The following is a 104,244-nucleotide window of genomic DNA, read 5'->3' as shown; positions in this document are numbered from 1 at the left end:
GAGAAAGGGTGGTCCTCGCTTCAGGTACGTGGTCATATGACTTTTTTTGCGAGTGACAATAACTGTTTGGTTATGACATACGAGCGTATTTAATTTATGTGCTCGCATTTTGCAGACCATTCCAAGGACTGTGTTGTTCGATAGCAAAACTGGAACCAATTTGCTTCAATGGCCAGTGGAGGAGATTGAAGACTTGAGATTAAACAGTACCGAATTTACTGATGTTTTGGTTGAAGCAGGAACAACCGTGCCACTTGATATTGGAACTGCTACACAAGTATGTCAAGCATTCGAAAATAGTCGCTTGAGGCTCCTTCGAGTGATTAAAATTCTAAATGTCGAAAAATTGGCTAAACGTCTTTAACATGCTCATATTATTTGTTTAAATTTTCCTACTTGCTAACGTTTTTCTTGCTTGAAAATGTGTACAGTTGGACATATTCGTCGACTTTGAAATTGAATTATTGGATACAGAGAGTGTGAATGGGAGTTCAGGGTGTGGTGATGGTGCTGCAGATAGGAGCACATTCGGACCCTTTGGCATTTTGGCTCTTGCGGATGAAACTCTTTCCGAGTTAACCCCGGTTTATTTCCGAGTTACCAACTCGACCGATGGGGACGTCACAACTTACTTCTGCGCTGACGAATCGAGGTTAACCTTGATCTTAATGAATGTTAATTAGTGCTGATATGTCTCTAACTTTCAATATGTTAATGTAGCGGTTATCTTACGCGGTTCTTGGTAATGCAGGTCCTCCGAGGCTCCTGAAGTCTTCAAACACGTTTATGGAGGCGAAGTTCCTGTGTTGGATGGTGAAACATATTCTGCTAGAGTATTGGTGAGACTTTCCTTCCTTGCCAAGTTGTATTATCTTTTGTAGCATAAAACTTCAAAGCACACGCTATTTATGTGCATGTGTCAAACTGTGAATGGCAGAAGGACCTCGAGAATGGTGTTGAATCTAAATTGTTGGGTGTTGAATGTGCAGGTTGATCATTCGATTGTGGAAAGCTACGCGCAAGGGGGCAGGACGGTAATTTCATCGCGGGTTTACCCAACGGAAGCAATCTATGGAGCAGCAAGGCTATTTTTGTTCAACAATGCAACAGGAGTGAATGTCAAGGCTACCCTCAAGATCTGGCAGCTCAACTCAGCCTTCATTCATCCATTCCCATTAGACCAGGTTTAATCAGTGACATTACTTCAATTCTTGCAACACAAGCAAAAGCATCTCCTGCATCAGCAGCTGCCAGTCATCACTTGGCTACCAAGGAATCACAAACTTTCTGGCGAGCAAAATGTCAAAAATGTGTATCGATGGCGGTGTTATTACTCATTGGGCTGCCATTCAGTTTGTATCTAAGGCTTGTCCTCGAGCGATATCTATCCATTTAGATTCCAAGAAAAATAAATTAATAAAGTAAAAATTTTGCCCATTGCTCCCTGATAGACGTTCCTCCCTGACACTCACAAAACGGGAAGTCTTGTTAGCTTGAGGTTGCCCTTTTTTACTCTCTACACTTTCTTTGCGCTATTAGCTCACTTAGCTTAAATTCATCTTTCTTCGATGTCCTACATGTTGTTATCTACTTTGTATTGTTGTTATTTAAAAATTAAAAGTGCTAACTGCTAAACGAAGAGTTAGTAATCCGAGTACTTAATCGTGTTTGTTTTTTGGCATGAAGTATTTGTGTTGGTTTATCGATCTTAATATTGTTTGTATAACAAAAATAAAAATAGTGCTAGATGTCCACTACCATATGATGTTCGTCATTTCGAGCAACATACTACTCAATATTTTTAACGAACGGGCTGTTGAGATTTAACTAAATTTCTTTATTGCTGTATGAGAGCAAAGCTCGTAATCACTTTCCTCAAGCAATTGAATTTAATGATTTGGGCCCTACAGGCCCAATTGTCTGATGCATGTTGGATTGGGCTAGAAAATTTGGGGCTGCAAGTAAAAGTGAGAGCCCACATGGAATTGAGCCATTAGGGTTTTTTTTTATTAGGAAAACTAATAAAAGAAGTTTAAAAACTTTGAGTTTTAATGATAAGGACAAAATAAAAGGTAAATTAAATAGTATCAGGATTGACTTTTTAGTGTAAAAATATAATTTTTCATTAAAATAAACAGTACCGTGGATTTTTCGTTAGAACTCCCTTTTTTCTCTTGAACAACATGTGCTTTGTTCCTTACTTTAATTCAATTTCCCCGTGTAACGTGACTGACTTGGTATTCGACCGTTAGGTCTTATTTTTTTTAAATTATAGTTTTTAAAATTGTGAAGCCCCATTTGACCTTTTATTTTGAGTTCTGAATCTTTTTGGCGGCATCAATGCATCCAATACCCATCCCAACAAAAGAGGATTTAAGCTTAATGGATCATGACTAATCCTAATTATTTATTTATTTAGGGTTTTGAATGGGTCATAAGCCAGCACACTGGCAATTAAGAGATATTAAAATATGATTAGCAAGTTAATTAAAAAAACAAACTAACTGATTAAATTTCTCCACCAACCATGTGCAAGTTAGTTGCTTCCATTTCCTGCCAATGCTCTCAGGATATATATTTATATACACACACTATGGAGGCCAAACTTTTAGATCATCTTTTGTAAACTACATGATGTGACGGTTGAATATTGCAGAATGCAAGGAGAAATATTTAATTCCACACTTTTTGCGGAAGGATAATGTGAAAATTCAATGTTTATCATAGTTGCAAAGATAAACCACTAAAGCATTATTTATAAGATTATATATTACAAAAGTTTCCTTTTAGTTTGCAATTCTTCTTCAATGTATCTAGCACTAATAATTTTTCTGAAATAATATGAAAAACGAACTAATGAGATTGAAAATAGTAGATTAATAATTGTCGAAATCAAATCAAATCGCTAAATCACCTGTTATGTTGAAGCCACGTCCCTTATTTTGTATCATTCTTCTTGTGCCGCATACGTTGGGTGCACGTCTTCCATTGACGTTAGTAAGATTCTCATTAATCGTGACTAAGATACTATAAACTTCGACCAATAAGTAAAATATGGAAACGCAACCACCTCACAGTCGCCAATTTCCGTCAATTCCCACAATTTGTTCACTTGAAAGTTGTGACTTGCCACTACCACTTTTATCCACTCAATGCTAATATTTCACTTGAGATATTAAACTTCCGACAATTGCTAAAATTTTACAATGTACTTACAGCGTCACAACAAAATCACGTCATCATAATAAGGTTAACCACAATTATATATTATCATTATCATCTATATGAGTCGACCTTCAACTACTCTTCAACTAATTCATACAATTACCACTTCTAAATGCTAGCCAATTGGTCACAATTATCGATTTTGTACACTATTCCTTATGCGGTTGGATACGACTCATTTCACTCGATAAATGAAGATTTAGACATCATTAATTGTATCCTCACACGAGTCTAGATGATAAACTCATAAATATATACAACTGATGATACGACAATTCATTTCGGACATTTGTTTTAAACAAAAAGAAATAAACAAATGTCATATATATAAACTTAAAGCACAAGGTTTGTTGGATGGTACAAGCCGGCCATATAAATTATGGATTCTATTGCACATGCTGCCACACAAACCTCAGCTCTCACGAAAACTCCCCAAACCTGTGTTTCACCAAATCCATACATATAATGGTAAATATTTGGCCAATAAAATAACTATATTATTTAAAATTTACCAAAAAAATAATATTATCTAGGTGAGACAATGGTAAAGTGAAAAACAAGTTTAGGGTATGCAAATTAATGCTCCTTACTTAACGTAATCATATTTTTAATCACCTCCCTGATTGACAAGTCAACTAACCTTTTTTTTTAATGACAATGGAAAATCCGATATTTTTAAACAGTTTAGCCAAAAAAATTTACTGTATTTTGCTATGTCTATATGTACGCATTTTAATGGTTAAAAATTTTGAAATATTAATCCTTAATTTAGTAAGAAAATATAAATTTCCACCCACTAATTTTGTTAGAAAATCCATCAATGGCACGCAACAGACAACGTGACGTGGCAACAGATTATGCCACCTCAGCAAAGAATCCCAAAAATTTAGTTGCCCAATGCAAATGTTTTTTCTTTTCCATAAAACAAACTGTGGAATTAGTAAACCGTGTAACGTGCGTGTTCCAGAAAGAAAATAATCACCCAGAAAAATAAAAAAAAGGGGAAAATATTTATAAAAAATAAAAAACACAGTCAGCTTGTTTGGGGTGGGGCCTGAATCTGTGCATGTGGTTGCTTTTGCAGAGGATGAGAACGTTAGAAAATTTGCGCGAGCGCGAGGCGCCGAAACTTGTGCCTTTTGCGTTAGTGGGGGGCCTGGGGCAGTTGTGCGAGAAAATACCGGCAGCACCCGGTAAATCAGTCGCATATTATTTTTTTTGGTTTTTTAGTCAAAATGATTATTGAGATTGGTATAGCTCATCATTTTGATCTCTAAAATTGAAATCAATAAAAGTGGTAATGAGTTTGTCCATCATCAAACATTTTAATCATTTCATGAAAAATTATATTAAATAAAAATCAAAATAATAAAAATACCCCCGATTTATTAAACAATGGGTCAAGGATTTGATAAAAATTGAAGGTGTTTTTGTCATTTTAAAATTTGATGAGAAAAATACTATTATAGCGTTTACAATATTGATACAAGCGAAAATATGGATATGCGAATTTATAAAAATATAGATATAGAATTTTTGGTGATATATCGATGTTAATATCGTTATTGGTATCAGTTGACTTCGATGGAAACTACAGAAAATTCCAATAGGGTGAGGATCAACTTATTTCTAATTAGTCGAAATTAGAGAAAACTTTCTCAAAAAAATTGAAAGTTTGACATTTGCAATGAGTCTTGGCAAAAACCTTTGCAGTGAATCATGTTCATTGATTTTTCTTTATCTCGCCGATATTGGAGAAAAACTTGTGTGAGGTTTAACGTGCCACCACCCACTCAAAACTTACCATTTGTTAAACATTAATCTCCATCTACACACCTACTACCCACCCACTCTCAATTCATGGGTTTCTAGGTAAGGACTTTGATTAAATTTACAGAGAGCAGTGACATTCAAACCCCGACCCCAAAAAAACTCTCCTCTTTCTTTCTTTTTTTTTTTTTTTTTTGGTCGAAAACTCTCCCTTTTATTTCTTAACAATTCTCCATTTGTAAAAAAGAGTTTGATGATTAGAGGAAAACAAGAAATGTTTGTTGAATCGACAAATATGTATTTTTGGGCATGCATTGAAGAACGTAGACTAAATGAAGGGGTTGTGTTGGTGGGGACGGAAAGAAAAGAGAGAGGGAGGAGGTGGGCTTGAGATAATAAATCTTACATGTTTTTCGATTTTAGTTTATGCAGTAATTATTTTTTCAACTTTTAGATTAAATTTAATAAGAAGAATCTTATATTAATTTGGCTTAATACGTGGTAAGTTTGAGTGGCAGTGGAGTGCCATTCAGTAAGTTCAATAGCAAGTTTGCTTTCATCACTTATTTTTATATCGATCATTGATTTTTCAGATATTTATTATTTGCGAAGAGAATAAAACTAGAAATCCAATCGGTTGAGGCAGTCACCTGCCGCACTCCTTAATATACGCGCGTTTAGCCAAAAATTTCGAGAAGCGGAAGTGGTTGTAGGGCAATACTGTCGTGACACGGAGCCTTCTTCATTCTCTCTTACACACTCTGAGAGCAGCTGAAGAAGAAGAACGAAACTTCCTCTCCTCTCTTCGTATTCACACTCTCGTAACCTCCGTTTCCGCTCTCTCTCTCTCTCTCTCTCTCTCTCTCTCTCTCTCTCTCTTTCTCTCTACTTTCTCTCTCCTCCTCTGATATGTAAGAGAAACTCGCCGAATCCCAGAAACTTCGACTTTGATTTCGTAGACTTCGTAGTTAAGGATCCCCATGGCGGCTCTGTCGAGGTTCTCTCTGTTTACTCTGTTTTCTCTTACCTGCATTGCTCTGCTCTCAACTCTCTGTTCTGCTGGAGACCCCTACGTCTTCTACGACTTCCGCGTCTCTTACATAACCGCCTCCCCTCTCGGCGTTCCTCAGCAGGTACGGTTTTCTCGTCTCCCTTTCATTTGGGTTTTACTCTGTTTATTTACTGCTGAATGATAGTGCGAGCGCTTGTTAACTTTTCTGTTTGGCTCTGGATCCATTGGAACTGCTATTTAATACATTTGTAATTCATGGGTTTTGTGTATTTTTGTGATTTATGTATTAAATCTGTGGTTTTTGCTGTTTGTGGGTTTATATCAGTGACAGTGAGGTAGATTGGGGTTTAAGAAGAGTATATATAGATCATTTCGATGTGGGTTTTTTTTTTTCCAGCCATACTTGCTTGATTGTGCGTGCATTCATGGATTATTTCTGGTCCTGTTAACGAGGGTTTTAGTGACTGTGAGATGGATTGAGGGGTTAAAAAGAGTATTTAGTGAGTCTTCGGTTTTTCAGCGATATTTGCTTGATGTTGCAGTACATAATATTTTTAGATTATTTGTGTCCTGATAGTGAAATTTTATTGTTCTAAAACCCTTGTGCGGGAGGGGTTTTACCCCCTTTTCTTATAATTTACGAGCATATTTTCGTTTATGTATGGGTGATTAATGTAGTTCTTAGGCCATGTGTGCATCTTACATTGTTTGGAGTTTGAGCAATTTTCAAAGTGTATCATTACATGTTTTTATTGGAATTTTGATTGCAGGTTATAGCAGTTAATGGGAAGTTTCCAGGTCCTCCTATCAATGCTACTACAAATAACAATGTTGTTGTTAATGTACACAATGAATTGGACGAAAATCTCCTGATGACATGGTAAGGTTTTCATACAAATTTCGTTGTATTTCTTGGATGGGATGTTTTTGAGATGTTTGTGAAATTTCTATGACAGGTCTGGGGTTCAAATGCGGCGGAATTCATGGCAGGATGGTGTTCTTGGCACAAATTGTCCGATCCCTCCTTCATGGAATTGGACTTATCAGTTTCAAGTTAAGGACCAGATCGGGAGCTTCTTCTATTTCCCATCTCTTAATTTGCAGAGAGCATCTGGAGGTTTTGGCTCCTTTCATATTAATAACAGGGCAGAAATTAATGTTCCTTTTAATCTGCCTGCTGGTGATATCTTCATTACTATCGGTGACTGGTACACACAAAACCATACGGTCAGTATTTGTTGGTGTGTTAAGTCTTTTCATGTGAACAATGAAGACTGAAGTTCAGGAATGACCTCCTCCCTTTACTTTCCTTTGATTTTTAGGCACTGAGAACTGCTCTTGATGCTGGAAAAGACCTTGGGATGCCAGATGGAGTTCTTATCAATGGAAAGGGACCTTATCAATACAATAATACCCTAGTACCTGATGGAATTCAGTATGAAACCATCAATGTTGATCCAGGTATATATTTTAAAGGCTTTTGCAACCATGATCCATCCTCCTTCCCAACACTCCATCCCTTTCAATCTTCACTTTGTTTTCACAGGTTATCTCTGCCGAGACGACCATGAATATATAAACGTTGCATTTGTTCTTTTTCTGTTTTGCTTTGTCTTGTTTCATATTATTATTGTTGTTATGAAGATTTGTTGACAATTCCATTCTACTATCATCCTTTTATGCACTACCTGTCTAATTTTGATAAATTGAAGCATATTTCTCCCTGGTAAAGATCACTAATGTCGATTAAGGAATTTGGATTTCCTAGTCTTCAGAATTGGAGACATAAAATGGTGAAACGTGTGGTGCGATATTATTATTTCTGTGATATATTTTGTATTCTCTCGGATAATTGTTTCAAATTAATGTGTTTTGCAGGAAAGACATACAGAATACGAGTGCACAACGTTGGTATTTCAACAAGTTTGAACTTTAGAATTCAGAATCACAATCTGGTTTTAGCTGAAACAGAGGGATATTATACAATGCAACAAAACTATACAAACTTAGACATTCATGTTGGACAGTCATATTCATTTCTTATTACCATGGATCAGAATGCCAGTAGTGATTACTACATCGTTGCAAGTGCGAGGTTTGTAAATGAATCACTTTGGCAAAGAGTTACTGGTGTTGCTGTCTTGCACTATTCCAACTCTAAAGGACCAGCAAGTGGTCCTCTCCCTGACCCTCCCAACGATTTTTATGACAAGACATGGTCGATGAACCAGGCATTGTCTATCAGGTTTGTTTTTGAAGATTTATATTCCTTCAAGATGTTGATTTCTTGTAACATGTCTTGTGGTAGAAAGATGTTAAAAGTTTGCTATTGAGGAGCCATCATTTCTCTTATCTTAAATCAACTTGAACAGACGATCAGTTCTTGACTTAAATTTACAGAAATATTTAGATCACTACCATAACAGATGATTCAGTTAGATGCTGTAAACTATGCCTTGTTTTCGTTCTTGCATATATTGGATTTGCGTTTTCCTCATTTCTTCCCCTTAATTGTTCGGTTTTAGGTAAATTCTCAGAGTAGTTGATTACTAGTTCATTCGTCTGAAGTCTTTGGCTATCTTATTGCTAGGCAAAATGGATCTGCAAGTGGAGCTCGCCCTAATCCTCAGGGATCATTTCACTATGGTCAAATTAATGTCACTGATTTATACGTGATAAAGACTGTGCCACCACAGATAATTGGTGGGAAACTGCGAGCTACGCTGAATGGCATCTCATTTGCCAACCTTACTACACCAATCAGGCTTGCAGATAAGAACAATGTTAGAGGAGCCTATAAGCTTGATTTCCCCAATAAGCCACTTAATAGAACCCCCCGAACAGACATATCTGTCATCAATGCTACATATAAGGGTTTTATTGAAATCATTTTCCAGAACAATAACACCGCAGTGCAGAGTTTTCATTTGGATGGATATTCCTTTTTTTTGGTTGGGTAAGTTTTATTTTCATTTGTATCGTTTTATATCAGCTACTTTGAAATTAGTTGGTGTTTAGAGAATGATTTGATGTGTGCAGGATGGGTTTTGGTGATTGGACTGAAAACAGCAGAAGTGCATATAATAAGTGGGATGCAATTACTCGAAGCACTACACAGGTTTGTCTTTGAACATCTGTTTTTCTTATTCTTTATGATACCTTTTGCTTTTCAGCCGGTTATTATGCCCTTTCTTAAAAATCTAGAGAAGAAACTAAATGGAAACCCTAGAAAAAAAGTCCTGATGGCCGTGTAGCAAATATTTCGTACATACATTCAAGTCAAATGCAAATGTGTAGATGTTGGATGATATATGCCTTAGCATGTGACCTCTGAAATGATTGCTTACATACTTATTGTCCAATCTGTTCATGCATGGTATGAAGATGACTCTGGAATATGCTTGTTTTATGTCTTGCATGAAGTGTTTGTGTTTCTGTCTGTGATTGTCTAGGTTTTCCCAGGCGCATGGACAGCAGTGCTTGTCTCGCTTGACAATCCCGGAGTGTGGAATCTTAGAACTCAAAACCTTGATAGATGGTACCTTGGCCAAGAGACATATCTGAGAATCGTTAATCCAGAGGAGAGCGGTGAAACAGAGTTTGGTGTGCCCAATAATGTTCTGTATTGTGGTGCCTTAGCCAGCAGGCAGCAGTATGCTTAACAATTCTCTCTCTCTCTCTCCCCTCTAGATGAAAATTATCGTTTTAATTTTCTTTCTTTGGCATCTTCAGGGAACAGAAGCACTCTTCTGCAACATCAATTTCCAGGGGAAGTTCGAGGCTGCTCATCTCTCTGCTGGTGGCATTCTTCACTTTGGTTTGTACTTTTAGATGATGAGTTAGTTAATGGTGACGGTTGATTCCGAGCAGTGGCGGCTTTTTCGTGCTGAACCGCTGGGTTGGTTGAAATACAGATGGTAGTTTTAGGTGTGCAAATCAAAGTGTGATGGTGGTACATTTCGGGTTTTGGGTGGTTTTAGTGACAGAAGATAAATGCTTGTTTCTTACATTTTCTGTGGCGATACTTCCCATACCATAGCGTTGTAATAGGTCATTTCGTATCCAACATTCTTTTGTGCGTTCTTGAAATTATGTGTACTCATGAATTGAAGTCTCATGATGTACAGCATTTGACTTCATTTTTCTCAAGTTTCCCATGTGTCTTTTTTTTTATTTTTTATTTGTCCTTCGAGAATGTGGGCCTTGACCGGCCCTCAAATTGTCAATGTGTTTTTTTTATGATGATTTATGTCGGTCATTTTATGATTCGTTCGGAAGCTATTGTCTTTGTCTCACCAACTATCTAATCAAATATGAGCCTCTCTTCGGGGGGATTCTTTATTTTGCTCCTCAGCCTAGGGGGTATTATCACCTGCTTCCAGCTGTTGTTCACTTGTTATATTATTTTTTTTTTTTTTTTTTTTTTTTACAAATTCGTTTTTAACGAAAATCGAATCTAAGATTTTTCATTTACATGTGAAGAGAAATACTACTAGAGTTATAGCACTCAGTGACAGCTGTTGTTCACTTGTTTGAACCAGGGTTTTAAACCAAACTTGTACTCAGAAGATAGATGGGGCAATTTAGTTGAGATTCAATGAGGCGATCAACTCTTCTGTTGTTGTCATCTTACAAGAAAATCTTATTAGCATGTGAAAATTTTAATTAAAAATCACGTGCTTTTTGAAAAAGCACTTGAAAAGTGCTTCCTAATCAACTAAATTAGTTTACGCTCTAGCATTCGTTCGATCCTAACGAAATGGCGACTTCCTGAAACTGACGATAGGATCAAGGACTATGTGACCTAGAAAAGCAATGTTTAAGGGTAGGTCTAGGATGGGGACCCGATTCAGAAAGAGGTTAATTTGTGGGTTAATTGAAGAACATGATAGCAGTCACATGGACTAAGTATGATTACACTGGATATCATCCTTCTTTCACAAGCAAGAATTTCAGAAATATATAAAACTCTAATTACATATTTGCAATTAATTACCACCTTCTAAAGTCTTCTTCTGTTCATGTCGTGCGTGTGGGTAACATTTTCTTCTTACACTCATTAGTTCATTCTTTTTTCCATTTTAAATTTTAAAACAAATGATATGATTAATATTTACAAAGATACTGCCATTAACTTATCCACAATAAGCTAGACTGAGTTAGAACGTAATATCTAACTGATTATAAGATATATAATATTCTCGCATTCATCTGAATCGAACATAAAACCTTCTATAATAATCAAATCAAGTGGAAATTAGGTGCCGTTAAACCAACTGATCACTTGTTCACTCGACTTTTCTATCCTAGGATACCTCATTGACTTAATTAATTTCTTCTCTTGGTCTCTCTCGATCATGCCTAATTAGTATGTCGCAGTCGCACCAAAACTTTCATTGCTTGAAAGGGACTGTCGAGTTTGACTTGGCAACAAGTAAATAATGAAAAGATCTATCCAAATAAATAGGTAACCAATGTCCTCAAATTTCCTTGCAACCGTTTGTTCGTTTCTCTTGCATGAAAATGCTACAAAATTCAGAGGGCATCCTGCTGGAGCTCTCCAAATCCCTACCATATAGAACTGATATCTATATTTAGCAACTGGGTGTATTTTATGCTTTGGTGCAAATTGCCTCCAGCTTATCTTTCTCACACATCCACGAGCCCCATATATAGGTTAGTAGTTCATGTTCCTTTTTATGTTTCTTTTTTTAAAAAAGTTCCAAGTTTAGTTGTAAGTTCAGCTTAAAATTTTCATCCGGGTCGGTTGCATGTTTCGTTTTCAAGTTAGAGATAGTTTTTCCTTTTCAGCTCCTCATGGTAGTGCCAAATACATAAGAGAAGAGTGGCATATAGAAAAAGTTGATGAAGTAATGCATTAACAGGCATTCTTCTCTCCCTTGATTTGCTAGTAGCTAGCTTAGAATTTGAGCATTAAGTTATCAATAAAACTGTTTCGACACACAAAACTGACACACTTATTGATTTGCTATTAGATGCGAATCTCACTAATATTAAAGAGTGTCGGCAAGTGTGTTATAATTTTGTGTGTCCAACTAGCATCACCCTTTAATTATGGTGAGAATAATGAAGAAAATGAAACTTCGCTATTGTATATAAGAGTCTATGAAACACGGCTATGTGTATAATCTGCGTATTATAATATTACATTTACATCACAAGTTGGTGAGACCACAATTTGTAAACTACATCTAAACCATCTCTCAAATAGAAGTAGGGTTCACAATACAAGTAGGTTACACTTCTATTAGAAAGATGATTTTTATGTGATTTACAATAGGTGATCTCCATAGCGCTTTCAATATTTTAATACATTGACATGATATATATCACATAACCTTATTCGAGTACCTAATAAAAAAATATACCTTTCAGTAAAACACATTAACTTTTCAGAGTCATACACAATAACATTTCAAAGTCTATGACAACGAGCACCCAAAAATTAGCTATAGACCACTTCCAAACATCTGCCCTATCTAGTACTTACTAGAACATGGTAATTGATAAGAAATTTAATCTAAGCATGCTCTGTCAGCGCTTAAAACCTACCTCTTGTGGTGCCGACTATATGGATACGTGTTCTTGCTGGTTGATTGAATTACATACTTGCCTTCTACGATTTAAAAAGAAGGAAATGTACTATAACTGCATTTGCCAAGCTTTACAGCAAAGCAAGTATTCATCATTCATGTAATATATAATTTTATTATTCCGGCTCTCATATCAGATATCATGATATAGACAGTAATCGGAGCACTCGATCCTCTATCCACTAATGTTTTGGGTGCTAAATTTGTGAGCAGTCAAAAGAAGAAACAACCATTCTGGTGAGGCAGATACATTATTTAAGGGAACTTTTTCTCTTTTTTAGAGGAGCAATAGAGAAATTCGAACTCAGAGTCTCGGGTGCAAGGGTGAATATCCTTAACCAACTGAGCTACAAGCTCCTTGCATTATTGAAAAAAATTAAATACAAAGATATAGAACTCCAACTATATATAGTAATATTAATATCATTCAGTTGACATACAAAGTAACATTTCTACAATCAATCGACCACCTGGTCGAGTTCGTTAACAGCGTACATGGCTGTTAGCTATAGGTAGCACATAATAAAGTCCCATGACAGGCAAATTAACAATGCTTCATCAACTTCATTTCTTCAAGCAAACTCAGCTCCATGCACAGTCCGCTTGCTAACTAGATGTAGAAATTTCGAAGTGATGACTAATTTGATGGGGTTAAATTACTACTCAAACAAACAGAAGTTTAGAGTTTAATTAAGTTACAATGTTGATGCAGTAGTTTTATTATGTACAGGGAAATGGTGAGATCAATATCCTCTCGATTTTCCCTAATGTACTTAAATCCTATGATCGGTATATATATATACTACTAAATGATTAATTTCATATGGTGTCACTTCCTTCCGAATGTTTGAGTATTAATCCATATTTGTCTAATACATACTATAGACATTTTATTAACAGGGCATGTAATATCATGAGTAGCTATTTCCCTTTGAGGCGTCATCCTGGCTGAGTTGTGAAGCTACAAACTTGTCCAGCGCTCGCCAATCAGTCATTTGATCTACCGTTCGCTGATGATCGTCATTACTACTGTTACCATAGACTACACCATGAAAATTTTGGTCTTGATCTGACGGCTGAAAAGTGCAAGCGTGGTTAATGTCGATGCCATATGCATGAGGTGCCATGGAGTTGGAGCTGCTTACAGCTGTGGCTGATGATGATTGAAGAAGTTTTGGGCTTCCGAGAAGAGGAAGCTGGAAGAAGTGCTCGTGGGGAACCTGGAAGGGCAAGTGATCAAGCTCTTTCTTGCATGGATAACTAGGAAGGTGGTGGTATGGCACCATGTTCATGTTCATAGAGCTAGAGTTGTGCCCTGGTGAGTCTAAGTCTGGCATGAAGGAGACTTGGTCATCGTACCAACATGGTGACTCATGTTCACTCATCTTATTTCTCATGCTTGCAATTTTCTTCTTGAATACCCTACATACAACCCATCCTTCTTCCTGCTTTAATTGCACAAGAATCAAGTTTGAACACAATGTAATAAGGAAATACAAAATTTATTTTATCATCTCAACTGACCTTTAAGAGTGTACTATCTCTTGGTTAAAGTAGTACAATACATGATCAGTTAAGATGATACAAATACGCGGCACGTACATAAAAAATTTAGAATATGTGCAATTTAAATTCTTGCCTGTGGAGCTCCATTTTCATCAGTTTCAAGGCGGTATTCATGCATAATCCAATCGGACTTCTGACCATTTGGGGCTCGACCTTTATAAAACACTAAGGTCTTCCTCATGCCAATTAAGTCATGCTTTGAATAAATGGCTTTGTCTCTTCCTGTGGCTTTCCAAAACCCTGCAGCTGTGGCTCTGTTTGTTCGAGTTCCAGTAGGATACTTCTTATCTTTATGGCTGAAAAAGTACCAATCGTTTTGCTCTTCTGTCCCTATTCTGCATAGTTCTGTACTTACAGGTTTATGTAACTGATATTAGTTGTTGTCCAATTGATTAAATAAATTGAAGTGACTCCAATATCTTGATTGTGATAATGTTTATATACCTTGAAGATCCCATGGCTCAATTTTATAGAGGTCGACATCTTTAATAACATCAAGGTCAATCCTTCTTGAAGTAACCTTTTTCCTGAGGTAGTAATCAACAAGTTCTTCATCCGTCGGATGGAACCGGAAACCAGGGGGAACGTGTGAAAAAGTTTCCATATTGTCCAGCTTTTGGTCTTCGGTCCTGAAATTTATTTGTCATACTGATCATATAGGCATGCATGCATGCAAAGTTTTATCCTGAAACAATATTCAACCAACTGTAAATTGCCTTACACAACCCTAAGGAATCATCTCAATGGAATTTAATTTTCGTTAATTTTTGTGTACTTTAGCCCTAATCAAAGACATGTGTGCATGGCAAAAAAAGAGATGATTATCAGAATGAGCTCGATGTAACATATGCAACATTTTCTTTGTAAGTAATCAATGGTGACTGATTTTGTCTGATTTTTTAAACAAAATGAGCTCGGATGAGTGATGATTGAGCTTGTTTAACGCTTCCGAGCGAAATTATTGAACTACTGCTTACTTAACTAAAAGTTCATTTGACCTAATGTGGGAAATTTATCCTTTGTGAAGTTGATAATGAAAAGTGTCATGTAATCATGAATATTCAATTAGATGAATGAACTCGAGAAAAAAAAAAAGGGGGTTCTTTTTGGGGAGTTCATTGTCAATGCTATGTAATTCACCCAGAATATTTAATCTGATACAGGAAATGATGCTTCAGATGAGAAATAACTTTTTCTGTATGGTAATCATAAATACTTCTGATAATCGATCTTGGTGCAGGCAAGAAAACATGAAAGAAATCAAAATAACAAAACTGATCATTCCAAATAAATTGTACTTTACTGTTATTGTTAATTGGATCAGAAGGTCGATGAGAACCCAGATCATGTAAAAAAGGAAAGCCATATTTTTTTTTTCTTGGGATACGGTTGATGAAGAACAAGTTTCTACCCTAGCAAACCCTCAAACTTCTTGTTCGAGCGGAAAATAATCGAAATTATAATATTGAAAAGCTAACCCACAAAGAATTCAACTCAAGAATACTTGGAGAACAATGAAGTAGAATTTCATGGGGAGAGAGAGAGAGAGAGAGAGAGAGAGAGAGAGAGAGAGAGAGAGAGAGAGAGAGAGAGAGAGAGAGAGAGCTTACAGAAAAGAAAAATCTTTCGCTTTGCAGTCCACGGATCTGATCGGTTGTGTGTCAATCTTCCTCACGATTTCAAACTATAGAGGGAGCTGAACGGAGGTTACAGATATCAGGGAAGAAACAAGGACAGCCGAGCAGAACATGTGAGTGATTTGTAAGATTTAGATCAGTACTGCCCTCGGGAATTGAACACGAACTTGTTTTCTGGTCCCCAAAAACTTTATTGTCGACTTTTCTGGATTATTTGGATCCCGAGAAAATAAGAAAGACAAGCCAAGAAAATGGAAGAGTTGAGGAATGGAAGAATAGAGACCAAGGAGGTTTAAATAAGAAGAAAAACCCTAAAAACAAAGTTATAGCTTCTGGTTAATGTCTTAGGTTTTCAATGTCTTGTCTCTCACTATTGATAAAAGCTAGATTGCGGGGAAAGATTAGGCGGGAAGAAAGGGTGGCGCAAAACTGGCTGATCAAACAGGAAGCAAAGCTCTTTCTCTACTGCCACCTCTACCCGCCACTGATAGTGATAGAGACCGAAACCTTAATCAACCCCATATATATATATATATATTTCAATATTGTTTGTCTATCTGAGCTAGCTTGGTCTCTATGCCAGTGGCAAAGATTGTCAGAGAGAGAGAAATGTGGACTTAAAGTTCAAGAACAAGTAAGATATATGAGAGCTAGGGATATAATGATGACGTATTGGAACGGCCACCAGCCAAAAAGTTACAAACAAATGCGGCATCATACTTCTAGTCCCTACCATTAATTACTTACATCCCTCGATCCCCCTTCTTTTTTAACTCTCAACTCCAATAAATTTACGATCATGATCATGGTGTTGTTGCTGTGTCCATATGAGTCGTGATCCATGGTTTCTTGCATGTTCCACCACATTTTTCTGGGGTTTACCACACGTGGAATTGCTATAACTAGTAATTGGCTCTAGGGTTTTACTGATCTTTCTTAGTATTAAGTTTGTTTTCAGCTGTGTTAATTATATCTTCCATAATTAAAGTAGAAAATAAATGGGGCAAAGTAACAATCATGGATGATTAATTCAAAGTGTTGTTGAAGAAAGTATTAATTTGGTTCGGTAGATATGGTTCTGGCTCAAAACCAATTAAAACTAATTAACCATTATGTTTTCACAATAATTCTCCAGCATTGTTCTTAATTATTATGGTGTTGTTGATCACATATAAATTACAATAACGAATTCAGGTGTCTGATTACTTATTTCAAGGACATGATAAATTTTATACTTGTTGGCTGCTGATTTGTCAAAAACTTTTACAATGTGACAGTTAGAATTACATATGTGAATTTTGGTAATCTTAATTTAACTGTTCAAATATTGGTGTTTCTCTCTACACCGATATATTATATATTATAGACAAACTCCAACTTAAAAAGTGAGACCTAAAAGTTGATGAAACCGATGGTGAAATTATAGCACTCCAATACGCTTCTCTCTACAAACCCTAGTCCTATTACATATTCTATTGAGATCAACTCGTGACCTATACGCTTCCATTGTCATCATTATACGCGGTCTTAAAATATCTACCAACATGTTCTTTGTCAGCTGAGTCGACCGGCCGTAACGGAGCTCGAGCCCCGTTCTAACACCGTCCTCTCCTTCCCCGTTCCATCGAAAAAGGAAGGGCAGCACAGGTGGCAACTTTCTACTTAACTAACGTTGTCCTATATTCTTTAGTATTGACGGTGTTGTTAGTTAGGGTTTTTGCACGAGTGCTTTTCCAGAAGAAAAGTGGGACCCATTAACCGACGTTTAATATCAAGAAAGTGACAGTTCTCCAAATGGCTTTATCCTGAGGTGCTGGGCGGAGTTGGGCGGGCTGAGCTGAGCGGAGCCGAACGGACAGAGAGTGTTGAGGAAGGTTTTGGAGGGACAGTGATGAGTAAAGTAAAGGGCGGCAAGTGTGGTGGGATGTGGGACCCATAGAGGAGGAGAATGATGGCCTGGACGGCTTGGCAATCCGGCGTGGGCTAGCCACTATCATTGAGCTCGCAAGTTGAGGGAGGGACGACGGAGGGGTCGTGTATTTTTCTGAGTTGTGTCTGTGGGATCCGACTCGGTGGAAAGATATTTTAGTGTGATCAAAATATGGGATGATACAGAACGTGTTATCATATAAACAATATGATATGTTTGTTTAAAAGTTAATAATTTAAAATATAAAATTTTTCACTACTTATATAAAAATAGGTGAGTGTTCTGAATACAATAAAAAAATATCTTCACTCGGTGGCCCCTTCCGTTGTGTACCAAAACAAAACAGGCTTTAGTGGGTCCTACTGTTGGGTTTTAGGAATGAGCACACCTTCTTCCCGCTAGGACTCAGCAGCGGCAGCCTGCTCCCCTCGCATTGCAACCCAGAAGCATGGAAAAGATCAACCGCGTGCGCGCGTACATTAGCTAAGTTCAGTTAGGGTTAGTTAGTGTGGGAGAGGACAAACTTATCCATATAGTTATTTCAAGCTAATTGCCTAACTTACTTGAGAATGTTATTGTAACGTTATTTAATATGAATAACATATTGATATATATATATATATATATATCTATACTTTGTCATATATATAACATAGTGTTCGGGCAAAGGTTTCAAATATTAACCCAAACATATAGATAAATAATTTAGCATACTGCTACAATAACATTTTGGTTCTTGAAAGATTTTCTGGTGTAGCCTCATATACCTCTTTGATTTTTATGAATATATAAAAGTATATTTATATTTTTCATAATGGATTCATATGCAAATGAAGATCACAAAGCGGTCTGATACACGAGTTTTACAAATTGAACACTTGCTTAATCAAACAATTTCTCAAATTAATATAGAGCCTACCAATTCAAATGGATTCTAATTATAATAAAAAACGGTACAAATATGGTATGAAAAATATAATATAAATAAATTTTTTGTAATTAAAACGGAAATAGCTTGTATGAATTAATGGTGAGATTTTGAGTATTCATGTAGGTCCCGTATTTTTCATGATGACGGATGAGAAACATCATTGTTTCCGTCCAAACGTTTTGGTGGACGGTAAGACTCCGTTGTTACATCGACGTGTCGTCATTTGGGTGGCTGAACTTCTCCGCAACCAATAAGGATGCGGCTTCCCTAATACTCTTAGGGCCCCACATCTAATCAAATGCCTACGTCTCAGGGTCCCACCCGTATGTTCTTAAGGAGAGATCTTTTAGTGTAACTGGTACACGGAGTGGTACACCACGTGTCACTATACAAATAATGGGATATGTGTGCTAAAAAGTTAAAAACTTAAAAAATAAAATTTCTCACCGCTTTTATTAAAACACGTGATATACTATTTATATTTCTGTCACAACTAAAAATTTCTCGAAATAATCAATTTCTATCAAAACTGGTCGGGTCCCGTTGTTGTTCTTGTTCTTAATTTAATTGGTAATAGATAATATTACCAAAATATCCATAAAGCTTCGATTTTTCAACTAAAGTTTTTCATTTTAATTTTATGACTTGTTGGTTATTACTAAGAATACGTTTAATGTTTTTTTGACTACATGAAAATATTTTTCTTTACATTTTTAAGTGTCTTTTTACCATTATTATAGTTGCTTATCTAGCGTCGCGTTTATTACCGCAAATTTACAAACTTCTTTGTAAATGCTCTATCTCACATCGAAACGTCAATGCCTTCGTATTTCAGTCCATTCAATAGCTTACAATATTCTCTTCTTTGACTAGCTGAATTGGAGTTGGTTTAGAGGTGATTTTTCTTTTTATCCGGTAAATAAAATATCTATGTTTAATCCATGTTGTTTTGCCTCTTCCATACAAGCAAAGGTCATTCCCTATAAAATAATTCTATAAAACATTGTTGCATGCAAGTTTCATCTAATTGTGAGGTTACTTCCTCTTGAAAAATGCGGATCACTTTCGTACTTGGTTGCAACGTGTGGACTGTGTGGTCCATATTTGGTTCCGTGTTCTGTTTTCTCAAATTTTGTCAAAATTTGTTTAAAAATAGTGATTTTATTCACACATTTTTTTTCTTTTTAATTTTCGACCACCGGATCGAATAAAATAACTAAGATCGAATGAAAGAATTAACAATAGATATGTGGAAAGTAAAATTGGTGTTTGTATAGCCCCACTCGTCTAAAAATTAGTAAGAAAAGCAAAGTTAAGCGGGCAAATTTGTGAATGTGACGCATGGTTGACAAGTTTTGGGCATACGCACGCACGAAGACACAAATTAGTGACGATTAAGTGGTTTATGATTATAATAATCCTGTTTTTAGTGTTTAGTTGTCACTTCATTGAAAAAGAAAATGCATAAGTCTTACCTAAAACAATTGGATAAGTACAAAACATGTGAATATATGATTGCATTTTGGTTTATATGTCACCTCGAAATTTGTAATGACTATTATTACCATGATTATGTGAATATGAAACCTGATCAACTAAAGCTAGAATAGTTAAAGCTCAAATGATTAAGACTATAGTCATGGTCGCTTACTACATATCCAAAATGACATTTTCATCACGTCACAAAGCAAAAGCAAGAAGAAACACAAGTTGTGTGTGTATTATTTCACATGTTATAGTAAACGTAGATGATATAATTGAGAAATTTTATTTTTAGAGTTTACTAATAAAAATAATTCCGTATCTTAATCTAAATAGAATAATATATTACGTGATTGTGTTCTAATTATTACAGATTTTAAGGCATCTTACACTCTCCCTTAAATATCCAAATGATTGAGTATCTCACCAACTCAAACCCAAATTGGTGTTACTTTTAGGTTTTTGCTGCATTTAGCTCTTTTCTCGTTGTGAAGGGTGTTGATTTGATCACTCTTATTTTCTCCTTCTCGACTCAGTGTCATTTGATTGTTGCCTCGTTGCGGTGGCCTTTTGCTGCTTATGTAACCAAGAAAAATAAAAGAAACTCAGAATCACATTTTAACTTTGCAAGAATGAATTTTATTTTTATTTTTTTATATTTCCATTAAGCAAGAATGATTTTTTTTTTATATATATTTCCATTATGTAATTTTTGATTCAATAATTAAAAAACAAATTACTGTCAAATAAGTAACTTAGAGACATAATTATACAATGGCACAGTTCATGCAATGGTATGATCGAGGTTATGATCAAAGGCCTGCAGCGAATGCTACATTTGTAGCAGGTAACCATGAGCTTCCAGCAATGAAATTATCCACAGTAAACTTCGATGCTTCCGACGAACTAGTTATAATTCGATAACCACCCCACTTGACCCTGCCAGTAGTAGGTGCACCCGGTCCAATGTTCTTGTATTCTCCATAATACAATGTCTTCAAAGCAAAATCACCGTTCCACTTGAGCCACCCAGCTGGGTCAACCAGGGTGTCTAGAAAAGATTGCATAAAAACTGTGCGTGAATACTCCTTCCATGGTCTACCCAAGAATGTCTTGACTGAGCCGACGGACGATTCAAAGTCCAGTGCGGCCATGACACGTGAGTCGTGGATAGAAATACCCGTGTTCTGGTTTGGGTCCGTTCGGCCTTGGGCTGTGATTGTGTTCTGTTGACCACTCATGGGTTTTCTTGCGTAGATCATGCAGTTTTGGAAAACAACAGCAGCGTTGCCAAAGATAAAATCAACGGTGCCGTAGACATAGCATTCTCTGTAGAACTGTCGTTGGGAGTGGGTGTAGAGGGTATCTTGGTAGCCTTCGAATCCGCAGCGGTAGAAAACTGAGAGGTCGGCGCCTGATCTGAGGGCTACTGCTTGATGGTTCTCTGGGCCAGCTGTGTTGCGGAATATTATGCCACGAGCAATGAAGCCTTCACCAGTTACTGCTGTAATTACACCCCCCAAAAAATCAAGAATTAGAAAATATGAATTTTTAGTATTACTTTTTGGGTTCAAATCTTTTAAGATAAATTATATATGGGCTTGTTTGGATGTATTTTTAGAATGACTGAAAGTGCTTTTAGAAAAAATTGTTTTAGGTTTCAAAAGCACTTGAAGTGTTTTCTGCAAGAAGTGCCAGTTATGTGCTTCTTCCAAGAAGTACTTTAAATGTTTTTTTAAGATTCACTTGCATTTCTACTAAAGAATGGTTCTAAAAACATTTTTACCAAAAACATTTTCAGTCATTTTAAAAGCACATCCAAACAAACTCTATGTCGATCAAGGGGAACATGTATCTTGTAGTAGTTAAGTTCTAAATTTATATGTCTGCTCGTAGAAGATTTTGTTTTTGACTTTGTTATTTTTTTGTTCATATCATTGAATTATGCATAAATTAACCGTTATAAATTTAAAAAGTAAAAATTTATACTAATTAAAAATCAACAATTTACCGCACCTTTTGTGCTCTATTGTGACAATTTCAATGGCACATACATTTTGACATTTGAGAAGACTAGTGGTTTGAGAGAGAGAGAGTCATGACTTACCAACAGTTGCAGACTTGAAAGTTGTAGAACCTCCAACAACACTACGGCTGCCGGTGATGATAGTATACCTTAGTCCATCACCCAGCAGATAAATGTTCTTCAACTTAATCTCAAGGTTTTCCTTATAAACCCCTCTCTTCACATGTATCACAAACCTCTTACTCCCACTCCTTGCGGCCGCAGCATCCAAAGCAGCTTTGATCGTCTTATAGTTCCCCGACCCGTCTTGAGCGACCACTACGTCCGCTGTAGGCGTCGACTGCAACAGTTTCCTATTCCCAGGGGAAACCCAACTAGGATAACCCTCTGTGTACATATTTGTCAAAGGTGAAACATTTGAGGAATTCCAAAGTGACAAAGTGTTACTAATCAGCTTGGACACATTGTTGGACATGAGTGGAAACACGAAGTCCGAAACCGCAAGCTCCACGAACCCAGCCCGACACGTGTCGAGGTTCGTGAGGGCAGTGCTGAGCCAAGTTTGCGTATCATAGTCGGTGCATTTTGTGGCAGTGTCTATGGTTTGGTTGAGGAGTTTGATGGTTTCCTCATAGAGGCTCATGCAGTCAGCCCATGCAGCTCTTTCTTTCTTGTTTCTACACTTTTGCCCTAGCCACTTGTTGTGACTTTGCGCCTTGAGTGCTCTTTCTAGAGTTACTTGGACTGCAAGTTTCTTGAATTTGGATAGTTGTTTGGGGATAGAGAGAGATTTTTCGTCTTGGGTCATGGTGTATTTGCAAGTTTCAGGGTAGGGGGTTTTTCCGCACCATGAATCTATGCTGGTGTGAAGAATGTTTGAAAGGGCATGTGAGAAGAATAAAACAAAGGAGACACATAGGACGAATGAACTTAGATTTGTCGCCATTGATGAGCTCTTAGTTGGTTTGGTTGCTAGGGTTTGTGAGGGTTTTGTGTTTCGTGATAAGAAGTTGCTTATATATATATAGCGGCGATTGGAGAAATGAAAAATGGGGTGTAGTGGCGACAGCTGGTTTGGCTAGGGTATAGTTTGAACATGGAGGGATGATGGAGACAGTGAGATAATTTAAACGCAAAATAGTAAGACGAATTGAAAGATTCTCAATCCTTGTCTTATTAAACTATGATACACTTGCGTAGCCAATGTTGAAATAATGTGATTAGAACAAGTATCATACATATAGTTCATTATTCAACATATCCAAGAAGAAGCTAGAACTCCTCAACACGACTGTATGTCACATATATAGTTCATTATTTAATTAGAAGCACCCGGCCGCGGCCTGCAATTTAATTTATGTACGTAACATTCTCTTCAACCAAACACACAGATTATGAATGATGGTGGTCATGGATCGTTTTAAGACGTGTCTTAGTACTTTTTAGTTAATTCACATAACTCATATTCTTCTGACCAGTTGACATAATTCATATTTGTAACATGCTTAATTAGTAACCAATCAATTGAGTGAATGATATATAATGAACGAACCTTATTATTAATTTTATAATATAAAACTTAATAATACATTGCTATTAAACTTGTCCTCTGGAGTATGGTGGAATACAATATGTATATCTGAAAATATTTTGTAATGAAACTGGTAGAAGCGTCCTAATGATTTCCTCTACTTCTCGTTTAGAATATGGTGGAATTCAACAATCAACCGCCACATAAAGTTATTTACATAAAAATATAATCTTCCTAAGTTATTTCTTAGAAAATTATTAGGCTCCTAAAATTGACTTATTTCTAACTAATGATAGTACCCTGCCATTTGTTAATACTTGGGCCATTGACAATTTGGCATGCAAATCTAGCTACAAATCTGACTATATTTTAGGTAGTTGACTTTAAAGTTTGAACAGTTTAAGCAGCGCCAATTCAGAACGCGTTGCGCATATAAATAATGACCACTGTTTTTGTCCTTTGATTAGTTTTAATAAGTTTGATGGTTTCAACATTCACGATAACTCGTAGAGGATGTGTCCTTCGATTAGTCTTAATAAGTTTGCGCCAAGACATTGTGTAATGAAATTTAATACTTGATGAATTGTGCGAGTGATTAATTTAAGACAGTGTCAATATAATTAGTAGAGGATGTGTCATTATCCGTTGCGTTAGTTTTACGTAGCAAAGGTTGACAGATGTCATCATCTGGTGTGATGAGCTATTCTAAATTTGTTAAGAGTTGTTAGTTTGTTATGTTGTTAAGTTTGATATATATAGCCGAAGGAAGAACTTTAGTATCATTTAATCATCAATCATATATTACAAAGAGCTTTCAAGTTTCTCTCTCTAGTTCTTCGTATTTTTTTATCCTTTATTGTTCTTTGATTTATTGTTCTTTAATTTTTAGCTAATAAAAGGTAACGGATTCAGGCAAATGAGTAATGCCTGCCGCTTTATGTTAGCTGGACAACAATGTTGGAAATTATATGTTTATTATTTTAATTTATAATATTATAATATATAATTTTTGTGTGAATGAAAATTTTAAATTCAATTACTTAGTTGCATCAATTCGTTGAAATTTTAGACAACAGTTACATTATTTCAAAAAGGGGTGGCTTGAGTTCCATACAAACTCAAGCATCCCACCCATCCAAATGATTTAAGAGAGGAGTTTTCTCCAGTGTCTTTTATTTTTTGCTAGTCAAATTCCGAGTCGTATCTCAAGAGTATGAATATATAAAGTTTGCCAAAGTCCGAAGATTACGGTGCTTTAACTTCGGATTGTAGATTGTTCACTTCTGGGAGACGGATTCTTACCGAACTACAAGCACAAGAGTAAGAGCAAAATTTTGTCTTTAGGCCATTGCACCGTTTTTTACTTTCTCTTTAATTGTTTAATTATATCAAGGTCCATTGTGCACACTATCTTCAGTTTGCACATATTCTTCGTTGCTTAATGAATATCGTACTTCCTTCAAAAAATTTTTTATTTAATTATATAAATCTGGTACACAATTAATGTTGTGATTTTTTATAATTATTGTTATTGTTAGAATACTTTTATTATTTTTATCTTTTCTATTATCGCTCCAACAAATAATTGTGTATATTGCTTTGTAATATTTTCTTACGACTTTATAATGACTTTTCAAACTAATACCATTCTGTCTAATTAATTTTTTCAACCGCCAGATGCATTCTCTCACATATTAATCTTACCATTTGAACAAACAGTTCGTTCCCAGTCAAATCTTGATTCATGGATAACGATATATATTATTTAAAATCTACACAGCTGGTGCTAAATGAATGAGCAACATCCATATATCGAATAATCAAATTGATTAAAATAAAATATTCACAACTAATGAAAATTATCCCAACTAAGCCATCATCTAGTACGGGGACAATCTTATGTTTTCTTAATGTGGCCGTATGGTTGGTACAACTTACAACACATACTAAAATCAGTATAGATAGTAGTAATGCAGGATTCTTCTAACATCTACCAATCGATAAATACCAGGTAAGGAATAGAAGCATGAATATGAAAGCTTCCATAAACATAAAGAAAATCAGTTGGTATATATTAAAACAAGTCTTTGTTCATGAGCTTGGACAAAATAGATAACTCACTATTTTATAAAGATCACACAAACTTTAACGTCATATTCTATATTTCGAACAATAATGTCACCTAGGCACACAGAAAGAATATTCAACTATAATCGAGGTCAAGTAATTCTATTCATTTTTATAATTTACGTGTTGACGTGATTATTTGGGTGATTATAAAGGGCATTGATCATAGACCCACTGTGAACGGCACACCGGTGGTGGGCAACCACGACCAACCAGCAATAAGGCTACCGGCGGTGAACATAGACGCCACATTTGGACTAGTGATGGCATGAAAACCAGGCCACTTCACTCTATACCTAGTACAAGAGCCAGGTCCAAAGTTCTGATACTCCCCATAATACAAAGTACTAAGGGCAAAATTACTTCTTTGCCACCGCAGCCAGCCCGCTGGATTTACCAAATTGTCCAGATAACATTTCATAAAGACAACCCTAGAGTACTGCATCCACGGCCGGCCCAAATATGTTTTGTAAGAACTGGCCACGGGCTTTAGGTCAGCGGCTGCCCGTACCTGAGAATTGTGGATCGAAATTGCTGTGTTTTGAAACGGGTCGTTTCGACCTTGTGCCGTGATGACGTTGACTTGACCCCACAATGGCTTTCTCACATATATCATGCAATTTTGGAAAACTGCAGCTGCGTTACCAAATATGAAGTCTATGGTGCCAAAGATGTAGCATTCTCTGTAGAACTGGCGCTGGGAGTGGACCATGAGGGTGTCTTGGTAGCCCTGGAAGGCGCATCGGTAAAAGACTGAGAGGTCGGATGCCGATCGGAGCGCCACAGCTTGGCCTTTTAGTGGTCCGGCAGTGTTGATAAATGTGATGCCACGAGCAATGAATCCTTGACCGTTTATGCCTAAAGAACATATTTTGTAATGACAAAACGATTAAAATAGTAAAACTTACACTTTTGATCTTACAGATTTGGTGAAATTTCATTTTGATTCATGTAACTTTAATTGTGGCCACTTTGTAACTCTAAGATTACTTATTGTTCAATTCAAGGATAATGGTTTATATTAATGTTTTTACAACTTCAAAAAACGTAATGCGCGCGGACGTGGGCACACACACATATATATTATCATTTATTTTAAATTTATTATTATTAAATGACGAGAGAGCTCGACAGCCAACACCTTTTTATTAAAACATGAGACCACAAGCAAAAAAGATGATAAAATAACAGAATCAAGCTTGTTGATTTCAACAATTAATTATAAACGAGAGTTTAGATCGTGACAACGGAAATTAGACTGACCAAATTGGAACCTCGCAAAAGTACAATAACTACAATTTTATGAATTGGACAAAAATTAAGTGCTCAAACTTAAGAAACAATTAGATCAGATTAAGCAAATAATTAGAGATGGAGAGAAATTATATGTACATACCAGCAGTTGCAGAATTATAGGTTGTGTAACCTTCACTGACACTTCGGCTAGATGTGATTATTGTATATCTAATGCCAGCACCAACCAACATAATTTTACTGTTAATGTTGCTAACTTGAATGTTCTCCGTGTAGACACCTTTCTTCACATAGATTATAAACTTGCTCTTAACTCTTCTCCTCGCGGCTTCGTCTAAGGCGGCTTGGACGGTCGAAAAATGCCCCGATCCATCTTTAGCCACCAAAAGATTTGCCCTAATGTTTGAAGCTTGCAATAACCTCCGGTCATGCTTCGAAACCCAATTTGGAAACTTTTCACTCTCATTGTAACCTTCTTCCGTGCCTAAAAGTTGGGAACCAATTGCCAAACTGTTGCTAATGAGTTCCGACACATTGTTAATGGACCTGTAAATCGGCGTTATGAAGTCCGTAACGTTCAGTTCCAAAGACCCGACTCGGCACGTGTGAATGTTGGTGAGGGCAGCGCTGAGCCAAGTTTGCGCATCAAAATTGGAACACTTGCGTTTGTTGCCTAAGCCTTCAAGTGTAACGTTGAGCTGGTTGACGGTATTATCGAAAAGTTTCAAGCAATCGGCCCACGCGGCTTTTTCGATATCGTTTTGGCAGTTTTGGCCATACTGGGAGGTGTATGTTATGACATCGAGAGCTCTCTCTAAGGCCACTTCAACCAGCATTTTTCGAAACTCAGAGGTGTGTTTCGGGCGGAAGCGGTGGATGCTATTCGCCATGCAATAGTTGCAAGACTCGGGGTGAGGGGTTTTTCTGCACCATGTACGTATACGGCTAGAGTGGCGGTGGTGACTTCTGGCCAGGGTTGTGTGGAAGAACAAAGAGATGAATATGAGTAAGAAAAATAAAGAGAAGTGGGCAAATTTGTGAATGTGAAGCATGGTTGACAAGTTTTGGGCATACACACGCACGAAGACACAAATTAGTGACAATTAAGTGGCTTATGATTCAAATAATTGTGTTTTTAGTGTTTAGTTATAATTTTATTTTAAAGAAAATGCGTAAGTCTTACCTAAAAAATTTCGATAATTACAAAACAGGTGAATATATGATTGCATTTTGGTTTATAAGTCACCTCGAAAATTGTAATGACTATTATTACCATGATCACGTGAACCTGAAGCCTGATCAAATAAAGCTGGAATGATTAAGAACATAGTCATAGTTACTTGCTACATATCCAAAATGGCATTTTCATCGCGTCACAAAGCTAACGTATCTAGAAACACAAGTTGTGTGTGTATTATTTCAAATAGAAAACTTCATTTTAATATTTAAAAAAATATGAGTTTTAGATTATAATCTTGTGTAAGATTAAAATTCAATTTTAGTTCCTAGTACATTTAATTATCTAATTTATTAGTTATATTTATCTTTTTATTTTTATTTTAATGTATTAATTACATTTAAATTTAATTTTTATTTCATTCATCATAATTAAAGAACTAAATATGTGCATAGTAATAAAATTAAAATTTAATGTGGAGAGATTAAATAAAAATACACATTAAATAACAAAAATTGAATATAAATTTTGATAAAAGTACACTTCGAGAATTTTTCGAGATGACGGGAACTCCTACTCATCAGTCATCACTGCCAGTTGGTGTTCCAAGCCAATGGTAATTTGACAACTTAATTTATTTATTTTTTCTTATTCAATTCATTCTCTTAAATGCTGAAACGTCACTCCGAAAACGTAAAAATAGACAGAGCTAACACGTCTATGAATAACCTTTCCGTTCCGTTTTGTTCTCAATCAGCCAAGGCCGGCCCTGAGGGTAGCCCAAGTAGGCGCCCGCCTAGGGCCCCCACTTCGAAGGGCCCCCAAAATTTTTTTATATCTTGTAAATAACATATAAATACAAAAAAGGTAAGAGATATCATAATTCATTTGTTGGTGCAGTGGAAATGTTTAGCTTTTTTTTTCTTTGGAGTGTTGAGTTCAAAACACAGAGATGCCTTTTTTAGTCACTAAATTTTTCTTGTTTTTCAAATTTACTGGCAATCCAATTGTCTAAATTCATATAAAGTTATAAAACTCAAGTCTCAGTGCAATCTTTTTTTATTTCAACTTTCCAATCTCCCAATTTCTATTGAATTTTTAAATCAACTATCACATGGTCTTGAAGATTGTACATTAAGGTATTCAAAACTTTGAAATTTATATTTTTCTTTTCAATAATTTTTTATTCAATGGATTTTTTCAGTATTCAATTCGTTAGTGTGATGTTGATTTTACGAAAAAAGCACAAGAGAAACAATTGGTGTTGTTGAATTTATTATACTCATCAATCAAGTTTTATTTTTTTACTCCCTTGATCATCAAGTTTTATTGTTCTTCACTCTCAATCTTGGACTCTTGACTACAAACATTTAGTACATTTGAGTCTAAAAACTTAAGCCGTTTAATGTTTAAGTAATGTTTGTATATTTATGTTTTTTTTATATTAATTTTTAATAATATTGAATGTGGAAATAGAATATGTATTTAACGAATTCTTTTTTATACATATCAATGTATAAAGAACCAGAAATCAGAGAACATTAGGGCCCCATTTCGAAAACTCGCCTAGGACCCCCACATTCTTAGGACCGGCCCTGCAGTCAGCCATCTCCTTTGTTTTCCGATGAACATCTTCTTTGTCTCTGAAAAAAAAGAGGGGGAAAAGCTGATCAGTTTCATATTACTCGAGTCTCGGTCCCTCTCATTTTCTGGAAAGATCTGCAAGAAATTTATGATTATCTCCGGTGATGCTTCCTGCCCAACTCTGGTTGTTTCTCCTCCTCCATCTTGTCTGTATTGTAGATTTCTTTTGGAATTGGAAGACTTTGTCTCTTGATTTGTTAGTTTTTATTTTCTTGGTTCTACACCAAAAACAAAATAATAAAGAGGTGCTTTGCCGATTTTAATCACAAATCCCAGGCAAAGAAGAACACTTTAATTATGGGTATGGGTTATCGGACGAGGAAGAAGAAGATTTGAAAAGTTTAACTCCGTTTAGCTTTTTTTCGCTTTGGGACAAACGTTTCAACATTTAAGAGTTTGTTCAGTAAGATTAAAAAGAAAAACCAGATGTCAAACAACCATTGGCTGGAACACCAACTGACCGGAACCCCGAAAATTTTCTCGTACAGTTCAAGGGATTAAATTAAATATGTAATCTAACACCAGGTTTTTTTTTAAATTTTAATATTTTGCAAGGACTAATGTTCAAAATGTTATACTAAGGGTGAACGATATAATTGATATGTCTCATTTCTAGTATGTATTAAGGGGTTATAATTTGAGTAAAATAATAATATTACGTGATTGTGTTTTTTTTTTTGAACAAAAGATATTATTTAAACTGAGGGAAGATGAATGTTTGTTGGAACAACAAGCACAAGATAGGGGCGAAATTTTGTCTTTAAGACATTGCATTTATGCAAACTTCAATCTCCAAGTTTGTCAGTTTTTCTTACTTTTTGTCTAGTTTTATTTTATTTTATTCTTATACATAATTGATGTTGCGATTTCTTTATGATTATTGTCATTCAAATTCTTTTATTATTCTCATACTTTCTAATATTGCTCCAACAATGTCGAGTTTCTATCCATGCATGAGTTCGAAACTCTTCATTCCCTAAATTATTGCAATAGTTTCAGACTCTCTCGTTCTCCTAATATTTTTATTTTTTATTTTAAAAATGAGTACCTTACCCACTCAAACCCAAATGGGTGTTGTTACTTTTAGGTTTCAGTTGCATTTAGGACTTTTCTCATTGTGAAGGGTGTTGATTTAATCACTCTTACTTTCTCCTTCTCGACTCAGTCTCATTTGATTGTTGCTTCGTTGCTGTGAACTTTTGCTGCTGATGTAACCAGGAAATAAAAGAAACTCAGGATCACATTTTAATTTTTCAAGAATGAAATCCTTATTTCCATTAAGTAATTGTCGATACAATAATCAAAGAACAAATGAAAAAATTATTGTCAAATAAATAGCTTAGATACATAATTATACAAGTTACAACAATGGCACAGTTCATGCAATGGTATGATCAGTTGTTATGATCAAAGGCGAGCAGTGTTATGATCGAAGGTATGATCAGTTGTTATGATCAAAGGCCAGCAGTGAACAGTTGTTATGAACAGTTCATGCAAGGGTATGATCAGTTGTTATGATCAAAGGCAGCAGTGAATAATAGCAGGCGGCCATGAGCTTCCAGCAATGAAATTATCCACAGTAAACTTCGATGCTTCTGATGAACTAGTTATAACTCGATAACCACCCCCACTTGACCCTGTCACTAGTAAGTGCACCTGAATGGCACATTTGTTGCTGGCAGCTCCAGCAATGAAATTATCCACAGTAAACTTCAATGCTTCTGATGAACTAGTTATAACTCGAAAACCACCCCACTTGACCCTGCCACTAGTAAGTGCACCCGGTCCAATGTTCTTGTACTCACGATAATACAATGTCTTCAAAGAAAAATCACCGCTCCACTAGAGCCACCCAGCTGGGTCAACCAGGGTGTCTAGAAAAGATTGCATAAAAACTGTGCGTGAACACTCCTTCCATCGTCTACCCAAGAATGTCTTGACGATTCAAAGTTCGGTGCCGCCATGACACGGGAGTCGTGGATAGAAATGCCAGTGTTCTGGTTCGGGTCCGTTCGGCCCTGGGCTGTGATTGTGTTCTGTGGACCACTCATGGGCTTTCTTGCTTAGATCATGCAGTTTTGTAGAACCACCACAGCATTGCCAAAGATGAAGTCAACGGTGCGGTAGACGTAGCATTCTCTGTAGAACTGTCGTTGGGAGAGGGTGTAGACTGTAGAGGGTGTCTTGGTAGCCTTCGAACTTGCAACGATAGAAAACTGAGAGGTCGGCGCCTGATCGGAGGGCTACTTCTTGATGGTTCTCTGGACCAGCTGTGTTGTGGAATGTTATGCCACAAGCGATGAAGCCTTCACCAGTTACCGCTGTAATTACACCCCCCAAAAATTAAATTCAAGAATTAGAAAATATGAATTTTTAATATTATATTTTTTTGGTTTCAAATCTTTTAAGATGGACTATGTATATCGTTCAAGGGGAACATATATATGGTAGTAGTTAAGTTCTAAGTTTATATGTCTGCTCCTAGAAGATTTTGTTTTTGACTTTGTTATTTGTTTGTTCATATCATTGAATAATACATAAATTAAACGTTATAAATTTAAAAATAAAGTTTATACTAACTAAAAATCAACAGTTCACCACATCATTTGTGCTCTATTGAGACAATTTCAGTGGCACATACATTTTGACATTTGAGAAGACTAGTGATTTGATAGAGAGAGAGAGGCATGACTCACCAACAGTTGCAGCCTTGAAAGTTGTAGAACCTCCAACAAACACTACGGCAGCTGGGGATAATAGTATACCTCATTCCATCACCCAGCAGAGATAAATGTTCTTTAACTTAATCTCAAGGTTCTCCTTGTAAACCCTTCTCTTCACATGTATCACAAACCTCTTACTCCCACTCCTTGCCGCCGCAGCATCCAAAGCGGCTTTGATAGTCTTATAGTTCCCGACCCGTCTTGAGCGACCACTACGTCCACTGAGACCGTCAACTACAACACTTTCCTATCCCCAGGGGAAACCCAACTAGGATAACCCTCTGAGTACAAATTTGTCGCAGGTGGAACATTTGAGGAATAACCAAGTGACGAAGTGTTACTTATCAGCTTGGACACTTTATTGGACATAAGTGGAAACACAAAGTCCGAAACCCCAAGCTCCACGAATCCAGCCCGACATGTGTCGATGTTCGTAAGGGCAGTGCTGAGCCAAGTTTGCGTGCATATATAGTCGGTGCATTTGGCAGGGTCTACGGTTTGGTTGAGGAGTTTGATGGTTTCCTCATAGAGGTTCATGCAGTCAGCCCATGCAGCTCTTTCTTTCTTGTTTCTACACTTTTGCCCCAGCCACTTGTTGTGACTTTGTGCTTTGAGTGCTCTTTCTTGAAGTTGGATAGTTGTATGGGGATAGAGAGAGATTTTTGGTCTTGGATCATGTGTATTTGCAAGTTTCAGGGTGGGGGGGGGGGGGGGTTTGCACCATGAATCTATGCCGGTGTGGAGAATGTTTGAAAGGGCTGGTTAGAAGAATAAAGCAAAGGAGACACATAGGATGAATGGACTGAGCTTTGTTGCCATTGATGAGCTTCTTAGCTCGTTTGGCTAGGGTTTGTGAGGGTTTTGTGTTTGGTGATAAGAAGTTGCTTATATATATAGGGGCGATTGGAGAAATGAAAAATGGGGTGTGGTGGTGACAGCTAGGGTATAGTTTGAACATGGAAGATGATAGAGACAGTCAGATAATTTAAATCCAAAATAATAAGACGAAAGATTCTCAATCCTTGTCTTATTAATCAGTGCTAAATAAACTATGATACTCTTGCTTAGCCAAGGATGAAATAATGTGATTAGAACAAGTATGTATTTGAACTTGTCAACATGACCGCATGTCATATATAGATATAGTTGATTATTTAATTAGAAACACTCGGCTTGTAATTTAATTTGCGTAACATTCTCTTCAACCAAACACACAGATGATGGATAATGGTGGTCATGGATCGTTTTAAGACGTGTGGTAGTACTTTCCTTAATTCACTTAACTCATACTATTTTGACAAGCTGGGGAATATGATATGTATCTGAATATACTGAAACTGATAGAATTGAAGCGTCCTAATGGTTTCCTTTACTTGTTGGAATTGAGTATCTCATGAATTTTTCGAACACATATTGAGTCCAACATGAATTTCTACTAAATTATGAAAAATAAAGAATTATCTACTAATTAATTTAAGTGGCCAACATAAAAGTTCAGATAATGGGTGATGTTGGAGAGACCGTTTGCTTAAGCTATATTTTGTTAATCACATCATGTTACGGTTAACGGTTGGAATCATTTTTCAATAATTTAAATAAAGAATTCAACTGTTAACCACCACATAATGTTGTTTACAAAATATAATCTAAACAGATGATCTCTCTTGAATTTTTCTTAAAAAATTATTAGGCTCCTAAATTTCACTTATTTCTAACTAATGGTAATACCATGCCATCTGTTAATACATGGGCCATTGGCATGCAATATCTAGCTGCAAATCTGACTATTATTTTAGGTTGTTGACTTTGAAGTCTGAACAGTTTAAGCAGCGCCAATTTAGAACGCGTTGAGCATAAATTCGAATAAGGTAAAAGAAGTATTGAACAATGCAATTTCACATTCAGAAATTTGACAACAAAACTTATATTGAACGGCTGCATCGCCAAGACAATATGTGAAAAACTCAATACTTCCTAAATTGTGCAAGTGATTAATTTAAGACAGTGCTAGTGTAATTAGTAGCAGAACACTTTCTCGACTTTAAGTATTAATAGGTATTAAGTGATGTGTCACTATCTGATGCTTTGGTTTTATATAGCAAGGAAGATTAACATATGACATTATCTGGTGTAATGAGCTATTACAGTTTTGTTAAGAATTGTTAGTAGGTTGTTATGTTGATAAGTGATTGAGATATATCTAGCTGAAGGAAGAGCTGTAGTATCAAATTTTTTTTTTTTTTAACAAACGATATTATTTACACTAAGGGGGTGAGGGAGTTGCTAAGCCTCACAATGGGTTAGCAATAATGTAGTTCAACTTCAAACTCGCCTTTAACGAGAATCGAACCTAAGACTTCTCACTTACAAGTGAAGAGGAATACCACTAGAGGTTTCAAGTTTCTCTCTCTTATTTCTCTCTAGTTCTTCGTCTTTCTTAATCCTTCATTGTTCTTTGATTTTTCCATTAGCTGGACTATAATTGTATCCATAACTGTATACATTGCTTTGCAGTATTTTCTTAGACTTGACTTTCTAACTAATACCATTCTGTTTAATTAATTTATTCATCCGCCAGAATGCATTCTGTTACATATTAATCGTACTATTTGAACAAATAGTTCGTTCCCAGCAGCCAAATTTTGTTCCATGGATAACAATATATATTATTTAAAATCTACACTGCTGGTGCTAAACGAATGAGCAATATCCATATATCGAATTATCAATTGATTAAAGTAAAATATTCATAAATTAAGAAAATTATCCTAATTAAGCCGTCGTCAAGTACGAAGCCAATCTTTCTTAATGTGGCCGCAAGGTTGGTACAACTTACAACACATACTCAAATCGGTATAAATAGTAGTAATGCAGTAGTCTTCCAACATCTACCCAAAAAAATAAAAAATAAAGTCTCACAATGGGTTACCAATAATTTGGTTCAAATTCGATCTTGACGAGAATTGTAATGAAATTGATGTTCCACCATAAAACCAACTGGCCATATGGGAGTAGTCCAAGATCATATAAGCACATAACAAATCTTGTTCCTCACCAATGTGGGACAACTCTCAACACGCCCCCACACGTGTGGCGGATTTTCAAGCCTACACGTGGACAACAATTGGGTGACGTGGAGCGCGTGTAGCCGTTGGGCTTCACACTTGGATAACCTTGCTTTGATACCATGATGAAAGTGAGGTTCTACCATAAAACCAATTAGCCATATGGGGAGTAGCCAAAGATCATATAAGCACATAGCAAACCTTGCCCCTCACCAATGTGGGACAACTCTCAACAAATCGAACCTAAGACCTTTCATTTACAAATGAAGAGAAATACCACTAGACCATAGTACTAAATGACAATTGATATTTTTCTGCCAGAGACCTTTGTTAGCTTAGTTCTATGAATTAAACTGATTAATCGGTAATATTCATTCCTTGTGAAAATGTATCATATGTACAAAAGTCCAAAACCAAATTACATTCAGTAAATGCAAATAATTTTCTTTTCCAAACAAACACAATAAGTTGACAAGTACAACATTATGGGCATTGATCATAGACCCGTCGTGAATGGCACACCGGTGGCGGGCAACCACGACCGACCGGCAATAAGGTTACCGGCGGTGAACATAGACGCCACATTTGGACTGGTGATGGCATGAAAACCAGGCCATTTCACTCTATACCTAGTAGAAGAGGCAGGTCCAAAGTTCTTATACTCCCCATAATACAAAGTACTAAGGGCAAAATTACTTCTTTGCCACTGCAACCAGCCCGCCGGATTTATCAAACTGTCGAGATAACATTTCATAAAGACAACCCTAGAGTACTGCATCCACGGCCGGCCCAAATATGTTTTGTAAGAACTGGCCACGGGCTTTAGGTCAGCGGCTGCCAGTACCTGAGAATTGTGGATCGAAATTGCTGTGTTTTGAAACGGGTCGTTTCGACCTTGGGCTGTGATGACGTTCACTTGGCCCCACAATGGTTTTCTTACATAAATAATACAATTTTGGAAAACTGCAGCTGCGTTCCCAAATATGAAGTCTATGGTGCCAAAGATGTAGCATTCTCTGTAGAACTGGCGCTGGGAGTGGACCATGAGGGTGTCTTGGTAGCCCTGGAAGGCGCATCGGTAGAAGACTGAGAGGTCGGATGCCGACATGAGAGCCACGGCTTGGCCCTTTAGCGGTCCGGCGGTGTTTCTAAATGTGATGCCACGAGCAATGAATCCTGGACCGTTTATACCTAAAGAAAATATTTTGTAATGAAAAACCAATTAAAAATATAAAAGTTTACCTTTGGTCCGTATAGTTTGGGAGAAATTTCATTTTACTTCATGTAATTTCAATTGTGGCCACTGTTTAACTCTTAAATTACTTAATGGACAGTGGAAATTAGACGGACCAAATTAGAACCTCGCAGAAGTACAAGAACCACAATTATAAATAGGCCAAAAGTTAAGTACTCAAACTTAAGAAAAAATTAGATCGAATTTAGCAGATAATTAGAGATGGAGAGAAATTATGTGTACACACCAGCGGTTGCAGAATTATAGGTTGTGTAACCTCCACTGACACTTCGGCTAGATGTGATTACTGTATATCTAATGCCAGCACCAACCAACATGATTTTACTGTTAGTGTTGCTAACTTGAATGTTCTCTGTGTAGACACCTTTCTTCACATAGATTATAAACTTGCTCTGAACTCTTCTCCTCGCGGCTGCATCTAAGGCGGCTTGGACGGTCCGAAAATTCCCCGATCCATCTTTGGCCACCACAAGATTTGCCCTAATGTTTGCATTTTGCAATAACCTCCGGTCATGCTTCGACACCCAATTTGGAAACTTTTCGCTCTCATTGTAACTTTCTTCCGTGCCTAAAAGTTGGGAACCAATTGCCAAACTGTTGCTAATGAGCTCCGACACATTGTTATTGGACGTGTAAATCGGCGTTATGAAGTTCGTAACGTTCAGTTCCAAAGACCCGACTCGGCACGTTTCAATGTTGGTGAGAGCAGCGCTAAGCCAAGTTTGCGCATCAAAATTGGAACAATTGAGTTTGGTGCCTAAGCCTTCAAGTGTAACGTTGAGCTGGCTGACGGTGTTATGGAAAAGTTTCAAGCAATCGGCCCACGCGGCTTTTTCTTTATCGTTTTGGCAGTTTTGGCCATACTGGGAAGTGTATGTTATGGCACTGAGAGCTCTCTCCAAGGCTACTTGAACCAGCATTTTTCGGAACTCGGAGGTGTGTTTCGGACGGAAGTGGTGGCGGCTATTCGACATGCAGTAGTTGCATGGCTTGGGGTGAGGGGTTTTTTTACACCACGTACGTATACGGCTAGAGTGGCGGTGGTGACTTCTGGCTACGGTTGTGTGGAAGAACAAAGAGAAGAATATGAGTATTGAGAGAAGTGGTAGACTTACCTTCATGACCATGTTTGATGAGCAATGAGATTAACAAGGTGGGGTTGTTGAGGGTTGTGAGGGTCATATCTTTTAAGGTGTTCTCTTTTATGTAGGTAGGAGAAGGAAGAGACGGGGTAGAGATAGGCTGGCTTGTTTGACACATATAAAAGATTGCAAGATGTGTGTAAATGCATCATGAGTAAGATCGCATCGCAAGGTATACCATGTTGACTTTACTTAGAATTGTGTGCAATTCACAATATAATACTCTTAATTTCTTTTAAATACTTCACGGATGATGTAACATGCATGTTAAGTACATATATAAAGTCATCAAAAAATAAATAAAATACATATATTGGATCTTAGCATTAATGAGAAGTATAGATATGTAAATATGTTTTGTTTATATGTACTTCTCATTAATGCTAAGATCTAATATATGTTATATATATATACACACATATATACCTAAAAAACTAAAACCATAGCCGTGTAGGGAGAACCAAATAAAACCCTCGTTTGTTGTTGGCTCCTGCCTTTGGTTTTGGGATCGGCGACAACCCTTGAACAAATCCTTCTTGGTCTCTTCTTTCGCTCTCCTTCCTCTTGTTTTTGTTTTTGGTGTTGAATTGTAAAAATTATAGTTGTCAAGAAAATTGTCGTGTTTTGCCTAACCACACAACGAACACACGATTTTTGTTCCACATGGCACTTTAGATATGGATTTAGAGTTGCAAGACGCTAAAGCTGTCATATTGTGCTTGGTTAGGGTTTAGCCAGTACATAACTATGGCTCTCTTTGAGATGTCATGAGGATGTCGAGTGGCGACATTGTTTTGTCATTTTTAGTTTTGAATGTGTTTAATAATTTCCAAAAACTCACAAGGAGTTTGCTACTTCCTCCCCCCCCCCCCCACCAAATATAATAGGATAATCTACACTAAATTCATCTAAGCTAGAGGGGAGGGAAAATCAAATACAGGACCTCAGGTGCAAAGGCGAATGCTTTAGCCAACTGAGCTACAAACCATTTGTAGAGTTTTCTGGTTTTGATTTGTCTTTTCATGAAAGTTTCTTTATTTTCAATTTTCCTCTTGGTGTGTTGGCTCTCTTTCCAATCTGATCTAGGGGTGGAGCAATTCGATTTGATAAATCTACCTCATCTAGTGTTAGAGGTTCATGATGCATGGTGATTAGGTCGTACTCTCTATCCCACTACAATTTTAAGAGTTTACTTGTTCTCACATGCTCTCGTGTAACATGATATTTAAAAATTTTATTATTTTTTTGTAATCTTGCGATTTTCGGTAAGCACAACTTTTGACTAAGTTCTTGAAGTCTACTTATGGCTTTACAACTGGTCATGCTCTTGTAATATTTTTTAGATATAATTTGTCAGGACCTTTTGAGGCTAAATTCTTCATATATTTTGTATTTTGTTGAAATTTGGAGGATATATAATGCTTTTTTCTTTCTTATTTTTTAGAAAGTAATTATATTTGTATGAATGTTTTTCAAAACATTTCACATGGATTTTTCATTACGCTGAGTTTTATGAAAACTCATGCTTAATCAATAATTAAATTAATTTTTTTTTCAAAAAATAAAAAAATAAAAAAACACAATACAACTTAATAGTGGAATGATATAATTAACATGTCAAATTATGAGGTAATATTTCTTGTATTTATAAGGAAAAGTTAGGCATGAAACAGAAAACGTGATTGGTCATGATTTGCTTAAATTCCTCAACTAATTATCAACGGTTTAGGAACTAGAACCAAGATGACTAAGAATATCAAATGTAGGTGTAGACTGTGTAAAAAATTATATGAAAATATGCCTAATTGGCGACATACTAGTGATCGATTGGTGTGACTTTTGCAAGTTCCCATTTGAGTCACCGATTGAAAAGAATATATAACATGCTTCGTACGGATTCCATGCAGCACAATATTAGATTAGATTATGATAGGTAATATATAATTATAGTTATACATACATACATACATATATATATACATACATACATATATATATATATGTACATATATATATATACATATATATATATATGTATATATATATATATGTATATATATATATATATATATATATATATATATATGGTTGAGTAAATTGATCCTTTCAGATAATGTACATCGAAAGTAACAGTTTCTTAAACGAAACGAGTCATGTTCTTGGTATACTCAATGTCCAAAGTCCTGCCCTTAAGTTTAGGGTAACCCCATGTGACCTTTTAATTAGTTTCTGAAGTAAGCATGCAAAACCATCTTCTTCTTTATTTTTCAATTAATTGAGTTTTCCCTTTTCTTAATCCATAACCCATTTTAAGACTTCTAAGCTTACATTTTACAAGGAAATATAACATCTGTTGAGTTATGTGTAATCCGTTTAACAATTTAACCATTAACGTTACTGTTTGTCAAAAAAAAAAAAATTATGTCCAATCATAAGTCTCGAAGAGATATTGCATACCAAAGTTTGCATGATTGACTTGCATAATTTTATATTTTTCGTCAACTTAAACTTAATAGTCCCCTTAGTTTATCTAGGGTTCACTTTCGTCCCCCTAGTTTGTCCTCGTAGTTTCATTTCGTTATCATCAATCATCATTAGTCCAATTTATCAAATGAGGCAAAATTCCTTCCAAGTTGAATTATTTTCAAATCATAAGATGTGCACAAAAATGTATAGGAAATCAACTTAACTAAGATATTGGACTTAATAGTGAAAACTGAGTGAAACTATAAGGACGAAACACAAGTGAAAAAAACCTACATGGACAAAAGTGACAATCTAAATAAATTGCGAGACCTATCACTACAATTTAACTATAAATGTTTGATCTTTGACATGAAAGCTCTTAGAGAAAAACACGTGAAGTGCAATATTTTAACAACACTAGACTGACCTTATAATTAATGTGAGGAGGGCACTAAAAGAATTTTCACAACTAAGAATAAACTAGAGCATGCCAAATGATAAGATCTCTCTCTCTCTCTCTCTCTCTCTCTCTCTCTCTCTCTCTCCATACAAGCACTCAAAGTGTTTTTGTATAAAATTTACATGTTTTTTCAAATTCACGATAAGTTTTTAAGTTTGAATGTTCTTATCTAGTTGGGCTCTCTTTCAACTTGAGCAATTCATAAATGATTTAACAAAGTCGGCCCATTAGAACAAAAAGAAATTGGGCCAGACCCACCCCTTAGTGAAAGGGCTTGCCATTTGTTTGTTCAATTCAAACGATGGTTTTCCCGTCAACATATCAATCAGTTTCATGCAAGATTGATAGAAATACAACATATGCTTCAAACTTTAAGAAACAAACATAAATAGGAAACATACAGATCTGATAAAAATGGGTTAATTGGCATTGCAGTTTACACCATAAGGTTGGGGTTATATACAAAATAAGTCACGATGTTTCAATTTTCGTTTTTTTACACCATATGGTTTTCGAATGTATTAACTTAACATCTTCGTCAATTTCACTGTCTAATTAGATGTTAAGTGCTCATATGACATAGACTTGACTCTCATTTTGAGAACTCGTTGACCGTTAGTTTCAATGTCTAGTGTTTTATGAAATTGACAGACAATGGGTGCTTAAAATGTAGGCCTACTATATGTCACATTAGCACCTAACGTCTAATTAGGCAACGAAATTGACAAAGACGTTAAATTTGTGCAATTTAAAATTTATGTGGTGTACAATGCAAAAACTGAAATCTCATGCCTCATATGGCAAATAGCCAAACCTTTTGGTATAAAATGCAGTTAACCTAAAACAAAAAAAAACAGAATAGAGGAACAAATTGTTCAAATAAGCACCAAGCAAATCATCTAATTAGGTACCCGAAACTAAAGTTTTATCGTATCCAAAGTAGAGTTCTATTAATATTTGTAAACAATACAAATATTGTACCTCAAACGGAGCCTAAATTAATTTAGCCAAATTGTAAGCACAAAGACTAAATTGACCAAACGAGTAAAACACATAGACTAGTGGTCGATTGTAGTTTAAGGTTTAATTTGTTTAAACCAAATGGGCGTATATTTACTACTCACTGAAGCAATCGTGGAGTCTATAGTAGTGTTGCTGCCACCTTAAGTAAAGTGTGTTTACATATACGGTGGCTTCAAAAATCATTTCCTGCAGGTTCATGCTTTTGGTTTTTGGGAAAGAAAAATTCTTTAATTCTTTCTTAAAAACCTTCATCTTCCCTTAAAATACAATTCCACAAAAGAAAATCTTAATTAGATTGTTAATTAATTAACTTCTTGGTTGGAACGTCATTAGATTACATGGATACAATACTGCCTTAAATTACATGCCTACATGGAACGTTATTAATCAATATTAAGATAAGAACATAAATTTACTCCTATATAATAATAATTGGATTTCCTTAAAAACAATTTACGTCTCACATTGACATTGTCATCAATGAGGTTGCCATTCAAACTCTCTGGCATTTGAGTGTCCTTTTCTTTTCTTTTTTAATAGGAAAACTAATGAAAAGGACTTGAAAACTTTGAGTTTTAACGATAAGGACAAAATAAAGGGTAAAATGAATAGTACTAGGTTTAATTTTTTAGTGTAAAAATGTGATTTTTCGTTAAAGTGAATAGTACCGTGGGCTTTTCGTTAAAACTCCTTTTTTTTTTTTTCCTTTTTTATTTATACAACCTATATTGGGGAGGGGAAAATCGGACTTGAGGCTTCGGATGTAATTATAAATGTTCTTAACCATACAGTACAAGCACTTTGGTTGTGTACATATCTTTTTCATCTTCTTTTTTAACACAAACAATATTAAAGAAAAAAAATTCAAACATAGAAGTTGGAGTGACCGCTATGGACTTCATAGCAACAATCCCCTTTTGAGTGTGTGTGAAATGAAGTAAAAATGTATAAGAAACATTCCATATGGTCAAAGAAGTTAGAAGTATAATCCAAAGTGTAGGGATACAATACACAAATACATTGAAACTAACAAATATAATGCTACACAATCTACATGATTCATTCACCGCCTCAATCGGAGGCTGCGGAAGTGCCTCCCTTCGTTACATAGTTCGATTGTGTGATTTGTCAACTACCTCTCTCTCTCTCTCTGTGCAGTCATTCAAACTATTTTCTCCTTTTCCCCTTTAATTTCTTGGTAAGGGATAGAAAGTCACGCTTCCATCCCAAGTGATCGGCAGACATCGTACACTCTTGCTGTTTCTTCATTTATCTCTATCAATATTTTTACGCCCTAGATATTTTTCTCAACATATAAATATAGAGCGTGTCACAACTCACAAGTTACAAACTTGCGAGTACAAGGAAATAGTAGTGGGGTTTCGAAGAGACAGATATTGAAGAAAAAAAATGTCTGCGCTTCACAAGATGGTGGGCTTAGTGGGGGCGATTATGGTGGCGATGGTGATGACGGTGGCGTCTTCTTCTTCAGCTCATGATTATGGAGATGCTTTGACCAAGAGCATTTTGTTCTTTGAAGGTCAGCGGTCCGGCAAGTTACCTTCTTCTCAGAGAATGACTTGGAGGAAGGATTCCGCTCTTCGCGAGGGCTTCGAGATTGGCGTAAGTGTCTCCACTCGATCTCTTTGAATTTGGATAGAACATGATACTGCTAATTAGACTTTACAGATTCTTAATTATTACCCAAATCATGATTAGGAAAAAAAATTTGAAGTTGCTTTCATCAAATTTTTCTCTTTGCCTTTTCATGTGCGAGAATGGTTAAAGAACGAAAATTTGGCAAGATTGCATGGTATTTATTTCATCAATCACACGCTAATGGGAAAAAAGTTGAAACGGTACACTATTACGTACTTATAGGAGAAAAAGTATTTGACAAATGTGACTAACACTTCTGGAGAAAAAGAACTTGCATTGCTTCACATTTTCTCTTTATAAAACATGTGAATTATGAACTTAATTATGACCTCACAATTAGTAATTTTGGTTATTTAATCCATTTCTGTAGCAATTGGTGGAATGGCTTTCCTGACGTTTTTAGCTATCAAGGGCTTTTTTGTGTGTATGGACTAACCATTTGTTTTTTGTGTGATCAGGTAGATTTAGTAGGAGGTTACTACGATGCCGGAGACAACGTGAAGTTCAACTTTCCGATGGCATTCTCCACAACAATGCTGGCATGGAGCGTTTTAGAGTTCGGGAAGGACATGAGCTTGGACTTGCCGCATGCCCTCGACGCGATTCGATGGGCAACCGACTACTTCCTAAAAGCCACTAGCATTCCTGGCTTTGTCTTTGTCCAAGTTGGCGACCCTTATGGTGATCACAACTGCTGGGAGAGGCCGGAGGACATGGACACCCTGAGGACCCCCTTTGCCGTGAGCAAACAGTTCCCGGGGTCCGAAGTTTCCGCTGAGATTGCGGCAGCTCTTGCAGCTTCTTCCATGGTGTTTAGGCAGATTGATAGAGGGTACTCCGCCAGGCTTCTCAAAAGGGCTAAAATGGTACTAAATTTCACGAGATTAATAATTGTGATTAATTAATAATTATGTGAAACTTGATTGATACGTTATACTCTGTGCATGGGCTAGGTTTTTGATTTTGCAGATAAATATCAGGGCTCCTATAATGACAGCCTTGGACCGTGGGTCTGCCCATTTTATTGCGATTTTAGTGGCTACGAGGTATGAAGAGAACAATAATTTGCTCCTTACATTCTAACTTAGTGGTATATTACAAACTGACACGTACTAAAATGAGGTTAAAAAAATATGCAGTTAAACTATGATTTGTTTGACAATCTCTAATGTTTAGGATGAATTGATATGGGGAGCAGCATGGTTGTTCAAGGCAACTAAGCAAATCAACTACTGGAACTATATGTTGCAAAACATGCCCAAGTTGGACAGCGGTAACACAAATGGTGTCTCATGGGTTGGTGGAAGGTTTGCAGAATTCGGATGGGATTCGAAGCATGCAGGCATCAACGTACTCGTTTCCCAGGTAATGAAGTACTTAAATTTCCCTCCTTCTCTTCTAATTAAACATATTGTCTAATACAAGATCGATTTGGTCCAATGCATGTTTTCGCGACAGTTAAGCATGTCTACCATCAGTACGGAGTCTCTTCCTTTCATTTCAAATGCAGATAGGTTCATATGCACCTTGCTGCCTGAATCACCAACCCTGTCTGTCTCATATTCTCCAGGTAGCTACTTCTTTAATCAGTGAATATATAATCACCATTCATATTACTGTTGGTCATTAATGTGGATTAATTAATTAATTAGGTGGGCTTTTGTTTAAACCTGGAGGAAGCAATCTGCAGCATGCAACAACTCTGTCATTTCTTCTAGTTGTCTATGCTCGTTATTTGAATCAAGCCAAGAGAGCAGTCCGTTGTGGCGATGTTGTTGCCAGTCCTGCTAGACTTGTACAACTTGCTAAAGGCCAGGTACATATTTGCTACATTGTCATCTTGGTATATATTTACTTTTTGATTAAGTTGTAGTTAAAGACTCTCGAATTATATATTTGCCCGAATCTCACTTTGGCTCTAAATTCAATATTTTTATTTTATATTTTTCACATTTTTTACATCGTGTCACTTTAGTCGTTCCATCAAAATATGTTTAGTTTTTCTATCATTTGTAGGGGCAAAAATGTCTAAGCATATTATATATACTTACCAAGTCTCTCACCCTCCATTTTTCTTCTCTCATTGATTCAAAATTTAAGTCTTAACTTCAAATTGGGATGTAAATGTGCCATTGCAAATTTGCAATGGAATAGAAGAGAATAGGGAGTTGGAGGTTAGGGAAGCATTCGTCATTTTATATACAATGTGGTTGGCCATATTTACACCTAAGTTTTGACAGATTAGCAAATGAACTTTTAACGACTAAAGTATAAATCTTTTAAATCTATATAGAATCCAAAAAATAATAATTCGTAGACCAAAGCGAGAATCAATTAATAATTAAGGGACTATGATTTCAATTTAAGCTTTACTATATATTCAAAAGATTGTACAATTGGGATACTTATTAATTTATATAAATTTGGACCGACGGTTATTGGATGCAGGCTGATTACATATTAGGAAGTAATCCATTGAGCATGTCATATATGGTGGGATATGGTGAAAAATTCCCTCAAAACATTCACCATCGCGGGTCGTCTTTACCGTCACTTGATCAGCACCCAGAACAGATTGACTGCAAAGGTGGAAACGATTACCTTTACAGCGAGAACCCTAATCCGAATTTGCTAATTGGAGCTATTGTTGGCGGACCAGATATCAAAGATGCATATGCTGATTCTCGAGAGGATTTTGTACACTCCGAGCCAACCACATACATCAATGCACCTTTTGTCGGGGTCTTGGCTTACTTCAAATCTCAATCATCCTAGCTTATAGTTAGCTTAATTATAGCTCGTAATTATTTTCTTCATCCTCTCTCTTACAAATTATTGATCTTATGTTTACATCTTGCAACTGCAAGGAAAAAGAAGAAGAGTTGATTAGAAATGTAAGACTTGTGCAAAAATGTGAAATATGTCACTAACCTTTTGGCCGGCGTCATTAACCCTAATTATATAACGAAAATTAACTTGAACTTTCGGTGGATCAAAGTCGATCGTTTGATCTGCATTTCATACAAAACTTCACGACATGTCACAAACTAGAAAATACTAATTGTTAGTACCATAATTTGGACTCAATTTGGCCACATAAATACTAATTATACATGACTTGTGACGTTCTTGTATTTGTCTGGTTTTACAATCCTGTTCAACTTTGTGTATCAACATTAATTAAAGATAAAAACTTAATGATTGAGTTGCCAGACATTTACATGTTTACGTGGCCGCGAAAAAACAATCCCCGAAAAAAGGAACTTAGTTTTTTCGGTTGCAGAAAAAGAATTTATTCAGTATAATCAAAATTACATGCATACCGGCAAAGGAAATAAAACAAATCCCTACTTGTTCTTGGCATAAACTTCCAGCCATATAGTGATATCCACCTCGGATTTTGGTAATTATGGAATGCACTAAACGTGACTTAATTTAAACATTGGAATATGGACAAGGAATTCCTAGTCAAGGTTTACGTACGTTTTGTTTTTCGCTAAGCACTGCAGATTCCTTAATCACTTATTTCGACCTTGCTTGATTGTATGAATTTACCATTACCAACCCCTCTGTGCCTTTGATTAATTGACAGAATTTTAATTACACCAACTTAATCAGTTACCTATTGTGGAGAAGGGACAACGATTGACCACTATATATTTGTAGCGATATATTGAACCCTACTTAAACAGATAATTATAACCAAAAGAGAAATGAGGAACATATTCATGTCTAGTAATTCGCTTTTAATATTAGCATTAGGGAGTTTGGCAATGGTAGCAGCTGCACATTTTGACTATGCTGATGCCTTGTCGAAAAGCATTTTATTCTTTGAAGGGCAGAGGTCCGGAAAGTTACCGTCTTCCCAACGAATGACTTGGAGGAAGGATTCTGGCCTACACGATGGCTCCGATGTTCATGTGAGTCACCCAACCATGAAACTTAGTCCAGATTGGACAAGTTGCTGAATCGCAGCAATTTTATTTATAAACACCATACCACCATCACATGGTGTTACTAATCCATGTGTATGATTTAAGGCAATTATTTTGTTGTTTTCTTAGTTGTAGCATTTTCCTCAACTCTTGCTTACCGCTTGTGCTAAACCCTAGTTTCTTTGCGCATCACTTTTCAAAATTGTATCGTTAACAAAAATGTCCATAATTATTAATTAGTTGACTGGATATTCTAACACCAAGTTTCCCACAGACTGATCTGGTGGGGGGATACTATGATGCAGGCGACAACGTGAAGTTCAACTTTCCTATGGCCTTCACAACAACAATGTTGTCATGGAGTGTTCTAGAGTTTGGACGACTTATGGGGTCGGAGCTTCAACATACTTTGGAATCCATAAGATGGGGGACTGATTATATGCTCAAGGCCACAAGTGTTCCTGATTCTGTAGTCCGCGTAGTTGGTGACCCCCAATAGCGATCATAATTGTTGGGAAAGGCCACACCCCTCGAACCTCTTACGTTGCAAATAAAGGAAAGCCTGGCTCAGAAGTTTCGGTCGTAATTGCAGCTGCATTTGCAGCTTCTTCCGTGGTGTTTAAAGATTTGGACAAAGCATACTCCAATTCACTTCTAGATAGGGCTACCCAAGTATGCAACTGATGATCAGAAATTTTTTTTTTTTTGCTTTTGTATTTTACTTTAACATTTGGGTTAACAAATCTTTCTTTGTCGGATTAGGTATTTGAATTTTCAGATAAGTACGAAGGATCTTACAATGATAGTATTGGAGAAGGAGCATGCCCTTTTTACTGCAATTACAGTGGCTACACGGTACGTTACGTGTTACATCAATTGATACAAATTTAAAATTGGTAATTTTAGTATTGATGGCCTTAATTTCATTTTTCTAGGATATGATTATAATCCACGTATCCTTTTGTTTATTTTGTTTGACTATTTATATATAAGTGTATGTGTGTTGCAGGATGAATTGATTTGGGGAGCTTCATGGTTATACAAGGCAACCAAGGATCCTAATTATTGGAACTATGTCAAAAACAACATAAACTCTTTGGAGTCCAATGTTGTAATTAGAAATGTGAATGGGAATCCTGTTGCATCTGTAGGTGGTAGTTTCTCAGGTAATTAACTTTTAATTTTTAGTTTTAACACATCTTCTCTGCAATTTGATTGCTAATTAGAAGATTTCTTCTTTAATTATTTATTGTAGTGGGTAATGACTGATCCCTCCAGTTCTAATCCCTTCATCCCCAAAGCTGATCAGTTTGTATGCTCCATTTTGCCCGAATCAACGGCTCCCAAATCAGTCTCATATTCACCAGGTAGTTTTCTTTAGAACAAGTTTAAACAATATAATAAGGGTAAACCCTAGTCGACTAATATCTGACATGTTATTTTGACAAACGATGAGTCAAGATCACACATACAGAAAAATTATGAAGAATAAGCGTATTGTTACTTTCGCGCGCGCGCGCACACACACATATATCATCTAACAACGAAAGTTCTCTTGTTTCTGTTTTTGGCATCAGGGGGGCTGATGTTTAAATCCGAAGGAAGTAACCTACAACATGCAACGTCCATATCATTTCTTCTCATAGTCTATGCTCGCTATATGAAAGCTGCAAGCAAGGTTGTTGATTGTGGCAACAATGTTCATTTCACTCCAACTAGTCTAGTCAATATCGCTAGAACACAGGTACGTAGAGAGGAAACTGCCGTTTTGCTTCCTGATTACCTCGTGATTTTCAGCTTACATATTTAAATTTTGCAATGCAGGTTAATTATATACTAGGAAGCAACCCATCGGGGATGTCATACACGGTGGGATTTGGGCAAAACTATCCTAAGAAAATACACCACCGTGGTTCTGTGTTGCCAAGCATGGATCAGCACCCACAGCACATTGACTGCAACGCAGGATACTCGTATTTCCATGGCAATGATCCCAATCAAAACGACCTAACTGGTTCTGTTGTGAGAGGACCTGGTGGGGATGACAAGTACGAAGATTCAAGATTTGATGCTACAAAATTGGAGCCAACCACGTACATCAACGCACCTTTTGTTGGAGTATTGGCTTACTTCAAAGCTCTATACCACTGGAAAAAAAAAGTAGAAAATGTGATCTTGTATTTCAACTAAGTCTTTGACTTCGTAGTCCTCTTTTGGATCAAAGATTTGAGTCGCAACTCTATATCATATGTTAAATAAAGTTTCAATATTAATGTTACATTCACTTAAACTCATCCAAATATCCCAAAAAAAAAAAAGGATTTATATCCTCTAGTAGGTGCCTTTTTATGTTCTCTCAAATAAAACATGTTATTTTAAAGGCGAAGAAAGCTTATTGCCCTGATTCGGCCATAATTTTTACAACAGTTTAGCTGCTACAGAGACAAACAATTAATTTTAGTACAATAATTCTGTAAATTTTGGATACACTTTCTCTCCATCGTCGTTTCTATTGATGATCAATCTTTTTCTAGTAAAAACAAGATATATTAATCGAAGCAAATGAATTTTAACAATTTCTTAATCCAATCAAGATTTCTTTATATAAAGAAATTTAAGCTGAATTAATTTATAAAATTATAACGATTGAAATTAACACCAGGGATGTTATGAACATTGCCCTCAGTCAATAAAAGTCAAACGATCATAAGACTAATGAAAATCAAATTTAAAAAAAAAATTGTTATTAACATTTCAAAAATTTCATTTGACGTTCCGAACTTTTTATAATTAGAAAGAAAAATCATTTCTCCTAAGAAAATGAAAATGAAAAATAAGAGATTACAGAGTGGGTCCCCCTTTGATTTTCCAAAGGATTTTAACATCGAAAGTTCAAAACCTCTCTCAGTTCCAGATCCACGAAGACGAAGATGCAGCAAAGAAGACCGGCATCAGGGAGGCCTACTGGAACGGACGGCTCAGAGTTCAACTATCGCATGGTTGTTGACTCTCGTAAGCCCCAGATAATCTGCTCCTCCTTTTCCTTCCTGTTCCCTTTGGTTTCTATCACTTTCTCGGCAACCAAACAGATCTCTAGGTTCCTGAACTCTTTATACTATTTGATCTTTTCTAATATTTTGATTTGGGGTTATCTGATTTCAGGGTATCAGAAGGTAGCTAAAGGGAAATCTCGTCTCTACGCTCTTATTCTCACTCAGGTACTCAATTTCTCTCTCTCTCTGTTCCTCGTCAATGTTGGCCCTGTAATTTCTTGAAGCATTGGTTTTTTAAATAATAAATTATTGAAATTTCATTGCTCTAATTAAACGTGTTTATGTTATTTTCTGAAGTAGAAATCGTATTTAACTGGGTTAATGTGCATGAACTTTTCAAGTAATTAATTAGTGAATTTTGTTGTGTAAGAAACCTAATTGTGTTGGTAATATAATTAAATAGTTTGAGAATTTCAAGCAGAAATGAACAATCAATAGACAATACGAAGTAATTTATACGGTTCCTCTATTGTTCTATGTTCATAGGAAAAAAATGGCATGAGCTGATTGTTGTTGAACTGGATAGGTTGGTTTAGTGGATTTTTCTGTCCCTCAAAATGTAGCCGATGACGCACATAACCTTGCTATAGTTCGACTGGTAGTTACGCGGCAGAAACAAATCGGGTCACGTATCCTCTTATTTGGATTGTGTTAGATAGGTACCATCTGTATTTGGGGTCTCACAACAGATGCCTTGCAAAAGCAGGTTAAGTTCATACCGCCAACGCAAAACATTTTGGGTAGATTCTTTTGTGATGTACCTGGCATGTTGAAGGTTATGTCATGACTAAACCGGTTTTGGTGACTAGGTTAACATTTAGTTCTCCGGCAAATTGGATATGCGATGTATACTTAAAATAAACTGATTCTCTTATGATAGCATTTGCTCTGCTGCAGGCCATCCTTCAATTGGTAGGAGTCCTACACACTTTTCTATTGACATCAGATGAGGACGGTCCAGATGTGATTGCTATCTCATCTGTTGCTATTGGTTCTGTTTCTTTGATAATCGGGGAGTTGGGTAGGTTCTTTTTCTTTCACGTTACATAAGTTTTTGCATCTGTTCATATGCCACAACTTTCTGTTGTGCCAAAGGTCGAAAGCGCAGCCGAGTGTCTTTGTTGAAAGTGTACATGGTTGCATCATCTGTTGGAATACTTCTCTCCATTGCTTGTGTTGCTAATGGAAGTTTAACCTAGCGGTAAGTCAGTTCTTCATTTCCAACTGTTGAATATCACTTAGGAATTTGAAACCTTCATGATTGTTCGCCCTTTCTTGTTATTGTCTGAATTTCCTGACTGTTGTACTGTACGGAATCACTGGGTAGGTTTTGCAAAATTCAAGTAACTGGGAAACAAAGAAATTTGAACTTGTTGAGGCCACTCGCACTGTAATCGGTTAGTGTCTGTACTTTCTTCATGCGATGCTAATAGAATTAAAATGGCGAAAGTCTAATATGTATGTGTCAAATATGACAGCATTCCTGGTTCAAATATTTGCAATCAGCACAACGACTTCTCTCATCGGTAACATGTCTCCGCCAAAAAGAGCCTCGTAGCTGCTTCCTATAGCTACAATCATTCCAGTGATCTACAAGAATTTTTATTGTTCGTTTCTTTCAGGGTTCAAATTTTGTAATTCGAGGAAATTATGTAGAAACAAAAACAGTGATCGTAGGGAATGTTATTTGATCCATCAATAGAAATTGGGTGACATTTAATCTCGGCAGGAATGATGATACATGTTTTTTGTATTTATGCCAAGTTCGGAATAATTTTTAAGCGTCGGCGTTGGAGGGAACGATGATACATATTTTAATCTCTCTCTGCTAAAACTTTTGGATGATCCTGCTGAACCAAGATGCCGGCCGGAACTTTGAAGGACATTAACAATGTTTGCTGAACTAACCGAGTCATTGACTCGCCATTGCCCGTGAATCGGACAAGGTCGTCGATCATATTCAAATTTTTGAAGAAACACAATTCAAATGGGGGTTTTGGTTGTGACATTGATTTTGATACTCTCACTTTTCAATGTGAATGTCTGCTGCTATAGCTCATTTTCTTTTTAAATTATCATTATTAAGGGGAGGGGAAGTGTTCGAAATTATCACAATAATTTAAGAAAAGAAAGAGTTTCGAATCCTGCTCAACACCATCTAATAGAATATTAGACCACATACGATTTGGAGTTGCGATCTGAATCTTCCACTTGTGTTTGGACTTATGATTCACACATAAGCCACTTTATATTATAGTTATATGCACTGTTCTAAAAATCCCCGCCTAGCACCGCTTAGGCCCCCGCCTAGGCGCTAGACGGTTGGTCACCGTCTCGATTAATGCTTAGGTATTTGAAAATTAAGAAAGAGCGCCTGGAGCTGCTGAGGCGCCTGCCTAGACTGCCTAGGCGCCTGCCTAGACTGCCTAGGCGTCTGCCTAGCCCGTCTTGACCCGCCTAGGCTGCGACTCACTTAGACAAAAAATAGATAACTTTCATTTTGCATTTTATTTTTTTCAATAAATTGGAAGAGACTTGTTGAATGCTTAAATGAATACACATTATATGCATGTTCCCTAGGTTTTAATTATGTTCTAATACTTCATAATATATATGTCATTCTATTTTGTAGTTTAGAATGAAATTATATATATATATATATATATATATATATTAAGTATAAACACACTTATTTACACAAAATATAATATATTTACTTAAATCCGTTTAGTTCACCTAGGTATCTGCCTAGTCCGCCTAGGCGCTGGGCCCCAGCTCGCCGTCTGACTAGCGCCTAATGTCTTTTAGAACCTTGGTTATATGTAGAAAATATGTTCAACTATAAATAACTAATCCAGTATCAAATTATTACAGCGTATTTGTTAGTAGCTTCTCTAGCCTATAATCGACGGTAGCCGACCACCGACTTATCCTTGGTGCCGACCTAACTTACTATATAATCCGCAAGTTTGTGATTTGTTCTACATTTAGCTGTAACCATCTACATTAATTGATAACTTTGAAGATATTTTTTTCAACTAAACTGGATCATAAATTGAAATGGCTGCCAAATGTCAACTCTGACGTTCCACACAGGTTCTTGGAGTTTTAAGTAGTCATCCATCCATCTCCATTGACTTTTAAGGTCCAAAATTGGCATATAATAATGCATGAATAGAGTCCAGGATCCCCGTCCAACAACAGTATCGCAAATAGTAATCCACATTGATCGTGTTATGAGTTATGATCCACATTGGCTGTCCAGCAACGTTTCACATTACACTGGAGACCATGTTACACATACAAGACGTTTAAAAAAAAAACAAAACGAATAGTTAGTAGTTTCGTCACGGCAGTTCATCTTTTGGGAGCCAGAAAGATTCACAGAAGCATTTTAACCTCCTCTTGCCACCATTGTACGATTCATCAGTGTCAGGGAACACAGGACATGCCGTGAAGAATACAAGCTTGAATATGATGCTTGATTTTGTTTAACAGCTTGTATAAAATGAATGCACGTTCATTGTGATATTTCGTTTCCATAATGCATTGTGATGTTTAAAGAATATTAAACAACCATTCAAAATGAAGGAGGCCAAAAATAATAAAGCTTAAGTAAGTGTATAGAAAACCAAATCTATATTTAGGTTTTTTTTTTTTTTTTTTACTCAATGCCCACTGCTGAGTCACAGACTCCATCTCAGTGGAGCTAGCTATTCTTATTGTGTCACTGATAAAGGTATTTATGGATATAAACACTGGATCCCACACCATGTTCATAATCTGAAGCTAATTATCTCTTTTTATCCCACGCAATGTTCTTATACCACTGCATTTTGTTAAATTATTTTTGTCGCAATATGCTCTCTCCATCATTTCCTCAATGGAAGGGGATCGTTAATTGAGAAATCAAACTCTGCGACAACTTTTTCATGTAACATTTCTGGGGTTAAGTGCTAATAATTCCAACAACAAAAGAGTTACATGGGACAAATGGAAAGTGATAATTAAGTTCATGGTGGGAATAGGGGCTATACGCTTCTCTCCCTTCTTCTATCATGCCCATTGGCCTGGTTACCCACTGGCAAGCCATGTGCAACTTAAAATAACAGCAATACAGAATTCAAAGTACAGTTTTCCATTGGGTACGTACTAGGTTTACTTGATTCAAGTTTTAGTAAAAACTGTTAGCAGTAGTGCAGAGAAGCACAAAAAAGTAGAAAGAGCATGTATTGGGGAGGGAGGGAGGGAGGGAGGGAGGGAGGGAGGGAGGGAGGGAGGGAGGGAGGGAGGGAGGGAGGGAGGGAGGGAGGGAGGGAGGGAGGGAGGAGAGAGAGAGAGAGAGAGAGAGAGAGAGAGAGAGAGAGAGAGAGAGAGAGAGAGAGAGAGAGAGAGAGAGAGAGAGAGAGAGAGAGAGAGAGAGAGAGAGAGAGTAATTGATTACATTGATATTGAATTGATATTGAATTGATGTATACAACTATGAGAATACAGTTTATATAGCCATCATGACTAGCTTGCAGCCTAAGCTATTTAACTAACTAATTTGATAACAACTCTAACAACCTTTCGGCATGTGGATATTGTCAACATCCCCCCTCAATCTCAACTGGGATTTCCCAGTTTAAGATTAAAGCATACCATTCATCAATCAACTTCCTAAAGAATGTCAGCCCCTCAAACTGATTTCTACACCGCTATAGCTACTGTTTTCTTTGCAATAAGGTATCCAATATTTCACAATCAACATTCCTAGAAGACCTTCAATTTTCACAGATTCCAACAACAAGCTTTACAATCACAGAAATCAAGAAACACAACCTTCTTCGGCAATCGGCCTTCAATGAAGAAAGGGAACAAGAACTACACTCCGACAATCGGCCTTAATGGAGTTGCACACAATAACAACAAACAAAACTTGTCAAGAACATTACTTCGGCTATTGGCCTTTAAGGAGTAACACACAATTTCTGAGACATAACTTTTCACTCCGACTATCGGCCTTATGGAGGAAACAAATTGCATTCAACACACTCTTGGCAATCGGCCTTATGGAGTGCACAAATCTCAAACAACCAAGAACTAATCACGCAACAAAAAAGAATGGCTATCATCCTTTGTATTCCTTCAACACTATTGCAGAAAATGGCTATCGGCCTTAACAGATAAACTTGCATACAAGAAACCCTATCGAAGAAAACAAATTTTCACTACGGCATTTAAGCAAACAAATAGAGTGTAGAATTTAGTAGCAGAACACATACCAAACTCAAATCCAGAACCTCCGTAGAAACAGAGCACACTTTGGATTGCAATTCTTGGGCATCGAAGACGATGGTGGTAATGTTTCATTGAATCCCTTTTGAAATTTAATTGAATTGGGGGAGAGAAATGTTGAAGCTTTTTTAGAAGGTTGTTGGGTTCTTCACCAATCGGACTATGGTGGGAATGGACAAAGCTGGCAACCGTTACATCGCCAGAAAAGAGGAGGTCGATGGCAACGCAAATATATACCAAGGAACGAATAGAAACTCAGATGAAGAAACTCAAATCGAAGCTTCCCAACAAGATCACCAGTTTGTAACCTTCAACGGAAGACGATGGCACCAAGGATCGTCTGAGACAATCCATCAAACAGCTAGAGTGCACAGACCTTTTTCCTGTTGAAATACCCAGATTCGAGCACCAAGAACCTTCACCAAGAGCAGCAAATTGTCCCACACAAACAGAGCAACAACACACTACGCGGCGGAAGAATGAAGACGGAAAAATCACCAAGGATTGACCTAAGGCGATGATACCATGTTAACAGTAGTGTAGAGAAGCACAAAAAAGCATAAATAACATGTATTGAAGAAGAAAAGAGAGAAGAGAATAAGAGAGAGAGAGAGAGAGAGAGAGAGAGAGAGAGAGAGAGAGAGAGAGAGAGAGAAAGTAATTGATTACATTGATACTGAATTGATGTATACAACTATGAGAATACAATTTATATAGCCATCATGACTAGCTTGCAGCCTAAACTTTTTAACTAACTAATTTGATAACAACTCTAACAACCTTTCGGCATGTGGATATTGTCAACAAAAACTAGTCTTCTCTTCAACGAAAAATAAAATAATTCAAACCAAGGTAATCTGGCATTAAATCGTTAATTATGGATAATACTTGCATTCTATTCTTTCACTTGCAAATAATGTATTTTCATAATTGCAATCGTTCAATCTTTTAATCTTCATTTGAAGATCATTTTTGAAAAAATAATTTGAATCATACATCATTTAGTCATCTAAACGTATCAAATAAATCAACGGTTCATTATGAATATGCTACTTAGTGCCTATAATGTTGATTTATTTTAAAACATTTGGATGACTAAACAATGTTCATTTTGAATAATTTTTGGTAGACGAAACGGTTCCAATTATGATATTTTTTTAATGATAAATATACATACACATAATTATGGAAATGAACTCATCCACGAGAGGGGATGCAAGCATTATCTGTTAATTAATCTCCTAATTCTTAGTTGTCGAGTAATTTGTCTAACAATATTTGGTTCTTGTCCAATAAATGCTCTTAACCAACTAAGAAGTCCATTACATTGGTGCATATATTATACATAGGATATTTATGCAAATATGATCTCTTAATTTCTTCATTTTCTTTCAAAAAATAAAATCCATTTTTCTTAATAAGCATTTTGGATTCTGTGAATGGATTAGGAAGTTTTTGGAATAGGAACCGTCATTGGATTACACAAATAAGAGAATGGTACAAAAGATGATAAAGTTTCAGGTCGAACATGATTTACCACCATCATCATTGAAGTTGTCTCTATTTAACCATTATCACTAGGTGTGGGGTTTTCTAACAAAAGACTTTGGTGATATTAGAAATGGAATATTCTATATATACGTCGTATAATATTTTGTCATATATATAATGTGTACTCTATTATCCAACATGCTCTCTCACGAGTGACTCTATATGAGATCACACGGAAAACAAATTCCCACACCGGAAACTATTATGGTCAAGTCATTATACTAGAGCTAACGTCAAATTTTTAAATGGCTGGTAGGTATTTAGTTACTGGAGTCAACACCAATCTTTTTGAAGGGCCAAACATTAATAGTTTCAAATGTCTAACTTAAGAACGCAAGTTTTCGAAAATCCTAAACTCTAAAACCTAAACCAAGCTAATAATTAACTTTAGAAGTGATGGACTTTACAATAAGTCCGACTAGTTGTTGGCTTGTAGCTTGCTCTATAAAATAGTGGAAATTACAAACATCGAGAACACTTCCCATTATGGTTGATGGTACCCAACTTGCGCCACTGACTTACACTTGGTGCCGACCCAGTTGACTTACTACATAGCCACAAGTTTGTGGCATGTTCTAGATTTATATCCAACACATTGATATTTTTGAATATATTGGTCTAAATTTGTCCCACACGCTCACAAATCCGCATTAGTTGTCAACAGAATAAGATCATGAATTGAATAATGGCTGCCAAATCAAGGTCAACTTCTGAGTTCCATTCAGCTTCTTGGGTTTTTAAGAATACATATCCCCATTGTCATCTAATACTAGAGTTTAGTATTTATTTTCTTTCACGTGTAAATGAGGTCTTAGTTTTAAATCTTGTGAATGATAAGTTCGATTTCAATTTATTTTTCAGCATTTTGTGTAACTAAATCTTTTATAAAGAAAAAAAAGTAATCATCCATATGAACCAATACAAAATATATAAAATAAATAAATAAATAAAAATATCGCAAATAATAATGCATTAAGAAAGTCAAGGATGACTACCCCACAAACACAACAGTATCGCAAATAATATCACAAACAATAATCTCAACATTGATTGTTTTTTGACGCCATTCATTCATTTTCCAGCAACGTTTCACGCTACATTACTGTAGTCCATGCAGACTTTCATGCATGTGCCATGCTTACATGCGTTATGAACTTGGTCTTGTTTCAGCCTTAATAATACATAGCCTTGATGGAAGAATAAAAAGAGCCGGGGGACACGGCCACCTCTGGCAGCGCCGTCACTTTAGACCTTGTCGACCACCAATACTATAAATTTACTTATTCCAACTTAACAGTTTCACCCTCCATCATTGCATACACAACTCAAGATGAAGGTTTTGGTTGTGAGTTTGATTTTCATACACTCAGTTTTCAATATGTTTGTCTGCTGCTTTAGCTCCTCCATCAATCTGATACCCCGTGGGAACGAAACTGATAGGATGGCGTTGCTCGCCATCAGAGCTCAAATAACGGAGGACCCCAATCAGTTCCTGAGTACATGGAGCGAATCGTCTCATGACTTCTGCCTATGGCGCGGCGTCACATGCAGTCGAAGGCATCGACAAAGGGTTACTAGGTTGGACCTAGGCGAACAAAACTTGGCGGGCTCCATATCCCCACACATAGGAAATCTAAGCTTCCTAATGGAGCTGTATTTCCAGAACAACAGTTTGAGCGGCCAAATCCCACCAGAAATTGGGCGTTTGCGTAGATTGCAGGTACTACGTTTGAACATCAATTCACTAAGTGGTTTTATTCCTGTCAATATATCCAATTGTCTCAACCTCGTTCTTCTTAGTTTCGGTTACAATCGGTTAGAGGGTATTATTCCTAGAGAGTTTGGATCCTTCCCAAAACTCGAAAGACTGGTTCTTCAGTATAATACCTTAGCAGGAGAGATCCCTGACTCATTGGGGAACCTTTCTTCTCTTGATATGCTTGCTTTCTCTGGAAATAACCTGTCGGGTAAAATCCCTAATTCCCTTGGTCAGTTGACAAAAATAACAATTTTCACATTAGGCTTAAATAATTTGTCTGGTATCGTCCCTCCCTCCATTTCTAATCTGTCCAATCTAGTTATTTTTGACATACAACAAAATCAAATTCGAGGTTCTAATCCATTAGCCTTGACCAAAAGTTCTCCAAATCTCGAAAGCTTTTGCATTTCTTGGAATCAATTTACCGGATCCATTCCTGTGTCAATGTCCAACGCCACAAATTTAGTGGAGTTTCAAGTTCATGGAAACAAACTAACCGGAAAAGTGCCAAATTTACAGAAGCTTGTTAACCTTGAATTATTGACACTTTACGACAATCAACTCGGAACTGGTACTGATGGCGACATGAGTTTTGTCTCGGACTTGACCAATGCCACAGAGTTAAAGTGGTTGATTTTGTACCTGAACAACTTTGGAGGGACGTTGCCCGCATCCATATCCAATCTCTCAACCAAGCTTGAAATCTTTGGGGTTCAAGGAAACCATCTATATGGGAACATCCCAGCTGGGATAAGCAACCTTGTCAACTTGCAGTTATTAAGTTTTGGGTTGAACAGCTTCACTGGTAACATCCCTACAGGCATTGGAAAGCTTACAAGGATTGACCAATTAATTTTTGAAAGCAACCAATTATCAGGGAGCATTCCAATCTCTCTTGAAAATTTAACAATGTTAAGCAAACTTGAGTTGCAAGGAAATAACCTTCGAGGAAATATCCCTTCAAGCCTAGGGAAATGCCGCATGTTATTGCACCTGGATCTTTCTCAAAATAACTTGAACGGCAAAATACCTCAAGAAGTTGTAGGCCTCACCTCCTTATCAATTTCTTTGAACTTGTCTGGAAACCAGTTAACAGGCTCTCTTCCAATGGAGATTGGAAAGTTGATCAATTTAGGCAAATTAGATTTTTCTGATAACATGTTATCAGGAGAACTTCCAAGTAGTCTTGGTTCTTGTGTGAATTTAGAAGTCATGCAATTGCAAGGCAACTTGTTCAATGGGTCAATTCCTTCCGCGATGGTTTCATTGAGAGGGATTCAATATTTGGACCTTTCTCGCAACAATTTGTCTGGTGAAATTCCACAATTTTTAGAGGGATTTGCTATGAACAGTTTGAACCTATCTTTCAATGAGTTTTGGGGAGAGGTACCAATTGAAGGTGTTTTTAAAAATGCAAGTTCGATTTCGGTTGCCGGAAACGCCAGGTTATGCGGTGGTATTTCTAATCTCCAACTTCCGAAGTGCAATTCCAAGGTGTCCAAGAATGGCAGATTGTCCCCTAGATTGATATTAATAATCTCTTTAGTATCCGGGTTTGCATTTCTTGGAATAGTGATGGTTATTTCCTTTTTATTTGTTCGTTCATCAAGAAAGAAACACAAAGGAACTGCACCTAGCACTTTGGGAAACTCTTGTTTGCAAGTGTCTTATAATACTCTGCTCAAAGCAACTGATGGGTTCTCTCCAGCTAATTTGATTGGCGTGGGTGGTTTTGGATCTGTGTACAAAGGACTTCTTGACGACTATGAAGCTCAGCCTGTTGCTGTCAAGGTATTCAACATGTTACGCCAAGGAGCCTCTAAGAGTTTCATAGCTGAGTGTGAAGCAATGAGAAATATCAGGCACCGAAATCTTGTCAAGGTTATTACTGCATGTTCAAGTGTTGATTTTCGTGGTAATGATTTCAAGGCTTTGGTGTATGAGTTCATGGACAACGGGAGCTTAGAGGAGTGGTTGTACCCAACTACGGGAGCACCCAAGAATTTGAGTCTTGTTCAGAGGCTCGACATCGCCATTGATGTTGCCTTTGCATTGGATTATCTTCATAATCAATGTGAGACACCAATTGTTCATTGTGATCTCAAGCCCAGCAATGTTCTTTTGGGAAAAGAATTGACGGGACATGTTTCTGACTTTGGCCTGGTAAGATTTCTCACAAACCAAACCAGTAATGATCTGGGAAATCAAACAAGTTCCCTTGGAATAAGAGGATCTGTTGGCTACGCCGCTCCAGGTAAAATGTCCATATGATTCTTTGCTTTGGCTTTTATTCTTTTTTTCACTTGGCCTAGAAATAATTGTTAAATGAGATCAGTGCATCAGTATGCACATGCAGTGCAGATTCCTTGTCGGCAAGCATGGGATGACATGCAGTGCAGATTCCTTGTCGGCAAGCATGGGTTGAGATCAGTATGCACATGCAGTGCAGAATCCTAGTCCGCAAGCATGGGTGTATATAAAACTAGAGTCATCATTGTCATAAAGGAATGACAGCAAGGAGGACATGTGATTGCTGTCTCAAGGACAGCAGGAGGACATTTTATTATTGCTTGGTATTGCATCCGAGTGCTGTTGCTGTGCTGCTGCATGTGTAGCGTGCAATTACTTGTAGTTTTAAATTGTAAAGTTTGTATGTTGTAGTGTATATAAAAAGCCTTCCCATAAGGCCTGCTAAAGGATGATTAATGATTTTTAAATCAGAAACTTTACATGGTATCAGAGCCTTTTTTGTCTAACGACATCGATTCTCCTTTTCTTCCCACGCTTCAATGGCTGAGAACAATGTTGTCCCCTCCTCCTCTGCTTTCAACCAGACTTCCCCTCATCCGTTCCACCCCTTCACCACTGTCGTTAACATCAAACTTGACAGGACCAACTACCCACTGTGGTTGGCCCAAATTCTCCCAATACTCAAGAGCAGAGATCTGATGGGATATGTTGATGGAATGATGGAGTCTCCTCCCAAGCATCTGCCGGGTGTAACAACTGTGAACCCTGCGTACACTGCATGGGTCCAACAGGATCAAATGATCCTTAGTTGGATCAATGGCTCGTTGACGGCTTCTGTCCTGTCTATCGTGGCAAGCAAGAGGACTGCTCGAGCCACCTGGGAAGCACTCGAGCAACGATATGCCTCTACTTCACAAAACAGGATTTTGTTTCTGCGAAATGAATTATTGCAGACGAAGAAAGGTGATCTTACTGTGGCCGATTACCTTGATCGCATGAATGCGATTGCTGACAACCTTGCCCTAGTAGGGCAACCAGTGTGTGATGATGAACTGGTCCAGATTGTGTTAAACAACCTAGGACCTGCCTTCGAGATGACTGTCAGTGCTGCTCAAGCTCGTGATTCTCCAATCACTTACCCTACTCTTGAGGCACTGTTGTTAACTACTGAGCGTAGAATGGCTGCGTACACTGCTCCATTGGTAGAATCTGCGCACGTCAATGCTTTTGTTGCTTCTCGTGGTCGAGGTGGTGGCCGCACTCGAGGGACTGGGAGAGGTGCTTCTTCATCCTATCGAGGTAATGTGTTCAACCAACGAGGCAATGGCCCTCGAACCAACAACAACTCTCGCACCATGCCATGCAGCGGAGAGCGGGTTGTCTCTAATGGTGAGAGAATTGTTTGTCAAATCTGTGGCAAACCAGGTCATCCGGCCCTTGATTGTTACAATAGGATGAATGCTGCGTATGAAGGAAGAATTCCCACTCAACGCCTTGCAGCCATGACGTCTGCTCCTGTCACTCTCAACAAACAACAGAATGGTACCTGGCTGTTGGACATTGGCGCAAATGCTCATATAACTCCTGAGATTCAGAACCTTGTTAACCGTAAAGAGTATAATGGTAATGAAGTTATTGGGGGTGTAGGTACTGGCTCTGGCATTTCTATCTCTCATTCTGGTTCAAATAAATTACATACTCCAACTTGCTCGTTTGACATGCATAATATCCTTCATTGTCCCTCTGCCTCCCAAAATATACTTTCTGCGCATAAGTTCATTTTGGATAACAATTGCTATCTTCTAATCTTTCCCTATTATTTCCTTGTTAAGGACCTCAAGACTCGGAAGACGCTTTTCCGAGGGAGATGTGAGAATGGATTATATCCATTTCCATGTGGCACTGGACAACTCAAACATCCAATTTCAGCATTTGTAGGCCTTCGGTGTTCGGTGAATACATGGCATGCAAGACTTGGTCACCCTGCCACTTCTATAATTAAGTTTTTAATTTCCAATAAATTGGTACCAATTCACGGAACTTCAAATGTAAGTTTTTGTCAGTCGTGTCCCTTAGGCAAGAGTACAAAGTTACCTTTCAAATTGTCTGAGTCAATGTCTCAATTTCCTTTGCAACTTCTACACTCTGATGTGTGGTGTTCTCCCATTAATTCTAATGAAGGTTTTCGTTATTACGTTTTGTTTGTGGATGACTACTCTCGTTATTCTTGGATCTTTCCTATGAAAAACAAGAGTGAAGTGTTCGAAATCTTTGTTACATTTAAGGCCAAAGTTGAAAAAATGTTTGATTTGTCCATTAAAACCCTTCAATGTGATGAAGGTGGCGAGTATAAAAGCCATGCCTTTCAAAAATTTCTCAATGATAATGGCATTTCACAACGATTTTCTTGTCCTAAACACCCTGAACAGAATGGAATTGCCGAGAGAAAACATCGACACATTATTGAAACAAGTATAGTCATGCTTTCACAATCTCATATGCCCAAAAATTTTTGGTTTGATGCCTCTTCCACGGCAGTTTACTTGATAAATCGTTTGCCAACTAAACTTTTGTCTTACGCATCCTCTTATGAGAAACTTTTTCAAAAAAAACCAAAGTATGATGTTTTAAAGGTGTTTGGTTGTCGATGCTTTCCTTGGTTAGTGCCTTATACACAAAATAAACTTCAACAAAAATCCAAAGCTTGTGTTTTCTTGGGTTATTCACTGAATCATCAGGGCTACAAGTGCTTGGATCTGTCTACAAGACGCATTTATGTGTCTCGCCATGTCCTATTCGATGAGGACTGCTTCCCTTTTCAGGGACTCACATCTTCTTCAGAAAGCGTCCCATCTTTAGGTACCCTTCTGACCCCAGATCTCTTATTAACATTTGACACCCCTAGCAGATCTAGTTTGCATCAACCACTTAACCCTAATCCTGCTGTCTCATCTCTTTCCCAAGACGTTAACCCTAATCCAACCACTCTTGCCACAGGACTCTCTCCAACTGACACCCATCCTAACCCTATTTCATCTCAACCTTGCCCTACAATACCTGTGCCATCCCCTACTATCCAGTCTGTTGCACCATCAAATGAGCAAGTCGCTGAACATTTTGAACCTGTGCTCCCTGCTACTCCTGATGTTCCACACTATGAAGTTACTACTCGTTCCAAGTCAGGGATTCATAAACCCAATCCCAAATATGCCATGCATTTAACTGTTGACACGTTACCTGTTGAACCAACGTGTTTCAGTCAAGCTGTTAAGTATCCGGAGTGGAGAAATGCGCTGAGTCAAGAATTTAATGCATTGCAGCGATGTGGAACTTGGAGTTTGGTTCCCCATCATTCCAACATGAATTTGCTTCCTAACAAGTGGGTGTTTAAGTTGAAGAGACGTGCAGATGGTACGATTGAACGACATAAAGCAAGGCTTGTCGCCAATGGGTTTCATCAACAGGCTGGAGTGGATTACAGTGAGACCTTTAGTCTTGTTGTCAAGCACAGTACGATCAGGCTTGTTTTAAGTCTTGCTGTGTCTAACAAATGGCATGTCAGGCAGCTTGACGTGCAAAATGCGTTTCTGCATGGGTTTCTGAAGGAAGAAGTTTACATGCGCCAGCCGCGGGGGTTTGTTGATCAGCAATTCCCAAATCATGTGTGTAAACTTCAACGTAGTCTTTATGGTTTGAAGCAAGCGCCCAGGGCTTGGTTTCAGAGGTTCTCCGATTTTTTGCTCGAACTAGGGTTCCAGGAATCCACATGCGACTACAGTTTATTTGTGTTCAGACACAACGATGTGTATTTGCTTCTCCTAATCTATGTGGATGACATACTCATCACAGGCAATAGTTCTCACCAAATATCCCGATTGATTCAGCGCTTGGGTACGTTGTTCTCCATGAAAGACTTAAGAACCCTTCATTATTTTTTAGGGGTTGAAGTCAACTATTATGGGACTGCTATGCATCTCTGTCAATCTAAATATGCATTGGACTTGCTATCTCGCACCAAATTCACTGAAGCCAAGCCTATATCTACTCCCGTCTCATCCGGTCAAAAGCTCAGTGCGTATGGGGGCGAACTGTATGACAAACCAGATGTGTATCGTAGTGTGGTTGGAGCACTACAATACCTGACAATTACACGCCCAGATTTGTCCTATGCTGTCAACCAAGTATGCCAGTTTATGCATGCTCCCCAAACAACTCACTGGATGGCCGTCAAACGGATTTTACGATATTTGAAGGCCACGCATACTCATGGTCTACTCTATAAACCTGGACCTACTCAACTCAATGCTTTCTCTGATGCGGATTATGCAGGGAATCCGGATACTCGTCATTCAACTGGAGGCTTTTGTATATATCTTGGTTCCAACCTTATATCCTGGAGTTCAAAGAAGTAGAAGACTGTTTCTCGGTCTAGTGCTGAAGCCGAGTACAGGCAGTTGGCATACACTGCGGTTGAGCTCTCTTGGTTAAGATCATTATTCAAAGATCTGCATTTGTATTTGGTTCGTCCTCAAATCTGGTGTGACAATATATCTTCCATCGCTCTCGCGTCTAATCCAGTTTTTCATGCACGAACTAAACACTTGGAAGTTGACTATCACTATGTACGGGAGCAGGTGGTTCGTGGGCAATTATTGGTTAATTATCTTTGTTCGCAAGATCAACTTGCTGACTTGTTTACCAAAGGTCTGTCTTCGTCTCGGTTTAAGTTCCTTGTCTCCAAGCTTCCTGTTGTTCCACAACCTGTCAGCTTGCGGGGGGCTGTTAAATGAGATCAATGCATCAGTATGCACATGCAGTGCAGATTCCTTGTCGGCAAGCATGGGATGACATGCAGTGCAGATTCCTTGTCGGCAAGCATGGGTTGAGATCAGTATGCACATGCAGTGCAGAATCCTAGTCCGCAAGCATGGGTGTATATAAAACTAGAGTCATCATTGTCATAAAGGAATGACAGCAAGGAGGACATGTGATTGCTGTCTCAAGGACAGCAGGAGGACATTTTATTATTGCTTGGTATTGCATCCGAGTGCTGTTGCTGTGCTGCTGCATGTGTAGCGTGCAATTACTTGTAGTTTTAAATTGTAAAGTTTGTATGTTGTAGTGTATATAAAAAGCCTTCCCATAAGGCCTGCTAAAGGATGATTAATGATTTTTAAATCAGAAACTTTACAATAATGAGTTCAATATGTCGCTCACTTGTGATTTTTGAATTGTAGAGTATGGTATGGGAAGTAAGGTTGCAACAAACGGGGACATCTACAGCTTTGGCATTCTCTTGTTAGAGATATTCACGGCGAAGAGGCCCACTGACCACATGTTTAGTGATAGTTTCAACCTCCATAATTTTGTCAAGGTGGCTTTGCCTCAGCAGATTACTGAGGTTGCAGATTCACTGCTTCTTCACGAAGGAGGAAACTCAGGCGCAAGCACTAGTACTGCCACTCCCAGTCAATTCAGCACGACTACTGAAAAAATCCAAGTGTGTTTGAGTTTAATATTTGGAATTGGAATCGCATGTTCTGTGGAGTCCCCAGGAGACCGAAAGGATATCAACGAAGCTATATCTGAATTGCTATCTGCAAGGGTTGTTCTTCTTGGATAGAAGATTTTGCCACTATCTTATGGTGCGAGTGTAGCGGCCAACTGTGTTTCTTCAGATAATGAAAATAAAGGGGCGCCTCCTGTTTAAGGCTGCCTCAATCCTTACTTTATTAATAATTTTATCTTCTTCTTTTTCAATTTTCGTTTCCTGCCTCTTGCAGCAGTGAAGTTTTATCGCTGAAGCTGATCAAAAAATCGAAGTGTACACCAATGATGTACATTATTGTACATACTGTGTATCTTTAGTCTCAAATTTCAAACACTTGATCCGAGTCGTATGACTAAGATATAAACTTGACAAACAAGACGGTAATTGAAGAACCAAACTGGATTCTGAGCCTCTACATTTACCATCCATGCATGCACTTAGAAAATTTTGACACTTTGATCAGTCCAATAATATTACTTAGTGCACACTTTGAATTGTAGAGTACGGTATGGGAAGTGAGGCGTCAACAAATGGGGATGTGTACAGCTTTTGGCATTTTCTCTTGTTAGTGTTGTAATTCAACTGCAATCCATCAGGATCCTTCTTCTTGGCTAGAAGCTTTTTCTTATGTACTTCCTCTTTTGATTGTTGCTATAGATTAAGGCTGACAAATTGCAAATAAGGATCACCAATGGGATACGTTGTGTGTAAACTGTAATGCAAGGTCATGTAAAATATATGGCACCTGAAATTTTAGTCTGATCACAGTTAACTATCGCATAACCATTGTTGTTTTCAACATATTCCAACTATCTTCGCTGAATTTTCAACAGCGTTTACTTGGGAGCGGCTGGGAAGCGACTCCGATGACCCCGTGACCTACTGGTTTGTGACCCTTTGGTGACCACAACCGGTTCGACAAAATGCTTGAACGGGCTGTCCAAACTAGGTGCGGCTTGCAGCGTTTTTAACTCGAAAATGCCTAAAAAAGTATATAAAAAATAAAACCCCCAAACCCAGACAACCAGGAGGCCCAGTTATCCCCTAAACATTCAAATGCCTATTAATCTTTTGTCACCTAAGTTGTACAGTCACAACTACATACCATTCCTAACCCACCAAATTCATGATAATTACTTGGCACAAATAGCACCACCGAAAATCGTAATTAAGTTGGCATAAACTATGTACTACTAACTAGATAGGGGCATAGGGACGAGGAAGAAAACTATGAACTCGACTGAGTATGTATAGGTTGGTATAACGATAATGATAATAAACATTAACGTAATAAGGCTACATGTTTTTTTGGTCGAAATAAAATAATATATACTTATTTAAATGTTAAAATAAAATACTTTCACCTTCCTCTCCTACTTCTCTCCTTCTTTCCCATTTTCACTCACATGCATGCATAGCATAGGATTGCATACGTAAGAATGACAAGTTGCTAGGGTATGAAGATTGACAAGTTGCTAAAGTGGGGTGTGATAAGCAAAAGAACAGCAGCCGTTGCTGTTGGAAGCCAGCAAATCGTGTTGGAAAAACTACTCAACTTGCTGCTGATCATATTTGAATTTTGTTTAAAAGTATAGTATTTTATATGCAGTTAACATGTTCCCCCTTTCTATGATCCTATCCTTTAAGGCATAAATTACTTCGTCATGCGGAAACTGAAACTTGCCAATTCAAAACTCATACGAAATGGGAATTTTGGTTATGAAATTCATCTTATCATACTAGCCTTCAAAGCTCAGATAAACCAGGATCCTCATCAAGTCATGAGCTCCTGGAATGAATCCACTCACTTCTGCCAATGGCACGGTGTCACCTGTGGTCGGCGACATCGTCAGAGGGTCACTACGCTGGACCTCCAATCCCAAAATTTGGGGGGTTCCATATCTCCACACATAGGTAATATAACCTTCCTTAGAAAGCTATTTCTCCAAAATAATAGCTTTGTTCATGATATCCCTCAAGAAATCGGTCGTTTGAGTAGATTTCAGTTTTTACTTCTTTTCGATAACTCGCTCAGTGGCTCTATTCCTGCCAACATTTCCACTTTCTTCAACCTCATCTCTCTCTATTTGGGTGGCAACAATCTAGTGGGTAAAATTCCTCCACAACTTGGCTCCTTATTCAACTTTACGCATTTGCTTTAGACCAAAATAATTTTATAGGAGAGATCCCTTCGTCCCTGGGAAACCTTACAGCTCTCGATAGAATTTCTTTTCTCTATAATTACGTGGTAGGAAACATCCCTACTTCTCTAGGCCAATTGAAGCAATTAACATTTTTCTCAGCTGCTGCAAATAGGTTTTCTGGTCTCTTTACTCCTTCCATCTATCATCTCTGGTCTCCAAACTTTTGATGTAACGCAAAACCTGTTGAATGGTAATCTTGTCTTCAGCCCAAGAAGATGATCCAGCCCATAGAAAACTCATGAAATGTGCTAGAAAATTCTAGCAAAAGGTTGTCGGTGCATTAGGCATGCATAATAAGCTAGATAATTCTAGCAAGTTGTAATATTATATGGCCATAAGCCATATGTCGGTGCAGTGTGTGCATTAACATGCACTAGAAAGTGCTAGTGAAGTCGGCAAACATGCCTATAAATTTAGGTGTGTGTGTGTGTGTTGCCATGTAGCAAGAACTAAGAAAGAGAGCAAGAAGTGAGAAAAAGAGTGAAGTGTGAGTGTGTTTGAGTGTTTCCTCTTGTATTAAGATTGTGTGAGAAAAAAAAATTTTGTATAACACTTTGAGTGATTTTTTCTTTCTCTTGCCTATCAAATTCCGCTGCATTACAATCTCCTTTGTGAGATAAACATCTCCAAGTAGTGAAGCATTTTTAATCCCCAACAAAGTGGTACCAGAGCTATGGCTAGCAATGCTATGGCAGCCTTCCAAGTTCCAGTGCTCGACAGCAACAACTTCGATAATTGGAGTATCAAAATGAAGGCCCTTTTGGGTGCACACGATGTCTGGGAAGTTGTGGAGAAAGGCTACACTGAGCCAGAAGATGAAGCTACTCTGTCTCAACCCCAGAAGGAGAGTTTGAAAGATTCAAGAAAGAGAGACAAGAAGGCTCTCTACCTCATCTACCAAGCATTAGATGACAATGGCTTTGAGAAGGTCTCGAGTGCAACCTCTGCCAAGCAAGCATGGGAGAAGCTTCAAACCTCTTACAAAGGAGCCGAACAAGTGAAAAAGGTTCGTCTTCAAGTATTAAGAGGTGAGTTCGAATCTCTACAAATGAAAGGGTCTGAATCAATCTCTGATTATTTCTCAAGAGTCTTAGCCGTTTCCAATCAATTAAAAAGAAACGGAGAAAAGTTAGAAGATGTTAGAATTATGGAGAAGATACTACGCTCGTTGGACCCCAAGTTCGAGCACATTGTCGTGACGATTGAAGAAACTAAAAACTTGGAAGAAATTAGTATAGAGCAATTAATGGGTTCACTACAAGCATATGAAGAGAAACATAAGAAGAGGCAAGGGAATGATGAGCAGCTCCTTAAGACGCATGTTCAGCCAAAGAAGAAAGAAGAAAGCTTCGACAACGAGAGAAGCCGATACGGAAGAAGTCGTGGTCGAGGTCGCGGACGTGGACATGGGCGTGGATGTGGTTGGAACTTAAACAACCATAGCAACTACGAAAGAGGAGAAAGCTCAACAAAAGGTCGCGGAAGAGGACGCTCAAACTCAAGGTATGAAAAATCTCAAGTTCAATGCTATAATTGTCAAAAGTTTGGGCATTATGCTTGGGAATGTAGAGCTCCAAACAACAGACTTGATGAGAAGGTCAATTATGTGAAAGAAGAGAAAGAAGAGAATGGTGTTGTGCTACTAGCATGCAAGAACAATGATGGAGACCAAGACTATACATGGTACCTTGACACCGGCGCCAGCAACCACATGTGCGGAAGAAGAAGCATCTTCGTAGAGCTAAATGAATCAGTGAGTGGCAACGTTTCTTTTGGAGATGAATCCAAAATACCCGTAAAAGGAAAAGGTAACATCCTTATTCCCCTGGAAAATGGGGGTCACCAATTAATTTCGAATGTCTACTACGTGCCCAATATGAAAAGCAACATTTTGAGTTTGGGTCAACTCTTAGAAAAAGGTTATGATTTTCATACGAAAAATTATATCCTTTTTCTTAGAGATGACAAAGGAAGATTAATTGCCAAGGCGAAAATGTCAAAGAATAGGATGTTTCCCATGAACATTCAAAACGATGTTGCAAAGTGTCTCAAGATATGTTACAAAGACATATCTTGGCTTTGGCATCTTCGTTTTGGGCATCTTAACTTTGGGGGATTGGAGTTATTATCCAAGAAGGAGATGGTGAGAGGCTTACCGCGTATCAGCCACCCTGATCAAGTTTGCGAAGGATGTTTACTTGGGAAACAATTCAGGAAAAGCTTTCCAAAGGAGTCGACCACAAGAGCCCAGAAGCCACTCGAGCTCATTCACACCGATGTGTGCGGTCCAATAAAACCAAGCTCTTTGGGTAAAAATAATTATTTCCTTCTCTTCATTGATGATTTTTCAAGAAAAACCTGGGTGTATTTCTTGAAGCAGAAATCAGAAGTCTTTGGAGCATTCAAGAAGTTCAAAGCCGCTGTAGAAAAGGAGAGTGGTTGCAAGATCAAAGCCATGAGATCTGATCGAGGAGGAGAATTCACTTCGAAGGAATTTCAAGAGTTTTGTGAAGAAAATGGAATTCGTCGACCTTTGACAGTTCCAAGATCCCCTCAACAAAATGGAGTGGCGGAAAGAAAAAATCGAACCATCCTCGACATGGCTCGAAGCATGCTCAAAAGCAAGAAATTGCCTAAGGAATTGTGGGCAGAAGCTGTAGCATGTGCTGTCTACCTATCCAATCGGTCTCCAACAAGGAGTGTGTGGGGAAAAACTCCACAAGAAGCATGGAGTGGAAGAAAACCAGGTATTTCTCATCTAAGAGTTTTTGGAAGCATAGCCCATGTACACGTACCAGACGAGAGGAGAACCAAACTCGACGACAAAAGTGAGAAGTTCATCTTCATCGGCTATGACACCAATTCAAAAGGCTATAAGCTGTATAATCCAAACAATGGGAAGACGGTGATCAGTCGAGATGTGATGTTCGATGAAGAAGGAAAATGGGATTTTGGCCCGCATGCAGGTGATCTTCACTTCTTTCCTCAATTTGAAGAAGAGAATGAACAAGGGATGATGGAGCAAGCAAGAGAGGTTCAACAAGAATCCACTACTCCACCTACTTCACCAACATCAACCAATCATGGTAATTCATCAGCATCAGCATTGTCAAGTGGGAGTCTAAATGAAAGAGAAGTACCACGCACAAGAAGTATACGAGATCTTTATGAGGTAGCTGAAAGACTTGATAATCCTACACTTTTCTGTCTTTTTGCTGATTGTGAACCAGTCGACTTCCAAGAAGCAGTGCAAGATACTAAGTGGAGGAAAGCAATGGATGAAGAAATTGAAGCAATCCAGAAGAATGATACATGGGAACTTGCTATTCTTCCGAAAGGACACAAAGCCATCGGAGTCAAGTGGGTGTACAAGACAAAGAAAAATGCCAATGGAGAGGTCGAAAGATACAAGGCAAGACTTGTGGCGAAAGGCTATAGTCAAAGAGCCGGAATCGACTATGATGAGGTATTCGCACCCGTTGCTCGGTTGGAAACTATACGATTACTAATTTCTTTGGCAGCTCAAAACAGTTGGAAGATTCAACAAATGGATGTGAAGTCCGCCTTCCTAAATGGAGTCCTTGAAGAAGAAGTCTACATTCAGCAACCGTCAGGCTATGAGATCAAAGGGCATGAAGACAAAGTTTTGAAGCTGAAGAAAGCCCTCTATGGGTTAAAACAAGCGCCACGAGCATGGAATAGTCGCATCGACAAGTACTTTCAGGAAAACAACTTCATCAAGTGCCCTCATGAACATGCTCTCTACGTCAAAGTCAAAGATGAAGATATTTTGATTGTGTGCTTATATGTGGATGATCTAATCTTCACTGGGAGTAATCCAAGCATGTTTGAAGAGTTCAAGAGAGTGATGACCAAAGAATTTGAGATGACCGACATCGGGTTGATGGCATATTACCTAGGCATTGAAGTCAAGCAGAACGAAGAAGGAATTCTCATCTCCCAAGAAAGCTACACAAAGGAGATACTGAAAAAGTTCAAAATGGACGACTGCAAGCCCGTGAGCACGCCAATGGAGTGCGGAGTCAAACTAACCAAGTATGACAAAGGAGAAAGCGTAGATCCAACATTTTTCAAAAGTCTAGTTGGAAGCTTGCGCTACTTGACTTGCACAAGACCAGATATTCTCTATGCTGTCGGATTAATCAGTCGCCACATGGAGAATCCCACAACTACACATTTGAAAACGGCCAAAAGAATTCTTCGATACCTCAAAGGTACTGTTAACTTTGGCTTGTTTTATTCAAGTTCTGATAACTACAAACTTGCTGGATATAGCGACAGTGATTGGGCAGGAGATTCCGACGATAGAAAAAGCACTACTGGATTTGTGTTCTTCATGGGAGACACTGCATTCACATGGATGTCGAAGAAGCAACCGATTGTCACTCTCTCTACCTGCGAAGCTGAATATGTAGCTGCTACTTCATGTGTCTGCCATGCAATTTGGCTGAGAAACTTGCTGAAAGAATTAAGAATGCGACAAGAAGAGCCAACAAAGATCTATGTCGACAACAAGTCTGCAATAGCTCTAGCAAAGAATCCAGTATTCCATAACAGGAGCAAACATATAGATACCCGTTATCACTACATAAGAGAGTGCATTGCAAGAAAGGATGTGCAAGTGGAATACGTGAAGTCTCAAGACCAAATCGCAGACATATTCACCAAGCCCCTCAAACAAGAAGACTTTGTCAGACTAAGAAACTCAATCGGCGTCACAAGACAAGATTAAGGGGGGATGTTGAATGGTAATCTTGTCTTCAGCCCAAGAAGATGATCCAGCCCATAGAAAACTCATGAAATGTGCTAGAAAATTCTAGCAAAAGGTTGTCGGTGCATTAGGCATGCATAATAAGCTAGATAATTCTAGCAAGTTGTAATATTATATGGCCATAAGCCATATGTCGGTGCAGTGTGTGCATTAACATGCACTAGAAAGTGCTAGTGAAGTCGGCAAACATGCCTATAAATTTAGGTGTGTGTGTGTGTGTTGCCATGTAGCAAGAACTAAGAAAGAGAGCAAGAAGTGAGAAAAAGAGTGAAGTGTGAGTGTGTTTGAGTGTTTCCTCTTGTATTAAGATTGTGTGAGAAAAAAAAATTTTGTATAACACTTTGAGTGATTTTTTCTTTCTCTTGCCTATCAAATTCCGCTGCATTACAATCTCCTTTGTGAGATAAACATCTCCAAGTAGTGAAGCATTTTTAATCCCCAACAAAACCAACTTCAAGGAAGCATTCCTTCAAACTTTGACATGACTCTTCCGAATCTCTTATACTTTAGCATCTGCGCCAACCAGTTCACTGGATCCATTCGTCTCTCGGTATCCAATGCTACAAGTCTAGTGGATTTCGTAGTTGCAGATTGTTGAGAGTTGTCCCACATTGGTGAGAAACAAGGTTTGCTATGTGCTCATATGATCTTGGACTACTCCTCATATTGTCAATTGGTTTTATGGTGGAACCTCAATTTCATCATGGTATCAGAGCAAGGTTGTCGACGTGTGAAACCCAACGGCCACACGCGCTCCATGTCACCTAGTTGTTGTCCACGTGTAAGCTTGAAAATCTGCTACACGTGCGGGGGCATGTTGAGAGTTGTCCCACATTGGTGAGAGACAAGGTTTGCTATGTGCTTATATGATCTTGGGCTACTCCCCATATTGCCAATTGGTTTTACGGTGGAACCCAATTTCATCAATTAACAAACTGACTGGAGGGGAGCCAAATCTTCAAAAGCTTCACAACCTCCAAAAATTCAGCATTTTCACGAACCAAGTTGAAAGCAATGAACCGGGTGACTTGAGGTTTGTGTCAGACTTAACTAATGCCACGGAACTGATAACTAGACTTTTCTGATAACAGGTTATCAGGAAACCTTCCAAGTTGCCTTGGTAGTTGTGTGAGTTTAGAAGTCCTGCACTTGCAAGGTAACTTCTTCAATGGGACCATTCCATCATCTATGAGTTCACTAGGAGGGATTCAAGATTTAGACCTTTCTGTGAAATTCCACAGTTTTTAGAGGGCTTTCGTGGCTTGAAGAAATTGAATCTATCTTTCAATGAGTTTTGGGGAGCAGTACCAGTCGATGGAGTTTTCAAAAATGCAACTGAAACTTCGGTTGCTGGAAACAGTAGGCTTTGTGGCGGTATTGAGGATCTCCGGCTTTCCAAATGCAACTCCAACGAGACCAAGGGAAGAGGTTTGTCTCGTCGATTCATTAACCATCTGTATAGTATGTGGGTTTCTTGGAATAGCTATGGTCCTGTCATTATTATTTCTTTGTTCGCTAATAAAGAAAAGAAAATCAACTGCACAAAGTACTTTGGCTAACTCTATTTTGCAAGTGTCATACAATACTCTCTTAAAGGCTACCAACGGGTTCTCTTCAACTAATTTGATTAGTGTGGGAAGCTTTGAGTCTGTGTACAAAGGAGTTCTTGACAATGATAGAGCTCAACTTGTTGCTGTGAAGGTTTTTAACCTGTTACGCCGAGGAGCTTCAAAGAGTTTCTTAGCCGAATGTGAGGCAACGAGAAACATCAGGCATCGAAATCTTATCAAAACTATAACTGCATGTTCAAGAGTTAACTTTCATGAAAATGATTTCAAGGCGCTAGTTTATAAATTCATGGGCAATGGGAGCTTGGAGGAGTGGATTCATCCAACCGATGGACCAGAAGAGGTAACTGATGCATCCAAGAAATTGAATCTTCTTCAGAGGCTAGACATTGCCATTGATGTTTCTTGTGCACTAGACTATCTTCATAATCATTGTGAACCACCAATAGTTCATTGTGATCGCCGAGCAATGTTCTTTTGGACAACGAGTTGGTTGGGCATGTTTCTGACTTTGGACTTGCAAGATTCCTCTCAAAACTAGCCATCAACGTCTCTACAAACGATCAAACAAGTTCCATTGGATTGAGAGGATCAATGGGTTATGTTGCTCCAGGTATTTCACTATATGCTCAATTTATTGTATTTTTTCTTCTTTTGTTTTGCAATGTTTGTGACAATATGTTTTGATGTTTGAAACGTAGAGTATGGTATGGGAAGTGAGGTTTCAACAAAGGGGATGTCTACAACTTTGGCATTCTCTTGTTAGAGATGTTTACAGGGAAGCAACCCACTGACCGCATGTTTAGTGACGGCTTGAACCTTCATAGTTTTGTGGCAGCGAATTCTGGCGGACGGGTAACAGAAATTGCAGATTCGATACTTGTTGAAGAAGGCATCACTACCAACAACACCCCCAACCAATGCTGCGCAAGAGCTGAAAAAGTGGAGGAGTGCTTGAGATTGATACTTGGAATTCGAATCTCTTGTTCTGTTGAATCCCCAAGAGACCGAAAAGAGATAAGTGATGTTGTAACTGAATTGCAATCCGTCAGGGCTATTCTTCTTCGGTAGAATTTTCTTCGGAACTTTTGTGCTTACTTCAAAGCCCTTTTCTTTTTAACCTTTTTTTTTTTTGTTTCAATTATGTACCTCCTTTGAAAGTGTTATTGTTGCTATAAATAAAAGATTGTCACTTAGTACTACGGTGTAGTGATATTCTTCTTTATTGGTAAATGAGAGGTATTAGGTTCGATTTTCACCAAAGACGAATTTGAACTACATTATTGCTAATCCATTGTGAGGCTAAGCCTACCTCTTCTCTTCAGTGATTGTTCAAAAATATAAAATAAATAAAAGGTTAGGAATGGCAAAGTAAATATGCACCAATGAGACTGCATATAATTCGCCAGAAACCAAGTTGATGAAACCGACTTCACCTTGTTAGTTTGGACCACATTTCAATTTCACGAAAACAACGTTATGAATGGCTGCCAACGCTTCCTTTTATTCTGTTGCAATTAAAAGCTTTTTCGTGTGATATATATATATATATATATATATATATATATATATATATATATATATATCACCTTGGCACAATTGGGTGTTCTTGTTGCCTATCTTTTTACCATGACTGAAATGTGCTATTTATAGCAAATAAATACCACCAAGAGGGATAAAGATTGAATCCACGTCAAAATGCATAGGCACGATTGTTTTGTGCAATTGAAGCTTTTATTCATTTTTAGTTTTAATCTCTATTTATTTATTAGTTATGATTCAAGTCATTCATTGATTAAAAGCCTCCACATCAGGCTTTATTATAATCATTAGGTACTTGGATGCGTTGGATGTTATAAAATTTAAAAGCTAAAAACGAGCGTCAAAATATTTATTCGATTGCTCCTAACCTCTATATGTGTGTGTATTCCAAAAGAATAATACTTGGTTACAAAAAGAATGAGTATGTGTTTTACTCAAAACTGGTTATTGTCATTTATGAAATTTCGTATTTATGATCAGAACTATTCATATTATAAATCACTCTATAAAAATCGTTTCTGCAAAAAATCAATTAAAACTAATACAGTTTTGTAACAGCCTATTCCAGGATTTACGAATGAAAATGGCATCTTTGTAATTTCACCAAGTTTAGGATACTTTTAGTTTTCTTTTTAAATTGTTTTATGGGATTGGTTGGTGAGCCACGTGGGGCCCACCTTGTTTTAGTGTCCCTCGGCCTCTCTCCTCTCTGCTCTCCCCGAGTTCTCTTTCACCTCTCTTCTCTCAACTCTCTCTGCACTCTCTCCTTCTGCCCGAGCACAACACCCACGCATGCATGCATACAGCAACCTTCACCACTACCGTGGCTCTCACTCAGGCGACCTCACCACCCCTGGATCCTCACTTCTCTCACTCACCTCTCCGACCTCACCCTCTCTCCCTCTTGGCACAGTAGCACGATCACTATGCTTGTAACCTCCGGCGAGTTTCTTGAACCTCCGACCATGGTAAGCAACCTAGACCTCTTTAGACTTTAGTTGTTGTTATAGGCTAGATTGGGTTGTTTTTAAGAAGCTTGGAACGTTTGAACGCAGAAAACTACTCGGGAAGCATTCTCCATATTTTCCGGCGAATGTCCGGTGGCTTCGAGCCATTTTTCGGCCAAATCCGGCCACTTTTGTGGCAACCAAAGGTATGGTTTGATTCCCTATTCTCTGGGCTTCATTTTGATATATGGAATGACATGTTTTATTGAGTTTTGAGCTCCATCGGAGCTCGAAAAATTCCGGCCTTCTTCTTGCCTTGAATCCGGCGACCCACAGCCTAGAAACCCAGGCCCATCGAGCCGTGACCAAACATCAGGCCTTTGGCCCGCTACACACCCGAGCCCAAACCCTTTCCTAACCCAAACCTAAACCTTTTGAATTGAGGCCCTTGGGCCATTCAAATAGGGCATTCAGCCTGTTAAGCTAAAACCCTTTAAACCCAATGCAACCCAGGCCTTGGGTCGTGACAGAATCCCAGGCCGAAACCCTTGGGAGCCCAGCCTTTATTCCCTAACCCAAAACCCTTTTAGCCTAGGCCCTAACCCATTAACCTAACCATAACCCAAGTCCAAAACCCTAAACCCTAACAAGCCCAAACCTTTATGGGGCATATTCTGTTAAGGAATATTCCATTATGAGTGGACTCCTTCTAAATTGCATGTTTTAATAGTAGAAATGCATACATGAAAGACATGATTTAATGATTACATTTTATTAGATATTATGCTTACTTAGAATATTTTGTAATACCATATTTTCTATCGAACCTATATTCTTTTTAGGATATCTGATGTATGACGATATATTATTTAGAACATGTTTTTACACACTTCTTTATAGTATAGATGATGGATGACCTTATACTACGAAGATGTCTTTGAGATATATGTACCTATGTTTGGAAAGATTATATTTAATGGTTTCTAATGGACACATATTGCCTTCAGGTGGGTGTTGTAGGAGCCTTCGGGTGATTGATACTATATATGACTTCGGGTGGGTGTTGTAAGAGCCTACGGGCGATTGATACTTGTGAAGGAAATTTCTAAAGGAAGAGTTCTATATGTCTTCGAGCAACATTGATACCACTAGTTAGCACACTATATACGAGATATGTTTTATGAAATGTTTTATGGCATGCTAAGGTTTTCGGAAAATCTATCACATGTTACACTATTAGCTTTCATAAAATTTTGGGGGTTAGTATGTTGATAACTGTCTTATTATATATGTATCAACTTGGTCCACTCATATTTATTTTGCACCCCCTCATGATTTAGAATCGAGGCGTACAATTCTGGCGTTAAGGCACTTCCGCATCGGCATCTTTGAGTTCTTTCGGTGTAGAACTCATTCTTTTATTTATTCAATTTTATATTATTTCCTTTAGTGTTCTAGTTAGTTATATGCTCTGAACACGTTCCTCTTTTGCATATTAATTATATTTTAGTTCTCATGTTTTCAATAAATAACTTTCGTCACCCTCGAGTGTCGGTCAGCACATAACCATTTTGATGTCCCACGGACATCAGGATTGGGGCATGTCAAATTTAGTCATCGAACTATATAAAAACAAATGAATCGAAATTGGTAAAAATATGAAGAATTTTGTTATTGGAACACGAAGAATTTTGAGTAGGAGTTCGAGTAGAAGTTCCTACTCATCTTTAAGTAGCTACATTTTTTAATAGCCAAACATTGTTCATTTCAAAACTCTCTATATATCTATATTTCTTTTGTGATAAAATCAGCACAAGTTTTCACTTAATTGGTTTGAACATATGTGGACTTTGTTGAATATTCAAGAGATAATTGTAGCTACAGAAGACTTAGTGTCCTGTTATCTGGAGCAGGTGGACATTTGAGTTGATAATATTGGTGTGACTGAGCAGTCGTTACCGTTGGAAGAAAGCAAGTCGTCTTTGGAAGACAACAAGTCAATAGTGTTTGTCCATTAATATTTGGACTGACTGACTTTTGGTTTAAGGAAAACTAATGAAAATGGCTTAAAATTTTTGAGTTTTAATCACAATGACAAAAAATGTGTTGTAAATGAATAGTACCACAAGTGACTTTTTAGAGTAAAAATGTTATTTTTCGTTAAAATGAACAGTACTGGAAGTATTTCGTTAAAACTCTCTTTTGTCAAATAAATTTTCTAAAATAAAAATGTGTTATGCAATATGTGTTGAGAATTGAATCTTCTATATATATATATATATATATATATATATATATATATATAATCTTGTATGTGTTTATACCTTATAATTAATTGGACTACTATATTTATTATCAATGATTTTATGATGGGACTTCAATTTTCTTTATATTATCAGAGCATGTTGTTTTATGTGTGAAACCCAACAACCACACGTGCTCCACCTCACTTGTTTGCGTTGTCCACTTATTTGAGTAGCCACATCTTTGAATAGCCAAACATCGTCCATTTCAAAACTCTCTATATATCTATATTTCTTTTGTGATAAAATCAGTGCAAGTTTTCTTGAGTAAAGTTCACTCTTTTTTCATAACCACTTAATTGGTTCAAACATATGTCGGCTTTGCTGAATATTCAAGAGATAATTGTAGTTGTAGAAAACTTAGTGTCCTGTTATTTGGAGTAGGTGGATATTTGAGTTGATAATATTGGTGTGATTGAGCAGTCGTTGCCGTTGGAAGAAAGCAAGTCGTCTTTGGAAGAAAGCAAGTCAACATTGTTTGTCCATTAATACTTGGACTGATTGACTTTTGGTTTAAGGAAACTAATGAAAATGATTTGAAAACTTTGAGTTTTAATCAAAATGACAAAAAGGTGTTATAAGTGAATAGTACCATGAGTGACTTTTTAGAGTAAAAATTTCATTTTTTGTTACAGTGAACAGTACCGGAAGTGTTTCGTTAAAACTTCATTTTGCTTATCCTTTCAAATAAATTTTCTACAATAAAAATGTGTTTTGCAATATGTGTTGAGAATTGAATCTTATATATATATATATATATATATATATATATATATATATATATATATATATATAATCTTGTATGTGTTTATACCTTATAATTAATTGGACGACTTTATATATTACCAATGATTTTATAATGGAGTCTCAATTTTTTAATGTTATCAAAACATGTTGTCTTACGTATGAAACCCAACTACCACACGAGTTCCACGTCACTTGTTTGTGTTGTTCACTTATTTGAGTAGCCACATCTTTGAATAACCAAACATCGTTCATATCAAAACTCTTTATATATCTATATTTCTTTTGTGATAAAATCAGTGCAAGTTTTCTTGCGTAAAGATAACTCTTTTTTCATAACCACTTAATTGGTTCGAACAAATGTGGACTTTGGTTAATATTCAAGAGATAATTGTAGCTGCAGAAAACTTAGGGCTTGTTTGGTATTCTATTTGAAATTTTTTATAATTTCTCAAAACATTTCTTAAGAATTTTTCTTGAAAACAATTTTCTTTAAAACTCAAAAACTTGTTTGGTATGCAATTTAAAAATTTTAAATTTTACAACTTAAACTGGACAAAGAGATCTAAAAAGAGAGGATTGAGAGAGAAAGAGGAGAGGAGAGGAAAAAAAGTAAACGATGATTGGAGAAAAGAGAAAGAAATGAGATGATCGGAGGAGATAGAGAGGAAGAGGAGTGATAGAAAAAAACCGAGAAAATAATGAGAGCGGATTTGGAGGAGAGATGAAAAAGGTATAAAAAAAAAAAAAAGGAGAAGGGTAGAGAGAAAGAAGAAAAGAGAGAGATAGATTTGGAGTGAGAGGGGAGGAGGGAGAAAAAAAAATGAGTGAGTTTAAGTTTAAAAATTCTAAAAACTCATTTTTTGTGTTTTAAAAGAATATACTATATTTTTGAGTTAGCCTTGAGTTCAGCTTTTAAAAACAGTCATACCAAACAAGTTTTTAAGGCCTAAAACTTAAAAATTGTTTTTGAGTTTAAAAAAATTAGATTCAAATAGAATACCAAACATGCTCTTAGTGTCCTGTTATTTGGAGTAGGTGGATATTTGAGTTGATAATATTGATGTGACTGAGCAGTCGTTGTCGTTGGAAGAAAGCAAGTCGTCTTTGGAAGAAAACAAGTCAACATTGTTTGTCCATTAATACTTGGACTGGTTGACTTTTGGTTTAAGGAAACTAATGAAAATGATTTGAAAATTTTGAGTTTTAATTAAAATGACAAAAAAGTGTTGTAAGTGAATAATACCATAAGTAACTTTTTAGAGTAAAAATGTCATTTTTTGTTACAGTGAACAATACCGGAAGTGTTTCGTTAAAACTTCATTTTGCTTATCCTTTCAAATAAATTTTCTAGAATAAAAATGTGTTATGCAATATGTGTTGAGAATTGAATCTTATATATATATATATATATATATATATATATATATATATATCTTGTATGTGTTTATACCTTATAATTAATTGGACTACTATATATATTACCAATGATTTTATGATGGAATCTCAATTTTCTTTATGTTATCAGAGCATGCTGTCTTATGTGTGAAACCGAACTACCACACGAGTTCCACGTCACTTGTTTGTGTTGTCCACTTATTTGAGTAGCCACATCCTAGAATAACCAAACATCGTTCATTTCAAAACTCACTATATATCTATATTTCTTTTGTGATAAAATCAATGCAAGTTTTCTTGCGTAAAGATCACTCTTTTTTCATAACCACTTAATTGGTTCGAACATATGTGGACTTTGCTGAATATTCAAGAGATAATTGTAGCTGCAGAAAACTTAGTGTTCTGTTATTTGGAGTAGGTGGATATTTGAGTTGATAATATTGGTGTGACTGAGCAATGGTTGATGTTGGAAAAAAGCAAGTCGTCTTTGGAAGAAAACAAGTCAACATTGTTTGTCCATTAATACTTGGACTGATTGACTTTTGGTTTAAGGAAAACTAACGAAAAAAATTTGAAAACTTTGAATTTTAATCAAAATGACAAAAATGTGTTGTAAGTAAACAGTACCAGAAGTGACTTTTTAGAGTAAAAATGTCATTTTTCTTTAAAGTGAACAGTACTGGAAGTGTTTCGTTAAAACTCCCTTTTGTTTATCCTTTCAAATAAATTTTCTAGAATAAAAATGTGTTATGCAATGTGTTGAAATTGAAACTTCTATATATATAAAGAGTTTTAACGAAACACTTCCGGTACTCTTCACTTTAATGAAAAAGGACAATTTTACTCTTAAAAATCATTCCTGGTACTATTCACTTACAACACATTTTTGTCTCTTTGATTAAAATTCAAAATTTTCAAGTTTTTTTTCATTAGTTTTCAAAAAAAAAAGAATCTTGTATGTGTTTATACCTTATAATAAATTGGACTACTCTATATATTACTATTGATTTTATGATGGAACTTCAATTTTTCGTATGTTATCAAAGCATGTTGTTTCACGTGTGAAACCCAACAACCACACGTGCTCCACATCACCTGTTTGTGTTGTCTACTTATTTGGTTTTAAATTGGTCACACGTGAAAAGATATGTTGAAAATGAATGTCACATTTAATGAGAGAAGAGACCTTGTATAGATTTATAAAATAATATATACTTATTTGGATGTTGAAATAAAATACTTCCACCTTCTTCTCCTACTTAAAAACTGATGAGAATTTTCACATTATGGTTGTTCATCGTACATTGTAAGGTCAATTTTCATTAGATTCTATTTGTGTTTAATTTTAAATAAAAAAATTTAAAATGATTTATAACCGCACGAAGTACAATAAATGATTATGATGTGAAAATTCTTAAGATCCCCATAATTTGAATCCGGATGTATCCAAATCCCTTAAAAACTTTTCTCCTTCTTTCCAAATTTTCACTCACGTGCATGCATAGCATGGGATTGCGTACGTAAGAATGACAAGTTGCTATAGTGGGGTGTGATAAGCAGGTTCCACCATATTCATCAAGTTAAGGGATTCAGGCTATTGAAATTTGATTAAACGGCTAAAAACAGAAACCTCTTTAAAAATTATAATAACTTTAACCGTTGAATCAAATTTTAAAAATTCGAATTTCTTAATTTGATAGATTTGATAAAAGTGATCCGGAAATGATCCATTTCCGTGATAAGCAAAACAATAGCAGCCGTTGCTGTTGGAAGCCAGCAAGTCGTGTTGGAAAAGCTACTCAACTTGCTGCTGATCATATTTGTATTTTGTTTAAAAGTACAATATTTTATAGGAATTAACTGAAATGACCTCTTTATTTCTTTTTGGATTTTGAGATTAAAATGGGATTTTCGAGATATGCATAAAAACACACATGCGCCCGTGCGACATGAACAACAATATGATAGAAATATAATTTTTTTTAAATTAAAAATGAGCTAATTGCCCTCGTATATAAATGAGTTATTTCTTTCAAATCCAATCAGCATTTACACATTTCTCCTAAATTCTCTCTCGCCCGATCCCCAGTTCAAAGAATCCTAACCCCCAAACGGGCGCGACCCTTTTCCTCTTTGAAACTTCAATTGTTTCGAAAAATGGTTTCCTGGTTATATACTGCTCTTTGATTTTTTTGGGTTTTCCGGGCATTGAATTTTTGAAGCAGGTCCTCGGCGGCCAAAACCTACCTCGCCTAATTCGCATCAATGCTGGGGAACCCTTGAAAGCCCACAAAAAAGGGTCGTCCATGGTGGGCATTAGATCTGACAATTTTTTACATGGTCCGTTAATACGACATATAAACAATACGAAAATAACGGGTTTTGGGTCAATACGGTAATTAATCGGGTCGTTATCAGGTCACAAGATAAGAACCCATTACTAACAGGTCCTTAATAGGTTTACACGAAAATGACATACGGGTGTCAGCATTGCCCAATTTTCCCAAATTTGCTCAATAATTGCACATCTCTTCCCAAATTATAAACAAGAACCCAGATTTGCCCAGAATAATCAAGAAAAAGGATGCCCACGATTGAATTTGAAGCTCTGGTGTTTTGTTTGGATTTTCAGAATATGAATATGCATATGAATTTGTGCTCACAAATATGAGCTTAATCCAAAAACTCAAAGCTCACAACTCTCTCTCCCAAATAAAAAAAATATGAGGCAATGAGTTGTGAACTTTTACAATTTATATGTGAGTATTTTAATCTGCATGTATGAGCAGTTTGTCCTATTTTGATCATAAAAACAACAAAAAAAAAGGGTAACTTTTGTAAATTCCCTATTTTATATGCAGTTAACATCTTCACAAAAAAAGGGTAATTTTTGTAAATTCCCTATTTTATATACAGTTAACATCTTCCCCTTCCTATGATTCTATCCTTTAAGGCTATAAATTACTTCGTCCTGCCGAAACTGAAACTTGCCAATTCAAAACTCATACGAAATGGGTATTTTGGTTACGAAATTCATCTTATCATACTCACTTTTCATTGTAATTTTGAGCTTTTCCTTAGGAATGGGGTTGCAGCAGGGAGGGAATCAGACTGATAGGTTGGCACTGCTAGCCTTCAAAGCTCAGATAAACCAGGATCCTCATCATGTCATGAGCTCCTGGAATGAATCCGCTCACTTCTGCCAATGGCACGGTGTCACCTGCGGTCGGCGACATCGTCAGAGGGTCACTATGTTGGACCTTAATTCCCTAAAGTTGGGGGGATCCATATCTCCCCATGTAGGCAACCTAAGCTTCCTAAGACAACTATTCCTCCAAAACAATAGCTTTAGTCATGAAATCCCTTCAGAACTTGGGAGTCTGCGCAGATTACAGGTATTATATCTTTCCAATAACTCACTCAGTGGTCCTATTCCTCCAAACATTTCCAATTGCTTCAACCTCATCAGTCTTGTTTTGCGTCGGAACAATCTGGTGGGTAAAATTCCTCCAGAACTTGGCTCCTTGTTGCAACTCCAAGTATTTGGTTTGCAATTTAACCATTTAATAGGAGAGATCTCTCCTTCCCTGGGAAACCTTACAGCTCTGGATAGAATTTCTTTTCTCTTTAATAACTTGGTGGGAAACATCCCTACTTCGCTAGGCCAGTTGAAGCAATTGACATTTTTCTCAGCAGCTGCAAATAGGTTGTCTGGTCTCTTTCCTCCTTCCATCTATAACATATCTGGTCTCCAAACTTTTGATGTATTGCAAAACCAACTTCAAGGAAGCATTCCCTCAAACTTTGACAAAACTTTTCCAAACCTCCTCTTCTTTTCCATCGGTGACAACCAGTTCACTGGATCCATTCCTCTCTCGATATCCAATGCTACAAGTCTAGAAGAGTTTTCAGTTCCAGAGAACCAACTAACCGGAGGGGTGCCAAATCTTCAAAAGCTTCACAACCTCAAAAAATTCAGCATTTTCATGAACCAACTTGGAAGCAATGAACCGGGTGAGTTGAGTTTTGTGTCAGACTTGACTAATGCCACAGAATTGACATGGTGCCTTTTCAGCGATAACAATTTTGGAGGGACGTTGCCCACTTCAATATCCAATCTATCAAAACTTCAAATGCTTCAGGTCGGTGCAAACAAACTATATGGAAGCATTCCAGCTGGGATAGGTAATCTGGTTAACTTGGAATTATTAATTTTTGCGGGAAACTCTTTCACAGGTAGCATCCCCATTCAAATTGGTAAGCTTTCGAAGCTTGGGGTATTGTATGGCGAAAACAACGAATTATCAGGGAGCATTCCTCTTTCTGTAGGAAATTTAACCATGTTAACTGAACTCACATTGCAACGAAATAATCTTCAGAGGGGCATCCCTACAAGCTTAGGGCAATGCAACGGGCTGCTAGAGTTAGATCTTTCTCAAAATAAACTTAGCGGTGAAATACCTCTACAACTACTAAATGGCCTCCCATCTTTATCAGTATCTTTGAACTTGTCAAGAAATCAGTTAACTGGTTATCTTCCGATGGATATTGGAAAGCTGAGCAGTTTAGGTAAACTAGACATTTCTGATAACATTTTATCAGGAGAGCTCCCTAGTGGTCTTGGTAGTTGTTTGAATTTAGAAGTCCTGCACTTGCAAGGGAACTTCTTCAATGGGACCATTCCTTCATCTATGAGTTCATTAGGAGGGATTGAAGATCTAGACCTTTCTCGAAACAATTTGTCAGGTGAAATTCCTCAATTTTTACGGTTCTTTCGCGGCTTGAAGAAATTGAACCTCTCTTTCAATGAGTTTTGGGGAGCAGTACCAGTTGATGGTGTTTTCAAAAATGCAACTGCAACTTCGGTTCTTGGAAATAGGAGGCTTTGCGGTGGTATTGAGGATCTCTGGCTTTCCAAGTGCAACTCCAAAGAAACCAAGGGAAGAGGTTTGTCACCTCGATTCAAATTAAGCATCTGTATAGTAAGTGGGTTTCTCGGAATAGCTATGGTCCTGTTATTATTATTTCTTTGTTCGCTGAGAAAGAAAAGAAAATCAACTGCACATAGTACTTTGGCTAATTCTGTTTTGCAACTGTCATACAATACTCTCTTAAAAGCTACCAATGGGTTCTCTTCAAATAATTTGATTGGTGCTGGAAGTTTTGGGTCTGTGTACAAAGGAGTTCTTGATGATGATAGAGCTCAACTTGTTGCTGTAAAGGTTTTTAACCTATTACGCCGAGGAGCTTCAAAGAGTTTCTTAGCCGAATGTGAGGCAATGAGAAACATCAGGCATCGAAATCTTATTAAAATTTTAACTGCATGTTCAAGTGTTGACTTTCATGGAAATGAGTTCAAGGCTCTAGTTTATGAGTTTATGGGCAATGGGAGCTTGGAGGAGTGGATTCATCCAACCGATGGACCAGAAGAGGTAAGTGATGCATCCAAGAAATTGAGTCTTCTTCAGAGGCTAGACATCGCCATTGATGTTTCTTGTGCACTAGACTATCTTCATAATCATTGTGAACCACCAATAGTTCATTGTGATCTCAAGCCGAGCAATGTTCTTTTGGACAACGAGTTGGTTGGGCATGTTTCTGACTTTGGACTTGCAAGATTCCTCTCAAAACTAGCCATCAACGTCTCTACAAATGATCAAACAAGTTCCATTGGATTGAGAGGATCAATCGGTTATGTTGCTCCAGGTATTTTACTATATGCTCCATTTATTGTATTTTTTCTTCTTTTATTTTGCAATATTGTGACAATATGTTTTGATGTTTGAAACGTATGTAGAGTATGGTATGGGAAGTGAGGTTTCAACAAATGGGGATGTCTACAGCTTTGGCATTCTCTTGTTAGAGATGTTTACAGGGAAGCGACCCACTGACCGCATGTTTAGTGACGGCTTGAACCTTCGTAATTTTGTGAAGACGAATTTTGGTGGACGAGTTACCGAAGTTGCAGATTCCATACTTGTTCAAGAAGGTATCACTACCAACACCACCCCCAACCAATGCAGCGCAAGATCTGAAAAAGTGGAGGAGTGCTTGAGTTCGATACTTCGAATTGGAGTCTCTTGTTCTGTTGAATCCCCGGGAGACCGAAAAGAGATAAGTGATGTTGTTAATGAATTGCAATCCATCAGGGCTATTCTTCTTGGGTAGAAAGTTCTTAATTTTTTTCGTTTACTTCAAAGCCCTTCGTTGCTTTGAAACTTTTTTTTTTTTAATTATGTACCTCCCTTTAATGACTGAGGATGTATGATAACTTAGCATACACCTTCATGCCATATGAGCTATAGTTAGTTACAAATAAGTTAGTTGGTTAAGTGAGCTAAAAGGAGAAAGAGTGCTGAGTCATCATTTGTAAGCTGCTGTATATAGCAACCTATGTGTAATAGCTCATTACCGTTGCAAGCAATAAAGATCATTCATTTCTCTCTCTTATCTCTCTTTCTCTTCATCTTCTTCGTTGTTCTTCTGTATTTTCTGATTTCTTTCTGCTAAATTCATATGAAGTTCATGATTGTTAAGATGGTATCGAGCCAGCGATTTTGCTATGAGGATTGAGGGTTCGCTGAGGTTCTTGACGCTGATTTCTTGTTGCTGCATCAATGTCGATTTCTTTGTTTTAGGGGTTTGTCGAAGAATTTAGGTGAAATCTTTTCACTTCTCATGATCTAATTGTGTGGTACGATTCTTTGTGGGCAATTTTTATCGTATCTGTATGATTTGTGATTTTGGTTGTTCTGGGTAATTCTGTTAATTTTTTAGAGGCACGAAGCCATTGTATGTTAATTTTTTAGAATGTTGTAGTAGGCACGAAGCCATCTTTGATTACTTAGTTGTAGCTTGTTGACGGCACGAAGCCATCTATTCTTCTGGTGTAGGCACAAAGCCATTTCTTGATTCAGTTTGGGAATTCTGTTTTCTTGGTTGATTTCTTGCTGTGTTTGGAGGTATTGAATTTGGTACTTGATTTCTTGGGCAAAGATTCTTGAAGTTCTTTGTGATAAAGATTAATTGACTGCTTACGTAGTATACACATAATGTCGTCATCATCTGTGAAAGTTGAGAGCCTTTTAGGCATGTTGACAATAAAGTTGAATGATAAGAATTTTGCGAAGTGGGTATTTTAGTTTACTTCTGTTCTCAAAGGATATAAAATGTTTGGTCATTTTGATGGCTCTATTCTATGTCCACCAAAGTACGTCATCAGTGCGGATCAAGGGGTCACTAATACAAATTCTGATGCATTTTTGGAGTGGGAATCTGTGGATCTTGCTCTTCTGAGTTTGTTAATTGCCACTTTGTCAGATGAGTCAATTGAGTATGTTCTAGGGTCTAGAACTGCAACTGAAGCTTGGATCAATTTGCAAGATCGATATGCATCTGTATTTAAAGCTGGAATTAATACCCTTAAGCCAGAATTTTAGACTATGCAAAAAGGAGCAAGTTCAATTGATCAATATGCCCTCTAATAATTCTGATAATATGCCCTTCACCACTGGAGGTACCCTAACACAAATACCAAATGCAAGTTCCATGTTTGGAGGACATTATAGTCCAAGAGCATCATCTTCAAATCCAGCACATATGCCATATTCAATTCCCGGTCCGACACATATGCCTTTCTCTGCTCAAGGTCCAGTGATGTTTCCTTCTTCTTACCATTTTCCATAGTCTCAATTTCCAATGTATCATGAGGGTGCAAATGAGGATTGGGACAACCAATCCTCCAAGACGGTTCAATAATAATGGTCCTCGACCTCATTATGGCTCTAAGACTAATGGGAATGGTACTTATAGACCTCCAAACTATGGAAACAATAGAGGTGGCGATTCTGGGGGAAAATCAAATAGAGGAAGCTGGCAATCTTGGGCTAATAATACTGAGACCAAATCTAATATAGTACCTGAATGTCGGATTTGTTTCAAAAGAAGGTTTACTTAACCAAGTTCAGTGGGACAAGTCATGGAATGTCAGATTTGTGGCAAGAAAGGGCACAGTGCATTAGATTGCTATCACAGAAATAATTTTGCTTATCAAGAGACACCACCTGCTCCTACTCTCACAGCAATGCAAGCTCAAGCTCCATCAACAATCTTGCCTAATGACTCTTGGATTATAGACACAGGAGCTTCACATCACATGACTTCAGACATTAATTCTCTGCAACAAGCTACTTCATATGAAGGAAATGACAAAATTACAATTGGCAATGGTAAGGGTCTACCAATCAAACATATTGGTTCTACACATTTAAACACACTGCCATATTCTTTGATCTTGAGAAATGTCTTACTGTGCTAACTATAGTTGTGAATTTACTTTCTATCAAACAATTGTGCAAAGATAACTTTTGTTGGTTCATATGTGATGATGTGAATTTCTATGTGCAGGACAAGGTAACCAAGGCTGTCATATACCAAGGAAGAAGTGAGGATGGTGAGTTGTTTCAGATTCCATTAAAGCTGTTTCCAAGACTTTTGTCTCCCGCAATTCAAAAGTCAGTACCACTACTTGGACAAAAAGTGAAGTCTACAGTTTGGTACCAAAGGCTTGGACATCCCAGCAATGCAGTGCTTTCAGAAATGAAGCAGCAGTCAAGTATAGTTACTACAACGGATATAAATAAGCATGTATGTTCATTCTGTATTTCTGGTAAAATGTCTAGACATGTGTTCCCAGATAGGAAAAATACCTGTAATCTTTCCATTTCAGAAGGTTCACTCAGATCTCTAGGGTCATTAACCAACTAGGTCTATAGAGGGATATAGATACTATGTTAGTTTTGTTGATGAGTTTACAAGACATGTACGGATATTTCCTTTAATCAATAAATCAGAAGTTTTTGGTGTGTTTCAAAAAAATTTCAGCTTTGTTCTCAATCATTTTAATGTTAGAATAAAATGCTTGCAAACTAATGGCGGTGGAGAGTTCATGAGTATACAATTTAATGATTTCTTGACACTTCAAGGTGTGGTTCATAAGATTTCATGTCCATATACTCCTCAACAGAATGGGATGGCTAAAAGGAAGCACAGACATATCATAGAGACTTCAATTACTTTAATGACCACAACTCATTTGCCTCAAAATTTGTGGTTTCATGCTTGTGCACACTCTGTGTTTCTCATAAATCGAATGCCAACTAAAACATTAGGGATGAAATCACCTTATCAATTACTGTTTGGTACAAAATCTCAATTGCAAGGTATTAAGATTTTTGGAATAGCAGTGAATTCATATATCATGCCATATAATGAGAACAAATTGCAACCAAGGGTTGTCCAATGTGTATTTGTTGGTTATGCAGAAGGTTATAAAGGGGTGCTATGTTTTCATGTGCAGTCTCAGAAACTTATTATATCTAGGCATGTTATACATAATAAGAGTGTGTTTCCTTACAAATTCACAGGTTGTGATACCATGCCTCAATCTCAAGGTGAATCTCAAAGAGTCAGTTCTTTGAATGCTCCAATTATTGTTACACTTCCAGTGCAGCCTAGGTCTGGTGATTTAGATGGTAGAAATGAGGCACATGAATCAGTAAGTGTAAGTTCTACGAATTCAGCAAGTGCAGATGCTAGTGAGACCAGTGCAAGTACAATTGGGACAAGCAACAACATTTCAACAACAACATTATCACAGTCAACTGAAACAACTCACTCATCTCCTCCACATGCAGCTTTGATGTTACTTGTCCACAATCCTGCACAATTAGAGGTAATTCTTCCTCTAATCTCATCTGAGGTACCTGAACATCCTCAATCTGATAATTATGCTTCAAGGATGCAAACTAGGTTACAAACAGGAGCTATTACAAGAAAAGACCATTAAGCCTTTATAGCTAGCTTTCCTCAATTGTCAACCTTACAGATTGACGAACAAGGTGATGAGTCAATTTCATATTATATATTTTACCCTATTCTTAGTATACTTTGGTTAATATTTTAGAAGAATTTTGATATTTTGAACTGTATTTCTAATATAGGACTTTTGACTTTTTTCTGGAGCAAAACATAGTCAAATGGATGAATTTTAGAGTAATTCTAGTTGGAGGACGATCGTGAGTCACTTGGCTTGATCATATCAAAATATCAAATTTTTCTACCAAGCGATGATTTTCTGGCAATAAAATAAAGGAGCAATGCGCAGTGCTAGAATAGGGACGTTTTGAGCTTGACTTGCGTTTTTGGAGCCCAAGATGACCTCGGATGGGTTCGTGGCCTTCTGGAGATGTGTTCAAAACGTCATGATCTTCGAAATAAGCTATTATAGGCCGGATTTGAAGGAGATTTGAGGCTAAAACGTGGCTGGACAGTTTATGTGTAGTTTATCCTAACTTAATTAAGACTTTATGTTTTAATATATTTTATTATTAGTTAGCTTCCTAGTGGAATAAGAGACTTGGTTCCTAGGGTTTGTGCTGCTGGCTTTGAGGGAGATATTTAGGTATCGTTTGGTATGCAGACGGGACGAGACGGGACGGGACAGGACGGAACGGAACGGAACGGAGCGGGAGCAAAGATGCTCTCGGATGGAAACAAGGAGGAAGAAGAAGGAGACGGAGATGTTATAATTTTGTGTTCCACTGATGTGGAACGAGTAGTTCCAGGGGGTGAGGTGGAACGAAAATTCACTCAAAACTCGTCCCGTGGAACAGCTCGTTCCACCTGTTTTAGGCGCACCAAACGTGAGACGGAACGTCTTGTCCCACTCTATTCCGTCCCGTCCCACGTACCAAATGGTACCTTAAGGTTTTAGTCAGCCCTAGTTTGGGGGATGTTTTATTTTATGCTACTTTGGAGACAAAGAACTTGGCTAGGGTTCTTGGAGTTTTTCTACTTTAAGGTGTTTTCAATCATTTTCTTAATAATATTTTCTATGATTTCAATTATGAATATGCGTAACTAATTCCTTTTGCTAGGGCGAAGCCTTGAGCCTTAGCATAAATATGTAATTTTTATTTAATTGCTTATGATTGATTGCATGCATACTTTGAATTATTGATCACCGTGATTAAAACTATCTAATTGTCTTAATGCCTGATCACCATTAGGATCTTTAGAAAAATAATTTGATGCAATTTTGGTCGAAAGGTTCCCTGAAATTGACATTGGCTTCTTGTGATTAATAATTGTAATTTCACTTAAGATGAACACCACATCTTAAGGATTGCATGGTTTTTCAAAGGGTTTTTATAAAGCATAATGAGTCTCTCATGTTCAGATTTGATTTAAACGTCCGGACGGATTGCATGTTAGATATACGTTCTATGTTGGAGGTTCCAAGTAGAATATAAATTAGGAAAACCTAACCTTCAAAGTGGCATGTGTAGATCATAAGTAATTGGTAAAAATGCATAGGATTGCTAGGTGATGGTGGAACCCTAGTGCTTTCTTAATTTGATTTTTCCAAAACAGTTTTTTTTCCCCCTTCATCTTTAATATTGCAGATTAGTTTATTTTTATTAATTATATTCGTTTTAATTTAAGTAGGTTATAAAACCAATCATCACAACTTTGTACTTTACAATAATTAATTGGAATTTGGTTTGTTTCGAATTATTTAATAATCCCTGTGGAGAACGACCTCGCGAGAACCGTTTATACTACAACAACCTTGTCATTCTTGCAAGTAATATAGGAGTTTTTAACCTGTTTGCGTGTGTGATAAAATCCATATCACAAGGCAAATATTACACTGGAGGCTTCTCCTTTGTGGCTCAAATTAGTGATCTAGTAAAACCAACAACATTTCGAAGTGCAGCAACGAATGTCAATTGGAAACAAGCAATGCAAGAAGAGTTTGATGCATTAAAAGGTCAAGGTACATGGAAGCTAGTTCCTCCACCTGCACACAGAGCTATTATTGGTAGTAAATGAGTTTACAAGTTGAAAAAGAATCATGATGGCTCCATTTCAAGGTATAAGGCTAGATTAGTGGCTCAAGCAAATAATCAAGAGCATGGCTTAGATTATTTTGAGACATTCAGTCCTGTTGTGAGACATAACACAGTCAAGTTGATTATTTCTCTTGCAGCTTAGTTTAAATGGGAATTGAGGAAGTTGGATGTCAAGAATGCATTTTTGCATGGTGAGCTGGAGGAAGAGGTGTATATGACACGGCCACAAGACTTTGAGGATCCTACATATCCTGAGTGTGTATGCAAGTTAGTGAAATCTTTGTATGGATTGAAACAAGCACCAAGGCCCTAGAATGCCAAATTCATAGGATATTTGCCTGCAATGGGGTTCTAAATGTCTCAATCTGATACAAGTTTGTTTGTCAAACATGATGAAACTGACATTGTTGTATTGTTGTTATATGTGGATGACATAATACTCACTGGATCCAACAAAGTTAAAGTTCAGGCCATAATTCAGGAGCTTGGGGATGTATTTGAATTAAAAGATATGGGAAGATTGTCCTATTTTCTGGGACTACAAATTGAGTATAAAGACAATGGAGATATTTTCATAAATCAGTCTAAGTATGCAAGAGATTTGATTCACAAAGCTGGAATGAATGGTTGCAAACCTACTACAACTCTATGTAAACCTCATACTCAACTTTTAGCTACTAAGGGTGAGGTTTTGGAAGATCCAAGTGCATATAGAAGTTTAGTTGGTGTTCTACAATACCTAACCTTCACTAGACCAGATTTGTTATATGCTGTGAATATGGCATGTCAATACATAACAAATCCTACTGATATACACTTTGGTCTAGTCGAAAGGATGTTAAGGCATGTTCAAGGAACTGTGAAGTGTGGAATTACATATTCTACATCACAAGACACTTCCATAATTGCTTTTTCAGATTTTGATTGGGCTGCAAACCCAAATACAAGGAGATCTGTCACTAGCTTTGTTCTTTTCATGGGTCAAAATCCTATATCATGGCAATCCAAGAAGCAAGCTTCAGTGTCAAGGAGTTCTACAGAGGTAGAATATAAAGCATTAGCACATTGTGCATATGATGTTGTATGGATAAGGTTGTTATTAAAGGATCTACATCAATTCATTTCCGAGCCACCATTGTTACAATGTGACAATTTATATGCTCTAGCATTATGCTCGAATCTTGTATTTCATAGACGAATTAAACATCTGGACACAGATTTTCATTTTGTTCATGAAAAGGTTCAACAGAAGGATTTAAAGGTTCAGTATGTATCAACTAAGCACCAGACTGCAGATATCTTGACAAAAGGGTTGCATGGTCCTGCCTTTGTTTGCCATTGCTGCAATCTCATACTAGGTTACCCTAGCTGAGATTGAAAAGGGATAATGACAGAGGATGTATTATAACTTAGCATACACCTTCATGCCATATCAGTTATAGTTAGATACACATCAGTTAGTTGGTTAAGTGAGCTAAAAGAAGGGAGAGTGAGTGCTGAGTCGTCATTTGCAAGCTGCTATATATAGCAACCTATGTGTAATAGCTCATTACCGTTACGAGCAATAAAGATCATTCCTTTCTCTATCCTCTCTCTCTCTCTCTCTCTCTCTCTCTCTCTTCATCTTCTTCTTCATTGTTCTTCTGTATTTTCTGATTTCTTTCTGCTATATTCATATGAAGTTTATGATTGTTAAGACCCTTGAAGTGTTATCGTTGCTATAAATAAAAGGTTATGAATGGCAAGTAAATATTCACCAGTGAGATTGCATATATTCTCTGATCTCAAATCGTTTAAAATTTTATTTGATCAACTAAATCATATGAGAGAGGGTGAGCCTTGACGCAACAGAAATGTTGCTTCTTTGTGACCAAAAGATCATAGGTTCGAGTCGTGAAAATAACATCTTTTGCAAAACAAAGATAAGACTGCATACTATATATGTTCTCCCCGACCTTCGCAAAACAAGAAGCTTTATTGACTTGGGAACTGGATCATATGAGAGCCGCCAGAAACTAAGTTGATGAACCCGGCTTCACCTTGTGCTAGTTTGGACCACGTTTCAATTGCATGAAAACGACGTTATGAATGGCTGCCAAAGATGCTGTTTCCTTGTCGGTCCTAACCTTTGTAAATTATTGGAATTTTATCCAAATGCAATTAAAAGCTTTTTTGTATGATATATCTCACCTTGGCACAATTGGGTGTTCTTCTCACTATCTTTATACCATGGCAGAAAATGTGCTATGTCTAGCAAAAAAGTAGAACCATGAGCTTGGGACCTTGACCTACCAGACATCCTCAATTTGACAAACTGATAAGCTTCCTGTCACCAACTCCCAAATCACAAATAAGTCCATAAGTATTCTGGTCTTTCTTTCCCTTCCATTCCTTAATTTCTCATTATCGAAAAGTTTCATATATCGAAATTTCTATCATATGAACATTATTTGAAGCCTTCGATAAACATAAGGGTTTGTATTACAAGCAATTCTCTTAATATATACCTCTACTTAATTAAAGAAACCCAAAAACAAACTGCTGGTCTAGTACATTAAAGACTTTTAGGTTCTTTGTATATATAAAAAGAAAAACGCTCCTAAGCTTTTTTTGTTTAAGATTTTTATTTATTTATAAATATGAGCATCAATTGTGATTTGCTACGCACCTATTAGAAGTGGGTGTACCCTACTAACTCAAGAGTTCGCGGGGGGGGGGGGGGGGGGGGGGGGGGGGGGGTGGGGTGCTTTAATATAACCTTAATATTGAGATGATAATAAATCTCTTGCCCCCTTTACTTAATTTAGTGTTTGAGCTCTCCCAAAACATTTTACTAAAAGTCTTTAATACATGTCAAAATTTGTCTACGTTTCAAAACTTCCTTGTATTTTAGCATACGAAAATTTGCACCATCTAATAAAAATTTATTTATAAATTTATTTATACAATACAAGACCAATTTCTCAACATTTGTAGAGATACGGATATTCACCCAAAAAAAATAAGAGACATGGTACAGTTCAAATGTAGCAACTTATCATACAATATATACTGCTAGCATCTAATTCTTTAAAAATTTATCTATGTACAGTAAACTAGTTGAAAGTTTAACCATGAACTAAGACGTATCTATTGATCAGAGCCAAGGCATTGCTAGTCAATTATGCAATATTCACAACTCTGCCCCTCACAACAGTCTTCAAATTACCGTTCATCCCATTTCCACCAAACCCATCGGAGCATGTTGTCTCATCCGTCAAAGCAGCACCAACCCAAGTTTGCACATCACTTATCATGACCTGAAAATCCGAGCTCCTAAAGTTCCCATCAGCTATGGACCTCTGAATGGCATCGACCGAATCACTTAACTCTTCGATGCAGTCGCTCATGGCTCCGACTTCTCTCGGCTTCATGCCATGACTTTGGGAGAGCTTCGACATCATGGTAGAGGTTGATTTGGCAGAGGCAAGGGTCACGCTGAGGGCTGTGCTGGCCATAAGTTTAGGGCTTGTTTGAATTGCACTTGAATGTCTTGAAGGAGAAGTAAGGCAAAGCTTTGGGTAGGTTGTTGCACTGCAAGATGTTTTCATGAATTCATTGTTGGTTTTTTGTGCAAGGTCTCTTGCTGCTGAGGTTGAAGAGAATATGTAGCAACTAATAAGAAGTGCTACGAGAAAAGATGTGACAAAATGGCTAGAAGATGAGAATGCCATCTCTTTTGTGTCTTTGATTTTGGAGGAAGTGGAGTAGCACCAATTCTAAATAGCACATGGAAAAGTCTTTTTTCGGTCCCAAAAGCTGGAGGCAGGTACATCTGTTTCCTAAACATAATTTCGAGTTGCAAGTTGGTTTTGTTGGTTTCTCACAACTTGCTGCAATTGGTTCAATTGGGGTCTAAACTCCAAAGCAATGTGAAACCAAAGAGCCTTCCTTGAACTTGTCTAAATCATTGTAATCAATCGATCCCAACTTGATCGGTGAGTGAAGGCATTCAACTTGTGCGTAATTTGCATCCGTCTTCCCGCAACTTGAGATTTTCAGTCGACATCTATACAAACAACTCTCTCCTTAAACGTAGCACTTGCGAACGAGATTTAATGCATGGAAGGGTCCAGACTCCACATGGATTTTTCATAGATATATGGGTAATGTTAGGGAGACTACAATTAAGTTATTACTTAAATGTTGATTAACGTACTTATTTTTTATTGGTGACACATCACATAATTTATAATTGTAGTCTAAAAAAATGATATACCTAACATTACTCTAGATATATATCAAAATATCACAACTATCAATCGATAGATATCAGAATTAATCATTGGGATGGTTGAGGGCAATATACATATCAAAGTATAGGAGTGCAACCAAAACAAAAAGGTGGAGGTAGGAGTAAATGGGGACAAAAAAGGAACTGGTGCATTTGATTCTTTTTTGGAGAAATATTAAGGGGACTCTCTCTAAAGTGGAATTCTTCGTGGACTATCTCTTACCTCACAGTTTAACGTCAATTCTTGTGTCAACATAATAAAATGTTGTACCAAAAAAATGAGATGACTAAGAGTCTATGGCAAGTCACCTTGTCCAAAAATTTATCGATGAGTAGACTCTTGTTCCCTATATCTAACTTAATAGGTGCAGCCACTTATTCCAATACAAATCTAGATTATGCAAAGTCCATTAAAAATCAATCATGCAATAAATAAAAGGTTATGAATGGCAAGTAAATATTCACCAATAAGATTGCATATAATTCTCTAATCTCAAATCATTAAAATTGATCAACTGAATCATATGAGAGCCTCCAGAAACCAAGTTGATGAACCCGACTTCACCTTGTGTTAGTTTGTACCACATTTCAATTTCATGAATAACGTTATAATTAAATGGCTGCCAAATCTGCCTTTTCCTTGTCGGTCCTAACCTTTGTAAATTATTGGAATTTTGTGTCGACTATAGTTGACTGACAGCTTATCATTGGCGGCTCATCATAATTGTTAAGAAGGATTGTAATGCAATCATTGTAATAAGTTGAAGAGTTAGTTCAAGTTGGTTGAAAAAGCTTGTGAGCTAAGTAATGTGCTCAACTATATAAAACATTGCAAAACAGATTGTACAATTCATTCAGAAAGAGCAATACAAAAGTTATAATCATTATCCCTCTCCATTCTTCTCCTCTCTGTAAAGCTTCATTCCTTCTGCTTGTTCGTGTTCGATCTTTCTCATTTTCTCATCACAATTGGGTGTTCTTGTTGCCTATCTTTTTACCATGACAGAAAATGGTCTTTCTTTCCTTTCCACTCCTTGGTTTCTCATTATCGGAAAGTTTTTTATTTATCCGAAATTCTATCATATGAACATTTTTTGAAACGTTAGATCAACATAAGGGTTTGTAGGCAAGCAATTCCCTTAATCTGTACAAGTACTTAATTAAAGAAACTGAAAAACTACCTGTTGGTTTATTACATTAAAGAATTTGTCAAATCCTACATGGAAATGCCATTGTGCAATGCATATTTGGCATAAAAAATTACTGTACGAGCTCTCCCAAAACATTTTACTAAAAGTCTTTAATACATGTCCAAATTTGTCTACTTTTCAAAACTTCCTTGTATTTTAGCATATGCAAATTTGCACCATCTAATAAAAATTGAATCCATAAATTTATTTATACAATACAAGACAAATTTCTCTACACTTGTAGAGATACGTATATTCACTCAAATAAAAAATAAGTAACAATCACACGTACAAACCGAATGTAGCAACTTATCTTATCATACAATATATACTGCTGTCATCTACTTCTTTAAAAAATAATCCAAGTACAATAGACTAGTTGACTGGTTTAACCATGAACTGAGGCGTATCTGTTGATCAAAGCTAAGGCATTGCTAGTCAATTGTGCAATATTCACAACTCTGCCCCTCACAACAGTCTTCAAATTACCGTTCATACCATTTCCACCAAACCCATCGGAGCATGTTGTCTCATCCGTCAAAGCAGCACTAACCCAAGTTTGCACATCACTTATCATGAGCTGAAAATCCGAGCTCCTAAAGTTGCCCATCTCAGCTATGGACCTCTGAATCACATCGACCGAATCACTTAACTCTTCGATGCAGTCCCTCATGGCTCCAACTTCTCTAGGCTTCATGCCATGACGTTGGGAGAGTTTTGACATCATGGTAGAGGTTGATTTGGCGGAGGCAAGCGTCACGGTGAGGGCTGTGCTGGCCATAAGTTTAGGGCTTGTTTGGATTGCAGTTGCATGGCTTGAAAGAGATGTAAGGCAAAGCTTTGGGTAGGTTGTTGCACTGCAAGATGTTTTCACGAATTCATTGTTGGTTTTTTGTGCAAGGTCTCTAGCCGCTGAGGTTGAAGAGAATATGTAGCAACTAATAAAAAGTGCTACGAGAAAAGATGTGACAAAATGGCTAGAAGATGAGGATGACATCTCTTTTGTCTTTGAATTTTGGAGGCAGTGAAGTAGTAGTGAAGAGAGTGAAGAGAGTAGGAAGGGAATGATACTAATTTATAGAACCAATTCTAAGAGGCACATGGAAAAGCTCCTTTTTTTTTTTGTGGGGGGGGGGGGGGGGGGGGGGGGGGGGGGGTGGTGGGGTGCCAAAAGCTGGAGATACATCTGTTTTTTAAACATAATATCGAGTTGCAAGTTGGTTTTGTTGGTTTCTCATCAACTTGCTGCACCTTGGTCAGTTGGGGTCTAAACTCTAAGGGGGCGTTTGTTTGCCCTCACTAACTCGGACTGGACTGGACTGGACTAGCTATTAGTCCAATACTGTGTTTGTTCCATGCTGGGACTAACATTAATGAGACTAAAGGGGACTAGCATGGACAAAACCCTTCACTAAGAGGTCTTAGTGAGACCCCCCAATAACCATGGGACTAGTTAAGACTATCCTCTATTTCTCGTCCTTGTCATGCTCAACGACCACTCCCGACAGACTCCTCGTCATCGCCGGTCACCTAGATCAATCATTAACTTCCCGACTCTCTTTCAGATCCATTTCACAACCAACTTTCATATAAAATATACCAAATTGAAGCTGGGAGTGACAAGATTACAATTTTACTTGAATCAAGGGCAAAATGTGGTCGAATGTGGCCAGAAAATGGCCTGGAAGTCTCGGCCTGTTTGGGCTTCTTCAAATTCATGAAAAATTCGAGCATGCAAAGCTAAGATCTCGGTCCAGGGATGGTGATGAATTTTTTGGCGGTGCTAACTTCATCCAATTTAATGAGGGTTGGCCAAAAAACACATCGGGAAACCTGCAACTCGTCGGGAAAATTGGAGACATGAGGTTCCGTTCGAACAACGCATAGCTAGAGAGGGAGGGATGACAGAGAAATAGAGACTGGAATCAATAAGGAGTTTGACCAGGAATGAGAAATAGACATGAATTGAGAGGTCTGAGGGGAAAAAAAGAGGGAGAGGGTGGGACGATGAGAGAAGAGGAGAAGAGTGGGACGGAAATGGTAGGAAAAGATGGAGAAAAATATAAGATCATAATAAAATATTAATAATTTATATATTAAATAAAAAAAATATTAGAATTTGTTATTATCCAGCTTCTTAGTCCAATACTGCACCAAACGCTTCACTAAGTTAGTCCAGTTTAGTCTAGTCTAAGCCAGTCCAGCTTAGTCCTTGAAGCTAATCCAGTCCGAGATAGTCCAGCGCAACAAACGCCCCAAGGAACGTGAAACCAAAAGAGCCTTACTCGAACTTATCAAAATTATTGTAATCAGTTCATCCCAACCAACTTGATCAGTGAGTGAAGACATTCAACTTGTCCATAATTTGCATCTGTCTTCCCGCAACTTGAGACTTTCAGTCGACATGTATACAAATAAATCTCGCTCCTTAAACGTAGCACTTGCGATCAGGGTTTAATGCATGGAAGGGTCCGGACTCCACAGGGATATCGAAAGGAAGATTTTTCTTAGATATATAGGTAATGTTAGGGAGACTATCAATTTAAACCATAATATGTAAGTCATATGGCGTGGTTGTTGATAATTAAATTATTATTTAAATACTTATTAACATATTTATTTTTCGTTAGTAACGCATCACATAATTTACAAATATAGTCTAATAAAATTTATATACTAAACATTACTCAAAATATTACAACTATCAATCGATAGATATCAAAATTAATCATGTGAAATGGTTGAGGGTAATACACATATCAAAGTGCAGATAGGAGTGCAACGAAAACAAAAAGGTGGAGGTAGGAGTAAATGGGGACAAAAATGGAACTCGCACATTTGATTATTTTTTAGAAAAATGCTAAGAGAATTCTTTCAAACGTGAGACTTTCTATAGATTTTTTATCACCTTACAATTTAACATCAATTCTCGTACTAAGATTATAAAATGTTATATCAAAAACATGAGATGAAAGAGAATCTACGAAGAGTTGCCCTACCCAAAAAATTTATCTTTGAATAGACTCGCGTTCCCAATATCTAACTTAATAAAAGGTGCAGTCTGTTATTCCAATACAAGTTTAGATTATGCAAAGTCCAGAAAAAATTAATCATGCAATAAATAAAAGGTTATGAATGGCAAGTAAAATATTCACTAATGAGATTGCATATAATTCTCCAATCTCAAATCATTTAAAATTTTAATTGATCAACTGAATACGAGAGCCGCCAGAAACCAATTTGATGAACCCGACTTCACGTGCTAGTTTGGGCCCAATTTGGCTTCCAGAGCTACCCTTTCCTTGTCAGTTGTCAGTCCTAATCTTTGTAAATTATTAGAACCTTATGATGACTATAGTTAGACTGACAGCTCATCAATGCCAGCTCATCAAAATTGTTAACAAGGATTGGATGATGTAATAAGTTGAATGGTTGGTTAAGAGAAATTTTTAGTTATAACAAGAATACGGATGATATATCTTGTGTTTTTATGTAAGTAGTGAGAAATTTTATTTTTTAAATTATTAACTTTTTAATACACAAGTCTCACCATTTATATAGCGATATGTGGTGTACCATCCCCTGTGATGGTCACACTGAAAAATCTCTTATTAGCTAGAGTTGGTTGAGAAAGCTTGTGAGCCAAGGAATGTGCTCAACTATATAGAACACTGTAATGTGCTCAACTATATAGAACACTGTAAAACTATGGTGAAGAGTGTGAAGAGAGTAGGAAGGGAATGACACTAATTTATAGAACCAATTCTAAAAGGCACATGGAAAAGTCTTTTTTGGGCCCAAAAGCTAAAGATACATCTATTATTTAACATAATATCGAGTTAAAAGTTGGTTTTGTTGGTTTCTGATAGGGATTTTACCACACGCTCAAAATGGTTAAAAATTCTTATAATACTTGCAAGAATGACAAGATTATTATATTATAAACAGATCCCGCAAGATCGTTCTCCACAAAAATTATTAAATAATTTGAAGCAAACGAAATTCCAATTAATTATTGTAAAGTAGAAAGCTGAGATGATTGATTTTATGACCTAGTTAAATTAAAACGAATTTATTAATAAAAGTAAACTAATCTGCAATATTAAAGGTGAAAAAGGAGGAAACAGTTTTGTAGAAATCAAATTAAGAAAGCACTAAGGTTCCGCCGTCACCTTAACAATCCTATATAGTTCTCTCAATTACTTATGACTTATACATGCATATTTCAAATGTTAGATTTTCCTAATATATGCCTACTTGGACCCCCAACATA

General features: G+C 37.1%; 11 protein-coding genes, 2 long non-coding RNA genes and 5 pseudogenes across 24 annotated transcripts in view; 10 read left to right on the top strand and 8 right to left on the bottom strand.

Moving 5' to 3' along the window:
• The window catches only part of LOC137720499 (acid beta-fructofuranosidase 1, vacuolar), a 4,763-nt gene extending 3,326 nt beyond the window's left edge, over positions 1-1,437 (top strand). For both annotated transcript variants that reach the window (XM_088692952.1, XM_068459574.2), the window contains 5 exons: positions 1-24; positions 116-277; positions 432-652; positions 752-839; positions 990-1,437. The exon at positions 1-24 is cut by the window's left edge and continues 833 nt beyond it. In XM_088692952.1, the coding sequence (XP_088549078.1) occupies positions 1-24; positions 116-277; positions 432-652; positions 752-839; positions 990-1,190 (696 nt within the window). In that variant the 3' untranslated portion in view covers positions 1,191-1,437. The remainder of the gene's footprint in view (positions 25-115; positions 278-431; positions 653-751; positions 840-989) is intronic.
• A 4,217-nt stretch (positions 1,438-5,654) lies between these two features.
• Positions 5,655-10,156, top strand: LOC137720599 (monocopper oxidase-like protein SKS1). The gene is made up of 10 exons (XM_088692923.1): positions 5,655-5,842; positions 5,875-6,128; positions 6,778-6,887; positions 6,964-7,234; positions 7,330-7,468; positions 7,886-8,252; positions 8,598-8,963; positions 9,047-9,125; positions 9,460-9,659; positions 9,740-10,156. The coding sequence occupies exons 2-10, from the start codon at positions 5,976-5,978 to the stop codon at positions 9,840-9,842; spliced, it is 1,788 nt and encodes a 595-aa protein (XP_088549049.1). The 5' UTR covers positions 5,655-5,842; positions 5,875-5,975; the 3' UTR covers positions 9,843-10,156.
• A 1,362-nt stretch (positions 10,157-11,518) lies between these two features.
• On the top strand, positions 11,519-14,816 carry LOC148698983 (uncharacterized). The gene is made up of 2 exons (XR_015961807.1): positions 11,519-11,683; positions 13,507-14,816. It is a non-coding gene; the product is annotated as an uncharacterized LOC148698983 (long non-coding RNA).
• On the bottom strand, positions 13,011-16,403 carry LOC137719440 (NAC domain-containing protein 7-like). Of its 4 annotated transcripts, none has more exons than XM_088692930.1 (4): positions 15,798-16,403; positions 14,632-14,872; positions 14,261-14,532; positions 13,011-14,069 (listed from the first exon to the last, which is right to left on the bottom strand). In XM_088692930.1, the coding sequence occupies exons 2-4, from the start codon at positions 14,789-14,791 to the stop codon at positions 13,533-13,535; spliced, it is 969 nt and encodes a 322-aa protein (XP_088549056.1). In that variant the 5' UTR covers positions 14,792-14,872; positions 15,798-16,403; the 3' UTR covers positions 13,011-13,532. The 4 variants fall into 4 exon arrangements, with proteins under 4 accessions (XP_088549056.1, XP_088549052.1, XP_088549065.1 ...); XM_088692926.1 differs by having other exon boundaries at positions 14,632-14,816; positions 15,798-16,402; XM_088692939.1 differs by having other exon boundaries at positions 13,011-14,066; positions 15,798-16,400.
• A 4,453-nt stretch (positions 16,404-20,856) lies between these two features.
• Positions 20,857-23,201, bottom strand: LOC137721220 (pectinesterase 2-like). 2 transcript variants are annotated; one of them, XM_088692918.1, is made up of 2 exons: positions 22,275-23,201; positions 20,857-21,668 (listed from the first exon to the last, which is right to left on the bottom strand). In XM_088692918.1, exons 1-2 carry the CDS (start codon positions 23,137-23,139, stop codon positions 20,980-20,982), a joined length of 1,554 nt encoding a protein of 517 aa, XP_088549044.1. In that variant the 5' UTR covers positions 23,140-23,201; the 3' UTR covers positions 20,857-20,979. The 2 variants fall into 2 exon arrangements, with proteins under 2 accessions (XP_088549044.1, XP_068316421.2); XM_068460320.2 differs by having other exon boundaries at positions 20,860-21,671; positions 22,275-23,199.
• Positions 23,202-25,777: 2,576 nt separating this feature from the next.
• LOC137719372 (putative pectinesterase/pectinesterase inhibitor 33) lies at positions 25,778-28,219 on the bottom strand. Its single transcript, XM_068458418.2, has 2 exons — positions 27,248-28,219; positions 25,778-26,709 (listed from the first exon to the last, which is right to left on the bottom strand). The coding sequence occupies exons 1-2, from the start codon at positions 28,155-28,157 to the stop codon at positions 26,015-26,017; spliced, it is 1,605 nt and encodes a 534-aa protein (XP_068314519.2). The 5' UTR covers positions 28,158-28,219; the 3' UTR covers positions 25,778-26,014.
• A 3,350-nt stretch (positions 28,220-31,569) lies between these two features.
• Positions 31,570-35,838, bottom strand: LOC137721157 (pectinesterase 2-like; annotated as a pseudogene).
• A 224-nt stretch (positions 35,839-36,062) lies between these two features.
• On the bottom strand, positions 36,063-38,149 carry LOC137720936 (putative pectinesterase/pectinesterase inhibitor 59). Its single transcript, XM_068460056.2, has 2 exons — positions 37,196-38,149; positions 36,063-36,905 (listed from the first exon to the last, which is right to left on the bottom strand). Exons 1-2 carry the CDS (start codon positions 38,094-38,096, stop codon positions 36,211-36,213), a joined length of 1,596 nt encoding a protein of 531 aa, XP_068316157.1. The 5' UTR covers positions 38,097-38,149; the 3' UTR covers positions 36,063-36,210.
• Positions 38,150-43,470: 5,321 nt separating this feature from the next.
• LOC137720937 (endoglucanase 4-like) lies at positions 43,471-46,494 on the top strand. 6 transcript variants are annotated; one of them, XM_068460058.2, is made up of 7 exons: positions 43,471-43,683; positions 44,178-44,585; positions 44,673-44,765; positions 44,896-45,084; positions 45,178-45,289; positions 45,372-45,535; positions 46,168-46,494. In XM_068460058.2, exons 1-7 carry the CDS (start codon positions 43,471-43,473, stop codon positions 46,492-46,494), a joined length of 1,506 nt encoding a protein of 501 aa, XP_068316159.2. The 6 variants fall into 6 exon arrangements, with proteins under 6 accessions (XP_068316159.2, XP_088548986.1, XP_068316160.2 ...); XM_088692860.1 differs by lacking the exon at positions 43,471-43,683 and having other exon boundaries at positions 44,203-44,585; positions 44,896-44,992; positions 45,035-45,084; XM_068460059.2 differs by lacking the exon at positions 43,471-43,683 and having other exon boundaries at positions 44,203-44,585; positions 44,896-45,004; positions 45,035-45,092; positions 45,183-45,289.
• A 938-nt stretch (positions 46,495-47,432) lies between these two features.
• LOC137721156 (endoglucanase 1-like) lies at positions 47,433-49,844 on the top strand (annotated as a pseudogene).
• Positions 49,845-50,544: 700 nt separating this feature from the next.
• LOC137721573 (uncharacterized) lies at positions 50,545-52,462 on the top strand. Its single transcript, XM_088692887.1, is given in 6 exon segments — positions 50,545-50,666; positions 50,817-50,872; positions 51,605-51,728; positions 51,803-51,912; positions 52,035-52,104; positions 52,186-52,462. Coding segments are annotated over 6 exon segments (522 nt in total). The 5' UTR covers positions 50,545-50,584; the 3' UTR covers positions 52,266-52,462.
• Positions 52,463-55,133: 2,671 nt separating this feature from the next.
• Positions 55,134-56,650, bottom strand: LOC148698982 (uncharacterized). The gene is made up of 2 exons (XR_015961800.1): positions 55,972-56,650; positions 55,134-55,589 (listed from the first exon to the last, which is right to left on the bottom strand). It is a non-coding gene; the product is annotated as an uncharacterized LOC148698982 (long non-coding RNA).
• A 2,103-nt stretch (positions 56,651-58,753) lies between these two features.
• On the top strand, positions 58,754-67,492 carry LOC137721343 (receptor kinase-like protein Xa21). 2 transcript variants are annotated; one of them, XM_088692824.1, is made up of 3 exons: positions 58,754-59,255; positions 59,814-61,548; positions 66,782-67,492. In XM_088692824.1, the coding sequence occupies exons 1-3, from the start codon at positions 58,866-58,868 to the stop codon at positions 67,165-67,167; spliced, it is 2,511 nt and encodes an 836-aa protein (XP_088548950.1). In that variant the 5' UTR covers positions 58,754-58,865; the 3' UTR covers positions 67,168-67,492. The 2 variants fall into 2 exon arrangements, with proteins under 2 accessions (XP_088548950.1, XP_088548947.1); XM_088692821.1 differs by having other exon boundaries at positions 58,754-61,548.
• Positions 67,493-69,972: 2,480 nt separating this feature from the next.
• LOC148698981 (uncharacterized) lies at positions 69,973-71,278 on the top strand. Its single transcript, XM_088688469.1, has 2 exons — positions 69,973-71,107; positions 71,259-71,278. The coding sequence occupies exons 1-2, from the start codon at positions 69,973-69,975 to the stop codon at positions 71,276-71,278; spliced, it is 1,155 nt and encodes a 384-aa protein (XP_088544595.1).
• Positions 71,279-74,572: 3,294 nt separating this feature from the next.
• Positions 74,573-76,730, top strand: LOC137721152 (putative LRR receptor-like serine/threonine-protein kinase At3g47570; annotated as a pseudogene).
• Positions 76,731-85,447: 8,717 nt separating this feature from the next.
• Positions 85,448-89,043, top strand: LOC137721241 (uncharacterized). The gene is made up of 2 exons (XM_068460343.2): positions 85,448-88,299; positions 88,391-89,043. The coding sequence occupies exons 1-2, from the start codon at positions 85,605-85,607 to the stop codon at positions 88,759-88,761; spliced, it is 3,066 nt and encodes a 1,021-aa protein (XP_068316444.2). The 5' UTR covers positions 85,448-85,604; the 3' UTR covers positions 88,762-89,043.
• Positions 89,044-97,422: 8,379 nt separating this feature from the next.
• On the bottom strand, positions 97,423-98,254 carry LOC137719566 (21 kDa protein pseudogene; annotated as a pseudogene).
• Positions 98,255-100,152: 1,898 nt separating this feature from the next.
• Positions 100,153-101,033, bottom strand: LOC137719412 (21 kDa protein pseudogene; annotated as a pseudogene).
• Positions 101,034-104,244: the final 3,211 nt, after the last annotated feature.

The sequence above is a fragment of the Pyrus communis genome, chromosome 1, assembly GCF_041283825.1.
Source record: "Pyrus communis isolate YQ-2024b chromosome 1, ASM4128382v1, whole genome shotgun sequence".
In the NCBI taxonomy this organism is placed as follows: domain Eukaryota; kingdom Viridiplantae; phylum Streptophyta; class Magnoliopsida; order Rosales; family Rosaceae; genus Pyrus; species Pyrus communis.
This window is presented reverse-complemented; position numbering and strand designations above follow the sequence as displayed.

Coding starts and splice junctions, on each gene's coding strand:
- LOC137720599 (XM_088692923.1), top strand. CDS start 5,976: ATGGCGGCTCTGTCGAGGTTCTCTCTGTTTACTCTGTTTTCTCTTACC. Junction 8,253..8,597: donor AACCAGGCATTGTCTATCAG/GTTTGTTTTTGA, acceptor TCTTATTGCTAG/GCAAAATGGATCTGCAAGTG. Junction 8,964..9,046: donor TATTCCTTTTTTTTGGTTGG/GTAAGTTTTATT, acceptor TGATGTGTGCAG/GATGGGTTTTGGTGATTGGA.
- LOC137719440 (XM_088692930.1), bottom strand. CDS start 14,791: ATGGAAACTTTTTCACACGTTCCCCCTGGTTTCCGGTTCCATCCGACG. Junction 14,533..14,631: donor TGAGCCATGGGATCTTCAAG/GTATATAAACAT, acceptor CTGTAAGTACAG/AACTATGCAGAATAGGGACA. Junction 14,070..14,260: donor ATGAAAATGGAGCTCCACAG/GCAAGAATTTAA, acceptor GTGCAATTAAAG/CAGGAAGAAGGATGGGTTGT.
- LOC137721220 (XM_068460320.2), bottom strand. CDS start 23,139: ATGGCGACAAATCTAAGTTCATTCGTCCTATGTGTCTCCTTTGTTTTA. Junction 21,672..22,274: donor TTTCAAGTCTGCAACTGTTG/GTAAGTCATGAC, acceptor GTGTAATTACAG/CAGTAACTGGTGAAGGCTTC.
- LOC137719372 (XM_068458418.2), bottom strand. CDS start 28,157: ATGCTTCACATTCACAAATTTGCCCACTTCTCTTTATTTTTCTTACTC. Junction 26,710..27,247: donor CTATAATTCTGCAACTGCTG/GTATGTACATAT, acceptor TATGTTCTTTAG/GCATAAACGGTCAAGGATTC.
- LOC137720936 (XM_068460056.2), bottom strand. CDS start 38,096: ATGGTCATGAAGGTAAGTCTACCACTTCTCTCAATACTCATATTCTTC. Junction 36,906..37,195: donor CTATAATTCTGCAACCGCTG/GTGTGTACACAT, acceptor TATTTTCTTTAG/GTATAAACGGTCCAGGATTC.
- LOC137720937 (XM_068460058.2), top strand. CDS start 43,471: ATGTCTGCGCTTCACAAGATGGTGGGCTTAGTGGGGGCGATTATGGTG. Junction 44,586..44,672: donor TTCTCAAAAGGGCTAAAATG/GTACTAAATTTC, acceptor TGCATGGGCTAG/GTTTTTGATTTTGCAGATAA. Junction 45,290..45,371: donor GTCTGTCTCATATTCTCCAG/GTAGCTACTTCT, acceptor TTAATTAATTAG/GTGGGCTTTTGTTTAAACCT.
- LOC137721343 (XM_088692821.1), top strand. CDS start 58,866: ATGAAGGTTTTGGTTGTGAGTTTGATTTTCATACACTCAGTTTTCAAT. Junction 61,549..66,781: donor TGTTGGCTACGCCGCTCCAG/GTAAAATGTCCA, acceptor TTTGAATTGTAG/AGTATGGTATGGGAAGTAAG.
- LOC148698981 (XM_088688469.1), top strand. CDS start 69,973: ATGGCTAGCAATGCTATGGCAGCCTTCCAAGTTCCAGTGCTCGACAGC. Junction 71,108..71,258: donor AATACCCGTAAAAGGAAAAG/GTAACATCCTTA, acceptor CCTTTTTCTTAG/AGATGACAAAGGAAGATTAA.
- LOC137721241 (XM_068460343.2), top strand. CDS start 85,605: ATGGGTATTTTGGTTACGAAATTCATCTTATCATACTCACTTTTCATT. Junction 88,300..88,390: donor AATCGGTTATGTTGCTCCAG/GTATTTTACTAT, acceptor AAACGTATGTAG/AGTATGGTATGGGAAGTGAG.